Source organism: Panicum hallii, chromosome 2 (genome assembly GCF_002211085.1).
Source record: "Panicum hallii strain FIL2 chromosome 2, PHallii_v3.1, whole genome shotgun sequence".
Lineage (NCBI taxonomy): Eukaryota > Viridiplantae > Streptophyta > Magnoliopsida > Poales > Poaceae > Panicum > Panicum hallii.
Window position 1 is genome coordinate 2,791,293 of NC_038043.1, and position 116,460 is coordinate 2,907,752.

A 116,460-nucleotide genomic window follows, 5' to 3' on the forward strand; every position below is an offset into this window, starting at 1 on the left:
TGTGCTCCACATGCGCTTCCTTTCTTTTCTTCAGTGCTCCCTCGCTTTCCGATTCTTCCTTTGTTGACGAGCGAGTACGAGGCAAGAAGTACGCGCGGCTCTCGGTTCTGGAATCGCAGGGGCAGCGCGGCGTTCAGTTGCAGAGTCAGCAGTACGGGCGACGAGAGAGATGCCAATCCGTGTTGCTCATTTTTTTTTATGACCGGCCGGAAAACAGCAAGTCAACGTGCTACTTATGGCTGGTCGTCGCCTCGTCGGGTAACAGATAGAAATACAATAGGAAAAAATGGTGGTATTCTATTTTATAAGCTAACTAAAAATAATTACGATGACATGATATTCTAAATTATTTTTTCTTCTAAATAAATTATGCACAATCTCATTCTAATTTATTTTATTAAATTTCTTTTCGACCGATAATTTAAAATAAATATAATTTGCATGCCAGATCATCGGACACAAATGAGACGCAGGTTGACTCTTGTAGCTGGTCATCACGAGGGGGAGCAGGAGGAGAGCCCTGACGCGAGAGGCGAGGGGGAGCAGGAGGAGAGCTGGAGAGGATCCAGGAAGCTGCTCTCTGTATGTTCACTGGCGCGGTGCTGCCGACAACGCCGGCGACGGGAGCTGGGGGTGCGGGGGCAGCCCGGACAGAGGCGGCCCTCGCTTCCACGCGCAGCAACCCCACGAGCGGCCAGCGTCGGCCTTCAGATCTTCTGCGCCACTTCCAGCCTGCCTGCTGCCCGTCCTTGATGGCGCCATCGCATTGCTGTCTTGCTCTGTCCTGGGCGTTTTTTTTCCGAACGTAAACCTGGCAGAGATTGCCGGACTTGATCCCGTTTGGAAGCACCCAGATTCTAAGAATCCAAAATCAAGAATCTGGCCAGCTTCCAAACGGGCCGGATTCTACTTAGAATTTTAGAATCCGGATTCTTAAATTCTCAAAATTTCAGAGGCTAGAGCGGACTAGCTTCCAGCAGCTATTCCATGTCAAAATTACACTTTTGCCCGTAGTCCCTCGGAGAAAATATGGCAAATTGTCCTCGTCTTCCTCCAGCCCTGACCCGCATCTCCTTACCTCTCCCACGACAGGTGCAGCGCGTACGGCCGCGCTCCCCGCCCGCGGCCGTCCCGGAGGCAGGCGCGGCCAGCGGCCGGGGCGGCGGCATGCGCCGCTGGCCCGGCGCCGCTACTCCCCGCCATGTGACGAGGCGCCGCAGCCTGAGCTCGGGAGTACCGGGCGGCGCGTCAAGGCCGCCAAGCCGCCGATCCCCCGCGCGGCGGTGCACCACGTCGACGCGGACGTCCAGCGCCATGTCGGCGGTGCAGGTCAGCTCCCTGTCCTGGCACGTGCGGGGCTCCCCGCGGTGGCCGGCCATGAGGCGCGCGCAAGCGCGAGGCCGCAGCGGCGGACTACCGGACGCCGGGAGGGCCGGCGGTTGCTGGCTTCACCGCGTGTGGCCCTGCGGCGAGCACGCCGGGCGGCCGCACGACGGCAACCTGAAGGTGAAGGGAGAAAGATAAGGATGAGAAATGGGGAGAAATGGACAAGGAAGAAAAATAATAATTTCAAAGGTGGTATCAAATTGACAAGATGGCACAGACCTGATGCATGATATGCAAATTAGTTTACGCTGTTCACGAATAATGGAAAGTACCGTGATCTTCGGAATCAGTTGCGATAAACCACAAAAATTCCTTGGCAGAGTGCTTCTACGCCCAGGTTTGGTTTCTGGAGCGATCCGATTAGTGTCTAGGATAGTCATGCTTAAGTATCGCGCACCTAACTAAACAGTTTGGAGTGCTCGTGTCACTGTCTAAACTGAAATGCCCGCGAAATAATTGCTCGTCCGGGTAGCCTTCGCATCCAGGGGCGCGGTTCATTATCGTGGACGCGATCCACGTCCGCTTAAACAAATCGGATCCGTATCGGTATCGTCTATGATTAGTTCAAAGCCATGCAAGTTGGTCTGGAGCACCTTTCATCATATCTATTGTTCAAGTTGTCAAACCCCCCGCCCCCTCCCCCCCCCCCCCCCCCCCCCCCCACACACACACAAAAGAAAGAGTCCAATGGTTTTTGTGCTTTTCGTTTGAAATATGAATTAGTTTTACGTTGATGAGATCAAATGCGGGGAGAAGCGAAAACACATGAGGAAGTTTTGTTTTTAGTTTTATGATATATGGTGTTTGCCGAGAAAGATTCGGTTGGAATTTGGGAATAAAACGGAATAGGGTCCGACAAGTCTTACAATGATTATTGAAATATTTCACGCCTTGCCAAGATAATAATCCGATAAATATTTCGATAGTCGATAAACATATCTACTGTTTTTGTAAAGCAAATATCGAATGTGGATAAAAAAAACTGGCAAGTTTTTGCGCATAGCTAAAAAGTATGTTTCTTTGTTGAGCTGATGTCAAATGCGAAAAACAATTCTAGTTGAGTTTTGAGTAGTAGCTAAAGTATGCCTTTCTTTGCAAATTGGATAGAATGCGATGGAAAAGTGAAATAAAAAGCTCCCGCATTTTCAACGGCATAGATAAATTATGTGTTGCTTACATAGTCAATATCAAATAAAGGAACAAAAGGCTTCGGCAAGTCTTTAGGCAGTATTTAAAACATGTGTCGTGTGCAAATACGGATTTGTAGCGGTATCTAAAACATACCTAAACATGCTTTGTTTTGCGACCAACATGCTAAATCACGCGTCTTGAAATATGTCCAAAAGTTTATTCTTATCAATCTTAGCTACGGTATAATGATACATATGTGTATATATATATATATGTATAGGCCAAGGCCGAATATAGCCATCAAATCACTAACAGTTCCACATATACGAAAGTGATTGCAGGGGATCCTGGATGCGTCGAGTTGCCTGAGGGGCAGGCTCTTCGTCTTCACTCTTCGCTGCGGTTTTTCACCGGAGCCCAAAAAAGAAAGCCAGATCACACAAATCCAACAAAATCCACGTTGTTTTTTCTCGGCGTTTGTCTTCTTCCATCGGAGCAAAACGGTGATGCTATCACTCCAGCACTCCCAGTCGTAGACCGCCACAATTATGCATTTTCCACTTCTATAAGAGCACCACTAGCCTTTTATCCTTTGCCTCCACTTGATCCCTCTGTCCGCTCCCCTCCATCAAGAATTCCATTTCTTCCGTGAGATTTCCGCGATTTTTTCCTCGCTCGGTTTCTTGTGGGGGCCTGCGAGGCGGGGGCAACCGGGCAAGGCAAAGCAGCGCAGCAAAAGTTGCGATCTTTATCGGCTGGATTCCTCTCCCCCCTTTCTCTCTCTCCTCGCCCTCCGCTTCCTTTGTGCTTCGTTGTTGAGACCCACTTGCCTTTCTTCTCTCTCATCCCCCTTCCAACTCCTCCTGGTCCCTGGAGAAAAGGAGATCTTTTGGTGCAAGATTCGATCTGCTGTTGCCGCCTTGCTGCACAGAGATTTGCGCCTTTCTTGGCCGGTTTGGCTTGGTGGTTTCTTGGAGTGGCGCGGCTTTCTTGGCAGCTGCAGTTCTTGATCCAGGCTCGGATTGCTGCGGTGGATGGTTGCTCTGAGGCCGAGATTGCTGCTCGCCGGGTGATTCCTTGGTCGCTTCTGGTGGCGGTGGCCTCGTTTGATCCGTTTCTTTGGGAGATTTTGGTTGATGTTTTGGGTTTCCTCGGAGCTCAGTTCCCCAATTCGCCATTTTGATGAGGAGTTCCTCCTACTGTGAGAGCAACTGCGCTCCTCCTCTGTGCTACCTGCCCTGCCTCCCCAAATCCAAAGACGATGCAGGGGGTGATCTGGAATCCGAGTCTCCGAGCCCGGCAGCTGTCGCTGAGGACAAGCCGCCCGTGGTCCAGAAGATTGAGGAAGTCGCGTCGGCGACCGGCGGCGATGATGATGATGATGAGAAGGGCTGTAAGGAGGTGGCGGTGGCTTCCAAGAGCTGCTTGAAGAGAGCTGATTGTGTGTACAGCAGTAAAAATGTGGTAAAAGGCAATGTGAAGTGGAAGGATTTGTTGGGGAAGGATCTCACACAAGTCAAAGAATTCGAGCCAAGGTACGTGCTGTGTTCTTGCCATGTTACCTTTCTAGTACTATTACTAGCTAGTAGAAATTGTGGGTAAATTTGGTAATATTGTAGAGTCAAATTTTGAGAATCCTTGTGATGTGTGCTGTTCACCCTTTTAGGTAGACGTCAATTCTGCTAGTGGACATGTGGCATGCCCCTGATCTCTAGAGGAATGTTCTGGTTTTAGGTCTCCGCAACGCGCATTTGCTTTAAGTCATGGTCACTTGCAGTTGTGCTGACACTGGGAAAACACTATCTAATGGCCAGGTCAACTGTTTGTCTCACGCCTCAAGCCCCTTGGTTATGGCGGCCATCTTTTGTTGTTCCTAGTTGGTGGGTTAATTAGATAAGGTTGGGCCAAGCCATGCCTAGTAGTTCTACTATATTTGGCCTTGGTTGGAGTGGAGTGTGCATGTACGGCTGTGGATGCATTGAGCTTGCTTCCAGCTGGTCACCATCTGATCATTTATTAGAATGAGTTAGTTGTTGTGAAACCCAATTTCTTGTCTCTGGATGAAGCTACTATAGACCAAATAATCCATCCCCTTTCTGGTTGGATGGCTGCCCAAGAGTCCTGAATTTGCCTTTTATTCAGTGCAACCCAATGGTTTTCTTCAATGCATCAAGGAAACATATTGAAACAGTTTGAGGCTTTTTCACCATGCTTGCTACTTTGGTCAAGATAATCTGCTAGTTACATTGAGCTTGTCATGTGAAGGTTATATGCAAACTGATGTTTTTTTCCAGCTTCATATGTTCTTCTGAGACCAAAAGTACAGAAACCACAAATATACTTGTGCAGTCGGCATGATGTTTGAAATAGGGCTCAAGTCCATCCATCTGTGAAATTTTTGGGGTGTGCTCATCAAGTCATCAATATTATTTGGTGTGTTGAGCATGCTAGTTATTTTCAGAACTTGTTCATCAAATCGGATTTGCCACTTGCCAGCAGTTCATGTTTCATATAGTATTAAGCCGTAGCCCTATTTGTCTTATTTTTATTGTTTCCATGTTAACATTAAAATGGAGATTGCTCTGAAGTTTTTGTCAATAAATTTTCTACAAGCCAGGTGGCTGTTTCAATATGACCTTGTAATTATCCTTCTGACCTTGTACTAATCCTTTTCAGAAACAAATAAATACTTACATACAGACTAATGAGTGTTTCAGTCAAGTCAGCACATGCTTTTATAGAAATAAAATCACATTCAGGGCAATTGAACTTTCATTTTCAGAGGGTCTCTTTACTACAGGTTGCTTCCCAGTTGCTATCTAGGACCGTATCATGATTGGATAGGTTGAGTTTTGATTAGGTTCGTCGCAGTCCCATCACTCATTTTAACCTAGTAATGGAGCATTGACATGGTAATACAGTATTACTAGCATCATTGTCATTCCTGCTGGTGATGGGGATAAACATTCAGATATAATTTTTCATCCTTGGTGTTAGTTTCCATGTTTTCAGTTGTTTTCTCAGTTCAAGTTTTTCCACACTAGGGTCGGAGAAAATCTTTGATGCTTACACAACCCTTGACTGCTCAACCTCTTACCGTCAAAATTAAAAGATATATCAAGTATCTAGCTTTGATGCTTACACAATATTTTCTTCCATGCAGCGAATCCGGAGACTCGGACGACGACGACGACGCCGGCGCCTGCACCTGTGTCATCCAATGAGCCCAGTGGTCTCCACTGTAAATTCTGTGAAGAGAAAAAACAAAAACAGAAGAGAATTGTCTGAGTCAGCCATTAGTCATTGTGAGTAGAGGCTAGAGAGCAGCAGGTCCATTGTTGTGTGTGGGTATGTGGATGGCGATGGCGCCATGGCTTGTGTTGCGTTTCATCAGCAGCTTCAACAGTAACGTGTTGTTACAAATGCATAGATTTAGAAGATTTCTGCCATATGTGTCATTCTCCTGTCTGAACTTTGTTATGCTTGCTGAGGGAAGCTGAGCATCTGGTGGGCTAGTACATTTGTGGGTCAATGGCCTGGGCTGGCCCTGACCTGATCCAGTCATTGGGGCCTTGGGGATCAAATCGGTTTTTCTTTTCATTTTTATATGCTTTACTGTATTTATTCGCAGCAGCACTATGGTCTGTCGAATCACATTGATAAACAGTATGGTCACTGGTGGGCCCGTGCGATGCTCAGCTGATCAAGCACAGAGCGAGGAGGAGGAAGAGGGTCTGTGCGCATGGGCCCACTGAACAGGTCAGTTCAGCCCATCAAACCAACCAACCAACCCGAGCGAGAGGGGTGAGTGCGTGGGCCCACTATGGCAGAGAGACAAACACCGGGCAGATGTTGCCGCTCGCCCGCTCCGTTGCGCTTGGCCCAAATCTCCGCTTCCAACTTCTCCGGCCCGTGCTCTGCAGTCTCCGCCCGCCTGACCTCCTCCACCTCCTTCCTCCCCCGCCACCACCGGAGACCGCGCCACGGCCCGCGGGGCTCAGGTAGCGCGGGATGGCCTCCGGAGTCTCGGCCGGCCGCGACCCATACGACGAGGAGGCCGCCGGCCGCCGCCCCCTCGAGCTCGACGGCCGTGACGCCGCTGCCGCCGCCTCGTCCTCCGACCACCGGCCTGGTGAGCTCGACGTTCTCTCTCCCGTGAGGGCGTAGCCGTCTGGTTGCCGGGGGATCTGGTGCGGGGTCGCGGTTCCGGGGTCCGGGATTGGGGGAATTTCAGCGTGTCGTCGGATTTCGTGTGGCGGAACGGGAGATCGAGCTGAATTTTGGGGTAGGATATGGAGGCGGAGGGCATGCTCGGCTGGGTTAGCGTGTTCTGACCTCGAGCTGCTAGGGTTGTGCGTCTGTGATCGTCGGTTGGCGCAATGCAGCTGCAGTTTGGGCACGGCAGCTGCAGTTTGGTAAAATTGGAGCTGGGTCTGGGTGAGCGATGCATCGTTACATGACATGGCGTAATAATGTGAAACAAGGTGCATATAGAAGAGGTGAAGACCAGCTCGCGGCTGATGTGCTGCGCCACAGAATCTAGGTAGCTAAGAAGCTTGTTCTAGGATGCTTTCGTTAGCCATAAGGTCATAATGCATTGCTTATATGGTTGGCAGTATGTGTATGTGCTTTGTTTACCTCTGCATCAGGATCATCTTAAATGCTCAGTCATGTCGTGTTATCTTTTGTAGGGAGTGTCATTCCAAGATATCAAGTGGGCTCCATGAAGGGTGATACGAGTAGTAGGTATGCTGAGGGGTCACGTCTACTCAGTACCGATGACGTGCGCAAGAGCAAGCCCGGGTCGAGATACTATACAGCATTTGGGGTGGATCTGTCCCCCGACAATATGGCAGTTGCCATTGTATATTTCGTGCAAGGGGTGTTAGGTCTCGCACGACTTGCTGTGAGCTTTTACTTGAAAGATGATCTTCATCTTGATCCAGCTGAGGCATGTGTTGCTCATTCCTTTTCCCATCCTCCATATACCTTCTTTATGTTCTTCGTTTCTAGTAGACTTCAGAGTTCATCTCTTATTCCATGACGTAATATTTTTCTTTCTAATTACTCCAGTTGTATCTGGCTAAGATAGTTTCTTTTATATAGACTGCAGTTGTATCTGGCTTCTCATCATTGCCATGGTTGATCAAGCCCCTCTATGGCTTTATCAGGTCTGAAGAAACCTCCCACATCTATTTCTTTCTTATGTATGTGTGCACTTGATTTTGAATCCTCTGCCCTTGCCTTTCAGTGATTCCATTCCACTCTTTGGATATCGAAGAAGGTCATACCTTTTTCTGTCAGGGCTACTTGGAGCACTTTCATGGAGTTTGATGGCCACAGTAGTGAGCAGTAAATACAGTGCAGCATCCTCTATTCTTCTTGGGTCACTTTCTGTTGCCTTCTCAGATGTTGTAAGTGCAAACCAAATATTCTACTCTCAACTTCAACTTATCTTCGCCTGTCCTTTATACTAATTATCAGTAATATTAAGTCATGTATATTTCATTTATTTCGGTCTTTACGCATTCATTGAAGCGACAATATGCTCCAGTTGTTTCATGTTTCCTTTTCAATAGTCAAATTCCATGTTAGTGATTTCTTAACCTGGTATGCCACCAAATGTACTCTATGAATGTGAGAAATTGGTTTCTTTCTATGCTGGGCTCTGTATTCTATTATGTACAGTCCAAGTGGAACTGTGATTCTTATAAAAATAAAAGGTAGAACTGTGATCATTGTTACTTAATTTTCATAGAAAGAGGGCATAGTGCATATTTACACTGAGTTATCTCACAACTCAATTTAACTTAACAGATTAATAAAGGCATGAGAACAGCTTTAACAAGTTGTCTGGTATTAAAAAATTTTGGACACAAATGCACTCGTTTGCACACGGGGAACATTGAGAGCACCTATAAAGGAACGAATACCCCTCAAACAAGCTTTGTGTCACCTTTGTTGCACTGATTTAAGTAAATATTTTATGTAAAGAAAAAAAATCTTTGTTGTGCTTTCCAGCATGTTTCATTTAAATCCCTACAATACTGAATACACCAACTAGATAAAAGTTTAGGAATCGATTACTGCTGAATATTATAAAAGATGCTTTCTTCTCTTGATTCCAATTTTTCTATGCAGACCTTATCTTATTTATGATGCAGCTTGCAATGCATCCTTCTAGCTGTTGACACAATCCAATCATATATTCTATAAAGTTTAGGCATGGCGACATGGGGGCACCCAAGTAAATCTATGACAGCACAGCCAAGGAATAAATGGTCACTAACTCACTATCATCAAAAGTCAAACTATAAATAAGATACAAGCTCACATTTGATACTCTACCAAAATTTTCCTTGGATTGTTACAAGGTTGAAGCACATTGCCCTTTTGGAAGTAGCTTGGATTGTTTGTTTTATTTAATATTCTTGCAACAGTTGTACACATATTTCCACTTCTGGGCTTTTATTCTAGCTAACTTTCTAGTTTGCTTGCTAATAATGCACCTTTCTGGCAAGTGGCAACCTAACACTGGGCTTTTCCTTCAAGAAAATGTTGGATAATCCCAACATAATTACATTTCCGTTGAAGTTTTACACTGTAAGGCTAACCATTTGAACTTAATTTTACAGTTCTATTCAAACTAATCAATTCATTGTGGGTCTGTCTAGCCCTAAGAGCAACTCCAACCCAACTCCTACTTTTGACCTCCCATTCCATCCAAATGAGAGTCTCTCATCTTGTTTCTCTCTCCTATTTCACCTTGAACTCCAACAAACCTCTCATTCTTGCCTCCTTATATTCAACTCTACCATATTTTATTCATATCTAGTAACTACCGTGAGCATGATTTTAAGTGAAATAATACTTTTAGAGAAACACAACAAATTAAACTGCAGGGATCAGTAATTTGGAAAAATCCTTGCAAAATTGAAGCTGCGCAGGAGAATAGGCCATCTGTTTCTTTCTTTTCCCAGATCCCTCCTCTCTCTCCAATCCTATTTCCGTTTCTTCTTGCTGCAGTATAGCACAGGCAGCTAGAAGCAGCAAGTGGTTGGGAGCTCAGGCGGTGGCCGCCCAGCTTCCTTCCTCCCCGACTTCTTTCCCTCCCCACGGCCTCCCTTTCCCTCAGCCCGCGTGCACCCAAGCCAGTGGCCTCCCTCCCCGGACGCAGCAGCACGAGGACGCGCGAATCAGCGCGTGTGCCGGCGCGGCAAGCCGCAGGCCTGTCGGGTGCGACGCATGGGGTAGCGCAGCTCCGCTCGATCTACAGGGACGCGAATCGAAGGAGACGAGCAGGGAGGAGGCCGGTGGCGGGAGCGGCATCTGTTGCGGCGCGGGAAGGCCGGCAGTTGCTGTTTCGCTCAGATGAGAGGCCGGATCGGGGCTCCTAGATGTAGGAGGTCGGGCCTCGCGGATGAGAGCCCTCTCAAAGTTAGGAGCCAGATGAGAGTTTCGTTGGAGATGTTTTTTGCCTTTCTCTCTCCTAAATGCAGGGTAGGGGGTGGGATGAGGGGAGGGTTGGAGTTGCTCTAAAATTGGATGCATCTGGCCAAATGTGCCAGTGTGACTAAACTTTTATCTAAACTTTAGCTTTTCCGTATAAAAAATATCATCATATCATTTTCATTGCACGCTGGGACTGGGGAACAAGAAGCTTTGCAAACATATTGCTTCAAGGTTTGTCTCATAGCACACGTGGAAACACTGTAGGTAGTTGATTCAATGGTTGTGGAGAGAGCCCGCGGAGAATCACAGAGTACATCTGGATCTCTCCAGTCGCTCTGCTGGGGATCTTCTGCCTTTGGAGGAATTGTGAGTTCCTATTTCAGCGGTTCATTTGTGGATACTTATGGAGTAAGGTTTGTTCGATTGTACCGCTTAAGCTGACCCATACCCTATTATTTCTAGTTCAGTTTACTGATAAAAGTATTCCTGTAAACGCAGATTTGTCTTTGGTGTTACAGCATTTTTACCCCTGATGACATCTGCTGTTGCAGTTCTTGTAAATGAACATCGCATACCTCCCGGAGAACGTACTATCTTACTCTCTGGTTCCGGATTTGTTGAGAGCTCTAAGCAGCACGTCAGGCAGCTTTGGACTTCAGTCAAACAACCTAACATTTTCTTGCCGACCTTGTTTATATTCCTTTGGCAAGCAACACCGCAGTCAGATTCTGCTATGTTTTTCTTCATGTATGTATGAAAAAGCCTTTTACGGTATTCGGTTACTTTTTGACTGTTGCATTGGAGTTAGTTACTAGTAATCCAATAACTATAGCATTCATGGAGTGGAAGAAAGGTCTTAGTTCATGCAGATTGTTCGATACTTCCTCTAGCTTTTCTTTACATGGAGCGATTTCACTACTCTAGGTTGTAACACTGTACACAAAAGCAAGGAAATATTATCTAGCTTCACAAAATACAAAGACAAAGTATTGATTTTGGTTCCTATGGATCACTATTTTGTACATGCCAATAAAGTGTTCCTTTCATTATGTGTTGTCCTGCCTTCACTAGTTGTGTATAGCAGTTTGAAGATATCTACCAAAGTACCAATATGATCTAAAACCTTCTTTTTACTGAGTATGATCTCAAATCTCTAATGTTTATTCTATATTAAATAATTAAGCAAGTATCTCAGATCATTGGTGCTTGTGGTTTGCATTTTAATGACCTGTAAAGTGTAACCTATTACGTATGCCATGTTTCATTATGAGTTACTAGCCTAAGGTAAGCATGCAGGGGGCTTGATTTTTTTTTTTTCAGAATTATACCTTTTCCTTGTTTGGTTTCCTTTTATACCCTATGTAAACACTTTAACCACATATTTAAGGATGGACTGTTGTTACATCCCTGCTTTTCATTCTTCTTTGGATCCTCACTTCTGTGTACCTGTGGTCTTTTACCTGTTTGGGTTTTCCATGCTAAATCTCTCGTCTGATTGATCATATTCTTTATTCATTGTTCAATTTTGTAATGAATAGACGTGATTAACTGGTTTTACCCATGTGGTTTTTAAAATGATCAAATTTTTATGTCCTATAATTTATTTCAGCACAAATAAGCTTGGATTCACCCCAGAGTTTCTAGGGCGCGTGAAGCTTGTTACCTCTATCGCATCCCTGCTTGGTGTTGGGCTGTACAATTATTTTCTGAAGGAAATTCCTCTAAGAAAAATCTTTCTAGTGACAACCATCATAGGTTCAGTTCTTGGGATGACGCAGGTGCTCTTTTGTGCTATTTATTTGATTGCGGCTGGAATTGTTTTCCATCCTTTAAACATACTGCATTGTATATATTTAGGTGCTTCTCGTAACTGGGCTTAATCGGCAGTTTGGGATCAGTGACGAGTGGTTCTCTATTGGTGATTCATTAATCATCACTGTCCTTGGTCAGGTATGTAACATTACTGCAATGCTTAATAATAGTAAAGTGGGTGCATGGAAAATATATGTTCATCACATATAAGCATTCAGCCGATCATGTACCTTTCTTTCGTGACATAGTGACACTGCAACCTAGTATTTTTATATGTCCGTAACTGTGGCTGACTGACAAGTCCAGAATCAGCAGATCTGGCTTGTGAACATTGGTATTCTTAGGAATACGTTGGCCTGTTTTGAGGATAGCATTGTCAATATCTCATGTGTACAATCAGGGCATCATTTATGTGTTGATCATATCTAGCTTAGACTTGTGCTTTGAGAGTCCTGCCTTCAATTGCTTCCTTGAATGCAAGCTTATGTTGCCTAACTTTTTTGTAGGCTTCATTTATGCCGGTCTTGGTTTTAGCTGCAAAATTGTGCCCTCCAGGAATGGAAGCCACTTTATTTGCAACTTTGATGTCCATTTCTAATGCTGGGAGTGTTACTGGTAGTCTGGTTGGTGCTGGTCTAACTCGGGTTTTTGGAGTCACAAGGGACTCCTTTGGAAATCTACCTCTCTTGATTGTCATCTGCAATCTTAGTTCGCTGCTTCCCTTACCCCTTTTAGGTCTCCTGCCTGAGGAATCAGGTGGCGCAGATAATGGAGAAATGAAACACAACTGACTTACTGAGGGTTTTGTTTCCATGTGTTCCGGCTCTCAAGTATCGCATACCACTGTGTCCAGCTCCAACTCAGATGTGGCCCATTAAGTTGGAGTTAAAAAACCAGTAGGGAAATATGAAAGTCACGTTGGATATAATTTCAGTCGGTCGCCGTTTTCTTTGGTCAGGTTAATCTACTGTGACAGATTACCTGTGTGATGCTGATGGAAGTGATTTATGAATGTCTGAAAATGATCTCTGATACTACGACACCCAGGTACTTGACACTTTTTATAGTTTCTAAGTTTACCTTGTATACTAAGACAAGGTAGGTTTTCTTTTTCTCAACACTCTTTGTCAGTCAATGCAACCCCATGAAAAAAAGTCTAGGGGTTGAAGGTGGATTCCCTTACAAAGCTGAATGTATTGTGCCAACAAAAAGGGGATATTTATACTTTATTTGAATCCTGAAGTTTGGGCATGTAAAGAATAAATACTTGCACACAGTTGAACGTGTGATACAATATCAGGTTCAACTTACATCAGTAGGCCTAAACGAAGTGGAATCACAGGCAGAGGTGCATACAGAAAGCTACAGGCACAACAGAAATGCAACATCCTTCATCCTGAACTCGCTGGAATTTTCAGTGCCAATAGACAGTACAGGAATCAATGACATCGTTACAATAGATGGTATTGTATAATTATCGACCTTCCCTTTGCTGACTGTTTCGAGGTTAACCTGAAATATAATTTCAAATTATTGGCAAGATGAATAACAGTTCAGTAACAGGGTATCATTGTAATCAGTGCAATGCAAAAGACAACCTGGAGAGAGAAAAAAATCCCGGGTCCTATGTACTTGTACTTTCATTTTCTTCCTTTTGACTTGAGAGGGTGTGCTCAGTGTCTTATACAAATCCCATACTTGTCTAGATACAAATCAAGTAAGTTATATCATGAGTACAGTGATTTGTATAGGACCCGGGTCATTTTTGACAGGGTATTCCATTTGATTTGTATATCCAGTGAGTTAGTGTCAGTTAAGTTATATCATGAGTACATGTCATTGTTGTTATTTCACTTCAGAAAACTGCAACGGTTGTTGTCTAGATATTGTTGAATTTTGCTATGAATCAGCTCAAAATTCAAAATCAATAGAAATGCGAGTTCTATTTTATACTGTTTCTTACATGTTTAAGGAGAGCAGCATAAATGACCATATGCTCTGAATATTCTGCCTGGGTTGCTCTCGGAGTCTTCTGAGACGTCAGAATGTTAACAATGCCTCTTGGTTACAGTGAACATCATCTCCTAGAGCCATGCATTCGGGTTTCCGTCAACATCATCTCCACCTCATGTTCTTGCATCAGGGCATCACATCAGTTTATCTCGTGGGTTTTATATTCACAATTGGGTCCATGTAGGCTTATGCATCGTGTCAGCATTCCAGCGTACTTGCCCATAGTTTAAGTGCTCGTCTACTCAGCATGGTTGGATTATTCGCCACGTGAAGGATCCTGACTGACCTCTACTTCCATTGCAACTGTGGGGTCAACTCTGACCTGCATCATCGGTTTTTCTTCTCTTCTCCCTCTGACAAAAAAAGCACGATCCGATTTCTGGCATCAGATCCAGACTCTCTGGCCATCCCACCTGTTTATTTGTGTTTCCTTTTTTTGCGAAACAATTTTTTTCTAGGACATGACTGTTCACCAGCATCTTGAGATGCTTCATATGGTTGTAGAAGTGGAAACTCTCGTCATGAATAAAACTACTCCCACTGTTCCAAATTGTATATCGTTTTGACGAAACTAGATACATAAATTTTGCTATGCATTTACACATACACTATTTGTGTAGTAAAAAAGTTATATATCTAAATTTATCAAAACGAACTGTAATTTGGAATGGACGGGGTATATATGAATTTGAGCGCAAACTGCAGTGGTACCGGTGGTACTTGTTTGTATGGATGCCTGCCGCCACGCAAGCCCTAACGACGACAGTGACAAGTGGCGAGTCAAGCTGGTCCATTCAGTTGCTATGCATTTCTTAAAATTTCTGGATATGATTGGTATTATTCTGTTCCATAGCAAAGGATTTCAAGCCATGCGTTCACAAGTTTTGACAAGGGGTCATTCACTTGCGATTTGGGCTGAGTGTTCCGAACAATGGCATTCAGGCGAGTTGTTTTCCCCTCTCTTGGATAATTAATATGCCAAAAAAAAAGAAACAAAAAACAAAACATGGTGACTAGCACGGGTCATTGGTGGGCCTGCCTCTAGCATGCGGGCTCCACGCTGTGGTGGGCCCCGCCACTTGGGCGCGTGACGTGTATGGCCCTGCGTGGACGAGGACTGCGCGAACGGGGCGCACGTCACATCGTAACGTGTGCGCTTTCTTATCCTACGATCCTATCTCCTCTAGGCATCACAACACCTCCCATTGTTTCTTCTCTGTTCTTTATTCTCTCTCACTCTCTCCTCCATCCATCTCGCGCGATCTTTTTTCACTCGACGAGATTTGAGGTGAATGTCTCTTGGTTGGAAATAAATATTAGTGCTCTCAAGAAGAAATTCACGCTTCCAACTTTGGCGTTATCTGCGATGGTGCTAGAAAAAAGGACAAAAAACCCATCAAGTGAGCTTCGATCGTGGTTGGTCTAAATGGCCATTTTGCCGGTTTAAACACGATTAGTGGCCATTCATCTCGTTTCAAATGGCTGTTTGGTCCAGTTAAATGGTATTTTTGCCTAATAATTGGTAAAGGATGCGTGCCTAGTCATTCAGCGCCTAGATCAACAGTACACTTGATCAATGGATCCAGGCAAGGTAGATGAACCCTACTACCACCCCAACTCTCAAAAGCTTATGTATAATAAAAGTTCTAATCGTGAGGTAGAATGTTATGTATTTCGCTTATTTTGCAGTAGCTCGATAATTTAAAGACGAGGTATTTCAAATTCCCCAGCATGTAACAATTAACAAGATAAGCCAAATTTTAATTCCGATCCTAATGTTGTTCTAGCTCCCTAATCCTAATTCTTATCATGAATTAACTCTTCTCCTTTTTCGCAAAAAAAACTCCTTTTCCCTTAAAAAATTAAAGAGCCCAAATGAAACTCATAACACCACCCCTTGGACGCTTGGACACCACCTCTTCCGTTCCGTTCCGTTTCTCCCTCCCCCTCCAACCAGGCAACCCCCCAGCGCAGAAGCACGGAGCTTCTCCACACACACCGCACCGCCCCCGCCCGCGCGAATACCGAGGCGCCCCTCCGATCCGCCCTCCCCACCGCGTCCCCTAGGGCTAGGGTTCCGCGCCCTCGTCCTCCCCGCCTCCCGACGCGGCCCCGCCACGCCATGAGGGTCCACCCGGCCCCGCGGAAGCGCACCATCGCCGTGCAGCGCTGCGCGGCCGCGGGCGCGCTCGGCGGGAAGAAGCTGCGCCGCCTGCCGCACATCTTCGCCAAGGTGCTGGAGCTCCCGTTCGCGGCCGACGCGGACGTCTCCGTCGAGGAGGACGCGGCCGCGCTGCGGTTCGTCGCCGCCGCCGTCGACGGGTTCTCCCCCGCGGGCGCCCGCGCGCACGCCGTCGAGATCCACCCGGGGGTCACCAAGGTCGTCGTCCGGGACCTCGCCTCCGGCGGCGCCCACGACGACGACGGGGCCGCGGCCTTCGAGCTCGACCGGTGGCGCTTCCGCCTCCCGCCCTGCACGCGCCCCGCCATGGCCACCGCCACCTACGCCGAGGGCGAGCTCGTCGTCACCGTCCCCAAGGGCGCCGGCCCCGATGACGGCGACGGCGACGGCGACGGCGACGGGGCCACCGTCCTCGGAGGCGCGGAGAGCGTCCTTGTGCTTGTATAGTATATTTATGCCATGACTCGCCTGTTTCTACTACTACTAATATCAATATTTATATCATGCGAGATAATGATGATGATGATAATATGCTAATAACAGAGCAGTGAGAGTATGAACAATGGATGCGGATCACCGTTTGCTTTGAATCCTCTGATCTGCTCATGCTGCTCTTGGTGGTCCTGTGTCTGTTCTTGCAAACCACTTGTGACATATAACTGTACTTTTAAGTTGGTTAGGCGGGTTAAGTTCAGCATGAATTAGCATTCAGGCATTTGTTGCATTATGATTAGCTCAGTGAAATTGAATAATCAAATGATCTGGGTTAGAAATTGGGATATGCTAATCAGGTTGGTTCAGGAATTGGGAAGTTGCTTCAATAGACTCTTCATGGGAGATGAAGAATCACCTTTGTATCTAGTGATGTTTTGTAGTAAGCTAGCGAATCTGGACACTGCAAGACTAAGAGTTGACCCAATAATTCACTTGATGCTGGAGTGCTTTTGAGCAAATTTTCAATCTCATTGCATCTGAGATGGACAGATGATTTTAGTGTCTGGTGGTAGTTGTCAGGCAACTTGGCTATTTTAGTTATCTATGTGCTTCTGTTGTGCAGAACTGATGGAAATGATTGCGTTGTGATTTGGTGGTTAAGATGTCACGGTTTGATTAATTCAGGTTTTCTTTTTCTTATCAGCTTGTCTATAACTTAATCCAGGCGCCTGGGTCATAATCTTTGGGCGTATTTTAACCCCTCGGATTGGTGATGCCTGTCAATTACCAAACTGTTTAAAGGAGATATCTTGTTTTGCATGCATCATAACAGAAATTCCTCGTGCCCTCTAGAGCTTGTAATAATTGCATCCTCAAAGCAGTAAGCGTATCCGACCAACTATTGAGCATATATTGGCCTAGATCCTCCTTGTCAACTTTATCCTAGTTTTGTTCTGATGTATTCGCTCCCTTTTATCACATCTTTTGCTTTCAGAAGATGCTCGGCTTGCTTGTCAAACTAGCTTACTTCTGAGTCTTGCCCCCACCTGAAATCCTTTCATTTTTATCGATCGGATGATTCTTTAATCAATTTTCTTGTAAAATTGCTGGACTTTCTGTGTTCTCCAAATATACTTAACCACTTGGAGAAACACCTTTCTTGAGTTTCTTTTTGTGTTCTTTTTCTCCGTGGATTCTTTTTATGCATTTGTTCATGGAGGATGAACATAATCTTAGTGTGTTACATGTCCCCAACTTTGTGCGGGGTGGGTTGAAGCTTAATATTCTCTGAACCTGTTGACTTTATTTTCTCCAATAATTTTTCACCTATCTGCTCGTACTGTTACAGTTTTCTTTTGCCATGTATTGCCTTGTTGACCCAGTGCAGCATCTGAAGGATTTGCGAAGATGTTAAATACCGATGGTCACCTTTTTTCTGTGAAGACTTGGAATTTTCACTCTCATTTCTTCGACTTTTAGAGTGGCGGGGAAGGAACAAAAATTTCAGAGAAAGATGCTGTGTCTTTACCCCATCTTTTCGTGCAACTTTGGTGCGAAAAGAGGAGATATGCCCAGTTGCGTTGCGAGACTGCAAGAGGATATGTCATTTCCTGGGAGGCGTGTGATGGAGTTTTCCTTTCCCAGTTGCTGTAGACGCTGGAGAGAATCTCGAATTTACCTGGACTTTAACGCTTGATTTTTACAGGGATTGAATTTTTTGGCATTTGTGTTGTTACCCCTACAGTGCAATTGTGATTTTACCCTTATTTTTCTTAACTTTATAATTGTACCCTATTGTTCAAGTCAACGCGATTTTGCCACTAGTTTGACCGTTGACTAGTGGCAAAATCGCGTTGAATAGGGGTGAAATCATGTTGACTTGTGAATAACAAGGGTAAAATCACAAAGTTAAGGAAAACGAGGGTATAATCACAATTGCACTGCAAAGTGGGGGTAAGAACCCTAATTTCTCCTCTTCTTTTTTTTTCTTTCACCGGGGGCGGGGGATGTAAAGCCGAGAATGATGACTTCATGTTGAGCGTCGCTTTTGAGTTCTTATCGTTGTTATTCTGATGGTATGAGCAGAACACATGCTTCCGGTGATTCCAGGAAGCATGTGTGTTTTGGGGGTAATGAGGTACTAAAGCATCTTTGCCCGTCCTATTGCTACGAACTAAAGCCTGTCAATCAATTAAACCCAGACAAATTTTGTAGCCGTTGCTACGCTTTTATGTACCAAAAAAAATGTCAACCAGTTAAACAGAGGGAACTAGGTCATAGTGCTCATGTGCGCCACCACTGGACCATGCCACCATTAGATTAAGATGACCATCAACGGCAAAGCAGTCTCATCATCTGAATTGTGAAACACTGAAATGCTTCAGAGAAGGTGAAACAAGGTAGAAGAGCCAACGATGATCAAAATGACCACCAACAGCAAAGCAGCCTCGCAACGTTCTTGACAAATTTGACAAGCATAACTATGCTAAATAACAGAAGAGAATTGTAAAGATGTCGCCAGGTGGAACAAAAAGACCAGCAAAAGCAAAAATGGTATCATCAAAGGAAATGAAATGCTATCAGCAAAAGAAGAGCCATGCGAAGAACATGCGTGCATGACGCATCTGCTAGCCTGTCTGCTCTTGGCACTACACTGGTACCAAATTGGACAGGCAGAGCCATGTGAAGGCCACACCCCACTCATTATGATCTACAAGACCATCACCTTCAGTTCACTCACAAACCATTCCCCTCCAAACCAACTCCAGCTGACTACAACAGTTGCAGATAAGACGAACAAATAATAGACATGCTTACCAAAACTCAAGGGAAGTCCCCAGACCATAATGGTCACACAACAACAAACACAGCAAAGGGTAAACTAAAACTCCTTTGATTAGGTCCACGGTACAACCAGTACTTAATAAAGATTACATGCTGAATTTTTTTGGAGGGTTTTTTCTTAGTTCCGAATAGAATTACATAAGGCGACGAGGAGTCTCGCTGGTACCATACATAATTTACATCCAGGGTCCTTAGTAGTAAAAGGTAGTGTTCTAGGATTGAGACGAGGGCTAGTACAACACAACACATCTACTAGTAGTAGTAGTGGTAAGAACATATGAGCTGAGATACCAATCTACCGTTGTAGTCAGTCACTACAAAATAGGGCCATTGCGCGATTGGAGTCGTTGGCATCATTAGTTGTTGTCATGTCATTCATCAGCGACTTTTTTTTCCTGACTGAACCTACCGGTAGTAAGCCTGGTGGAAGGCAGGAGCCATTCCATTGTTATAAGCTGCCATACCATTGCCATACCCGCCATAGGGGGCAGGGTAGCTCATGGGTGGGGTGGAGTATGGCAATGCGATGCCGACATTGACGCTGGCTACCTCCTCAGCTGGGTAAACATATGCCTCCCTGATAGCCGGTGGGCTCCGGTTGCAGTAGAGGCCATGACCAGCAGGCCTGTCATAAGGGTAAGGGGAAGCGGTGGCATATGATGCATGGGAGGGGGAGATGGTGGCGTATGATGCGTGGGAGGGGGAGGTGGTGGCGTATGATGCGTGGGAGGGGGAGGCGGTGGCGTATGATGCGTGGGAAGGGGAAGCAGTGGCATATGAGGTGTGGGAAGGGGAAGTGGTGGCGTATGAGGTGTGGGAAGGAGAGCGGGCAAATGTGGTGGGAGCTGGGAAAGAAGACACAGATGCATTGTTAGTTAGACGACCTGCCTTGGCAGGAGGCATTGGGCCTCCATTGCTTGCACGTATACGCTTGGTTGCAGGGCCGCTGCTGCCGCCACTGGAAGCACTTGATGCTGCCTTTTTCTTCTCAGTCTTGGCTTTCTCCAGTTCTTCGAGCTGCTTCCGGAGATCCTCCAGTGGAAACTCAGCTTCCAGTTTGCGGTCCTCAACACACTTTATAACAGCTCTCAGCGCAGACTGCTCTTTCTTGTTCACATTGCTCTGCAAGATAAATAAATCAGACCCCATTGGGTTCCATGTAACAAAGAGACGCACAATAGAATCCAATTAACAGGCAGGTGCTAAAGAACTGAAATTAGAAGTGACATGCGGAGGATGGATAGCAGTATGCACATGCTAGAACTGTTAACAAGTTGCTTAACATTTTTTTCAGTTAAAAAATTGATATCAAACATACCCCTGATTGGCCACTGCTAGTGCTCGAATTATCTGAAGCAACAGATGGTGTCTTCTTGGAGTCTTCCAGGTAGGACTTCAGAAGAGGAACTGGCGAGAACTTGTCCTGAAGACCAGCCTCATATGCAAAATTCACAGCATCAAGCTGCTGCCTCTTAGCAATTAGTTCCTCAATGATATCTACAAAGAAGGTAATATTAATATGTAATAACTATTCTAACCAAGTCTGAACAACAGAACAAGCCAATGACCAACATGCCGTCATGCAAACACACCAAATTTAATCAAGAAAAAGAAAATAGTCCGTGCATAAGCATCATGTATTAAAAGAGTGAAGGTGCCCAGGAAGCAAAACCAAACTGTCATGAATCTGACAGCAAACTCCATTCTAGTAACAGAAATAATGGAATATAGCAGTGCAGAGGCATGGGATTATCAGTGATGTGGTGGCATGACAAGTTAATATATTGTAGTATGTGTTGGAAGTTGGAAGAGTAAAGAAGGCTGTGCAGCACTGGAACCTGAGAGTCCAGAAACTTGTTAACGACAGTGCAACACTGAATTGCCTTTTACTCTAAGGCAACAGTACTGCAGGCACGAGAATCTGACAGCAACTAAAGGCTAAAGCAATGGTCCCCAAGACAAGCGCCACTAAGAATGATGGCCATCAGGAACAGAAGACACAGTATCCTGAGCACTTGATAAACAACCTTTTCTAGCACATGGCTATGACAGAGACCACCCAGCACAGGAAAAGACATGTCTTACTCTAAAAAGACATACTCCAATCTAATCATAGTACAACTATCATAACCTTGCACAGTAGAGTAATTAGCAGTGCAGCAGCACTGGTTTAGGGAAAATAAAGAAGAAACTTTTTCTCCTCAATTTGCCTGGGTGATTTTTTTTTACCCTCCCTCGAAACCCTATTGAAATGCAGCTGCTCCTCTGATCTACAATTATACAGGTGCCAACCACTTAATCCTATTGATGACAATTTAATGGTAGATGCCTATATCTAGGCAAATTTCTACCACTGCACACATGATTCAACCATCCAAAACCTGTAAAAGGCTCACCATTTCCGCACTTGCTTGGCATAGATAGCACATGGAGCAAAGAACTTAGCAGACATAATTGTGTGCCAAACAGGAACAAAATAATGCAGGCAGCAGCAAGCAAGATGCAAGAAACAAGCGTATATACCAGCCATTTCTTCCTCGAGGCCGAGGGTGAGCGCAAGGCGCGGCATCTGCCGGCGCCAGGAGAAGCTGACCACAATCCTGCGGTACAGCGGGCGGTCCTCCCTCTCGGCGACTGCAAACGTGGCCACGTGCTGCAGGAAGGCGTGCGCATCGGGGGGCTTGGCGCCCTCCACCCCGCCCTTCCTCTCCGCGGCCTCCTTCCACTCCCGCGCCATGCCCCGCGCGCGCTCCCGCGCGGCCCGCGGCACGAGCGGGCGCGCGGAGCCGATCTCCGGGTCCGGGTCGGCGAGCGCCGGCACGGCCGCCTCTAGGATGAGCACGCACGCCCAGGCCAGGTCCGCCGGGCTCCGGACCTCGCGGCGGTCGACGGGGAACACGTCGGCGACGGCGTCCATGACGAACTTGGCCGGATCCACACAGAGCTTGAGGGCGAGCGGCATCTCGGCGCGCAGCGCGTCGGCCTCCTTGCGGCGGGCCACCACGAAGCCCAGGAACGCCGCGGAGTCCATCCGCGCGCACAGCGCCCGCAGGCCCTCGGCGAGCCCAGCCTCCTCCGCGTCGGCGGCAGCGGGAGCCGCGCCCTTGTCGGAGGCGGCGGAGAGGGAGCCGAGGTGGTCGAGCGCCCGCGAGACGGAGCCGTCGATGGAGGCCTCCCTCCGGTGGAGCGAGTCGAGCGCGCGGTGGGTGCGCGCGTCGAAGGCCCGGCGGCGGACGCGCAGCGCGTCGGAGCGCGCCGCCAGCCCGCGCTCGAGCGAGCCGAAGTGGTCCGCCAGCTGCTGGTAGAGGCGCGTGCAGGTGGCCAGCAGCTGCTGCTGGCGCTCCAGCTCCGCGAACCCCGCGCTCACCATGTCCCCCGTCACCGCCCCCTCCCCCGCCTCCGCCTCCGCCGCGGCCGCCGCAGCCGGCGAGGCCATGCCGGGCCCGCCCTCCGCCGCCGCCGACGACCTCGACCCGAAACCCTAGCCGCCCTCCCCCCTCTCGATCCGCGAAACCCTAGCCGGAAATTCCCCTCGTGATTTGCCCCCGAGGCGTGTCCGGTCGGAATGAAAGGGGAAAGCGAAGGTTGGGGGGGGGAGAGGGAGGGGAGTGCATAAAGAGGTGGGTGGGGTGGTGGGGTCGGGCGCCAGCCAACGGCGGCGCGACGCGTGGCGGTTGAGGCACTGTAAAGTGGATGCGGGAAGGAGCGGGTCGGGGGCTCGCGGCCACGCGGGGAGGGGAAGCCGCGTGCCACGTGCGGGTGGGGCGGGGGGCGCGTGGGGCCAGGGCGTCGGTGGGCGGGGGTCGGACGCGCGGCCGTGAGGGCGGGAGGTGGCGGGGGAAAAGCTGGCGGCGTGGGTGCGGTGGCGGGCAGCGTGGGATGGCGGGAACAGGAAGGGGTTGGGGGCGGGCACCGGGCAGGGCGCACCCCGGGAGTGTACCCCGCGGGCGCCCACCCGGCGGCGAGCCTGTCCGCCACCGCGGGTGGCTGGCTGCCTGCCCGGCGGCCGCCGCCACCGTGCACGAGGCGGTGGGCGGTGGGCGGTGGGGCGCCGGTGCCAGGCAATGAGTAGTGCCACCACCGGCGAGCAGTGTCCGAGGCCATGGCTTGCGTGTGGCGTGGTGGTGGGCTCCGGCCTATTGGCCGTCGGTGAGACATGGGTGCGTTCGCTCCGCCGCTCGTATTCACTCCGGTTGGTGCCGGTAATCCTTCGCATGCATGATTAGCGAGTACGTTTGGTTGCAAATTATAGACCTCTCTACATCGTCGGAGGATTACACGGGCGAGACAACTAGGTCGGTTCCGGTAGGGTTAAGGGTGGGTAAGTGCGTTGATATACATCAGCGGTCTCATGCAAGTTTATATTGAAATTTTTATTAGGTGGCGGAGAAAGAGGTGGGAAAGAAAATAAGATGGTTATTTCACGAGACAACCGTTTTATAGGCTAAAATTTAGAACTACGAGATCACTTTCTCACTATTGTACGAGTTATTGTTGACATGCAACTCACAATATTTTCTTTTCATATACATAAATTATTAAATTATGTATTTACTATAAAAATAACTTATAAAACAACCTATTGTATATATTATTTATTACCTCATCTTGGATAAGGTAGCTATGCATACATAGGTTCCTCTATTACCCTAGACCGATGCACCTGCCCAAAGCAAAAGCATGCGTGCGTGGAAGCTAGCCCGCAACCACCGGAGCTTTGTTTCCGGCCAGTCACAATAGTACGGGTTTTTTTTTTGCGAGTAACAATAGTACGCTTTTTGGCCGTGAATGAAATTAAAACAAAGGTAGACGTTGATGGAATGATGTGTGCGTTTGGTTCCTCGCCGACTAGTAATCTAGTATAAGAATGCTATCTAGAAAAAAGAGGACGATGATATGATGTTAACAGGGGGCTAGCCCAACGTCACATAAACGCTACGTGCCGGGTTCTCTATGTGCAGTGGTATCCATAGACGCGTTCGGGTTCTCTATACGATACATCTCTCTTAGGTTCAAAATGGGCCAAGGACTCGATTGTGAGGAAACATGTCTTCTTTGCTCTGTTATATTGAAACTCGTCTCCTCTCCTTACAAAACTCGACTCCTCCTTGCTTGATGCTAATTCGGGAATCTATTTCTACTTTATTAAGTATATAAGCATCGAGCTCCTCCTGCATGCCAGAATTTGATTTTCACCATTTTTACTTGATCCTTTTTGTCTTTCTAATCATTGTTCCGTATACCCTGTGTGTGTGTTCATCACTGCTTTTCTACTTCATGGCACGGCAGAATCGGTGTGGATCCGTTAGCTACACACTGTGTGTCGAAGCATGAACAGATGTTTGGTAGATATTTTATATACATCTATTTTTTTATACTATCAAATAGCACGTCATGTTCTTTTAAGGCGAATCATCCACTGGTCTGGGCCTCTATCAACATGGAGAGAAGCATGCGGTAACAGCGAAACAGAAGCTAGAGCCTGTTTCCACTTCTGTTTTGCTGTTTACCTCATCTGGCTAGATGTTGTAATGGTTGTAAGTGTCCTCTAGGTGACAAGCTCTGTTGGGAGAGTACACCGACTTAGATCGAGGAGACATGGCCCAGCTAAAAGAATGAGACATGGGCCTTGAGAGGGGGCCACGCAGCCCGATCGATAATGCTCCTTCTCGCCCCAGCCAGGCCCAACGGAGCTTCGCAAATCGCAACCATCAGTCCTTCGATCCGAGCTGCTCCAAGAATTTTTTTTCTTTACTATCCCAAGGGTCCTTTTCTCCGAGGCACTTATTTTTTCAAAAAAAATCATGAAGTACGGTTTGTAAACATGACATCATGCATAAACATTTCTTATGATACCTATTGTGTAGAGAATATTTTTTACTGTAAAATATTGATCTCATCCTAGCGTAAAGTCTTCGATGGCTTATTTTTATTTTTATTTTTGCAAGAAGCCTTACTTTAAATTTAGACACGGTGCCAAAACAAATGGTATTGTACGCCCTTTTAGGGTTTTACTAGGAAGAAATGGGCTATGAACCTCTAGGAATGGTGTAACACCAACCAAGGCTGACAGATGATGATGAGGCTGCGACAGCTAAACTACAAGATGTTGTTGCTTTAGCACCGACCAATAATAATCATTGCAGGCTGTGGCTGGAGGGAAAAAAGATTGACCATAAAAGCCATCAAAACGTAGCGGCTAGCAAAATCACCATTTTCATCTGTAAATCAAATCTGGCTGGGATCAAGGTCATGTACATGGTGTACCACCTGACCTCGTTTAACATATCTAACCCACTCCATTTACAATATCCCAATGAAGGAAATAACTTTTTTTTTCACGTTAATGGTGCACGGACATTGGGGCTAGCAGAAACATCAAGTGATGGTAGTGTGTATAAAATTTTCTTTACATTTGTAAAGGAGTAAGGCAAAATTCCAAAACAAAAGGAGTACACGCATTCTACGACGACCATGGCTAAGATTAATTTTTAGCATTTTACCTAATTTTTAGCATTCTACACACATTCTTCTTGCCGCTGCCTTTACATGCTAGAGCATGCTACACCAACTTTCCCTAAAATATTTATGCAAAATTTCATGATAAACCCCTATTCTCACTTTGGCCTCACAACTTTTATTTCTAGAAGAAAAATCTCGATTCATCGGGCTATGGTATGACCTCATCCTATTTGCACCGGTATTGACGATCTGATTGCTAATCTGTCCAAAGTGCATCCTTGTATTTTCAGAGCATTCCATTTTCATCTCTGTATTTTTGTTAAGAAGAAGAAAAAAAAAACCCTATTTTGCAAGGAAACGAAGGAAAAGAAAAAACCGAGCCCAAAACTGACACGCGAAACAACCTGCTCTCCAGGGTGTGAACTGCAAACATTGACAACGCACGGAAAATTATCAATCAGCCCCTCCCCGATGCGCCGTTTTAGCCCGTAGACCCCGGCCCCCTCCCGACGACGAGCACGAGAAGCAGGCGAGGCAATCCCGTCGGCTTCTCCCAGTCCCACCCCCCAAATCCCCCGCGATCCCCGAAACCCTAGCCCCCAGCGCCGCAAACCGACCTCTCCGCCGCCTCCGCCGCGCTCCCGCAATCCAGGTGAGCCCCGACTCGCCCCCAACCGCGCGGAATTCCCTCCGGAAACGGCCTCCCGGGCCGTCGGAGGCAGCGCCGTCGCGGAATTATTCCTTTTGGCGTTCTTATCTCTCGTTGCTTGGGTTGTGGGATTGGTTTGAGATTGCTTGGGCGCTCACAGGTTGAGTTCTTTTCGTGGTTCTGACGCAGGGCCGCCCGGCGATGGTTTTGGAGCGGGACGTTTGAGCTGTTTGGGATTCGTTCGGGAGGGTTTTTTTTTCATGGGTTCGGACGGGGATGGGCGCGGCTCGGCGGCCGAGTCGGCGAGGAAGCCGCGGAAGAGGCAGCTGGTGATGGAGTCCAGCGATTCCGAGGCCGACAAGTACTGCATCTCGACGCGGCAGAATGCTGGCGCCGCCGCGTCCGTGGGCAATGCTGGTGCCGGCGATCGAGGTGATGGTGATCAGTTGGTGGAGAAAGCCGTGACTGTTAGTTCTGAGAAGGTTTCAGAGGTTAAGTCCACTGATGGAGAGGGTTCAGAGAAGAACAAGGAAGCTGAGCTTGAGAAGAGCAGTCCACAGCCTGTTGCCAAGAAGATCAGAGTTGAGTCCGTCCATGGTAGTGGTGGTGGAAGCAGTGGAGGTGCAGCTAAGGGTGGAACTGGTGGGAAAATGCTGCCCCGGGGGCTCCCGACATGGCGTTTTGAGAAGCCGGAGGTAAGGGGAGGGCGAGTTCTTGATGACAAAGGTGAGGTGGATATAAAGGCAAGCAGTGCCTCAAAGGTGAAAGAGCAGGTAACGAGTTCGGATGACAAGAGGAGACTGGTGGAGCTGCAGAAACATGAAAAACAGACACCATTGAAGACCGACCAGGGCAAATCTGTTGATTCTGGCCAACAGGAGGTTATTAGATTGCAAGGGAAAAGGGGTGTTTTAAGGATATTGCCGAAGAATGGTAAGTTGGTCAGGGATAAGGGTGATGACAAGACTCTGTCAAAGAAAACTAAGGTGGATGGGGAGACTGGCGATGGCAAGAATCTGCCGACGAACATTAAGGCGGATGAGAGGACTGGTGATGGTAGGATTCCAAAAAAGAGAGGTGTTTTAAAGCTCCTGCCAAAGAACAATGACACAATGATGGAGACTAATGATGGCAAGCATCTGCCGAAGAATAATGGCACGATGATGGAAAGTAATGATGGCAAGCTTGTGCTGAAGAACAAGGTGGATGGGGAAACTGGGGATGCCAGGATACTGATGAAGAACTCCAGGGTGGATAAGGAGTCCAGTGATGGCAAGATTCTAACAAATAAAACTAAGTTGGATGGAGAGTTTAGTGGTCACAAGATGCCGATGCAGAACTCAACCATGGGCTTGGAAACTGTTGCCGAGAAGTTTCAGCCCAGGAGCAGTAACACAGATGGTGAAACCAACAAGAGCTATAAAGGATACAAGGAGAAAAGTGGTGCCCTTGCAGAGTTCCAGAAGCAGGATTCAAATGGTGAGAAGAGAGTTATGGGTAAGCTAGTGTCTCCCATCATGTTGAGGAAAAGTGATCCAAGCGTAGTGGGAGTTTCTTTGGGCCAGAGTATGAAACAACAAAATTCAAAGCAACAGCAAAAGAACTCCTCACTAAACCATCATCAGGCTTCTCTGAGTCAGAAAGATGAGAACACCAAATCAAGTGAACACAAGAATATGAAAAAGAGATTGCTAGAGCATAAAGGGTTGCTGGGAAATTTATCAAAGAAGGCAAAATCAGAAGCCAGTGACCTGCAAGGCACATCTGTCCCTGTGCTCAGCAAGCTTGAAATGAAGAAGCCAAGGGGAGGACCTGTCAATAAACTCAAGCAGGATGTCAGGAACCAGATAAAACGCTTGCTTTTAGATAATGGATGGAAAATTGAACTAAGACAGAGGAAAAATAAAGATTATGAAGACTCTGTCTATGTTTCTCCTGAAGGGACTGGCTATTGGTCAATCACTAAAGCTTATGCAGTTTACCAAGAGCAGTTTCAAAGTCCACACAACGAAAATCATATGGGCTGCTCATCTGAACTTAATAATATTATACCAATGGATGATCTAGCGATGCTAAAAAAGAATATAGTTAGGAGAAGGACGAATAAAGAAATTTATGGTGCTAAAAAGAAACCTGGGGGAAGCAAAAGCAGAGACTCAAAAGATATCCTTGCTAAAAGAAGTTCTAGAAACAAGCACCAGAACAGGGATGATGGGGTAAAAATCAATCATCGGAGATGTGGGCTTCTTGTCCGTGGGGGTACTCATAATATGGAAAATAACATGGATGGCTATATTCCATATGAATGGAAGCGGACAGTATATTCATGGATGATAGATCTGGAGGTTATTTCGGAAGACACAGAGGTCAAATACATGAACAATAAGAGAACAAGGGCAATGTTAGAAGGTAAAATTATCAGGAAGGGTATTTTCTGTGGATGCTGTTCCAAGATTCTCACAGCCGCGAAGTTTGAACTTCATGCTGGTTCGAAAGAGAAGCAGCCCTATGTGAACATCTTCCTAAAAGATGGTAAGGTTTCTTTGTTGCAATGCTTACATGATGCATGGGAGAAGCACACACAATATGAACAGAAAGGATTCTACAAGATAGATCTTGCTGAGGATCAACATGATGACACTTGTGCAATTTGTGGAGATGGTGGTAATTTGCTGTGCTGCGATCACTGCGCGTCAACTTTTCACTTGGATTGTTTGGGAATCAAGGTAACCATACAAATATATATCATTTGTTTTCTCCACCCCAACACATTAGATGAACAATTACCATGGTACTAGATGTTAATCATTCTAGAGTGGTTTCTTATTTGCTTGTAGCCTTCCCTTGATAGCTGTTCGCTAGGATGGTACCGTAATTTGTTTAATTTGCTTATATCTAGAATGACTATGTTGTTGCATGATTTTATGTTATATTTAATTTATGCCAATTGCATCTGCAGATGCCCCGTGGAGATTGGTATTGCCGTAGCTGTTTATGTAGGTTCTGCGGTTCTGCCCAAGAAAAGACATCATCTTCTCCTGAGCTACTTTCTTGCTCGCAATGTTCAAGGAAATGTAAGACTTTCTACTACATGCAACTCTCCCTCCCTCCCTCCCTCCCTCCCTCTCTGTTCACTTGTACATTGCCTTACCCAATGAGTTTGCAGATCACCAAGCTTGTTCACCTGGAACAGAGAGTGACTCCGTTTGTACCAAACCCAGTACCTCGATTGATTGCTTTTGCAGTCCAGGATGCAGAAAGGTACAAAGTTTTACTTAGTTCAATTTTTTGTTTCAACTTGCGAGGATCTTATTTAGAATTTTCATGCATTACTTGTGTGCCATTCTGCCTCCACATATGCCTATATGCATGTGATTCAATAGTTGGTGGTTTAACAGCATGCATCATATGACTAAGTTTTGAGATTGCACGATTTTGTGCAGTTTTATTTTTGGCATTTAATGTTTTGGTAATGCATATAGAGATGATAATACCTGTGATTACTAGTGTTAATCTATTTCAGTCTCATAGTAACTTACACTTAAAAGTTTGTTTACTTCTTATGATGGGAACATATCATGTATGAAACCTCAGTTTACCTGGATGCATGCCCGTTAATCTCTGAAAATTTTGGTCCTCTTGTATTTCTGGGAATATATGACAAAAGAAATCTCCCTTACATGATGGAATGCATACTTTACTACATGGATTCCCCTGCAAAGTCATCTACAACAATGATACAGTCGTTCCACATCCACATTCAGTGCTTTATTGATGCTTACTATTGCTGAATGGCTTAAGGCTCATAACTGATTCATCTTAAGTTTTGCTGTTATACTTGATATTTTAGATTTTATTGGGTAGAATATATTAATATTCATACTTAATTATATCTGGATGATGATGATCTTTCTGACCCGTATCACTGTATGGCTGGCCAGAATCATGCCCTTTAGGAGTTATATTAAAGCACAGATCAATAAATCTCCGGGAAATTTGCAGCTGATGCAAAAAATGTGGATGCATATTTATCATGCTATAAATTTTCCTTAGCATTCAACAAATCAGCACGTGAAATTTTCCATTTTACCTGATACGTCTTAGTTAATAATCGTCAATTTCTTGAGAAATGTATGTATTTGCTGGTTTTTAGTTGTATTTGTATATGCATATTACTTTAACACATGGATAATAAAGCTGTTCTGTTCGTTGAATAACACAGGTTTATAGACGACTAAAAAAGCTTCTTGGGGCAAAGAATGATATAGAGGCCGGATTTTCGTGGAGTCTGGTTCGCTGTTTTTCTATTGGTCAGGCCTTACCCACAAAAAATAAAGCACAAGCGGTCCATTGCAACTCCAAGACAGCCCTTGCTTTCGCAGTTATGGATGAGTGCTTTCAGCCACACATTGATGAGAGAAGTGGAATTAATATGATTCACAATGTTGTATATAACTGTGGGTAAGTATGTTTTTGCGTTCTTGATTCATTATGGTTGAAGCTCCATAAAAAAATAAAGATGAATGATTTTCCTAAGCTAGATGCAATTCTAATGGAAGCCCAAAAACTCTTAGAAGCTGGGAATCTTGTTTTCTTAACCTTCACTGTTCTTTACTTTTGCAAGAACATGTCTATATAAAAGTTAATTCAAATTTGGGTTCATGGATTCTAGGAAGTACCTATTTGGGGAGCAAGTAGTAACTTCCTAGATCTTTCAGTTTTATCTTAGTATTCCTTAGACCCCATGTTTCATCATCATAGCCATTCTAGACGTGCCACTTTTCTTGATTTTTTCCCAATGTAGTCACTTTTTGAAATTCTGTAATCTGCTATTGCAGGTCTGATATCAGTCGTTTAGACTTTAGTGGCTTCTATACATTTATACTGGAACGAGGTGATGAAGTAATATCCGCGGCATCTGTAAGGTACATTTGTATGTGCATATGCTGTTAATTTTGTTGTATATGTTAGGGATTAATTTCTCGGTTTGAAAGGAATTCAGGTGGTATTTTGAGTCTTGCATGTCTTCCATTTCTCCAGTAACCTGTATCCATTGTATAGGAAGTTAATCAACTATTGTTTTTGAAGTTTGCCATGATATTTGTTCCTCATTCCTGACCAATCGCTACCCATGACCCATAATAAATAATGTGAAACCTACAAACTTGCCCCTCATTGAATTCTTTTGTGAATTTATGAATCCTAACATAATTTCAGTTCTAAAATGCTTCGTTTATTCTTTTTCTCCATGAATCAGGATTCACGGAACTGACTTGGCAGAAATGCCATTCATAGGCACAAGAGGCATGTATAGGCACCAAGGGATGTGCCGTCGACTACTCAATGGAATTGAATCGGTAATTTGCTTTCTCTTCTCAGTTGTACATTTATGTGAGTACTAGTGCTCACAGTCGCCTGCTGTCATATGTTTCTCCTTGTGTGTTGTGTCATAGTTCCCATGTCTTGCTGCTTGTCCTTTCAAGATATTCCTGCCTTTCTCTATTCCAGTCCTTTTTGTGGGCTGCTGATGTTTATACGGATAGTCCTAGTATGTTTGCAGAATTGATCTTATTCACGTATTGGTGTTAGCATGTCTCTGAATCTTTCTTTATATGATTTGAAATTGTCAGATGCACCATCTCTACCCTAGCTTGTTTCCTAAATTGTCTGGCGTACTAATTAGCAGACAACTGTGTGAATTATGTGTTGCCTCATAATTGAGCATCCATGTGTGTTCTTTATAACAAAGAGCGTATTGCAACATCCAAAATGGGTTTAATCTGAAATGGCATCAAGTATATTTGTGAGGCTGAGGTATTGTATAAAATCCTACATTCTAGTTCCATGTTTTTCTGTTGTTATTCAGAAAAAGGGATTCAGCCACTGACTTCAAGCTAGCCTTGTTTGTCATTACCAAACTAAAACCCACATAATCAGGCTAAGGTTTTTTTTTTTTGCTTTTGTAGCACACACCTATTGGCATTCTTGTTTTCAGGCCTTCTGACATGTATGTTTTGGGTTAATTTTATTGTTTTGTAGGCCCTTTGCTCTCTCAATGTTCGAAAGTTAGTAATATCTGCTGTACCAGAAATGGAAAACACTTGGACAACTGTTTTTGGTTTCAAGCCTGTTGAACCCTCCAAGAAACAAAGAATCAAGTCGCTAAATCTCTTGATTATCAATGGGACCGGTCTACTAGAGAAGAGGTTACAGCCAACTGGAACAGTTGATGGACAGACCACTGCCAAGCCAGGTTGCAATACCAAACTGTTCTTGTAATGCTGTAGTTTCATTTCATTTCTTTTCATTTAATCTGGTAATGCTGTAGTTTTGTCTGAACAATGCTCATTTGTTTCGTGCAGCTAGTGCTGTTGGATCTGAAAAGGCAGATGCTAAAATGTTTGGCGAAGCAAGTGCATCTGTGACACCTGTTCATGTTTATCGTGAATTTGATGTCGCTAATGATCTGGAAATTAAGTGTCATGAGAGTCCTCGTCCTTTAAATGGAAACTTAGCAGGTTTGACATCTGACCAGCCTCCTGCAGCTGAAGAAAATGATATAAAAAGAACTCTAGAAAGGACATCCACAGTGTCTGTTGGTGATAATAAGTTGCATACACTTCCAGGAGTTAATTGTGGAGATAACATGCTGTTGAAGGCTGAATCAGACAACATTCAAGAAGAGAAATGCAGAGAAATAAATGGGCAATTGATTGCTGAAAACACTGTTGCAGAACAGAAGTGTGAAGATAAATCAAATTCCAGTCATTCAAATTCACACGCTACTCTGGTGTCCGTGGACCCATGTTCTTGTTTATCTAATGAGGTCGGGAAAAGTGAAAATTGTCCATCTAGTGAACTTTCCATTGGAGCTGCTCCCGTAATAGGCAAAACTGAATCTAATCTGACATCAAATTCTCCATCTGTCCTCCGCTCCAATCAGGAGCATGAAAAATCTTGTGTTGCTCCTGTTGACACTAACGGACCTATAGCTACTATGGATGAAAAGCCTGATAACCATGAGCTGAAAACTGCGGTTGCTGATGGTTATATTCAAAGCTCAATGGAAGCTAAAAGCTTGGAAGATATAACTAATATAGTAACTGGAACATCAATAGATTCCTATATAGATAAAGATAGTAGTGAAGATCACAGTGCTTCTGCAGTTGACAGTGGAGTATCAGTGAAGGGATCTGTTCAGGAAACAGAGATTATTGAGGACAAAGATGGTTCATCTTTACCAGATTTGAAACATCCTAGTTGTAAATATAGCTTGGCAAAATTGACTGAGTCAAAGTCACTTACAAGTGATATGGTTGAAATGGATGATGCGGCTATTAAAGTGGGAATGACAGTTGAGAGTTGCAATGAAGCAAGAATGTCAGCTCCCATGCTCGACATTTCAAATGCCGTTCGTAAAGTTGTGATTAAGCCTACTCAAACTTGTGGGGATGGTGAACTTTGTGGAGAGGATGTCATATGCAGTAATAACAGGGAAAGCGAGCTAGCTTCTAGAGAACCTGTCAATGCATGATTGAAAGGTATTATTCTAGATAATGGTATATATTTATCATTAAGCTTATCCTTATTTACGTAATTGTTTCCTTACATTGCCGCTTTCGAACTTTTTGTTTGGGTAATGAATTGAGTTCATATTTGTCTCCAGTAGCTGTAACTTTGCATGCTTCTGATGTGGCATTGACTTGTGGAAGGCACGTTCTGAATTCTGATGTAGTCGTAGAACTCTTGGCCATGAATCAGTTAAGTCAAGCTTTGTCTGATGTCAGGTATGAGTCATGAAAGATAAGAGCTGTCACCAGCAGCGGAGCCAAGGCACGAGCTGGCTGTGTTCCAGCCCTAGTTCTAGGTGTAAAAATACATGGAAAAAGTATAGAAATTGTAAGCCACAAAGGATTTTAGCTTATCGTAACTTGTCCAGCCCAGGTTCTAGTCTAATCCTGGCTCCTCTGGTTGTGACAGTATGATTCAGCATTGTTGTATAAATTGGAAAATTGAAGTTATCAAATATTTTGCGTCTCAATTCTATTTTAAGCAAAAGAAATCAAAAAGAAATTTAGGCATTATTTCGAGAAGCTGCATGCACTTGCACCTTCCTCATTTTTAGGCTTACTTGATTTATAACTTCTCACTTGGATACATAGGTGGTCAGGGCAGTACAGAAACATGCATCTTTTCTGGTAGCTTTTGACTAAGAGTTCTTCAAGCATTGTAGTAAATTGAGTTGCTGGTTTGAGAGGAACTGTTTTGGTGGTCATCAAATATACTGGGCAGTCATTGTTAACATTTATCAATAGCGATACTTCCTGGATGGTCTAGGGGAGATGTCCTTGGGCTGGTGTGGATGAATTTTATTAGTAATATAGTTTTCTGATTACAAATATGCTTTTTTATGCTCTACATCCAATGTATGCTTAGCAAGGCTTTTCCACCAACCACATCTTCATCTAGCATCTAGTATCTGACTTGTTGGATATCTAAGCTAAATATTATAATGCGTGGTTCATATGTCCATCAATGAATTTCGCCATCTTTTTGAAACCAGAGAAATAGGGTCGGAACGAAGTTTGTGGTAACTTCTGATTTCCTATTTGGTACAGTCAATTACACTAAGCTTGCTGGAACTGTCACTTCACATGAGTGACCTCCCTAGGCAGCAGAATAATTCCCACTTTCCCTAAGCTTTACAGCAAACTTGATGACTGAATTGCATCTCTTTATGACCAATGCTTATGTACTGCCATTTTCCAGGATCATAATACAGATATCTTTTTTGTGCAAGTAATATAATATGATGGGTCTTGTTAGAAAGTTCCTTTGTTTCTTTCTATTTGCCCTTATCATGGGCAATAACATCTGGAAGACCGTAAAGGATTGTAGTTTGACTGTCCTATGTTGGTGCTTAGACATGGTTTAGATAATGCTGTGATAGTCAGTCTGCAAATGTTAATGATCAGTGCTAAGCTGTATATGCCTTTAGATGTGAAACAAAATTAGGTAGATCACACTGGATGTTTAAATTTCCCTAAATTCACATCAAGCTACTCAATGATCTGGCATGATTTTAGTTCCAGGGGAGTTTCGTCATTTTCTCTTATTTCAATTCTGAGATTTTCCTTTTGCAGTCCTTACACTGCTATACAATCAGTTGTTTGTTCCTCATGATCTATTAACTTAAAAAGGAGCTGTTTTATTTTCAGTGTCCGGAGCTATGACCTATGTGGGACGGTCTGGTTTTCTGTGAGAAGCATGTTGCAGTTTGTTCTGAGAAGCATGTTGCAGTTTGTTCTCACTTCTCAACAGCCATAGCTGAAGCGATTGGAATAGTTGCTTTTGCAGCTGTGGCTTGTCGAAGTTTCTGTCTGGACTTTTGGTTCTTCTGAGGCTGTAGATCATGAAACCCTTTTGAGGAGTAGATGTTAGACTGCGCCGGAGAAGCTCTATATGACCTGCAAACTGGGTCAATTTTTTGTTGTACATACATGGGAGTTCTCTGTTGTCCTGGCCCGCCTGAACTCTCTGAAGGTGGTATATGGATGTTTAAGAATGTAGACATAGACATGCGCTCCTTCTCTGCCTCCTGTACAGAGTTCTTTTTTTAAAAAAAAACATCCTTTTTGTATGGTTCTCGTGTTGATCTGGGCAACCATGGTAACATTCAGTGTTGAGGTTGCAGGGGTGTTGCCATCGTTCGGCATCAAGCGTGTGACACTGCAGACAGGATCAGAAGATGGAATGCTGGTTTGAGCTCTAATGTGGTTATATTTCTCAAGCCAAACAAGAATCATAGTGCGACGATGATGGACAGCGTTATTTGGAACAAAACATCCCCTTTTGTGCACATTTCGTGATGGTGAAAGCATGTGCCCTATGTTGCACATTTGAATCTTTTGGTCTGGCTCTGCAATCTATCCATTTAAATTTAAATTGAAGGCTTTAATCCAAAGTCACGTTCAATTCAATCTTCAATGAAAAAGCAGACAACGCTGTCACATGGCCAGAACGAGAACCAAAAAGAAAAGCCTGGTGAACGCCTCAACCAATATTTTGGCCCGTTCCGGCCCAACCCGAAACAAAAGAGCCCGTTAAGCCCACTGGATCCACTCCCCTCGGTCCCACTCCGCATCCATCCTGGCCGTCGATCCGCCGCCCTAGGGTTACTTCCACCAGTTCACACTCCCAACTATAAAGCGCTCCCCGCTACGCCGCCGCCACCTCTGAGGAGAAACCCTACCCCGCGCAGCCGCAGCCCGTCGTCGCCGCCGCTTCCTCGAACTCCGGCGCTTGCCCGAGCCCCGCCAGCCGCTGCCGCCATGGTAAGCTTCGCCCACCTTCGCGGCCGCATTGAGCCGCCACGGGCCGGTGGTTTCGTCTGACGCGCGGGTGGGGTTGGTTTTTGCAGTCGCTGATCGCGGGGGAGGACTTCCAGCACATCCTGCGTCTGCTCAACACCAACGTGGATGGCAAGCAGAAGATCATGTTCGCGCTCACCTCCATCAAGGGTGTCGGCCGCCGCTTCTCCAACATCGTCTGCAAGAAGGCCGACATCGACATGAACAAGCGGTGAGTTTCTAAATGGCTTTTAGCGTTGGTTCATGTAGTGTAAGCCTTTTGGATCATGGCGGTAATCGGGTGCTGTGGGTGATTAGTAATTGATTTTTGGGTGGTTCGTCGGGAGTTGGGGGAAGATCGCCCCCATTTATTCATCGGTTCGAGAGGGCTAGGGGAGCAGCTGCAGCTTGATAGGTTCGAGCATCCGTTTTCTGGGCAAGAATTTGAGTTTAGTGGCTAGTCTTTTTTTGGATGCTAGGCCTTCGATAATGAGGTTGTCTAGATCCTGCTTGATGAGTAATAAACGATGAATGATTGGTGCTATGTGATGGATTTAATGTTCGCTGATTGTAAGATGGATTTACATTGGCTGATGATTCAGTGTTAAACGATAATTTCCCTGTTCGAGCTTGTCTTATTTTTTACCTGTAAATTGCTAGTTTAGCACACTGGCAACTGCTGTACTTGGAAGGGTAGGTCGTGGTGGAGTAGTAGTAAAAGCAGTTCGTTTATAACTTGACAAGTAAATTCCCTGCTAACTGTATCAGAACTGTCATACATGCATCAGCAATGCTTTCATTGTAAGTACTTAAAGTTTTTCATGCTTAGCTGTACAATCTCAACACACTGGAACTATTGTGTTGATCAGTAACTTGTCAAAAATGTTTGTTTGCATTCACTTATGTTCAATGAAGAAACATGACCAAGAAATTATTCAACATGTTTTGATATCGCTAATTTTGGTTTGGTTTGCTTTCTGGTCTAGTTGGGCGAAATGTTATTTTGCCTGTGGAATTTGAATATGAAGATTAATTGAAAAATTGTAATGATAGTAACAGTTTTCACCTTCTTCCTTGTTTCTATAGGTTACTGGCTCTGTTAATTTAAGAAATTGTGGCTAGATAATAGGGTCAATTTGGTTTCTCCTCAGGAGCAATCTTGACAACAGGGGAGAAATGTACATATTGTTCATAAGTTGTAGTCATCTGAAGCTCTGTGGATCCTTAATTAGCATTTCTGAATGCTACTTGAGAAAATGAAGTGACCACTGGATAACGTATTTAAAGAACTCCTGCCATTTAAAACATAACCAATGCAGAAGCTTTATCATTTTGCAATGTTTGCTCATGTTTTTTTAAGTTGGAGATTGGTTTATTGCAGACTCCCCCACTACTTTTTCCATGTGCCACATTGCATGAAGTTGAGCTCTGACAATTATGTTTTTGTGCAGGGCTGGTGAGCTGACCCCAGATGAGCTTGAGCGCCTCATGACTGTGGTTGCCAACCCTCGCCAGTTCAAGGTCCCTGACTGGTTCCTCAACAGGAAGAAGGACTATAAGGATGGTAGGTTCTCCCAGGTTGTTTCCAATGCCCTCGACATGAAGCTCAGGGATGACCTTGAGAGGCTGAAGAAGATCAGGTCAGTCTCTTGGAACATCTTGGTGTATGTTCTTGCATTGCATTCACACAGATTCATCGTCACGGCATTGTCGGAAATTCTATCTTCATTTTTGTTCTACATTACTTGCTGATGATGCGGTTAATAATTGTACCTAGTCAGTGCAATTGTGATGATTGCCTATAAATGCATTTGTGTACGAATCTTCCAGCTGCTCTTTGCACAGAATATGCCCATATGTAATTTATATACATACCTCAGTTCTGTTGCAGCTTTCATTATATGATGACTGTCTTGTAACAAAACCCTTGTGCTATCCAGGAACCACCGTGGTCTGCGTCACTACTGGGGTCTGCGTGTCCGTGGCCAGCACACCAAGACCACCGGAAGGCGTGGAAAGACTGTTGGTGTGTCGAAGAAGAGATAAGCCTCGATAAGCCCCATGTCAAGGCGCTTGTGTCCTGAGTACGCAAACCTTTGCTCGGTGTTTTGCTGGAGAGGAAATGTTTATCTCTAGGATAGATGGTGAGCTGTTTGGGTTCTTGAATACTTGTAGCGACTCCTTTGGTTCCTGTGTTGGAAACACGGATTGAATTTCGGTGTTCTGTGAAAAACGGTGAAGTTTTGCCTGTTTGGAAGATGCTATGTCCTTTCGGTCTGTTTGGAAATGATTGATGAGCAGCTGTTTCGACCCGTGCTCCAAATTGCTAGTTCAGTGGATGCTGAACCTGCCTAATAGTTTTAGTTTTGTGATTGAAAAACGCAAGAGCTCAGACCTAAAGCTTGTGTTTGTAAACCTTTCCCGATCTTAAGCCCTCAACATCAACGAACACTGTTGCAAGTTGCAACGCCTGTCGCCAAATCCCTGCATAGTTTGCTGGTACCACACGAGCTGCTCTGCTCCTCTCTCTTGGCTGACTCTGTTTTCGCCTTTCTGCTCGTCCTGAGCTTTGGTGCCGTTTGTTCCTGAGCTGCTTCTCGCTTGTTTCACGCGCTGGTGCCTCGTAGGGAGGAACCTAACATATAGATGTCGGTGTACCTGCCTGCCGGTGGTTGCCGTGGAGCTGCTTCTAGGCCCCGTGCATCGCCGCTCCTCGGGCGGCATCCACGACCACGCCTCTCTGACGAGGAAGGCACGTCGCCGTCTCAGGGCTGTAGGGTGCCGACGGCAGCATCTCCGAGGAAAGCTTGATGTCTGCGTTCATGGTTGCCTTGGACAAAGCTTGATGCCTTCCTACCCAGTACCTACATTTGGGTTGGGGCAGGCTACTTGCGTGCTGCTAGTGGTAGAAGCTAGCTTGGTTCGTTCTGCATCTGGGATTTGCTAATAATTCTGATTTCTGAAAACTGAAAGGGATCAGCACTGCAGAAAGGGAATTGTGCGTCAGTTGTTGTATTCCGATTTCGTCGTGCAGGTTGCAGGAGAGCAGCATTTCAATTTTTTGTTACTTGGCGGAAGCTACAAGGATATGCACCGTCGTTATAAATTGCTGAGTTACAGAAAAGCCATGGTTTACTGCTTGTTAACCATGCAGCTGTAGATCGTTCAGGTGTGTATTTCGGGGGCAAAAATTGACAAGATATTTTTCTCCTTGTGACCTTGTTGATCCGCATGAATTTAGTGTCTCAACTGAAGAGCTTCGAGGTAATCTGCAGGGAGCAAGTAACTTCGAATGTGGCGACACGCCACTGCCACATTCGATGGGTTAGTTGCTGGTTGTAGATCGCGTTGGAAAATTTATGATAATGAACTGTTTGCAAGTCAAGTGATCATTCTATGGGGCTCCACATCATGGAACTTTAGTCTGAATGCCTGAAACTGTGCGGGTCGCGTACAAGCTGATGGTCCGGGGCGTGTCTGCAGCTCATGGTGTTCTTCACCGGCATGTTCACGGCCGGCCTATTTCCTCGTCCGGGAAGCGGAGCAGCAGCAGCCGGCGCAGACGACGGAAGTGAAGGGTTAGCTGGCTAAGCTGTCCTGACGCTCCACGAATCATCAGCACGGTCACCACCAATCGACTCGTGTCACCAAAAAGTCAGCCAGCTGCGTGCGTCGACTGGAGTGGACAACTAACACTGTCACCTACAATAAGCAACAAGGGAGAGCAGGAGAGTGACGGCCAGGGCAGTCAAAAAAGACTGGTGGAAGATTGATGGGTTGCCATGCCAGGTCGGTCACCGGTGATTTGCAAAATAAAACAAGGTTGAAATCCAAACATCATGACTCTTGGTTTTCCTGCCCAAAAGACACAACTCTGATGACTGCACAAGCCTAGCGAAGAGTCTGAAGCCCATGTCCTGCAAAAATTGTTTTCGATAAGGGAAGCTTTATTAATCTTAGACAGTTAAAATAGTTAAGCCTTTGGATTTTAGATTTATATAAAAAAATGAAAGGATAAAAATGAATGGCATAGCGACATGACATTCAAGTGACATGGCATATGATCACTGAAAATGGTATCTAGCCTATTTAATATAATTGCAAAACAGAGTACCACAGGATCTAAGTAGAAAATGCTAAAGAACAACTGGGAATCAAGGGCAAGGACAGGGAACTTGCATCATCGGTTTCTTCCTTCTTCGCCTCAGCTGCAGGAGCAGCTCCACCAGAAGAAAGCATGGAAAGATCTGATGTCCAGAAGAAAGCGGCAAATCATCAACTATTAGTAGTACGTCGCCACAACTTGGAACTGATTGGACTCTGGGCGCCTCTTACTGTCAGCCTTCAGCTGGTCCAGTGCACATTTCAGTGCAGGGTTGTCCTTCTTACCCATGAGATGAACCACTTTTAGGTTGGTCAAGTGCTCAATGCCATGGATGCTCTTCTCCTTGTCGGCGAAATTCACGTTTAGTTTCTCGAGCTTTACCATGGATCCTTGCTCGAACCTGAAAACTTTGGGCAGTTCATCATCGGCGGTCACTTCTAGGTCTCTAAGCGCGGGAAAGTTGTGTCTGGTGCGTGCAACCAGTGCATGGCCATTGTAGCTCTTCCGCTCCACCCAGATAATCTTGAGGTTGGACAAGTTACACAGGACACCAAACAGCTGGTCATCAACGAGGGCTGTAAAAGACACGTTAATACAGTTAAGGTATGAAAGTGACCCGACCCAGCTGGGCAACCCATCGATAGCACCGTCGATCTTAAGGAATTCGAGTAGTCGTGGCGGTGATGGGATGCGATGCAGAAAGTTGAGTGCCTTGCCGTCACTTGTGTCCCCTATGATAAGCCACCGGAGGGAGCAACTCTTCTTGCTCAGTGACAGTGCAAGCTGCTGGAGAACCTCCCCGTCGGGACCCCCCGAGTCAGGGCCGACGTACAAAGACAACAGCTGCAGTCGCTCTAGTTCACCCATCTCTTGGGCAACTTTGGCGTTGTTTCCAAGCCGTGCTACACCCACCTCCTGTAGTGCCTTCATCTTGCTGAGCCCCCTGGGCAGGCTCCACATGATACCACTACTCCCGCTCCACATTGTCCTGTTGGAGAACTGCAGGCGCTCAAGTCTGCTCAGCGATGTGATAGTTTCTGGTAGCCCATCAAGGCATGTCTCACGTGCATCAAAAGTCTGAAGATGCTCTAGCTTTCCAATCTGAGGAGGCACCTTGCTGACATTTGTACCCCTTAAGCTTAGGAACTTGAGTAGGCGCAACTGGCAGGCGTAGCGCACATGCTTGTTTGTCACACCCTCGCAATCTTCCAGGTCAAGCACTCTCAGCAGGGTGAACTTGCCCAGATGGTTGAGGAGCATGCGCCCTTCCAACTTGCATTTGAACAAGGTGAGAGATCGAACATGCCGCGGGTTCACCTTCTCGACGCCATGCCTCGAGTCACGTCCTTGGCCAGTGCCATGAATTGAGAGATGACGAATTATGCTGTACGACATCTCTTCATATTGCCCTCCAAGCAGGCTAACAAAGTTAGACTCCAGTGACTTGGATACCATAACCTCCAGAAGTATGTCGTGTACCTTGTACGAGTGCTCCATCTTGTTGTAGTTGAAATGGCTTGCTTCAACCATGTTCCTGCTCAGCAGCTCTTCCAAGTACGATTCTGCAACCTCCAGCGTAGTCAGCCCACGCTGCTCCTGAACCAGTCCTTCAGCAATCCATCTGCGCAGGAGCCGCTCTTTACCAATTGCGTAATCCTCTGGGAAGATGCTAAGGTACAGCATGCAAAGCTTGAGCTCATGAGGCAGGTTGTTGTAACTGAGTGTGACAATCTGCCTCATCCCCTCAAGGGTAGGGTTGCTCTCCATCTGCGAACCAATTGATCTGCATATTGTTTCCCACTTCACTATGCTCTCCGACGAGGTGTAGCGCGCTAGAACGCTAGCAATGCTAATGATGGCCAATGGAAGCCCGCCGCATTTCTTCAGAATATTGTCCATTACTTCTTTCAGTTCATTGGGACAAGTGGCATCAATGGAGCCAAATGCTCTGCTGAGGAACAGCTTCTCGGAATCTTCCAAATTCAGGGGTTTCATATGATAGATGTCGTCTTCACCAACACTAGCAGCACTGCAAACTTTCGCAATAGTCTCAGACCGAGTGGTAACGATAACTCTGCTGCCACATTTATTCTCTGGCAGGATGGATTCGATTGCATACCATGCTCTTACGTTCCATACATCATCGATGACGATGAGATACCTGCATGTGTTTGAATAAAATGCATAGAAAAGTTCGTTCAGCTATGCATGCATAAGAGAAATATTCGGTGCGCGGCCCCATCAAGCGCACCTAGAAACTAGGAATGAATTCATACTTGACCCCTCAGCTCTTAAAATTGTCCAATTTGAAACAAACACCCCCCCCCCCCCCCCAACACACGCACACACACACACACAAACATCGTTCGATTTGGTTACACCAGCTTTCAATTTCGTTTTCGTTTTGGCCCCTCAGAAATATCAAAGTGGTTCAGGGCTGATGTGGCAGCTGATTTTTAATCTAAACGAGGAGGGGAAGATACTCAAACACTCTAAAAAAATTTAGAAAAAAAATCCTGTAGGTATCTGGGATATAAGGGATCCCATATACATATAAAAATAAGAGAAAATTCTCTATTTGACACCCTAAAATGAACGCTTCCTTGCTTGGTCCTCTTTTTTCCAAAGTTCCCTATTTGACACCAAAACTTACTTTCATCTCTAAAATGGCACTTCCGTCAGTTAGGCAGTAACAGTGTTAAGCCATCTGAAAAGACCATTTTACCCCTCCTGTATTAATCTAACCAAATTGTTATTGGTACACGTTACTGAATATTTTAAAAAAGAAAAGTATCTGTCCATGTTGCCGTGGACTACTAATTACTAGCCATGTAAAGGTCAAGTTCCATAATGCGATCTTAGGATGAGATGATGCATGCATTTCGACTGAATCCAGCAACTTCAGCAGGGTCAGTGTGGTTCTACCACAAAATCTACTTCAGCAACGAGTTTGATCTGACTGCAACATCACTAGCGTTTTAAGGGAAAACACAGCTATATTGACACGTCAATTGAACTAGAGCTGTTTTGGCATTTCGTAAAGGTAGCTTTCTAGGTTCTGAATCATCTCATTGCTGAAGACCGAGCTTGTAGTCCATCCCCCGCGCGTAGATGAGGTCGTTCTGGATCATGTGCCACGCGCACCGCCACGCCGCGCGCGAGAACACCGGCACCATCATCTCCACCCACCCCGTGCACGGCGGCCCCGTGCTGTTGCCGTAGCACCGGCCATGCCCGCTCGTCTTGTAGAACCACCGGTTGACGTCGACGATGCGCGCACGGGCCGTGAGCCGGTGGTGGATCTGCGAGCGGCGGTCGAGCGCCGGCTGCGAGATCTCGAGCCCTTCCCTCCGCGCGCTACTACATGAAGAAGCAGGGCTGAACAATTGAGGGCGCTACTACATCCGCATGGCCAGCCGAGGTCCTCCCGCGGCCCGCAGCAGCACGGCGGGCTGGCGCCGCGCCTCCGGCGCTCAGGAGCATGGTCGGCTCCGCGCCCCCGGCCTCAGGAGCATGGACGGGGGGAGGCCCTCCCTCCCCCGCATCTGCAGCTCCATCCGGCATACACGCCAACAGTCTTATTAAATCTCCAAAAGACTAGATTTTGGTAAAAAATTACCCTCCAACAGTTTTTTTAAATACATAAATATAGACCTTCTCTATTCTAAATTTCTCGCTAGCTAAAGATGGAGAACGAGAATTACTCTCTAAACTACGCATAAGATAGAGAAAAGTTGTTGAAGAGTACAAAGATATAGAAAACGATTTTTACTCAAATAACTTTCTAAATAATGATTTAGAGAGTAAATTTTAAAAAAGCTCTTGGAGATGCTCTAAATATGAAACTTTGGAGAAAAAAAAAGAGGGTCAAAGAAGAAAACATTCATTTTAGTGGTGTCAAATATGGAATTTTCTCTAAAAAATAACAATACAATAACAATACAAGTTTCAACCAAAAGGTTTTATAAGATTTCAAATAAATCCATATAGATTCTATCATCAATGATAATAAATTTCTTCACCCACATCCAGATATTTGTGATGTAGCTAAGGTGTGCATGTGCCAGGATTCTTTTTTCATTTTATTTCTAGATTTGTTGAATCCTTTATTTAAAGATTTGTGAACGTTTTTCTTCATGATATATACATATACTTTTATGGGATTCCCTACCATCCCAAAGCACCCACTAGTCACGGGTGGTGCATCTTCAGTAACGAGTTTCATTGTTGCCCTTACATGTAGCCTGTTATATGTAGCAGATGTAAGACGCATAACTTTTGACGAGTCATTCGTAACCTATCCCGAACCCTTTGTCGATACATATAATGGTCTGTTTAGTGTTGAATGGCTATTATTTCAATGATGATTAGAGTGCATGAATTGACAGTTTGGATAATTCAGATATAGATTTAAGACCACGTTTAAAATTACAGAGGTGGGTAATTTTTTATAAATGGTAATTAGAGTATAGTGAATGGACAGCCGAACGAATATGTTCCTGATTGCTCGTAAGAATTTTAAAGATCTAGGAGTATTTTTCTCCAAAAACGCCTTCAGTAACTAACTGATGTACGAACAAATTTTTGTTCCTGCTCCTATCTACTGAAAAAAAAATCATATACTTTGGACAATTGAAACTTGGCAGTTGTGCGTACCTGCTTTCCTTGAGACTCTCCTCGAGTTTTGCGGCGAGCTCATTGTCATCCAGGCGATCGATGTCATCAAGGGCCCCCTCATCGTCATTTCTGGTCTTGGCCACCTGCTGAAGTATGCGCTTGAGCAGCGGCTTGAGGTCCCTGATGGGCTCGAACGCCTGGGACACCGACACCATCGCCTGGCGCTGGAACTCCGCCTTCAGCTGCCGGCACACCTCCATGGCCAGCGTAGTCTTGCCGAGACCCCCAAACCCCACGACGGAGAACACGGCTTTGAGGTCGCCCTTCTCGCCAGCCCGGGCCTTCATCACCCGCGCGGCCAGGGTGGCAGCCTGGTACGCGAAGCCGAAGCCGACGAACAGGTGGCGGTCAGCGTCGTTGGCTGGCGCCGGTGCGGACGCCGGCGCCGCCACGGGGGCAGCTGGTAGCAGGGTGGGGGAGCGGCGCAACGCGTCGCGGCTGACGCCATACCGCGCGTGGCGCTCGCTGATGGCGACGGCGCGGGCGCGGAGGGCGCCGATTTCACGGGCGAGGCGACGGCGCGGCAAGAGCGTCCCGAGCAGGCGTTCCAGCCTGGCGCGCACGCCGTCGCCCGGCCTGGCCCTGATGCGGAGCTTGTAGTGGTCGATGCAGTCCTCCGCGTCGTAGGCGAGCTCCCGCAACTGCTTCATCCACTCCCGGACGAAGTGGTCGACGGCGCCGTCCTCGGCCTCGGACTGCATGCGGATGAGGGCGTTCATGGTGGCCAAATCGTCCCGCAGCTCAAGGACCTCGCCGCCGACGCCGCTGAGCTGCCGGTACTCCTCCGCCAACAGCTGCCCAACATTGCTGAAGATGGTCTGGGCCGCTCCCTCCATGATCTCCCTCCGCTGGTCGCTCGCCGGAGGAGCGCGCGCAAGTATATTTATTGGCGGTCGGTGCCAGACCAGAGCTCAAGCAAGTGCTAGTATAAAGCAAGGTAGGTGTGAACTGCATGATGGGGCTTTGATTCACGTAAATTAAGATTCTTATTCAAAACAAGTGTGGACTGACGGCATCAAGGCACACGCAGAGCACGAGGTCGTATCTCGTGTGCTGGTGGCATCGCGTGCATGCGGTGCAGGCACATCAACCCAAACCTGATCCATCAATGCGCCCAGCAAGTCTGGCGTATTCGAGAAGAAAAAAAGCTAACCATTCATCAACAGATGCAGCTTCCCAAATTGGGTAAAAATGCAATCCGATGGCCGTTATCCATTTTATTAAGTTTTTTAGTTATCCCTTTGGGATATCGTTTTGTTTTAGCGGATCTTAGTATTGGTGTTTTTTTTATGGATTGCCATTTCAAGTACTCCTATTGGTCTTCTCATGGCGGGATATAGTTCAAATAATAAATATTCTTTTTCAGGCGGTCTACGAGCGGCTGCTCGAAATACTCCAAGACTCCACCTTTGTCATATATTCCATATATCACATTCGATAGATATCATATTCATGGAATACGATTCACTTTCAAGATGCCACATTCGATAGATATCATATTCATGGAATACGATTCACTTTCAAGATGCCACATTCGATAGATATCATATTCATGGAATACGATTCACTTTCAAGATGCCTTGATGGTGAAATGGTAGACACGCGAGACTCAAAATCTCGTGCTAAAGAGCGTGGAGGTTCGAGTCCTCTTCAAGGCATAATAAGTGTAAGGGTGCGTTCGTTTCTTCCCCTCTAAAGTTTAGACCCGTCACATCAAAGAGAATCTTGCTATTTAGAAGTATTAAATACAATCTGTTTATAAAACTTTTTGCACAGATAGGTGCTAATTCGTGAGACAAATTTAATGAGCCTAATTAATCCATAATTTGCTACAGTGATGCTACAGTAATCATCCGCTAATCATGGACTAATATACCTCATTAGATTCGTCTCGCGAATTAGCCCTGGGGTTCTGCAATTAGTTTTGTAATTAGACTTTATTTAATACTTATAAATGATAAGATTCTCTTTGATGTGACACCTCTAAACTTTAGACCCTAGGAAACGAACACACTAAGACTGCCTGAAACCAGACTGAATGGCCGTTTGAATAGTTTTACGCATATGATGTCTGGATTGGTTAAAAAATAACATATATAATAGGGATAAGTTCAGTTTACACCCTCATACTATCACAGAAGTCCGATTTTTAACCTTCAACTACAAAATCAGATAACGGAAGCCACCTAACTATCAAAACCGTCGATTTTTGACCTTCAACTATAAAATCAGATAACAAAAACCATCCAACTGCGAAAACCTGATAAAATTGGTCCTTTAGATAGTTTCAAAGGTATTTTTTTCATTTTGTGATTTTTTAAAAAAAATCAAGTTTAGATTAAAAAATTCATAAGTAATTTATTTTAAATAAAAAAAATACGAAATGGGTGACAATATTTTTCTAAAAATGTAACCTATCTATTGCCGCACTACTTGTCAATTATTCAGACCCAAATATTTCATATTCCTAGTATTTGTTTACTTATATTTATACCTATTATTTTTAAGTAAATAAGATTCAAATAGAGCAACAATAGATATGTTACATTTTTAGAAAAGTTTTTGTACTTGTTTAATATTTTTATGAATTAAAATGATTTAGTTTTGATTTTCTTTAATCCAACTAGAATTTTTTAATTTTTTAAAAGAAATACAAGATCATCTTTGAAACCACCCAAAGGATAAAACTTGTGCGGTCTCGACAGTTGGATGGTCCATGTTGTCCAGTTTTGTAGTTGAAGGTTGAAAGTTGAATTTTTATGATAGTTCGAGATTTTAAAATGGACTTTTCCCTATATAATAATATCATTTGAATAACAAAGCAAGTGTGGAAGACAATAGTTAAACTTTTCATTTCAGTTTCTTTAATTTGCAGACCCTTCGACACGAAATTAAATAGTGTGTGGAATATATATAGGGCGCGTTTGGAAGGGCTCCTCGCCGGGGGCTCCGCGTGTGGAGCCGGAGCTGGAGCCGCGGAGCTACTATCTGTGGCTTCACCAGTGCAGCCTAAAAACGGCTCCGACTCCTCCTACAGATGCTCAGAAGCAGCTGCGGTGGCGACGTGCGGAGCCGGAGCCGGAGCCGGAGCCCTCCTAAACGCGCCCATAGTGTGGAAGACAATAGCGTGGAAGTGAGAGAACGACGATCGAAGTCCGATCCACAGCATATATAAGCGCGATGCATAGATAATCTGCCTAGCTTGATGCATCACGGATTTAAAATGCCCAGCCCCGTGCAGCGTCAGTAGCAGCATTTGCCTGCCACACATCCACCAGGCATAAAAAGCACTGTAGATCTAGATCTAGTGCAGGCATCCGCTTGACCCGCTCACTTTTGTGCCGAGGATGCCTCATCTCTTGGGTACCAGTGAATGGTGCGCGCGTTCATGTTTCATCCGCATGGTTGTGGTTCGTCACGTTTAGCAGCATAGGAATTCATTAGGGCATACCTATATAGGAAAGGCATGATTGTTAAACGAAGAAGAAAGTGAGGTAATTGGTGTGCAGATGCTTTTTTGGATGAGCTGAATAATCCATTTTAGCTTTAGTAATTAGCGTGGTAAATGCTGGTCACTAAAGGTAGAAAGAACCGCTACACACTTAGGGAGGTCCCTACTAGGTCTGTTGTGGTATTGGCGAATGACTAAAATAGAAAAGCCTTTTCCAAATAACGGCAGCTAGCTAGTGTGGCACAAAGAGTGAGGATGATAAACTGCAGTGGTTTTGTTGTGAAAAGTTCTTACATTGGCACTGCAATTATATTAAGGCTAAGTGAGGAACCAAATAAACGGGCTGCTACTTCAATAGCAGGAACTTGAATTTTACCACCATAACTGTCCAACAGCTACTTCTCCGGTTCCATTTGCTTCTGATTACCTTTATTTGCACCTGACCTTTAGGAGTAAAAAAAATGCAAAATCAGTAGCATAGTTTTGATTTCTAAGCATACTTGGTGTGTTTGTATGTCTTAGTCGGTAATTTGGAAAATGGAAAGGAACTCTTGTCCTATAAAATACATATTAGTGAGCTATCATTTCTTTTTATATTCCTGCAGCAGAAGTCCACGATATTTTTTCCCAGCTTATGCTGTTCTAAAGTTTTCATGTGCTTTTCTTGTAATTGTAGTGCATGGCAATCTCTAAACTTGGTTAAAAAAAATCAAACTGAACCAACGAACATATATTTACACCTACAGAGCTACAGTATATCTATGGGGCGTGATGAAATGTTTATAGTGTGAGCTAATTCTGCAAAGAATCCTACAATATATGCGTAGAGAAAAAGAAGCCTATTTCCGACTACAATGTTAAAAAGAAGTCGGGCGCCTCCTTCCGACCTACAGCCTGCAGGCCACCGTGCAGGTAGCTGGAGTGCTGGACGCCTGTGCTGCCCGCTCAGCCGCCCCGCCCCGCGCCGTCGCCGGAGTTCGGCTGCCTGCCACAGGGTGCTGCGCGGTGCCGCCATCATTGTTGCCTGTGCGCGAGGACCGGCGCTCCGCAGCCGCCAGCCCGCCACCTGCGTGCGCAGGCCTGCGCGCCGCCGCCTGCGCTAGCTGCTGTCTTGCGGGGAGTGGAGCAGGGCGGTGGTGAGCGTCAAGCGTCCGCTGGCCGCCGGCCGCTTTAAATAAGGTTGTGTGCCATGGCAAATTTCGTAGCTGGGCAATCCGCAGAAGCAGTTCAGGTTAAATAAGGTTGAGCCCTTGAGCTTAACCTTTAGCACCGTGCAGTGTCAGCCTAACCGGGCCTTAACCCGCATCGCAACCTGTGATGCATCTAATACAACCGAAGACCGAAGAGAGATGCGCTGCGAGCACGCAACCTGGAGGCGACAATCATCACAGATTGTCAAACATATGTATCACAAATCATAGCAAAAGAACAAGTTGGTCCTTCAGGCAGCCTACAATTCACAGTAGTAAGGATCATTATCGTAACACATAGAGGACCAAAAAAAAAAATAGAGAGCAAAGAAACTTTTTTCGGGGGCAACCAATTCATCGGATATATATATGATAGGGAAAACTCTGGTTCACCAGTAAACCCCAACCAACATAGCGACCTACAGCTGAATTACTACATATCAAGACAGCAACAGTCTTTCCAGTGATTTGCAAAATAAAACAAGGTTTGAAATCCAAACATCATGACTACTGGTTTTCCAGCCCAAAAGACACAACTCTGATCCTAGTCGAAGAGGCTGAAGCCCATGTCCTGCAAATACAACATTCAAAATAGTTGAGCCTATGGATTTAGTACAACATGAGAAAACCGAAGGTGGCATAAGAGAATTGAAAGAAGTATGTAGCACATTAATATAATTCAAAATCAGAGTAGCACTGGATCTTCATTGCAACAGGGAATAGAAAATGCTGCGAAATAAATGGGAATCTGGGACAAGGCAAGGACAGTGATCTTACATCATCGCTTTCTTCCTTCTCCTCCACCTTCTCTTCCTTCTTCGCCTCAGCTGCAGGAGCAGTGCCACCAGCAGCTGGGGCAGCTGCCGCAACAGTGGCACCACCGCCGCCGCATGGGACGGAAGTAAACTTCTCCCTGCCTGCAGCAATGAGCTCAGTAATGTCCTTGCCACTCAGCTGGGACAACAAGAGCTCCATCTTTTCATTGTCAACTTCACAGCCAACTGAAGTAGAAATGTTAGGGTTAGATGCTTCCGCTACATATGAATTATATGCAACAAGCACGTCTAAAACACTAAACCAGGTAGTACAGGATCACAACGCTAGTTATTAGGACCGGACCGGACCGACGATCGGACCGTTAAAATACCGAACCACAGCGCTACCGGTCCGGTTTGCTTAAAAGACCACCCATGCGATTGAACCGCTAAAAAGAGGTTGAACCGGCCGGTTTTTTACGGAGCCGGTAAACCGGCCGGTTCCATACGCACCGGAATGGTATTTTAGCATATCCAAAAATACCCTCTGTGTGCTCAGGAGAAGCTCATCTGTTGAGGGGTATTATTGGAAAAGTGTCTCAATGTTGAGGGTGGGAATTTTGCCCCGGCGACGGGCGGATGGGGCTTCCCGCTTCTGGCGGCGCATCGAGCTGGGCGCGGCGGCCGGCGGCGCATCCATCTGCGGGGCCGGGGCGGGCAGCTGCTGTTGCGGCCTGCGGGAGCCGGGATGGCGGCAGCATGGCGCATCGGGGCATCGAGCGCGCAGGCCGGCGGCGCATCGAGCCGCGGCGGCTGCTGCGCGCGGCCCGGCTCGGGAGAGCGGCTGCTGTCCTACTGCGGGGTGCGGCCGAGCGGCTGCTACGGGCGGGAGGCCGGGAGCTGGGACTGAGAACCGGGAGGACGGCGGCTGCTGCCGTGCTACGACGCCGCGACGGCTACTGGTGAGCTACTGATTTGCTGAGTTGCTCTGCTCCACGAGAAGGCGAGAAGCGAGAAGCCGAGAACATGGCTACTGGTGAGCTACTGACTTACTGAGCTTGAGCTTGAGCTACTGAGTTTTTGTATATTAGCCTGCTGTTATATGATGATTGATCATTGCCTCATTGGGAATGTTCAGATTAGCCTGCTGTTATACTAAGTTTTTGTATATTAGCCTATTGAGCTTGAGCTACTGATTTGCTGATCTGCTGTTTACTGCTAGAGTAGTAGAGTATATTAGAATGTCCAGATCCCCTGTTGTTTAGTACTAGAGTATATTAGGAATTGATTAGTGCTATGTAGCTGTGATCTATATTTCTGTCATTCTGTGATGTGTGATGTACTGATGTATGAATATTGTGTGAAGATGAACCTTATGTATCACGCACTTTGTATTTTGAATTTAAGACGGTGTCATTCTATATTTACATGGCGTATGAACCTTATGGTTGTACAATTAAATTATGTTGTTCCATCTGTCAATTATTAAAGTTATCCGGTTCAAAGTATTTGTGGCCGGTTCGATTTAACCTGTCCAAAACAATCGAACCAACGGCTCAACCGGTTTTAAACGGTTGGACCAATGAACCACTGAACCGACAGCCTTGCCGGTTCGATCTTCGGTCCGGTCCTTATAACTATGATCACAACCAATTCAAAATCATACACTGTGCTTAGAATTGTTAGCTGGAAGATATTAAAAATCCACTGGACACAATTCCTACATTGGAGTAGGCAAGGATACAGTATTGGCAAAACGGACAACTTTGTTATAAAGCCAAGCAGATTTTTTTTTACGAACACATTGGTCAGAACTTTTTATAAATTCAAGGAGGCATTTTTTTCCATAAATCAAGCATAACTAGCAAAAAGACCTACTGGATCAGTTTCACCCCTTGAAATGCAGTTTCACCCCTTGAAATGGCAGTCAGTTAAGTCAGATTACCTGACTCCAAAATGGCCGACAAATCCTCCGTGGAGGGACTGGGGTTGCCAGCGAGGACAGCAAGCAGATACGCAGCAACAAACTTCATCCTGCTCAAACCATAAACAATCCTGACAGTTAGGTCCCAATTTTTAGTCATTTAGTTTGACCAAGTGTAGTGAAGCGATAACAGAAGCAGAATCAGATTAACACAAAACGAAAGACTAAGGTCAGTCCTTGATACAAAAACTAGTATGCCTGCTGCAAGACACCAGTCAGCGTCCCCTTACGCTGAAGATGTGGAGCAAATATCAACCAAGATTTCCTCAACTAGAGACCTAAGTGAGTAAGAACATGTTTAGAATGGTCCAAGCGATTTCATCAACCCACAACATCTGACCACAGCGCAAAGAAATAGCATGACTAGTGATTTTCACCGAACAACATCTAATTAATATACGGCGTAGCGGCATCAGGAAAGATACGCACTATGCACCTTGCCCAGCAAGGGAGCAACGACAACTACGAGCCAAGAAGTAGCAACGAGACCGTTCTACCGTTCAGAAGGAATGAGGCAGGAACGGCTAGTTTGGTTTGGGGTTATTGGTGAAGGGAATAGGAGTTCAAAGGTAGGAGACTAATTCTCTTGTTTGTTTCGTGGGAGGAAAAGTTCACTGGGATTGGGAAATGGAGTTTAGAGACTCAACTCTTACCAATCTCTTCCTACGGGGAGGGGTGGAAATTGGAAGGGAATTCTGCTTTAAGATGAAAATAAATTATCTTAACCGTTCGTCATGACTTATGATATAATTTTCCACGTCAAAACCCACATTCCAAACAGAGGATACGAATTTCCTCTCCAACTTCCTCCTCTAATTCCCTCCACGAATCAAGCAAGGGATTGGGACTAAAAATAAACTCCCAAGTGAATTCCCTCCATCAACTCCCGCCGTTAATTTTCAAGCCTCTTCCTATTTAGTTGCCAAACGCACTCGAAGAGATCTAGCAAGAGTACCCGGATCTGGGAGGGAGAGAGCTCGAGGAGGAGACGAGCGGCGGAGGGCTCGAGCGGTCTCTCTAGGGTTTCTGCGTGGCGGTGGGGGGATCGGCGGTGCTGCCGCTTTATACAGCACATGCCCTAGATGAGCCGCGATCGATTTGATTACAAGAGGGCGACATGCCATGGATCTGGCGTGGCAACCGGCGGTTCGCGATGGGCTCCTTCTAAATCATGGGCCCCTCTAACGCTTGGTGGGCCGACGACGCACTCCATCCACGGATGTTCGGATCCGGTGACTTATTTTTAATCTGTATCACAACGGATGTTTGGATGCTAATTAGAGAGACTAAATATGACCTAAGTATAAAACTAATTGTATAAATGGAGACTAATTCACGAGATAAATCTATTAAGTCTAATTAATCCATCATTAGCGCATATTTTATGTAGCATAATATTATCAAATCATGGACTAATTAGCCCTAATAGATTCGTCTCACGAATTAGCATCCATTTATGCATTAATTTATATTTAATATATTTAATAGTCATAATTAGTGTCGTGATGGCAACTTAGGGTGTGTTCGTTTCCTCCCCTCTAAAATTTAGCGCCGTCACATCAAAAAGAATCTTGCTATTTAAAAGTATTAAATAAAATCTGTTTGTAAAACTTTTTGCACAGATAGGTGCTAATGCGCGAGACAAATTTAATGAGCCTAATTAATTCATAATTTGCTACAGTGATACTACAGTAATTATCCACTAATCATGGACTAATATATCTAATTAGATTCATCTCGCGAATTAGCCCTGAGTTCTGCAATTAGTTTTGTAATTAGATTTTATTTAATACTTCTAAATAATAAAATTATCTTTAGGTCCTGCAAAACGAACGCACCCTTATTTAATCTTCGACGCCGCGTGATGGAACTTGAGAATTGAAGGAGATCCGTACGGTCCCTGGCGAGCCGCTCCTGTGTCCTTGTGTCCTGACGAGCAGAGGCCCAGAGGCCATTGTCAGCGTGGCGAGCGAGGTGTGGAACCCAGACCAACGGAAGCACGAAATGGCGATGGGGGCCGTACAGATCGCGGTGGAGCCGGTCGCCGGCGGCGCGGAGGTCGCCGGCGCTCCGCTTCGCGGCGGCGGCGGCATGAATCGCGCCATCAGGGACAGAACTTGACTTTCCCTTTCTAATTCAGTATTTGCAAAAGGCCCCCTGAACTCGGTCGTTTCCCCTCCCGGCCACCGGCGGCACGCGCCCCGTCGTCGTCCATGGAGATGGAGGTGCTCAACTCGTGCCTTGCTCCCGCCGCAGCCGCTCTTCCTCCGCGGCCTGCCTGGCCATCCTCACCATATTGGTAGCTTCGCGTAAGGTCGCTCTAAGCCTCGCTTCATATTCAGCTCGGGCTGCAGCTTCAGCGTCGTCGTCTCTCTTTCGCTTCGCCGCCACCGCCGCGTCGCCTCCCGATGCCGGCTGCAGCAAGAGCATAGATCGATTGAAAGGGAGCCCGGAAAATCAAAAGATAAAAAGAAAAAACACGGTAAGACGAAGACGAAGATCAGGAGCACCAGGGCATGCGCTATCTGGGCGACTGTAGCCGCGCCGTCAGACCTCAACGGCGACAGCCTGCCCTCGGCGCAGCCTAGCACCCGCCGCCGCCGCCTCCTGCTCCGGGCGCCGCTGCCCCAGGCGGCCTCGCGCGGGCCCCGGTGAGCTGCTCCCGCGTCTCCAGCAGATGGGCGCGGGTCCTGGCGAGCTCCTCCTCCTTGGGGAGCAGGTCCGCGCGGGCCTTGGCGAGCTGCTCCTCCCTCTCGGCCCTGGCAACCACGGCAGGCAGGGCCTCGTCAGAGCGAGCAGGGAGGCCGGCGTGAGCGCGCGAGGCGCGCGTGGTGACGGGGGACCTTGCAGCTTGAGGTGGAGCAGGCGTTGGCGGCGCGGAGCTCGCCGGAGCTCCGCTTCGCGGCTGCGGACGTGCGTCGATTGCGCCACCGGAAACAAGCGACGTGAAGAAATGGAAGGACGGACGAGCAAAGGGGAAAGGGAGAGGGAGATGGGGGCCCTGCCTGTTGAATAATTCTTGTGCACAGGACATTCTGTCAGTTAGCAGCACATGGCTTGTGCACAGGTCATTCTGTTAGTTAGTTAGCAGCACATGCTGGTTGTTAGGCCATGTAGATTGTAGAGCTCTGACTCGCGCTGAGTTCGCGAAGGAGCGCGTCGTGCGCCACGTTCCAGGCGTTTGGGATGGCACTCGTCGATGAAGAGTGTGGCGTGCATGTCGGGGTCATGGACTCCAGCTGGTTGTTATGTTTCCTTTTATATATAAGCAATGATCAGAGGAGAAAAAGCTGCTAAGATTTGCGGCACAAACAAGACCGTGTTCATCGTTCTAGTTCGCTTGAGTTGTGTGCGTTCTTGAGCTCGCCGGCGCCGCAGGCAACGACGTCTCTCTGGCGATCTTTGTCAAGTGGCATCAGAGACGGTTGCGGGCTGGGGATCGATCGCGGCGAGGTTTCGTCATTGGAATCGTCAACGCGCGATCGAGTGGGCGATGACGGGCACTCCGCCGTCGTCGCCGAAAAGAGGCGAGAAGAAGACCGGAAAGTTCGAGAGTCCTGGAGCGAGCGGAGCCAAGGGCGGTGATGTCGTGATCCAGCGGTTCGTTCGAGAGGTGCGCGGCGGGACTAGCTACCCTATCCTCACCAAGACGAACTACACCGACTGGGCGCTGCTGATAAAGGTGAAGCTCAGGGCACGCCACCTCTGGCGGGCGATCGAGGTCGGCGACGCTGATCCGGACGACGACATCGAGGCGCTCGACGCGCTCTGCAAGGACACGGCGAAGCGGCGAAGGAGGCATGGGACACCATCAAGACGTTGCGCGTCGGCGACGATCGTGTAAGGAAGAACACCGCGCAGCAACTGCTGCGTGAGTTCGAGCTCGCCACGTTCAAGGACGGCGAGTCGGTGGAGGACTATGCGCTTCGTCTGACCAGCATGCAGGCTTCCCTCGCAACTCTTGGTGAGGTGTTGTTGGAGAGCAAGATCGTGGAGAAGATGCTGCGGAGTGTACCGCCGCGGTTCAAGCAGATCGTGGTCGCGATCCGCACGCTCCTCGACACATCCACGCTCTCCGTGGCGGACCTGACCGGGCGACTCAAGGCGGTAGAGGAGTCGTTCGAGGGACCGCCATCTTTGCTGCTCCACGACGGCAAGCTGTACCTCACGGAGGAGAAGTGGAACGCGCGTCGGAAGCAGCGGGAGGCCGAGAACCACTCCAGCGGAGGCGCAGGCGGGAGCTCTGCGCGCCAGGGAGGCAGGTGTGGACGCGGAAGAGGCCGAGGCGGCGATTCCGGATCGTCTTCGTCTACTGGACCGGGCAACTCTATGGGCAAGGTGGGCAAGGATCAATGTCGCCGGTGTGGCAAAACCGGCCATTGGGCCCGGGATTGTCCACTAAAGCCCAAAAGGGAGGCGGCCCACGTCGTCCAGGATGAGGAGGAGGCCTCGTTGCTTCTGGTAAGGTCAATGCCATTTCTTCCCCTCTCTGCTGCAGCCCCGTCTCCGTCGCCGCCGGCGGACGGCAGCTCAACACCGGCGCCGGCCAATGCCTTGGGCGGGAGGCCCGAGGATGAACCCGAAGCGGCGACTCCCCTGGTTGCGACATCGACATCACCAGGAGGAGCTCGCCCAGATCCACTTCGGGCAGCGGCCGCGCCATCAGCCCCGTCCCCGTCGTCGCCGGCGGTCGGCGGCTCAACATCGGCACCGACTGAACCCTTGGACGGGAGGCCCGAGGAGGAACCCGAAGCGGCGACCACGGTGACTCTCCTGGTTGCGACATCGGCATCACCAGGAGGAGCTCGCCCAGATCCACTTCGGGCGGCGGTTGTGTCATCCGGGGCGGTGACGGCGAGGTTGGCCGCGGGATCCGGTTCCCAGGTGCGGCTCATCGAGCACAAGGTGTTCGTGCACCTTAGTGAGGAGGAGAAGAACCGCGACACCATGTCATGGGTGCTCGACACCGGGGCGATGAATCACATGTCAGGTGCTCGAATGGCGTTCGTGAAGTTGGACACGGTGGTGCGCGGATCCGTGAGCTTTGGAGACGGCTCGGTAGTGAACATCGAAGGCTGCGGGACAGTGCTGTTCAACTGCAAGAACGGGGAGCACCGCTCGTTCGCCGGCATCTACTACATTCCCCGCCTCACATCGAACATCATCAGCATCAGGCAACTGGACGAGGCGGGGTACAACATCAACATCGACGACGGCGTCCTGAGCATCCGCGAACAGAGCCGGAGGCTACTGGCGCGGGTGCCACGCAGGCCGGACCGGCTGTACGTGCTCGACCTCGACGTTGCACGGCCGGTATGCCTCGCGGCCCGCGGCAAGGAGGAGGCTTGGCGCTGGCACGCACGGATGGGCCACGTCAACATGAACGCGCTACGGAAGCTGGCGCGGGAGGAGATGGGGCGCGGCCTGCCACCGATCGAGCAGGTGGACCAGCTGTGCGACGCTTGTCTCGCCGGCAAGCAGCGGCGGAACTCGTTCCCGGAGGTGGCGCGGTACCGGGCCGAGCGCACACTGGAGATCGTGCACGGCGACCTATGTGGGCCCATCTCGCCGGCAACACCGAGTGACGGCAGGTTCTTCCTGCTGCTGGTGGACGATAAGCCGGTTCATGTGGCTATCGGTGATGTCGACGAAGGATCAGGCAGCCGCGGCGATCAAGGCGTTCCAGGAATGTGCAGAGGCGGAGTCTGGGCTGAAGCTGGGGGTGCTCCAGACTGATCGGGGTGGCGAATTCACCTCGGTTGAGTTCGCGGAGTACTGTGCGGCTGAAGGGGTGCGACGACAGCTCACTGCCCCCTACAGCCCACAGCAAAATGGAGTCATCGAGCGGCGAAACGGCACGGTGGTGGCGATGGCCCGGAGCATGCTCAAGGCAAAGGGGTTGCCGGGCTGGTTTTGGGGTGAAGCGGTGAACACCGTGCTCTACATCCTCAACCGGTGCCCGACCAAGACTGTGACGGGCATGACGCCGTTCGAAGCTTGGTACGGGAAGAAGCCGGCGGTCCATCACCTGAAGACGTTCGGCTGCATCGCCTATGTGCGGAACACGACACCACACCTCAAGAAGCTGGAGGATCATGGGCGCAAGATGATCTTCGTCGGCTACGAGCGGGGAACCAAGGCGTATAGGGCCTATGATCCTGTCACGCGTCGCGTCCACATCACCAGGGATGTGATCTTCGATGAGGAGGCGCGGTGGGACTGGTCCCATGGCGAGGAAGATGGCACGGCAGCCGAGAACGTCGACGACACCTTCACCGTCGAGTTCACCACCAGGTACGCACCTGGTGAACAGGAGGAGATGCCGGGCGAGGAAGCAGCGATGCCGGGCACGCCCCCTGTTGCGACACCGGCCTGGCAGGATGGACCGAAAGCGTCGCCGCCAAGAACGTCCCCTGCTGCGACGTCGACACCTTCGACCTCGACACCGCCTGTCCACTTCGTGACGCCTCCACCTCTCTGTGACGCCCTAGAAATTCACCCAAATAAATCACGCGCTAGAGTGTTTCGTTCAAAAGACATTCGTCGTCAAACTCTAACCCTAACCCGGACCGACAGCGGACCTGACCGCTGTCCCATCTCGCACCGCTCGGCAGCCGACGACACGCGCGACCGCTTTTTTCGCAATCAACGCCGGCGCGATTCCTTCCTCGTCGCGCAGTGCGCTCCCCCGCGCGTGGCCGACCGGCCGTGGTCGCCGCCGCGACCGGCGCTGACACTCTCTCTCCCCTTTCTCTTTTCCTTCTTTTCTCTCTCCCTCCTATTTCTTTTCTTTCTCCCTTTTTCCTCTCTTTCTTTTCTTCCTTTCCTCTTTTCCCCCCTCTCTTCTCCTCCCTTCTCTTCTTCCCCCCTCTGCTCCCGAGCGCCGCCCAGCTCCTGAGCACCGGCCGCCCCCCCTCTCTCCCTCACACACCGTCGCCCTGTGCCCGGCCGCCCGCGCCCGCACGCGCGCCCAGCGCGTGCATCGCGTGACCGCACCGCCCGCCGCGCCGCCCGTCGCGCACTCGCCCCCGAGGCTGCACGGCACGCCGCGCCGCCCGCCGCCAACGCCCCGCCCCGCCGCGCGCGCCGTCGCTTCCTCGCTCCTGTGCCGGCACAGTCCCGCGTACGGCACCTCGGCACCCTCGCCGCACGCCGCGTCGCGACGAAAGCCTACGGCCGAGCGCCATTAGTGGCGCTCCGTGCCGCTCGCCGGCCTCCACCTACCTCCGGCCTCTCCACCGCCTTCCCCCGCCTATAAATAGGCCCCCGCCTCGCCCCTCTTCCCCACGACCTTCACCGCCACCGCCCGCCCCTCTTCCCTAGCCCCAGCGCCGCCGCCGCACGCCGCTCGGTCGCCGCCCGCTGCCCGCCGTTGCCCGGCCCCCTCGCTCCGCCTCGGCCCAAGGTGAGGCCGGGGAAGGGATCCCCGTGCCCCCCTCCTCCTCATTCCCCTGCCCCGAGCCGCCTCTGGGCCCCGGCCGGCCGTATTGGCCGCCGCCGCCGGCGCCCTGCCCCTCCCCTGTTTCCCGTGAGGAGAGGAAGAAGAAAGGGCTTTTTGCCCAAAAGCCCCCCCTGTCTCTATTTCCCATAAATACCCCCCCCCCTATTCACTTCCTTTGCAAAATGAGCCTCATTCTTTCCGCTATTTCAAACCAAACCCCCATTACATAAACCTAAACAAAACCGACACCCTTTAGCGTGCCTTAAGTATTTCTAGGATTCGCAAATAGACCCTTACTCATTCCGGTTAATTACGAACAAGCCCCTGGACCCCTGTTTAACCCCTGAACCCCTCTTTACCTCGTCATTTTATGTGCGAAACGATCCCCGATCGGCCCGAAACTTTACCACGCCCTTTCTAGTATAGTTCTAGCCCTGCCATTAAGAAACCACCCAAAAATATTACCCCTAACTCCGTAACTAAATTATTTCCGATTCAAGCCCAACGATAAAAGCTTTTGGTTCTTTCGTTTGATTGCATGTCTGTTTGTTTGCGTCGTAGGACACGGAGTGAACGAAGAAGTTCCCGACTGCGACCAAGCAACCGAGGACCAGTTCTGCGACCCCGAACCCGAGGGACAGTGCTTCGATCAGGACCTTTCGCAAGGACTTGACGATGGCAAGTTCAATCCTGCCCTTTGATGCATATTTTTGTCCTAGTTTTTATAAACACAACCCAGTGGCCTGTTTTATAAAATTGCATGGTTTTGCTTGCTGGAAACATGGTAGGATAGCCACCCTTGTTTGTGTTAACCATACCTTGACCACCTATTTTTATAAAGAAAGTGTGTGTGTGTGTGGGAAGGGATAAAATGTAGTTTTGAAAGACGAGTCAGACGGGATGGATGGCATTTCTGTGTGAATTGCCGTTGGAGTGCTCGTACCTGTGTGGTTGAGCGTGGAAGGGAGATATCCATCTTGTCACCCCTAAGGACCGAGTTGATGTGTCGTCTCACCTAGCTTCCTGTCGTGCAAACCACTTGACCGTTGTATGGGCAACGGCTTGGCCTAACCCTACTAGTTAGTCTGATAGCCATCAGGAGAGCTGGGAGCAACGGGTGATCAAGGAGATGGGATAAGCTCTGTGTGACTTATGCCCCGGTTAAACCTTGGTGTTAGGTCGAATGACCCCTTGATAGATCCCGTGGTGGCTAGCCAGTTCTAGCTAAGGTGGGTAAGGGCTTTGATGGGATCTGCACCGGCACTAAGGTGTTCGTGCTGTGGTACCCCACCTGTGGGTAAAGTTGCACACCTCTGCAGAGTTAAAATCTATTCGAATAGCCGTGCCCACGGTATTGGGCAAGTTACGGTGTGGTCACATAACTAGTGTTTCTCTCTGGAACGGTTGGGCTGGTGTGAGTTGTTTGGAAAGTATCCGGTAGTTGTCTCGTGTGAGCTACGGCGGACGGGGAGTCCCGTAGCGGTTTAAAACTTGGATCCTGTGTGGATCAACAGCACATACTCCTTGACACTTGAAAACTTGTTTTGAAAATGTTTTAAACGAACTTTCGCACAAAACCGAGTTTTTCCTCAAATGAACCATAACCTTACCCTTGGAATATCCCGTGCATTTAACTCTGTTATAACCCCCTCCGCGGGTGTGATTGGACTTGCTGAGTACGTTCGTACTCACCCCATTCTTACTTTTACAGTGGAAGATCCCGACTACATCCCCGAAGACGTCGAGTAGGGTTCCGTCCTGCACCCAGTCTTGCCTGTGGGTGAGGTCACCGTTGGAGCTCCGCATGGCGCAAGACTCTGATGATCCTCTTTTCGTAGTTAGTGTAGTAGTATGGATTTTAGTTGTAATCCTCGCGATAGTGGCGCTTCACTGCCCATTACCGCGAAGAGTTGTACGGTGATGTACGATCTGATGTAATAAAAATGTTATCAGCCTCCTGGGCTGATAAAGTAACACTTTTAAGTCTTCCCTGATGGGGGGGACGCTTCAGGTGGTATCAGAGCCGTAGGCTGGCCGTAGGACGTGGCCCTAGGAGCGAGACCCCTTTTCAGGCCCTGGAACTTGTCCCGATTTATAGATTTTCTGCACAAACACTCACCACTGGTCTTTGCCTTGTTCCAGATGGCTGGCAATGGATGGGTTAACGGAATCTGCCACGCAGAGCCCGGCCTTCCCAAGTTACTATTGCTCAGCCTGGAACGCGTTGGGATTATGGAACCACCGGAGTATGCCTACCGTGAGTACATCACCGGAGGCACCCTTCGGTGCGACATGATGGTTTTTGTGGAGAGAAGCACCCACTACCCTGATGTGGACCCTTGGTTCATCTCCACCGCTGGCTTCCGCTCCCCCGACACCTATCGAAAGGCCGCCCGTAAAGCCCTGCGCCGGCTGCGTGTGCTCTACAGGCGCCACCTTCAGCGGACTCCTATGGGATTTTTCCCACCCGCTGAGGGAAGAGGACGCACTTGGATTGACCGGATGAGGGGACTTGGACGAGAAGAAGAAGACCTAGAAGATACGGTCTCCCACCTGTCCATCTACCTCACTGGCTTGAATGCACTCTACCGCGAACAGGCGGCACAACTGAAGCAGCTAATCCATGGGATTGAAAAGATAACCCAGGAGCTGGAGGAACAACGGACAAGAGCCGCAAGCGCCGAGTATTCCTTAGCCGCCCTCCAAGCCCAGATGCAAGAATACGAGAACCGCAACGGAATAGGTGGATGGATAGAGGAAGAAGAAGAAGAACCCATGGAAACCCATTGGGATAAGGGTACTCAGACCGAAAATGAGATGGATCGGTTCCTTCCAATAAAGAAGCGCTCTATCAGGACTGAGGAAGAATCCCCATAATAGGATTAGCACTCCAAGCTAGAACCCGACCCTAATAACCCCGTACCCATGAAATCTGTATCCCCATGTTGCAATAATAAATGTTATCCACCTCCTTTTGTATCTGTGTTAGACTGTTTACCCTGTTCATGTTTCAGATGGCTGAGGAAGGATGGACCCAGGGGGATTGCCAAGCAGCACCTGGCTTTCCCGGCCTCTTAATCAACACCCTGGAGGACCTTGGCGTTACAGGACGCCCAAGGTACTACAGCCGAGAGTACGAGCACCATGGTACCCTCCGCTGCAGGGTGATCCTGGTCATCGCCAGGAGCAACCGCTACCCCGACATCCAGCCTTGGCGAGCGACCGCCACGGGGTTTAGACACCAAGATACCTACCCCTTGGCCATCAGAAAAGCACTCCGTTATTTGTGCCGGATTTTTGAAGAACACCTCGCCCCACGCCAGCGAAGTTCTTTCCGCCGGCCATCAGAACCCCAGTCTGGGAAGCACGCATGAAAAACCTGGAGCGACGTCGCCACGAAGAAGGCCCCCTGTACCAAGTGGCTACTTACCTAGCCGCCCTGGAGCAACTCTTTGATGAGCAAGCCAACCTTCTAAGGGAGCAGACCCATCGAGCCGAGCAAGCAGAGCTCGCGGTGAGGATACAGCAGATCCGAGCCGCCCACGCCGAGGCGAGAGCCGCAGCCGCGGTCAGTAGCGAAGCAGTCGCCCAAGAGAGCCTCAGGCAGGCCCGAGACCGGCGTATGCAAGATTGGACCCAAAGTGGCACACCAGTCCCGGCAATAGGGGAAGACCATGTTTTACTCGGGACACCTGTCATAGGGTGGGGATCACTCTTTGGGAGCACACGAGCCCCACCGGAGAACCCTGGAAGTTCTGCTGCCGCCGACGAAGGGGATGCTGCAACGCAACCCCTGACCGATGGGAACCCAGAAGATGGCGAGCGAGGACCCCTCAGCCCTTCCGGCCCGAAAGAAGGCACACCACGCAAGTAGAGTGACCGACGCCATCCCAGTGATGCCCTTCCCAGCCCTTCTGTTTAAGACGTGCCCTTTGGCAAGACCCTGGCCGAGTAACACGAGACCTAGTCGTACTCCTAAGAGTTACCCCCCTGCATAATAAAATAGTTGATGCTTGTTGTTTGTGATTGTGTGCTGGTTGATGTGTGTTGCTTGTCTATATGGGTACCGGCAGAAGATAGATTTTGCCTTATATACGAGTAAACAACTTAAACATCACATAATCGTAACCCCAATTTATCCAATCAACAAGTGACCCCCGGGAACGTCGCGAGGGACTCTCGTGGTCGGAACCCCGTAGCCGCTAGTGCCGGAGCACAGCCTGTTGAACAAGATCTTCCCCAAGAAGAACAAGAAGTAAGCCAGAACCGAGGAGGAAGTTAAGAAGGAGAGCAACTACCACCACCCCCACCCCTCGGAAACTGGGCGCAGATAATCCATAACCAGACCCTCATTCTGTAAACACTAGCAAATGCCCTCATTAATCGGCAGCCACGAGGGCAGAATATGAACGACAAGCTGATGGCCTTCCTAAGCACCAAGCCCCCCACCTTTGCCGGATCCTGCAACCCGTTGGATGCTGACGACTGGTTGCGAGTGATTCAGAGGAAGCTCGAACCATTCGAATGCCAGGACCGGGACAAAGTCCTTCTAGCAGCCCACCAGCTCACCGGAACAGCATTATCCTGGTGGGAAAACTATTGTGCCGCAGCCGAAGATGCCTCTACCATCACCTGGGGAGAATTCGTAAGGGAATTCCGCCACTACCACATCCCTTCGGCCACCATGAAGCGCAAGTCAGATGAATTCCGCGCACTACAACAGGGAAGCATGACGGTGGAGGAGTACACCCACCGGTTCATAGAATTGGCCCGATATGCGCCGGAAGAAGTGAGCGACGACGATAAGAAGCAAGACATGTTCAAGAAGGGATTAAGCCCAGAACTCCGGACTTTGCTTACTCCACAGATCTATCCAGACTTCAACACCCTGATGAACAAAGCTATCCTCACAGAAAGGGCCAAAGCTGAAGAGAGAAAGAATAATAAACGCAAATTCCTGGAAAGTAAGGCCCGCCAACAGGACCGCTTCCAAAAGCCGAGGAACTCCAACTACACTGCACCAAGATCCCAGGCACCAATGCAGTATAGGACTCAGTCCCAAGTGATAGGATCACGAGCATCCGAAGCACAGCCTAAGAGTCAGAATACCATGAGGGCCCCGCAGAGCAACACCAGCCTGGCCGCTTCCAACAACAACAACGTTAGGGCCTGTTTCAACTGCCGGGAGACAGGGCACTTCATCGCTAATTGCCCCTATGCCAAGAATAAGCCGGCAACGTCGGCCTTCTCCAACACAGTGAATGGGCCCAGACCAGCCCTGACCGGAGCCAACCGAGTGCCCATCCGCAACAACGACGGCAGCCAGCAGGTGAAGCAACAATCATTTGGACGAGCCCGCGTCAACCACATAGACGCGCAGGAGGCTCAAGAAGCTCAGGGCATAGTGCTCGGTGAGTACCTAGTCAACTCAGCTCTGGCAACAGTACTATTCGATTCTGGAGCATCGCACTCGTTTATATCCTCGAGCTATGTGGAGAAACACAAAATACCTACAGTACTACTAAAAACACCCCTATTAACCCGGACGCCCGGAGGCGACATCAATTGTCAATTAGGTTGCCTATGAGTAAGGATCAATTTAAGTAGGGTAGACTTTCTAGCAGACTTGGTAGTACTTAAGTCTGGGGGAATAGACGTGATCCTTGGAATGGACTGGTTAAGCCGACACAATGGTCTCATAGGCTGTACCGACAAAGTGGTACACCTAACGAACCCCGAAGGAGTACAAGTGATCTGCCGTACCCGGGATAGTAAGTTTGACCCAATGGTGTTTAGCCTGGAAGCCAAGCCCTTAGAAGGAGTCCCGGTAGTAAACGAGTACCCGGATGTATTCCCCGAAGAGCTACCCGGTATGCCGCCGGACAGGGATATAGAGTTCGTCATAGACCTTATCCCCGGAACCTCTCCGATAGCCAAGAGACCCTATAGGATGGCAGCCTCTGAGTTAACAGAATTAAAGAAGCAACTAGAAGAACTGCAACGAATTGGCTTCATTAGACCAAGCTCGTCGCCATGGGGAGCCCCAGTGCTGTTTGTCAAGAAGAAAGATGGGAGTATGAGGCTGTGTGTAGACTACCGAGCGCTGAACGAGGTTACCATTAAGAATAAGTACCCCCTCCCCAGGATTGATGACCTGTTCGATCAACTAAAAGGAGCCAAGTACTTTTCCAAGATCGATTTAAGGTCAGAATATTTTCAGCTCAAGATTAAGGAAAATGATATCCCCAAGACAGCTTTTGTCACCCGTTACGGGCAGTTTGAGTTCACCGTAATGTCCTTCGGACTAACCAACGCCCCTGCCTATTTTATGAACCTCATGAATAAGGTATTCATGGACGAGCTAGATAAGTTTGTCGTAGTCTTTATCGACGACATACTTGTCTACTCCAAGAGTATTCAGGAACATGAGCAACACCTGCGGGTAGTATTGGAAAAGCTGAGGATGCACAAGCTATATGCCAAATTTAGCAAGTGTGAGTTCTGGCTGGAGAGAGTAGCATTCCTTGGTCACATCCTGACCGCGGAAGGCGTAGCTGTGGACCCAGAGAAGGTCGAAGCAGTTTCCAACTGGCAGCGACCAACTAACGTCAGTGAAATCAGGAGCTTCCTTGGGTTAGCCGGGTACTATCGGAGATTTATCGAGGGATTTTCCAAGATAGCCCGACCCATGACGGAACTTCTTAAGAAGGAGAAGAAGTTCGCCTGGACGGAAAATTGTGAAAGAAGTTTTCAAGAATTGAAGCAAAGGTTGACAACCGCCCCAGTGCTGACCTTACCGGACATTCATCGGGACTTTATCATTTATTGTGACGCATCCCGACAAGGATTAGGGTGTGTACTGATGCAAGACGGGAGAGTCGTCGCATATGCTTCCTGCCAACTCAGGACTCATGAGCAGAATTATCCGACCCATGATTTGGAATTAGCAGCCGTAGTGCATGCCCTTAAGATTTGGAGACATTACCTGATTGGAAATAAGTGTGAGGTTTACACCGACCACAAGAGCCTGAAGTATATCTTCACCCAGCCAGATTTAAACCTAAGGCAAAGGAGATGGTTGGAGTTGATCAAAGACTATAATTTGGAAATTCAGTATCACCCCGGAAAGGCAAACGTGGTAGCCGACGCCTTAAGCCGGAAAACCTATGGACCCAAGGATGACCATCTATGCGAGGAAATGGCACGATTAAATGTGCATGTCGTCCCTAGAGGCTCCAGTCAGGGGCTGAACGTCCGATCAACACTAGAGGATAGGATCAGAGAGGCTCAAGGATCGGATCAAGAGTTAGTAAAGATTTGCAAACAAACTGGAGAAAACAAAGCACCGGGTTTCAGAGTGGACGATAAGGGAACGTTATGGTACGAGAATAGGATTTGTGTACCCCGGAATGGAGATTTCCGGCAAATGATCATGGACGAAGCCCATAACTCGGCCTACTCTATCCACCCAGGATCCACCAAAATGTATATGGACATAAGGCAAAAATATTGGTGGAATGGAATGAAGGCGGATATTGCAAGATTCGTGGCTCATTGTGATACTTGCCAAAGGATCAAAGCCGAACACCAGAAACCGGCAGGATTATTGCAACCCTTGCCCATCCCGTTGTGGAAGTGGGACGAGATAGGAATGGACTTTGTAGTGGGTCTACCCCGAACACAGAAGGGACACGATTCCATATGGGTAATAGTGGATCGACTCACTAAATCGGCTCATTTTATACCCGTACGAACCACTTATGGTGGAGAAAAGCTGGCAAAGCTTTATGTAGAAAACATAGTAAAGTTACATGGAGTGCCTAGCCGAATTGTCTCAGATAGAGGAACCCAATTCACCTCTAGGTTTTGGAGGAGCTTGCATCAAGCCATGGGCACCAAGTTAGATTTCAGCTCCGCATATCACCCACAGACGGATGGTCAAACCGAAAGGGTGAATCAGATTGTGGAAGATATGTTGAGAGCATGTGTCCTGACCTACGGAAATGACTGGGAGCAGAGTCTGCCTTATGCAGAATTCTCGTACAACAATAGTTACCAAGCCAGCTTAGGCATGTCGCCATTCGAAGCCCTCTATGGAAGAAAGTGCAAAACCCCTTTGATGTGGTCGGAAGTCGGAGAACGTGCACTAGTAGGACCTGCACTTATAAAAGAAGCAGAAGAAAAAGTAGTAGAGATCCGCGAAAAGTTGAAGGCGGCTCAATCTCGACAAAAGAACTACGCAGATAAGAGAAGGCGAGAAATAAGTTTCAACCCAGGCGATTTTGTTTATCTCAAGGTCTCACCCATACGAGGAACGCGAAGGTTTCAAGTACAAGGAAAATTGGCCCCTCGATACATTGGACCGTATCGAGTTCTGAAGAGAGTCGGAGCAGTAGCATACCGACTGGAGTTACCAGAAGGAATGTCGGATATACATCCAGTGTTTCACGTCTCACAATTAAGGAGATGCTTGAGAATACCTGAAGGTGAACACGTGCCAGTAGAAACAATAGACCTGCAACCGGATCTGCGATACCAGGAAGTACCGGTCAAAATTCTAGACACTGTCACTAGAAGGACAAGAAACTCCGAAGTACGGATATGCAGGGTTCAATGGAGCAGACATGGAGTAGAGGAAGCGACATGGGGACGCGAAGAGGCGCTAAAGAAGGAGTTTCCCCATCTATTTAGGAGCCAGCCGAATCTCGAGGACGAGATTCATTTAAGTGGGGTAGGTTTCTGACGCCCTAGAAATTCACCCAAATAAATCATGCGCTAGAGTGCTTCGTTCAAAAGACATTCGTCGTCAAACTCTAACCCTAACCCGGACCGACAGCGGACCTGACCGCTGTCCCATCTCGCACCGCTCGGCGGCCGACGACACGCGCGACCGCCTTTTTCGCAATCAACGCCGGCGCGATTCCTTCCTCCTCGCGCAGTGCGCTCCCCCGCGCGTGGCCGACCGGCCGCGGTCGCCGCCGCGACCGGCGCCGACACTCTCTCTCCCCTTTCTCTTTTCCTTCTTTTCTCTCTCCCTCCTATTTCTTTTCTTTCTCCGTTTTTCCTCTCTTTCTTTTCTTCCTTTCCTCTTTTCCCCCTCTCTTCTCCTCCCTTCTCTTCTTCCCCCCTCTGCTCCCGAGCGCCGCCCAGCTCCTAAGCACCGGCCGCCCCCCTCTCTCCCTCACACACCGTCGCCCTGTGCCCGGCCGCCCCCGCCCGCACGTGCGCCCAGCGCGTGCATCGCGTGACCGCACCGCCCGCCGCGCCGCCCGTCGCGCACTCGCCCCCGAGGCTGCACGGCACGCCGCGCCGCCCGCCGCCAACGCCCCGCCCGCCGCGCGCGCCGTCGCTTCCTCGCTCCTGTGCCGGCACAGTCCCGCGTACGGCACCTCGGCACCCTCGCCGCACGCCGCGTCGCGATGAAAGCCTACGGCCGAGCGCCATTAGTGGCGCTCCGCGCCGCTCGCCGGCCTCCACCTACCTCCGGCCTCTCCACCGCCTTCCCCCGCCTATAAATAGGCCCCCGCCTCGCCCCTCTTCCCCCACGACATTCACCGCCACCGCCCGCCCCTCTTCCCTGGCCCCAGCGCTGCCGCCGCACGCCGCTCGGTCGCCGCCCGCTGCCCGCCGTCGCCCGGCCCCCTCGCTCCGCCTCGGCCCAAGGTGAGGCCGGGGAAGGGATCCCCGTGCCCCCCTCCTCTTCATTCCCCTGCCCCGAGCCGCCTCTGGGCCCCGGCCGGCCGTATTGGCCGCCGCCGCCGGCGCCCTGCCCCTCCCCTGTTTCCCGTGAGGAGAGGAAGAAGAAAGGGCTTTTTGCCCAAAAGCCCCCTTGTCTCTATTTCCCATAAATACCCCCCCTATTCACTTCCTTTGCAAAATGAGCCTCATTCTTTCCGCTATTTCAAACCAAACCCCCATTACATAAACCTAAACAAAACCGACACCCTTTAGCGTGCCTTAAGTATTTCTAGGATTCGCAAATAGACCCTTACTCATTCCGGTTAATTACGAACAAGCCCCTGGACCCCTGTTTAACCCCTGAACCCCTCTTTACCTCGTCATTTTATGTGCGAAACGATCCCCGATCGGCCCGAAACTTTACCACGCCCTTTCTAGTATAGTTCTAGCCCTGCCATTAAGAAACCACCCAAAAATATTACCCCTAACTCCGTAACTAAATTATTTCCGATTCAAGCCCAACGATAAAAGCTTTTGGTTCTTTCGTTTGATTGCATGTCTGTTTGTTTGCGTCGTAGGACACGGAGTGAACGAAGAAGTTCCCGACTGCGACTAAGCAACCGAGGACCAGTTCTGCGATCCCGAACCCGAGGGATAGTGCTTCGATCAGGACCTTTCGCAAGGACTTGACGATGGCAAGTTCAATCCTGCCCTTTGATGCATATTTTTGTCCTAGTTTTTATAAACACAACCCAGTGGCCTGTTTTATAAAATTGCATGGTTTTGCTTGCTGGAAACATGGTAGGATAGCCACCCTTGTTTGTGTTAACCATACCTTGACCACCTGATTTTATAAAGAAAGTGTGTGTGTGTGTGGGAAGGGATAAAATGTAGTTTTGAAAGACGAGTCAGACGGGATGGATGGCATTTCTGTGTGAATTGCCGTTGGAGTGCTCGTACCTGTGTGGTTGAGCGTGGAAGGGAGATATCCATCTTGTCACCCCTAAGGACCGAGTTGATGTGTCGTCTCACCTAGCTTCCTGTCGTGCAAACCACTTGACCGTTGTATGGGCAACGGCTTGGCCTAACCCTACTAGTTAGTTTGATAGCCATCAGGAGAGCTGGGAGCAACGGGTGATCAAGGAGATGGGATAAGCTCTGTGTGACTTATGCCCCGGTTAAACCTTGGTGTTAGGTCGAATGACCCCTTGATAGATCCCGTGGTGGCTAGCCAGTTCTAGCTAAGGTGGGTAAGGGCTTTGATGGGATCTGCACCGGCACTAAGGTGTTCGTGCTGTGGTACCCCACCTGTGGGTAAGTTGCACACCTCTGCAGAGTTAAAATCTATTCGAATAGCCGTGCCCACGGTATTGGGCAAGTTACTGTGTGGTCACATAACTAGTGTTTCTCTCTGGAACGGTTGGGCTGGTGTGAGTTGTTTGGAAAGTATCCGGTAGTTGTCTCGTGTGAGCTACGACGGACGGGGAGTCCCGTAGCGGTTTAAAACTTGGATCCTGTGTGGATCAACAGCACGTACTCCTTGACACTTGAAAACTTGTTTTGAAAATATTTTAAACGAACTTTCGCACAAAACCGAGTTTTTCCTCAAATGAACCATAACCTTACCCTTGGAATATCCCGTGCATTTAACTCTGTTATAACCCCCTCCGCGGGTGTGATTGGACTTGTTGAGTACGTTCGTACTCACCCCATTCTTACTTTTACAGTGGAAGATCCCGACTACATCCCCGAAGACGTCGAGTAGGGTTCCGTCCTGCACCCAGTCTTGCCTGTGGGTGAGGTCACCGTTGGAGCTCCGCATGGCGCAAGACTCTGATGATCCCCTTTTCGTAGTTAGTGTAGTAGTATGGATTTTAGTTGTAATCCTCGCGATAGTGGCGCTTCACTGCCCATTACCGCGAAGAGTTGTACGGTGATGTACCATCTGATGTAATAAAAGTGTTATCAGCCTCCTGGGCTGATAAAGTAACACTTTTAAGTCTTCCCTGATGGGGGGGACGCTTCACTCTCCAAGGCGATGAACTAGACGCCGACCATGACGACGATGTGCCGCTGCGGTTTCGTGAAATGGATGATGTCGTGAGGCCGGGATCACCGCTGGGCTATGCCGTTCGTGATCTTGGCGATGGCAGGTTACTGGCGGTGAGCGCGGAGGAACCTGCATCCTTGGCACAGGCATAGAAGGAGGTATGCTGGCGCCGAGTGATGGAGGAGGAGTTGTGGTCGATCGAGGAGAACCGCACGTGGACACTCACTGAGCTCCCACAAGGCCGGCGAGCCATTGGGCTCAAATGGGTGTTCAAGGTGAAGAGGGACGAGCACGGCGCGGTGGTGAGGCATAAGGCGCGGCTCGTCGTGAAGGGGGTACGCATAGCGCCACGGCATCGACTACGATGAAGTCTTTGCACCGGTGGCGCGGATGGAGGCAGTGCGGCTGCTCCTGTCCCTAGCTGCACATGAGGGCTGGGAGGTTCACCATATGGACGTCAAGACGGCGTTCTTGAACGGTGATCTGCAAGAAGTGGTGTTCGTGGAACAGGCGCCGGGTTTTGTCCAAGCAGGGCAAGAACACAAGGTACACCGACTACACAAAGCTTTATATGGTTTGCATCAAGCACCTCGCGCCTGGAATCAAAAGCTAGATGATAAGCTGGGTGTTCTTGGGTTCAAGAAATGTCCATCTGAGCATGCAATTTACTGTCAGGGTGTTGGTACTGAGAGGCTGGTAGTGGGGGTCTATGTGGATGATTTGATTATCACAAGGGCCAGCTGCAATAGTATCAAGAAGTTCAAGACACTAATGACAGAAATATTCAAGATGAGTGATCTAGGATTACTCACCTACTATCTGGGCATTGAAGTAAAGCAAGGTGTAGAAGGAATCACTCTGTCTCAAGGAAGCTATGCAGGTAAAATTCTGGAGAAGGCTGGCATGGTGGAGTGCAATGCTTGTGATGTTCCTATGCAAGCAAAGCTGAAATTGAGCAGGGACAGTGATTGCCCTCGAGTTGATGCTACAGAGTATAGAAGCTTGGTGGGAAGTTTGAGATATTTGGTGAATACTCGACCTGATTTGGCCTTCTCAGTTGGGTATGTGAGGAGATTCATGGAGGAGCCACATGAGGATCATCTAGCAGCAATTAAACATATTCTGAGATACATTGCAGGTACTAGAGACTGGGGACTCAAATTTGCAAGGAAGAAGGGAGATCAACCTGCACTTATTGGGTTCAGTGACAGTGATCTTGCTGGAGATATTGACAGCAGAAAGAGCACCACTGGTATCCTCTTTTTCCTTGGTAAAAGCCCTATCAGTTGGCAGTCAGCGAAACAAAAGGTTGTGGCATTGTCTAGTTGTGAAGCTGGGTACATAGCTGCTGCAACAGCTGCCTGTCAGGGTGTATGGTTAGCACGACTTTTATCTAAAATTTTGGATTCAGTGGTGATCAAGCCGGTGCTTAGGGTGGACAACAAGTCCACGATTTCTTTTATCAAGAATCCTGTGCATCATGGCCGGAGCAAACACATTGATACAAGATTTCACCTGATCCGGGAATATGCACAAAATGGGCAGATTGAGGTGAGCTTCATCAGAACTGAAGAGCAGTTGGGAGATGTTCTAACAAAGCCCCTTTGCAAGATCAAGTTCCTGAAGCTCTGTACCAAGATCGGCCTTCAAGAGTGTAAGTAGTAATCGTGCACGAGACTTAGGAGGAGATTTGTTGAATAATTCTTATGCACAGGTCATTCTGTTATTTAGTTAGCGGCACATGGCTGGTTGTTAGGCCATGCAGATTGTAGAGCTCTGACTCGCGCTGAGTTCGCGAAGGAGCGCGTCGTGCGCCACGTTCCAGATGTTTGGGATGGCACTCGTCGATGAAGAGTGTGGTGTGCATGTCGGGGTCATGGACTCCAGTTGTTTGTTATGTTTCCTAAGCAATGATCAGAGGAGAAAAAGCTACTGAGATTTGCGGCACAAACAAAACCGTGTTCATCGTTCCAGTTCGCGTGAGTTGTGTGCGTTCTTGAGCTCGCCGGCGTCGGAGGCAGCGACGTCTCTCTGGCGATCTCTGTCACTGCCTTTGTAGAGCTCGTCGACGCTGGCCTCGAGCGCGCAGCCGGTCTCGTCGTCGAGAGCCTGCCGGCTCTGCACGCGGGGATGGAGGGAGGTGACGGACGGGGAGACGAAGAGAGAGTGGGAAACTACCAGCAGTGTATATACTCTTACCTTTGTAACAGAGAGGGAGAGCTCGAGCTCGAGGTTGTCCATGTACGACGGCGAGGTCGACGGGGAGCTTCTCGTTTCTCGATCGGGATGGGCGGTGCCGGTGGAGCACTGGAGTGGACAACACCGTCATGGGGGAGTGTCACCTACAAGGAAGGGCAGGCTGCAGTAGGAGGAGGGAGAGCGTGAGCGAGACGCCAAGGTCAAAAGGCTGGTGGGAGATTGCTGGATTTACCAGGGAGCAGCAGAGCAGGTCGGTCAGCCATGGCCCTGGCCGTCTCTGTCTGAACCGAAAGGACATGAAGCTGGTGATCGTTGGAAAGGACAAGGCCCGGCAGCTGCACTGCAGGGCGACTGTGCCGCACGAAGATCAAGGTTGCCTTGTTGAACGTCTTGCTGCCTTGCTGGCCGGTTCCCTTGGGCGACAAGCTTGCCCCGGAAAACGATCAAGGATTTGCATTTTTTTGAAAGAGGATGCTGTTGCGGAAAAGCTTTCCGTCCAGCCTGATTCTGCCGGTAAATCAAACACCTGCTCCTCTCAAGGATTTGCATTTTTTTGAAAGAGGATGCTGTTGCGGAAAAGCTTTCCGTCCAGCCTGATTCTGCCGGTAAATCAAACACCTGCTCCTCTCTCGCCTCATGAAATTGGTAAAAGAAATTAAATAAAGCTCGGTGGAGCCAACAATGCAAATTGGATTAAGCTGCCATCTTAATGGCATGTTTGGATCTGACTAACTTTAATCCCGTCACATTGCATGTTTGTACACTAATTAGGAGTACTAAATATAGTTTTAATTATAAAACTAATTATATAAATGAAGACTAATTCGCGAGATGAATCTGTTAAGACTAATTAATTTATCATTAGCACATGTTTACTGTAGTACAACATTGCCAAATCATGCACTAATTACGCTTAATGGATTCATCTTACGAATTAGTCTCCATTTATGTAATTGGTTTTATAATTAGCCTATATTTAATACTTCTAATTAGTGTCCAGATATCCGATGTGATAGGGATTAAAGTTTAGTTCGGATATCACACTAGCTAGATTTTTTTTAAAAAAAACGCTACATGTTAAACGCATGCAACATACCTACCGATCCACCTAGAACTGAACCAATCAGAGGGAGGTACTAGCTAGATTTTGAAACGGAAACGGATTTTTTTTTTCTGAAACGGAAGGTACTAGCTAGATAGCTACTCCCCTGCCTGCACATCTCGATCAGTTACCAAATCCTGGTGCTAGCTGTTGCTGATCAATTAGCGGCAGCCGGAGCATCAATGGTTGCTGCCATTACGGCAATAGCACTTACCGAAATTGTTCCAGTTTGCATAATTTTACTAGCCGCCCAATGACACAAGGAGAAAAAATAATGGCGTGAACTGAACGCACATGCATGTTCCAGACGGCAGGATCACACGAACAAGAACCTAAGAACCTGAGCGGGTGCTTGGTCCTAAATGGTTAAACTTTGATCCTATCACATCACATAAAATTTTATTATTTAAAAATATTAAATAAAATTTATTTATAAAAATATTCGTGAGACGAATCTAACAAGATATATTAATCCATAGTTAGCGGACGGTTGTTGTAGCAAATTATTCATTAATTAGGTTTATTAAATTCGTCTGGCGAATTAGGACCCATCTGTGAAAAAGTTTTATACTACCTCCATCCTCAAATATAATAATTTTTTGACTTCGTCAAAGTCTAATATTTTTATCTTTGACCAATGATATCTCCAAAAATAATTAAAAAGTTACATATTACGATAGCTGGTTTCATTATAAATAAACTAATATCATTTTTATGTTGTCAATCTTTATATTTTTTACTATCTACGGTCAAGTTTAAAAGATTTCATTTGGAGAAAACCTAAAAATAGCTATATTCTAAAATGGAGGTAGTTGTAAATAATAAATTTTTTATGATGTGATAAAGCTAAAGTTTAACTTCCGCCTCGGAAACTAAACTAAAGGGCGCCTGAGAAGCCATTCAGAATCCTACTCCGAAAAACTGACGAGCCATTCAGAATTTCAGAGCAACAAGAAACTGAGAATCATCTCATAGAAGCAGGCTGCTGCTGGCCCTTGAGAAGCTGACGAGGAGCTCTCGCAAGCAGCTCCTGTGTCCTGACGAGCTCCTCGCTCGCTCGCTCTCGGCCCTGGCACCACTACTGCAAGCGTCAACCGTGACGCGCGACGCGGAAGCGGAACCCGGATCGACGGAGGCACGAAACGGCGATGAGGGCCTTACAGCTCGCGGTGGAGCCGGTCGGCGGCGGCGCGGAGGTCGTCTGCCGGCGCTCTGCTTCGCGGCGGCGGCAACCATTATCAGGAACTGAACTTACCGTGTGTTTGGTTGGCGGAATGAGGGTGAACGGAACGGAGCGGTGCCATTTTTGCACGTATTTGGTTGGAGGACGGTGGAGCGGAGCGGAGCGGAGCGGAGCGGAACCGCTCCCGCGCAGGAATATTCGGTGTAGATTCGGAACGAGCTCGCTCCGTGAAAACGAGCGGACGCGAGCGCTCGCCTCCCACGCGCGCTCGGGTCCCGCTGCCCGTCACCGCCCGCTCGTCTCCCCTCCGCACGCAGGTGAGCGACCGGCTCCCATGCCGCCCCTGGAGCCCCCCCGCCCCCGGCGCCGCCGCCGCCGGAGGCCCCCGCGCGCCGCCCCTGGCGGATCTGCCGCCGGCCTAGAGGCCCCCGCGCGCCGCCCCTGGAGCCCCCCCCCACCCACCCCGCGCGCGCCTTGGTGGATCTACCGCCGGCCGGCCTGGAGGCCCCCCCCCCCGGTCGCGCGCCCGGGCGGATCTGCCGCCGGCCTGGAGCCCCCCGCGCGCCGCCGATGGAGCCCCCCCCCCCCCCCCCCCCCGTCGCGCGCCCGGGCGGATCTGCCGCCGGCATGGAGGCCCCCGCGCGCCGCCGCTGGAGCCCCCGCTCCCGCGCCCCCCCCTCCCCGGGGCGGCAGAGCCCCTGGAGCCGCCACCACCCCCCCCCCCCCCCCCCCCCCCGCGCGGCGGAGGCCCCCCGGGCGCCCGCATCCTGTCTTGGCCATAGATGTTTCCTCCTGATAGCTTGCTGTATTTTGTGTATGGTGGTAACCTCACCCCTAATAAAAGGAGGAGGTAACCTCACTCACCTGACTCTCCAACCAAACACAGAATGGAACGGTTCTACTCTAGCGCACTCTCCAACTAAACAGAAAATAGAACGGCTCCGTTCTCCTTACCAAATGTAGAATGGAACGGCTCCATCCTCAGAAACTGGAATGGAACCGTTCCATTCAACTTGGCTCCCTAATCAAACGAACCATTAGATTTCACATTCGCGAAAACCCCACCGGTTTGGATCGCGATTAATAGTCGCGATCCAATTTAGGGATCTTTGTGTAAAATAATGGATGAAATGCTTTAAAAAATTCCGTAATTTGGATCGCGATTATCGATCGCGATCCAATTTAGGGGTGTTTCTGAAAAAGTTCCGAATTCAATATTTGCACATGCCCCCCCTGAACTCGGACGGTTTCCTCCCGTCCGTCCGCCGGCGGCACGCGCCCCCGTCGTCGTCCAAGGAGGCGCCCCTACGCCGCCGCCCGAACACGTCGCCGCCGTCACGCCGGCCGCCGTCGTCCCAGAAGGAGCTCCTACGCCGCCGCCGCCGGTCCCGAACGCCACCATCATCATGCGCCTCACCGTGGAAGGCCGGTTGCGTCTCGACGCCGGCCGGGCCGTCCCCAAGCACTCGACGACGCTAGCTGCACGCGACAACAATGGATTGATGAGGAGCTTCCGGACTGGGATCGGAACGAGCGGAGCGGCGCGGCGCGGAGGTGGGAGGAGTACTGGCCGCCTACTGGAGAAGCTAGCGGAGAGCAGGAGGGAGAGAGGACTAGGGCAGGCCACTGCCCGGCACCAGAGAGAGAGCTAGCGCGCGGCAGGGCATGGCCAGGGTTCATTGGACTGGCGGACGGATGGTTTGATTGGTTTGGCGAAGGAGCAGGTCAGCAGGAGCTGTGCCCAGTACGGGCTCTGCTGCAATGGCGCATGGGCACGGAAGTCAAAAGGCTACCACTAGTCCAGAAGCTATCGGTGGATATAGCTGTAGTTTTTCTTTTGAAAAATACACTAGAGTATTTTCATTTCAACAGAAGAGTGAATTTTTTTTGAGATTAACAAAAGAGTAACTGACCATTTCCGTGACATAAACACACACTTAAATACCTTAAGAATAATTTTCAAGCGACTTAAAAGGCTTCTCAGCCGGTGTCAAAAGGCTACCACCAGCACGGAGCTCAACGTTGTCATGTAAAGTTGGCCGCCGGCCGCCCGGCCCAGTCTTCGCCCCTTCACACGGTGGGTGGACGAGCTTGTTGGTTCCCTTCGGCGACAGGCTCTTCCCCTGGAAGCTTTTAAGCTTCTGAACACGTTGGCCATGAGGCATTTAACCTGTTTAAACACCTTTCAGACATTACAAGATGGCTAATCCTAATCGTGTCCACTAAATCGTGCGTTTATCTCGTTCATATAGCTGTTTAGTTTGAGTATTTCGCCAATTCACATTTGCCCAAAGTTCTTCCGAAATCCACATATGCCCAAAGTTCTTCCGAAATCAGACGAGGCCATCCGCCAATATTTGTGCGGCACGGGCGCACGGCGCGGCGGCACACTGAACGAAAAGACGCGCGCCATTCATGGAGCGCGTGAGCAGCCGGCAAGGCGGCCTCCGGCGCGCCGCCTCCCCCTGCGCCTCTGACTCCTCCATCTCATCGCCACGCCGCGAAACCCGCGCCGGCGCCGGGGAGGAGGAAGCTGTCGAGACCATGCACGACCGCCGCCTCAGCACCGCGGAGGAGGGTATTGAGAAGGCGCACGCCGGAGCCGGCGCGGGCGTCCTCCGTCCTGCGCTCGGCCCCCCACCGTGCTCTATTCCTGAGGGACACCGCGGAGATCGAGGAGGCGCCGGGGGCTGCAGCAGCTGCGCAACTTGGTCATGAGCTTGCCGCCCCCTGCGCCTCCGACTCCGCCGCCTCATCAACCCGCCGCGAAACCCTCGCCGCCGGGAAGGAGGAAGGCGCTGAGACCATGGACGACGGAGGCGGCGTCCGCCTCAGCGCCGCGGAGAAAGGTAAGCAGAAGGCGGACGCGGACCTCCCGGGCGTCCTCCGTCGTCCCGCGCCCGCCACGGAGATCGAGGAGGCGCCTCCCTCCCCGCCTCCTTTGCCGCCCAGCCTCCACGCCGCGAGCCAGCCGCACAGGAATCAGGCGACGCTTGAATGCCTACATGCCGAGATGCAGCAGCTGAGCGGCGGCTCGGCGAGCTGTCGTCGTTCAAGCTGCGCCTGCAAGGCGAACCGCGGCCTGGGCACGAGGCTAGGCGCGCCGGCGCGGTCGTCCCCCGCCATCCTCTCGGCCCGAGCGCCGCCTCGGAGATCGAGGAGGCGCCTCCCTCCCCGCCTCCTCCATCCCGCCTCCTCGCCCTGAACGCGGCGCGCAGCCTCGGCGCGGCGGCGGCGGCAGGGCCCGCGGGTCTGGGAGGCATGGTCGACGAGCTGCGGAGGAAAGAGGCGACGCTGGCGCTGCTGGCAAGCCAGCTGCAGCATCTGCGACGGGAGGTCGGCGAGGGCGCGTCCAGGTGCCCGGGAAGCGAGCCGCGGCAGGAGCACGCCGGCGCGGCGGAGGTACAGAAACTAGAGCGCGAGATGGGAACGATGCACGAGAGCTTGTACAGCTCGAGGGACAGGATGTTGGCTCTTCATCTCCAGGAAGAGGAAGTGCAGGCGTTTAGGGAATCTCTCAGGGCCTGGGAGGAATTCAGGAAGCCGGTGCCTGTGCCTCAGCGCAAGAACACCAAGGTCAGCCAAAACTTTCTTCCATGCATCCATTTAAAATTTGCATCTTCAACGATGATAAAAGACATGTAGTGACACTGGGAGCCCAACACTTTGTTACCGATTTTTAGCTACTCTGTTTGCAGTATCAGCTCAAGGAATTTTACACCGATTTGGTACTTGGCATCAAGAAGCTAGTTACCATCACTCCATCAGACTACTTGTCTTTCCAATAGAACATCATCGGCGTGACCTAGTATTTTGCCAAGGCCTACTTCATTATAAGTTGCATTGCATTCCTGATTACCCTTATATTGACTACTCGGCTTCCCATTAGATCGTAGTTGTGGCGAAAGCCTCCAAGTGAATTGTGGGTTGCTGGGTTTTGCCCCAACCTATGAGTATTCTTGAATTCTTGTGAACTTCCAGGCTGTACTATATGATCTTCCCCTTCATGTAGGTGGAAGTTGCACTCACAAGGTCAAAGAACTCAAGTATATAGGTCGGCATGAATCCATCCTGGGTCGGATGCCTAATCCAAAGTGTCTTCGCAGTTGCACTTTGTGAATGTAGTTATGCATCATTGCAGTTACAATGATCAAATGCATTGAGCTTAATTTGAATTACCGTGAGAACCCACTAACCTAGCACCGGAAGTTTGAGAAATTAGCATCACGAGTCATCATGATTGTTGAAGTTTATTCAAGGTATTAATTGCAGTTATGTCGAAACAGAAGATGAGATTTTCTGGCATCGACTACATCATGGCATACATTTGTGGCTTGGACATCTACGGAGAAGCTGTCTGAATTCTTGCAGATTTCTGGTATTTGCAACTGGAAACTACTTGTCCCAGTGATTGCCTTGGCCAACGGGTTGGTGCTCCTCGTTCAGTTTCGGGCTCTTCACCCAGTCCACCACCTTACTTGCATCGTCGGTGCAATTGCTGCTTGCTGGATGCTTGGCAGCATCGCCTTTTGCTGCCGACTGCTTGGGACGTCGTCTAGGAGCACAAAGGGTTTCAGGCTTCATTTTGCGCGGCCCATTTGTGTATGCTTCTTGCTCCTTGTTCTGTGCATCTTCTACCTCATCTTGCGGCTCATTGGTGGTACTCTTGCTGGTGCGTCTCAGTCACTGCTAGCACCAGCTCCGGCATTCTCAGATATCTTTCATATTCTTTTAACAACTCTTCATGTTTGTTTCCAAATAAACTCTCTTTACGGAGCTGAGCTAAAGTGCCTTTTCCTTTCTGCAATGTAGGTTTGATCGGTAGAGATGCCGGTGCTAGCTCCTAAACTTCAGGTTAAGTATCATTCTACCATCCATGCACTTGCTTGTCACTTGTTATGTTTCCAGTATAAATAGTGAATGAGTTGGGTAGGTTTTTTAGATATTTTCAGCTTAATTTTCTTGTCTTCCTTGTTTTGTAGGCTTGGCCCAAAGGCAGTGGAACGTGTTTTGCAGCACAAGGTGGTGGATATTGTGATGTCTAAGCTCGAATCAGTTTAGTATTTCTTTGATTCCTGGACTATTAGGCCCTGGCTAATATTGCCCCCATGGTGACATGCTACTACGTACCTTAGCTTTTATATATATGGCGTTTAGGACAATCTAATGGTCACTTTGTCCTAAACGTCATACATTTAAAAATGGAGGGAGTGTCATGTTAAGTAGAGCCTTCCACTCCCCTGATGAGTGAACTCTTGTGCCGCTTTTGTTTCTGAAGCCCTAGCTACTTAGCTAGCACTCTCTCATGTCACTAGATGCATGGTGTTCCATGTTTTTACAACACCCTGTGTGTTGCCTGCTACAAGTTTTGCAAAGTTCCCCCAAGGGCAAAGCACAAAGCTGAAAATGTAGGGTCGCCCTGAAATGGTGCGTGCAAACTTGACGAGATCGTCATTAGCTATGATCGCTGACAAGTGAGCCTTCTGGAGTTCTGATGGATATGTCTAGTTCTTTTTGCTTTTTTTCTTTTTGTGAGGCAAATATGCCGACCTCTACAGCACGCTTGGAAAAACTCGAGAACGTATCCGTGGGCCGCTGCTGGTTGCTCTGGTTTCGTGGGCCGACCATTTTTGCGGGCCGGTGCTCAATCCGCGGGGGCTTAAACAGGCCGCTGCGGATCCGTTACCTGGCCGGGTGAGGAGGCGTGCGGTGACACAACCCGCCGGCCCGGCGAGGAGGAAGAGTTGGCCAGCCACCAAAATCCAAGTATACCGGTGCCAACAACACGCGATCGCATCACCAAGTCTGCAAATCCTACGGCTATTCTGCCCCTTCACCAGTGACATGATTTCAATTAAAAAACAGGTGATATGATATTATTTTGTTAAATGTGCCGGAAGCTTTGTTTGTTAGATCCGTTTATGAGAATAAAAAAATTATCCTCACATTACGTGTCACTTATACTTGCTCAGTTGGTAATAACTATATATATATATATATATATATATATATATATATATATATATATATATATATATATATATATATCTTCCATTTATCAATGTGATGTTAACTACTCCCTCCGTTTCAGATTGTAGTTCGTTTTGGAAATTAAAATATATAAATTTTACTTGTATGCAGACACATCTATATCTAAATGCATAGCAAAATCTATATATATTTAGATATATCAAAATGACTTACAATTTGGAACGTAGAGAGCAGTTGCAAGTACAGAGAGGTAGGCGGATGGTTTGGCCACCACTCCATCCAAACACTTAACTTCCTCCTCCAGCCTTCTCTATAAAAAGGCCAAGTGCTTTTGCCATGGAATCCCAACACACACTCACAGAACCTCCATTCATCGATCTTAGGGCAAGCAGGGAGCTTGAAGCTTGGCCGGATCACTCACCACTGTAAGTCTGTAACAGCACTGTTCGTGCTCCGATGGCTCGGGGTTCGTCCGCGCTCGGCGGCCTGCGGGGGTTCGCCGTGGCGGCGGTGGCGGTGGCCGCCGCGCTGCTCGTCGTCGTCGCGGCGCCCCGGTGCGCCGCGCAGGCGACGTCGGGCTGCACGGCGTCGATCCTCAGCCTGGCGCCGTGCCTCTCCTTCACGGCGGGGAACACGTCGGCGCCGGGCGCGTCGTGCTGCTCGGCGCTGGCGGGCGTCGTGCGCGGCGCGCCGCGGTGCCTCTGCGCGGTGCTCGGCGGCGGCGCGGCGTCGTCGTTCGGGGTCACCGTCAACGCCAGGGCGCTCGAGCTGCCCGGCAAGTGCAGGGTCCAGACCCCGCCCGTCAGCCAGTGCAACGGTAAGACCGTCGTTAGAACCTCCGATCCCTCCCGCGTGTAACGCACACTGCTGCGCCGCACGCTAGCTAAGCTTCTAGCTGACAACTGAATCACGACGGGGCAGCTGTGGGTGCTCCTGCGTCGTCTCCTCAGGCGGCGGCGACCCCTGGTGCCGGCTCCACTCCGGTGGCCACCGTCGAGGCTCCCACCGCGCCGCCGCCATTTCAGAGCACCGCAGGTGATAATCTATCCCTGATGACTATCTGCTACTACGTACATTAATTTTTCTGGTTTCTGTCAAATGCTGCATGCCACGTTTCACGATGAAAAGCACCGGCAGGTCAGTACAATCTGCGCACATTTGCTCACGAGCATGTCTGTCTGCGCGTTCTCCACGCAGGAGCTGGATCGAAGGCAACTCCAGCGACTGGTGCCGTCTCTTAGGACGCCGGCGTCACTAGATCCGCGGTGGTCTCGGAGTCTTTCGTCTTCGCAATCGCGTCCCTGATGGCTTTCTGAGTTTAGACGTACTTTCTCCATCCTAAATTATTAGTTATTTTGACTATTTTAACTTTTCTAGATACATCGATTTTGCTATGTATCTGGACATGATATCGGAGGGAGTAGAATGTACTCCGTATCTGTATCTTTTAATTTGTTCATGTTTGCCTCACTAGCTGTATATAGTATAGTGAATTTCTTATCAATGGGGGATTGTATGTTTTGCATCTGTGCAAACAGTATGATGGTAGACGAATTCAAAGTATGCATCAATTGCTTGCTCGTCTTTATAGTTTCTTCGTGTATGAAGACACCGTCACACACAATTGCCACGACATTCAAGAAGAGACGACACAATCATCAGACTTGATCAAGAGGCTAAACAGGATTGACCAAGCTTGTCCTTGGAACAATCCAAATAACAGCTCAAGAATCAGATGCGTATCTTTTCAAGATCCGTGCTACAAATTCAATGAGAAATTGACCACCCAGCAGACCCAGGAACGGATGGCTGGAGCTGACAAGCTGGGCTTGAAGCAACCGAGCTCTTCCAGTCATGCATGAGCATAGAAGCATTTCCATAAATAGGATGCTGCAAGCAAAGGCTACGTCGATTCACTGCCGTGGCCAAACACCTGTGTGGTCACTGGTCAGGGAGAGCATGGTAGCTACCTGGTATACTACGGTTCCAACAATCCCGGCAGGCATCACCACACCATTGGCCACCTCCCTCCTCCACCGTCCTCACAGACCACACTCTGCCAAAAATCGAAGCTCTCGCTTCGTGCAGCCTGATGATGGCTGCACGAACGATGGGGACCGTCCTGGCGATGGCAAGTCTGGTGGTGGCGCTGGCTTTCTCCCAGGTGGCGGCGCAGGGCAACGGCTGCTCGAGCGTGATGATGACCCTCTCCCCGTGCATGGACTTCATCTCGAGCAAGGCCCCGGAACCGGGGATATCCTGCTGCTCTGTGCTCGCTGGAGTCGTCCAGACCGATCCCCGGTGCCTCTGCATGGTTCTGGATGGCACCGCGACGTCCTTTGGCATCTCCATCAACCAGACGAGGGCGCTGGAGCTCCCTGGAGTCTGCAAGGTCCAAGCACCACCGATCAGCCAATGCACAGGCATGTCAATGTTGTAATCCAATGCGAATCATGATCAATTTCTACTACCCCTTAGACCCATCAGACATGAATGCATGGTTGTTCGATTTCAGGCATCCCAACAGCACCGGCACCAGCACCTTCCAGCAACTCAGAAGCAACAGAGGAGGAAGAAGCTGAGGCAGCTGCGGATGCACCTTCAGGTGAAGACATCACTAAACTTTAATGTTTTCAATTCAGATGCTTCTAACAAAACAAGGGTTGCTCGTTGTTCAATTCTAATAAAAAACAGAAGACAAAATTGTAGATCTTACTAGTTAAAGGAAATATGATTTGTTGCAACTGCAAAAATATGAGTTCTTATGCGGCTTTTGGATTTCAGATGGCCATGCAAAGAATCCTTGCACTATGTACCAAATGTACCTAGATGATCAAACTTAGCAGCACTTCAAAGAATACCTGCAGTAGTTTGAATGCTTACAGCATTTTGGTGCAGAGAGATGTTTTTAGTAGTTTTCTTTTTCAAATTGCTCAGTACTCTAATAGACATGGAAGTCTGGTGGAGTGGTTGTGGTAACCTGAGAAGAGTATTTTATTCGATGCAGGAAACGGAACCTCAAGCTCCACAAACTCAAAGAATGCAGCAAGTTTAGCGGCAACAATGCTTATTCCCGTTTGTGCATTGCTCCATGTCTTCTAAGTGTTGCTACAACTTCTAGTCATCATGCAGGAATTAGATCTGTACTTAATCATGATTCTTTATTGCCGTGCATTTTGCACGATATGCCTTTCTGGTATTTTGCATCAAACATGCTTTTTTCGTCCAGTGAAATCAATCCTCACCAATTTCAGTGGAATTGGTGATCGATAGCACATGATGATTATCAAGGATAAGGAAATCGCCCACCAAGTTCCTGTGAAATAAACTATTCACAAAAGGTTTCCCACTACTTTAAGCTAATCATTTATAATGTGACATCTTGATGTCACACAGCAGTTTGCTGTGAACCAAGCTAATTCTCACCAATTTCAGAGAGGCTTACATATATATACAAAATCACAGTCCTACTTTGCTTTCAAAGAATATTGTGTTGCAACATGTTGACATGTTCGCGTCGAAAAGTAAAGTGAGACTTGATTTGAAACCATAAATGATGCCAAACATGAATTAAAACGTAAAAGATAACAATAGCGTGTCATCAACAATGTTCTAAAACAGCATGCGTTCTACAACCCAATGTAGCCAAGGATTTACACCTCTCGAACCCGTGGTATAAAGTCCATGAAAAACACCAAATTGCAGGCAATCATATAATGAAATGTGGAACTAGCTAACATTAACTAAGAAAAGCAGTAAATAATAGTGCCCATGGTAATTGGAAACAATGAATAGTATGCAGAATAAGAAAATGAAGCATAGCATGGTAAATTTGGCATTACCAGCTGATTATGTGGATCGTAGAGAGATCATCTCAGCATTTTACTACCCTGAACAAAAATAGTAATGCTAAACCGGTTTACTATTTCTCAGTGGATAAAATAAATATACACATGATTCAAGAAGAAAGACTGAATTTCTGTTCGGGAAATTAACAGCGTATGCTTTAACCCATAAGGCCATAACTAAACCATAAACACAAAAGAAGACCAAAATATAGCACTGCAGTTGTGTGAATCTCAAAATTCGCTAAAACTGTTCCGAGTTTAAGATCAGCATACAGAATTTATTGTGGGCTTTACACTTCCACCAAAAATGCACATGTTCTAAAGAACGTGATTCTAAACACTCAGGTGCAAATCAACTTATCAACCCCTCATCTATGCACACATGCTGTTTTCTTTTGGAAATACAAAAGGCACTTCCTCAATTAGGTCCAGACCATGTCAAACCTCCACCAAATAAAAACAGTTGGATAAGGATATCAGTGGTTGATTCGGAGAGGTTCAGAGTTAGATTGCCTAATGGCTAGTTGATAAGGATATAGATGGTTACCTTTGGTTCCATAGAAATCACCACGAGTTGAGTGACGTTCTCTTTCTGTTGTGCTTAGGCCTGCAGACAAGTATGGAATGCATTCGGAGTCCCCATTTATACAGAAAAAGCAGTCAACCTCCAATGTGCCTACTATGACTGTATGACTCAGAATCAGAAAAGTCCACGCAAAACTGTGAATACATAGTAGAATGGACTCACCTCGTTCCATTTCATCTGACAGGACTAAACAGTCAGCTGCAGAAATAACACTACTAATTTCCTGTACCTACAAAAACAGCAAAAACACAGCATATAATACGAAATCCTACTGAATCGGCACATCACCAATTCCCTGAGGCAACACATCAAAATTTTGGGCTTCGGACAAGATACAGGAGCGACAGCTTTATAATAAGTTGTTTAGAACTTACAATGCAGGATTTGATCATGCCCTGATGCATAATAAGAACAACAGAGTAGAGGACCTGGCCAAACTTTCTTCATTTTCATCCGCTGCCTTTAAGTCCCTAGCTGCCATTTCTTGTTTTTCTCTGTGTATACACCAGAAGTTTTCGCACATGTTGTCAACCATGGTTCGAATGATTTTTAAACTTTGTTTCCAAGATATTGGCAATGAATTTATAGATACAGTCTGTTGGAATATTTACAATGCAGGGCAATGCAAAATTAGTTGTGCATATTTGGATTCTGCTTGAAAACTCGCAACTTCTTACTGGATTTTAGCATATTTTGTTCAAGAAATATTCTGATGAAATATTCTTTCCATGCAAAAGGTTTATAAAGAGCAAAAGAGGATAAAAATAGTTTCACAAGTTATCCTGGAAATTTTATTTATGATTTACCAAACAAATTTATAGAAAGAAACTTCACAGAAAGGGTCCCGTGCTGGCGTAATTTTATGCAGTAAATTTAAATGAAAAACTATTAAACATTGCTTGAAGCGTTACATGTACACAGCTGCTTACATTAACGAGGATTCAATAGTTCGATGGATGTTACAGAATATAAGCTCATGCAATCCTGTAACAGATTCCACTGTACCTTAGAAAAATGATATGAATTGGACAAATTCCACAAGCCAGTTAGTTAATCAAGTTAACCAAGCAACTAAACAAAAGTTTGATTTCACATCCACATCTCTCATATAACCAAATCAAGATCATGCAATTTTTCAAAACCAACTTTAACATATTTTGTCAGGTTATGTAATTTATGCTATATATATATATATATATATATATATATATATGATAAAACCATAAAATTTTAGACCATATTATCGCATCCTTTATTAGGGTGTGGAATTCACACAACCAACTTCAGGCCTTCTCTAACAACAAAAGTCTCATCATAGAAACAGTGACCTTGTAATGAACCTAAATAAGATGCTGAATCATTCAGAAAATAAGATACCAATTGCCAAATCATTCATGAATTTTGTTACATTATGCAACATCATGCCACTCAACATGAGGACTGGCATTATCATGATGAACATAAACCCAATCATGAGGACTAGTTCTTATACTTATCCAACTAGCTAAACCCTAAAGTAATCGATCATGCCATTTCTGGGGAATCTTTACTGAATTGCACCCAGCAAATCTTACTACAATAATGGAAATTAAGAGAAGAACAGAAAAAGAATCAAAGATGCACCATCACAACCCCAGCAATAGCACAAACAAACTTAGTTCAGTTCAGCAGAAGCTTGGGAGCTTCATAACTTTGGAGATGTGCTGTAATGTTTTCTCTCATTGCTTTGCCATTAGGTTCCATCTGCTCACAGTTTTCTTCACTATAGCCAATATCATGATGGTTTGGAAGTTCAACAGTCGGAAGCAGTTCATCTTTGCAGTCTATAAGTATATTGTGAAGCAGGCAGCAAACAAGAATTATACTTGGCAACTTGTTCTTATCAGGCCTCCACATGACTTTGTGTAAGATCCTCCAAGATCCCTTCAGCCGTGTCAGTGCGTTCGTTCCAAGCAGCCTAGCAGCTTTTTGGCGAGCATTAAAGTTGAGCATTGGGGCAGACAGATTTTTCCCTTCATATGGTGTCATAAGCCATGGGAACAGAGGATAACATGAGTCACCAGCAATGTACTCCCTGATCTCTGCATTCTCTGCTGAAACTTTAACAGGGCCATTCAAACGGTTCCCAGCTTCACAGAGCTTGAAAAACGCAGAGCATTTCATCAGGCGTGAGAATGTCATGCTACCAGGCCAACCAGTAACAATATCAATAAACCTCATCTCATCATCAACAATCCCTTGCAGGAACATACTGTAGTTCTTGGCTGGATCGCACCAGTCTTCAGATGACTCAACAGCAGGAAGCGTCATGATTATGTGGGTGGCATCAACAGCACCACAACAATTTGGCAGGCCATAAACAGCCTCCAGCGTAGCTTTGATCTCCTCAATTCTCTCTTGGCCTGGCCAAGCCAGATGATAACGAGCCCTCTCTTCCATCGACTCAATAAACCTCCATGTCACTTGTGAAACAGTAGACTGCCCCACACCAAAAGCAGCTCCAACCGACACCTGTGAATCACCAGATGCCAGCCTCCTCATGGCGATTGCCACTTGCTTCTCCACACTGAGCAACCTCCCCTCAATGTTGATCAGACCGGAGGGCGGCCTCGAGATCAAATCCTCCCTTACAATGGAGCAGATGTAGTCGAAAGTCTTCCTCGAAGTCCTGAAGAAGTGCCTGAATGCTTTCCCCTCATCTGAAGGGATAACTTGACCTGTCCCGCAGAACAAATCGAAACTTAATCACACACACAGCCAGGCCAAGATTTTTTCACATCGTAACAGCAGCACATTACAAAGCTCACAATTTCGCACAAAATCAAGCTAAAAAGATTCAGTTTTTCGTCGATACTAAGGCTGCCTACCCCCAAATCTTGGCACATTCACACGGTTGGCCTCCAGTCATGGAAATCGAAATCCGCTAAGGATTGACTAAAATCCACCCACCGAATCAACTATCCCCCAAACGGATGGCCCTGAAGCGATTGCGACCCACACCCGGACATCCGGGGAAAGCGGCATGCCCGGATGAGCAGGAGGGCGCGGTGGCCGCCGTAAAGCCCGTGCGGAGCGGCCGCCAGCGCGGATTTGGGGGAATGCAGCAACCATGGACGAGAATTCGCGGAAACGGCGCCGGTACGGGACAGGGAAAGGGGAGAATCGGGCGGCGTAGGTATACCTGACTCGGCGTGCTTGTGGAGGAAGGTGTACCACCACTCGGTGTCGAGGCCGCGGAGCTCCGGCGGGAGCGGCGGCGGCGCGTTCCGGATCCTGGCGACCTTCAGCTTGCTGGAGTCCTTGGACTTCCGCTTCCCCTTCTTGGACTTCTTCAGCGGCGGCATCTCCCTCCCTCCCTCCCTCCTCCTTTCTCCTCTCCTACTGCAGTCCGCGCTCGTCTCCTTCCGGCCTCGTTTTATCGTGCCCCCTGCTCCGGGATTACCTGGCAAGGTGAATCAGGGATTTTTTTTCCTAAAGAAAATCTTACAAATCACAAACTGACTGGCAAGTGGGACCGTGGATCATGTAGACCCACTTGCCAGTGACTACTTGCATAAAATTCTCCATGTGCGTGTTATTTTTATTTTTAGAATTTTTCATATATGTAGTAACAATTATAGTAAATGTTATTTTGCGTATATAGCACGCAACTTAGAGGTGTTTGTTACCTGCATCAAAGTTTAATTCTTATCACAATTAATCTTCGGATGATAATTAGAAGAACTAAACATGAGATAATTATAAAACTAATTACACAGATGGACGCTAATTCACGAGACGAATCTATTAAATTTAATTAATCTATCATATCCATAAGTAGCACTTGTTTACTGTAGCATCATATTGTCAAATCATGGACTAATTATGCTTAATAGATTCATCTCGCAAATTTATATCCATCTGTGCAATTAATCTTATAATTAATCTATATTTAATATTCTAATTAGTAATCAAATATTGGACGTGGCAGCACTATCCTACAGGACGCGTCGCTGAGTGAGGTCCAGCCGTCATGGCATCATCGTTGGCAGTCCTTACTAGTCCATTGTATGTGGTGAATTCGAACAACTGTTACGGCATCATGACTGTAATGGTACTTGGCGTATACCTAGCACATTTTGGTCCTAGAACACATTCTTGACTTGGTTATTATGGCGTCACACCTGTAATGTCACCTAACTACTGTGGCGTCATCGCTGTAACGGTACTTGGTACACACATTTGACTAGATCCAGTCCATGGATGCATCGGCGACTGTGCCCAGTTGTCATGGTGTCACAAACGTAATGATGCTTGGTACGCATACAAATTTTGGTTCAAAGGGAGGTGATGCATGGCAACCATGTTTCCAGTTGCCGTGATTCGTCGGTTCAAATCTACGGTGATATTTTGCTACACATCTGGCCTAATTTCTGGCCTAATTTGGTCTTTGCGTTGGGACATGTTGGTGACCATGCCCTGTTTGTCATGACCTCATTGCAGCAATGATACACGGTGTACATCCAACCGAATTTGGTCTACGGAACGCGTTGGTGATGTAGCTCAGTTTTTTTTTAAAAAAAACACGGTACAAGCGCAGACGCTCGCAAACACGGCGATCTAGTTCAGCTGTCATAGCATCACCATCGTAACGGTAACGGTACTACGGGAGCGTGACACCATCGGTGTAATGATCTTGGCCGTACCTCCAACTCAGACTGAATGCACCATTGGCTTCCAGCTTTCATAGCATCATCATGTCTCTAAACCTCGAGATGGGCGAAGGGCTCGGTATGGTAAGGTTTGAAACGCGGCATACCTTGATTTTGCCGTGAGCACCCTCTGCACCTCTACTTCCTCACTTCATCTGTTACCCTGCACTATTGGCCACTATCCATTCAGCAAGCAAGCCTAATTTGTGAGAGAGGAAGAGGAAGAAGAAGATCGAGCCATTATCTAGACCATGGGCTTTATTGTTCCGATATGGGCCAAGAACGAGGACTATTGTTCACACATGAATATAGCTTTTTTTTTAAAAAAAATCTCAACTGTACTAGTTCGACATTTTAGAGTGAAAAAGGTTGCAATGTTATAGTAAAAAGTTTTTAATTAGGTTTTACATAATGTTTAATCAAGTATTCTAAAATGTTGAAAAGCACAACTTTATACATCTTATTGTATAATTAATCAATCGCTAGGCTTAAACGAACAAAGAAAAACCAAAAGAAGGAAGCTAACAAAAAGGGATTTCTATATAATAACCGGCAAGTATTATATGTTATTTTCAATCGAATATGAAAGGAGTAGATTGCTTTATGGTTGGTGTCTTTCTTTTGACTTATTCTGTCTCTGCTGCTGCTAACGTGGGCTTCTTTCTCTGATGCTTTATTTGTTTTCATATGCTGCTGGGCCCATTCCAGATTGCGGCCCATTTCTCACTGCAGCATCTGACTGCATCTTCTATAACTGCATTCAAGGAGCACCAAGCAGAGACTGCTCAGCATTTCTCATGATCACCAGTTATGATTACCGAAAAAAAAAACTACAAATAGAAATGGATAATATTGGTCTCCACGTCCTTTGGGATCAAAATTTCTCACGATGAGAATAATAATTTGTCACTCAACAATCAGCATATAAGCTCTGCTAAAATTCAGGGCTTCAGTTTCACCGATGCATTAGGCGAATCGTCGACTCTTTTGCCCAGGAGCACCTCTTCGTAGTGGTATTGGCTGCTGCAGAATTCTCTCTCACCTCTGGAAGATGAATCAGTAAAAGGATTGTTATAATCCAAGGAATAACATCATGTCAAACTGTGTGTCATAAGTAGCATTTTTCAGGTTATTCTGTTGTACAGCAGTAATAGGACACATTTACTCAATGTAAAAAAGGCATAATTCAGGGCCAGTTCAGATGTGTAATGTGCGATTACAAATCACTATCTCCCAGAACACGCCTTGTACACCTGGTACTAATAATATAACTATGTCTCTATGTTGGGAGAAAGTCCAAAGGAATATGAATTATTAACCCGAATTGTATCCAGGAGCTGAATGATTAGCAGACAACCGTGGTGGCAATATCTATGGTCCATCTCCTCACCAGGGATCCCGAATTCACGGAGACGAAAAACATCACTGTTCAGAGACAAATTCAGGGCCGGCAACGAATGACCGACAAAGATAGGGGACCCCAGATCCACAATCTGTATATCAATGTAATGTCATGGTTCATGGACCACAAAAAAAGGGTCAGTATTGAATCCATTTTCTGCAGCCTGAGACTGCCTGGGATCGATTGGTGTCACTCACAGTCACAGGCTCACAAGCTACCTGCTGCAAATACTTTACAAGCTACTTGCTCCAAGGTGAAGCCTAAAATATTTGCAGAAATCATGTTGCTTTCAGGCCAGATGAAAATGAAATGTTGCTGGAGTGGCTGGCAATAGACCATGAACAATGCGATTGGGCCAAAGGCGTCGCTTTAGACTAAGTAGTTTGACAATAAAATATGACCATGATCTTATCTTGTATCCTACTTCAAAAGCATTTCCATTATCTCTGAATAATAGTTACCATGGAACTAGTCTGAGGCACCTAAACCACTAGTCAGAGAATGCCACTAACAATGATTTAGTGCTGACTGAAACATACTAAATTCATCCAGCTTGAAATCTGAACGACAAAATAACTGAAATCATGCAAATTAAGGTACTGAAATTTAGCAATTCCAGGTAAATTAAGCATCTAAAGAAGTATGAAATTTGATGTGCAGAGTGCAGATCATCAGGAATGAGAGATCTTTTTTACCTATGCAGCAAGAGAGCATCCTTCCTGCATCCAGAGCAAGAGCTCAGGATGCTGCAGGCATCGCCACCAACGCCATCTCCGGCGCCGGCGCTGCTCTCGACGACGCGGTCCTCGAATATGTGGGTCATCCTGGGGTTGGGCCCCCGGGCGATGACGCAGGTGTAGTCCTCCTCGGCCAGCTCCTCCACCTCGCTCCTCCGCGCCAGCCTCGCCGCCGACGACGACAGCGGCGAGCGCTGCACCGGCGAGAGCAGCGCGAGCTGGGCATCCCTGTTCTTGACGCCGAACTCGATCGGTGAGCCCGGGAGGTCGCCGCCGCCGGGCCCTTTACCGGGGGGCGGCGGCGGCAGCTGAACTCTGAGCCGCATCCCGAGGAGTACCCTCCCGCTGTTGCGGTATCCCCCGTCATCGGCCTCGCCGGCGACGAGCACACCGGCGAGGCCGGCGGCCGGGCTGCCGATGCCGCTGCAGGGTGAGGAACCGGACCTGCCGATGCCGCCGTTCCTCGCGCCAGAGCAAGTCAGGTTCTTGGACTGCTCAGGCATGGAGGTGGGGCTCATGGGAGCGTCCGCGGAGAAGAGGCCTGGGAGTGACCTTGTGGAGAGCAGCAGAGAGGCCGGCCTGCCGCCCTCCGCGACCTTGGTGGCGGGAGGTAAGGACGATTGGGGGTCACCGCACCCCATTGCCGCTGCAGCTCCTCCTGATGTCGTCTTCTTCAGCATGGCAGTCAAGAACCCAATCCTCTAGTCCAATCTCAGCCTAACCCAACCCAATCTGTGCAGAGTAGCAAGATGGTTGATTGAATCGATCCTAGAGGAGTGAGGTGGACAAGAACAGGAGAGCAAGAGCTAGGCAGCTTGCTGTTGTTCAGTTGAGTGATCTGAGATGGTTTGGAATAGCGATCGATGAACAGGGAGAGGGAAGAAAAGGGCCAAACAAGTGATCAGAAACAAACAGTGAAACACCCAGGTGTCAGCTAAACCAATCAAAATCAAGTGCGGGGATCAAAGAACCATCCTTGGAACAGAAACCTGGAAACGCAATCCAGTGGAATGGTGTGAGAAGATTGATCCCCCGAATGATCCAGCGAGCATGCAACAGCTCTGCTCTTTCTTAACCAGATTGCTTCAGCGAATGAACGAGAGAACAACGTTGTGGTCTTGTGGAGTTCAGTCAAGGGTGTGTCACAATCTGGTGTGGATAGTGATGACGATGACGATGGTGTGCAGGCAAGGACGACCTATGGAAGCGCACGGGCTACCAGAAGGAGATTATGCCGCTCCCCGAGGGACGCCAGTCGCCAGGATCCGAGGGCCTTATTTAAAGTCGCTCTTCTCAAAACTAGGCCATCCACACATTCTTTATTTGCATCCATGCCCAGCAACAATAATTACACATTTTTCATGAGTGTAGTGGCCACTTCCTCCTAGGTCTGGTGAAACTGGGGCCTAGAGGATCGTGGTACTTTAGAGTTTGCACATTATCAGAGGCATATCATCGTCTTCTATTCCGAATTTTACCTTATCTTCAATGATATCCTAATATCAATATTCATCATCTACGTCAAGACAATCATCCACTAGGCTATTGCGAGCGCCTCAGTGCTCTTCTCGTTCTTCCCATTCCGTCAACCTCTAAGCTTCTCGACCATCATGACTCCTCTTATAATTATATAATTAGAGGTATGTCTCCTCACAGCTCCATGTTTTATTGTGTGAATACCTCAAAGAAAAACTATTGTACACGCTATCTGGTCTGTTGTTGTAAGTTTATCATGACATCGCGCACTACTCAATCAAAAATAAAGGAACATTTGTGTGTGTAATTTGGAGCCAGGTTGAACTAAAATTTTTACAATCCAGGTTGCCCAAACACAAAGTTTGGGTAAAGAAGACGTGGAAATATCATATTTTCCGCAGGTTCTGTTGCAAAAGTGGCCTCTTATCACTTCACTTCTCAACGATTGCATGGAACGAAAGCTCCGCTCAAATTACGAAGATGTGGATGGACGGAGTGCAAGTAGAGGCAGAACAGAACCTGTGCAAATCCACGCACTCCTTTTCCATCTTTGCTTTACCATACACCCTACCTGTGGGCCATGCCTTTGGTGGGACCAGCATGTCATTAATACTGTGGGTTCTGCGTCTATCGAGCGGTGGGGTTCTGCAAGCAAGAGGTCACGTCGAGGTACGTTGCCAATTGTGGTGAACTACCGGTTCCCATTTTCCTTCATTTTATTATTTCGTTCAGTTTTTCATTCCATCCAAATTAACGGTCGTTTTCTCCTAAATTATTAGTTATTTTGATTAGAATTTTGGACGGAGAGAGTATATGAGCTGAGATATAGAAAAATTAAAGTGCCTATACCGAGAAGTTTTAGATGTTCTCGTAGGACAAAGAGTTGTAAAGAACTTCAATAAAAATAAGGAGCATGTTACCATCTATAATCCGACAAAATGAAGCTTAAGTTACAAGCTATATATACAATGAGAGAAAAAAAAGAATTATAGTGGTGAGTAGTGCTTGTCCAAATCCTTGAAATTATCTTTCTTTTTTTTCTTGTTTAAGTTGTTGTTTGAACCCAAATTTTCTTAACTTTTATGGTATCATGCTCGATACACTACGTTTTTGTTAGAATTTTCGACGACTCTTAGCATCATGGGGTTTTATGCTGCCAGCCGCATCTGTCTGAGAGCTGCAAAAGCAAGCCAAGAAAGCAGCTCCTGGTTCATCGTCCATGGCGGCCACGAAAAGAGGCCACGGCCGGTCCTGGTTCCACCCGGCCGCGACGCCGTCGACCGGTCTCCCCCGGCAAAAGCGGCGGCCGTGACATGGACCGGTGATCCGACGGCCGCATCGGTCGGCTGGACGCAACTTTTGATGGATCGAGAAGAGGGGCGATTTGACGCGTCGTCGGCGCCGGCCATCCATCTCTCCCTCCCGTGAGCGAGCGACCTCGCTCATTGTTGCTCCCTGTAGCTAGCGCTCTGGAATATTTAGGGCTCCATTATTGGATCGCCGCATAAATGTCCGGTTTCGCTTTGCAGCGACCCATGCGCCATGACAGGACCTTTAATTTCCCAAGGCTATATATAATATATTTCGATGAGAAATTATTGTTAAATAAACAATATCTCTACTCATTATCCAATAATGGAATGAGTGAACATTTGTTCCTTTCACAAATTTTGTAAATTTAGTGAGGTTTAAGAAGGAAGACGTCTGCTGTTTATTTTTATTTTTATTTTACTTGGTTTGAGAAAGTTAGTGTGAGCCAATGGGGATAATAAGAAGTTGCACAATTGAGCATCTGTATCTGTTCTGTATTTCGCAGAGAGAGAGAGAGAGAGAGAGAGAGAGATCTTTTCCCCTCTTTTCTGCAGGTTATATGTTTGTGTTGATGTCACGAGGCTTTTGCAGCAATCTGAACTCTGAAGGACATGGTAGACCCAAGGAAGGACAGGAACCATGCCGGGGATCCATGCCTTGATACACCACATGACGTGGATGGAGTAAGGCCATGAGTCCAGTGAGGTGACAACAGCGCAGCAAACAATACACGTCGTGTATGGGTGATGGATTAGGGCCTACACTTCTCCACTGTGAAGGCCCACATGATGGATTGATCCATGTATGTTGGTCATCCATGTGGGTGAACAAGTTTAATGATGATGGAGCTAATGGACAATGTGATCAATATCATAGGCCTTGAAACAGAGGATTTCGACAGGTATTTTAGAGGAGTTAAACATACACTGCTTCCTGCAAAATTTACTAGCTAGGTTTCAGATTTATTACTCCTTGCATTGATCATAATTTTATTTTTGTATTTGTTAACCTATCTCTAGCCACGGTACCTTTGAACCAGTCTAATGGTGACATGCACATCATGCAGGCGAGCAAATTGCTCAGTCTAGGTTGGGGTATCACTGAAGAACAACTAAAATAAAATCTATTTGGATTGCGACAGTGCAAATAAGCCCATAATAATATTTTCATTAGCTTTCAACCATGACAGCGAGGGTCGTCAATTAAGTCGTCCATTGTTCTTATCTTGTACTATCCGATTTGATGTAGCTTTGCAATTTCCGGCAACGTGTTATGCGCATTATTTGTTCCTTTGCCACTTGTCAGCTTTGATGTCGATGTGAAGGAAAACTCGGCAACATATCTATATGTAGTAAACTATACCACGGAGTAATACCCAAATTTATCGCTATAAAGAAAAAACGTTAAAAAATGAATTTAATGCATAAGATGGTTACACTACTGCCCGAGTGATGTATCAAGTGTCGTTCTCTCAAATTGGGTCGTACCTCATCTAGGAATCGACAATACTTGTTTCGCTCACATTTATATGTAGTTTCAGTGGTATGATTTGGCAAAGCTGTTCTTACAAGATACTAATATTACTTCTAAAATATATATATTTAAAAATATCGAAATTAAAGTTTTGAAAGTTTAATACAGCCAAAGCAAGGGATGTTCTCTAACCTAAGGGAGTATAATGAAGTAGTAACACTTTTCAAGATTAATCAGCCGGCATACTCTTGTTATTATTGTCTTGAGGACATTTAGAGTACTAATGGCCCATCTAAAATATAAAGAACTAATAGAGCAATGATTCATGAGCAATGATCCATTTGGCCGGCGCACACAGAATGCAAGGGACCTTTTCAAAAGCCATGCACATACAACCAAAACAACCCATCCTTCTAGAAAAGGAGAAACTGAGAAAGATGACACCATCTTCACACTAGGTACTTGGCATGTACTCGTTGCTCCAATTTGGGAGCCTAGTCACAATCCCTTCTGTTTGATTAATGATAGCCCCTGCCTCCTCTAACAACCTCACTGAAAGGAAACATGATCAATAAGTAGACCATGAACTCATATGAGACTGACATGAAAAAACTGGTTATATCACTCGGTATGATTACAAATTACTCATAAATTCCATTAATTCTTTGTAAAACATTATCAGTAATATTCACATCGATTTACTCATGTGTACTATGTGTAGAATAAAGTAATGATGCATATCAATATTGGGTAAATTCTCTGGATCAATAATTTGGGTAGAGGGTTTGTGTGGCGCTTTATAAGATCATTCCAGTGATGTCGAGGAGTTGTTGTATGCCACTAAGCCGGGAATATGCTATGGTTGATGCTATGAGTAGAAGAACTTTATTTTAATGGACCAATTAAGAACGTCAAGACTAAGAGATGGATGGAAGCATGGGTTATGCATATGCATAGTGATACAAATTATTGTCCAAAATTATGCTATACATCTTCAATCTTATCGCGTCATTTCTGGCTTGTCCGTGTATGCTGAGGTGCATTAGGTCAGGATTATGTTAGAAAGATAAGGGGCAGATTAATTGTCGAGGCAACACGTACCAAAAGGAGGTTGCTTCTAGTCTAGGCGTCAACTGCAAGAGCAGAGCAACCAATTACATTCATGGACAGCCATACTCATGGACTCTTTTTCACACCAAATTCTTTCCTAGCAGAAGCTTAACCGTTCTTTTATTTAATCCATACTGTAAATCAATTAGAGTTTCTGTGTTAGGCAGATTATCTAAATTTAAATCACTTAAATGGTTGATTGACAAAAAAAATCAAGGTCTGATCAGCCATCCACAGTCCAAATTAACACATGCTGTGCCTTCTTCCTCCTAGCCATGTGGGCCTCTCACCATTGCCCTTCCTAACCCTCCCTCCCTCCCACCCACCCACCAAATTACAGGGCCCAAGGCCCAAAGCCCAATGAAGCCCAGTTGCGTGATCCGCGTAGCGCCGGCGACTGTCACTCCCGCCCCGCCGCGCGCGCTGCCAGTTACTAATTAAAGCGGCGCGTTCGAGGAAGCGGATCAGACCTCGCCACGATCCGGGCGGTTACACGGAGGAAGGCGCGCGCTAGCCGGCTCGCCGCCGGCGGCCACAGTGACGCCGGGGACCGGACCGCCCACCGCGCGCGCGCGCGATGACGCTGATCTGCGGGCCATGGGGCTGCGGCGGCGGCGGCGGCGGCAGCTCTGCCCTCGCGGACGCGACGAGCGGCCGGCACGGCGCCACGGCCCGCGCGCTCCTCCCGTCGCTGGGCGCGCGCAGCGGCGGGCGGCGGCCGCGGCTCCGGCGGTTCATCGTGTCCCCCTACGACCCGCGGTACCGGCTGTGGGAGCACTCCCTCATCGTGCTGGTGCTCTACTCCGCGTGGGTTGCGCCCTTCGAGTTCGGCTTCGTCCCGGAGCCCGCCGGCGCGCTCGCCGCCGCCGACGACGCCGTGAACGCCGCGTTTGCCGTCGACATCGTGCTCACCTTCTTCGTCGCGTACACGGACCGCCGCACCTTCCTGCTCCAGGACGACCCCCGCCGGATCGCCTGGCGGTACGCCACCACCTGGCTCGCCCTCGACGTCGCCTCCACCATGCCCACCGAGCTCACCCGCCGGATCCTCCCGCCGCAGGCCAGGTCCTACAACTTCTTCGGCATGCTCCGACTCTGGCGCCTCCACCGCGTCGGCACGCTCTTCGCCGAGTACGTACGTGTCGACGGCGGCACCCAAGACTGAGCTGAGCTGAGCTGACCATCAAATTTCAATCGTTCCTCGACGACGAAGATCCTACTCGATCCTGAACATCATTGATTTTGCTTGATCTCTAGGCTGGAGAAGGACAGGAAGTTCAGCTACTTCTGGGTTCGATGCACGAAGCTCATCTGCGTACGTGATCATTTAACTCCGGCATTCTTCCTTCGTCTCCAATTGGCTCGATCGTGTTCAGAATTATTCAGAGTTCATCTGAACGTAACCGGCCGGACACGGCTGCCGGCGTGCAGGTGACGCTGTTCGCCGTCCACTGCGCGGGGTGCTTCTACTACCTCTTGGCGGACCGGTACCCGGACCCGTTGCACACGTGGCTGAGCGCCTCCATCCCGGACTTCCACGGCGCGAGCATCTGGCGGCTCTACGCGGCGTCCATGTACTGGTCCATCACCACGCTCACCACCGTCGGCTACGGCGACATGCACGCCGTCAACACCGGCGAGATGGTGTTCACCACCCTCTACATGCTCTTCAACCTCGGCCTCACCGCCTACCTCATCGGCAACATGACCAACCTCGTCGTCCACGGCACCAGCCGCACCAGGACGTACCGGGACACCATCAAGGCCGCCACCGGCTTCGCCGTGCGCCACCAGCTGCCGGCGAGGCTGCAGCAGCAGATGGTGTCGCACCTCAGCCTCAAGTTCAGGACCGACTCCGAGGGGCTCCAGCAGCAGGAGACGCTCGACGCGCTGCCCAAGGCCATCCGCTCCAGCATCTCGCACCACCTCTTCTTCGCCCTCGTCCAGAGAGTCTACCTCTTCCAGGGCGTCTCCAATGACCTCATTTTCCAGCTGGTAAACTACTCCTAGTACCTATCAAAAGCATTGCCAACTCCATCCATTTGTATCGTCATTCCATGAAATCTGCTGCAAGCACAAGAATTTTCACTGTTCTGTGTGTGAACTGTGAAGTGAAGGTCTCTGAGATGAACTCCGAGTACTTCGCGCCGAGGGAGGACTTCATCCTGCAGAACGAGGCGCCGTCGGATTTCTACATTCTAGTCACTGGTAGTGTGGTAAAAAAAAAGCACACTCTTTTCATCACGATTATAGCTCGAGGTTATTTAATAAATAGTTTATCCAGTAATAACTAGCTAATGATCAGTGAGAAAACAAGAAAATGACAGTGACATGTGCAAGTGATGCATTGGCAGGAGCTGATAGAGCTGCAGAGCGGTGCAGAGCAGGCAAGTCCTCTCTCCATGTTCAGTTGGTTCCATAGCACATTCATTCAGAGGTTGGGTGGGTTCATTCGTCGAGCCGAACGCTTGCGTAATGCGTCGGATGATCTTGATGTGTGTGATCTGCAGCTGGTTGGCACGGCCAGGGCGGGCGATGTCGTCGGCGAGATCGGGGTCCTGTGCTACAGGCCCCAGCTGTTCACGGCAAGAACAAGGTCCCTGAGCCAGCTCCTGCGCATGGAACGGACCGCATTCCTCAGGATTGTCCAGGCCAATGTTGGGGATGGCGTCATAATCATCAACAACCTGATCCAGGTCAGTTCTGTTCACCTTCACCACACATCGAAAACATTGAAAAAAACAGAGAGAGAGAGAGAGAGAGAGAGAGAGAGAGAGAGAGAGACTGAATGCCCATTTCCAGATTGTGCTGTTCGATTTCAAGCTCTGAATTTGTACTGCTTCTTGCTCTGACGAGCTTGTGGATCCCAATGACATCGTGTTGCCCTACTAGCAGTACCTCAAGGAGAAGAAGGAGAGCGGCGCGGTCGCCGGCGTCGCCGAGGAGATCGAGTACATGATGGCCCGGGGTCAGCTGGAGCTCCCTGTCACGCTCTGCTACGCTGCAACCAAAGGAGATGACTTCCTGTTGCATCAGCTCCTCAAGCGTGGCGTTGATCCGAATGAGTCAGATAACTACTGGCATACAGCACTGGTAAATCTTAAGATCCAAGATTGAATTTTACCGTCTGAATCGCAAGTTTACAATGCTTACTGCTCGTGATTTAACAGCACGTAGCAGCTTCCAGTGGACACGAGCAGTGCGTCAGGCTTCTGCTAGAGCATGGCGCCGACCCTAACGCAAGGGACGCGCAGGGGAGAGTGCCCCTGTGGGAGGCCCTGTCCCGGAGGCACCACGCCGCCGCGCGGCTGCTGGCGGACGCCGGTGCGGACCTGTCCTCGGGCGACGCGGCGCTCTACGCCCGCGCGGCCGTCGAAGCCGACGACGCCGCGCTGCTCGAGGACGCCGCGCGCCACGGCGTGGACGTGACGGCGGCGTGCTGGGACGACGGCGCCACCGCGCTCCACCGCGCCGTGCTCCAGGGGAACGCCGGGATGGTCAGGGCCCTGCTCGAGCGCGGCGCCGACCCGGACAGGGAGGACGGCGCCGGCCGGACCCCGAGGGCAATGGCCGACGAGCTCGGCCACGGCGACGTGCAGGAGCTGCTCAGCGGGTGGCGGCAGGAGGTGGCCGAGGGTCCGGAGCAGCAGGGCCCGGCGACGGATCACGGCGGAAGGCTTGAGGCTCAGAAGGTCGCGAGGTTCCAGAGCGCGCCCCCGGCGAGGGTCCCGCAGTGCGACAACGCCGGCTCGTCGCCGTCGCCGCTGCTGTCGAGGCAGAGCCCTCCCAGGCGGATGGTCAGCCTGCGGAACTCCCTCTTCGGCGTCCTCTCATCGTCGCACGTGAACCGGCACGGCGGCGGCGGCGGCGGCGGCAGTCTCAGCCGCCACGAGAGGCACACGCACAGCAGCTCGCGTGTCAGGGTGACCATCTACTGCCCCGAGCAGGGTAGCAGCGCAAGGAAGCTGGTGTTCATGCCGGAGACGGTGACGCAGCTCCTGGAGCAAGGCGGGAGCACGTTCGGGTTCGCTCCGACGAGGGCGGTGACGACTGACGGCGCCGAGGTGGACGACCCGAGGCTCGTCAGGGACGGCGATTGTCTCCTCCTAGTCACCGACCAATGGGTGCCTGACATTGGCATCATGGGACATGGGTAGGGATCAAAATAATAGTATAGTGAGAACATGTTAGAGCTACATCCTAGATAGTGTTGAAGGCGAGTTATACCTCTATGATTTTGGGAAAAAAGAGAGCTGAAAATGATTCTTTGAGAACTCAATTAGCTATTGTTTTGTTCAACTTAATGACCACATAGGTGTAGTGTCTCCCCTCGCAAAAAAAAAGTGTCAAACACATAAGGGATACCCCGAAGATCTTGGATATCAATCATTTATTTATCTTAATACAATATTGTTAAAAGAAGGCACCACATTCGTCACCAGGATTTAAAAATTACCATATTAATCAGAAAAAAGAAGAATATACACCATCGGATTTTATTAAAATCTAACAGTCTAGAGTCTAAACCGTCCCTACTAGATACAATTAATAAATATATATTATATATAAAAATTCAAAATTCAAAAGGAACAAGTCCATATCCAATACAACAACCGGCAAGAGACTAGCGATTATGTAAACTAGCCTATCAATCTGTGCTCCCGCACGAGCTAATTAAAATTAATATAAAAATAAAGCTTATAGCTAATAACCATAATTATCTATCTCACGTCCTCTTTCATCTATTAAATATTCTAACACATACTCTAAAATATATATTTATCATTATCTAGTTGCAATAGATTTTATTTTGCATACACCTCCATATGTGTTTAATATATATTTAATTGAACCATTTGTTTATGAATTGGTATTTTTATCTCTTCCATCATACATGAATATATGGCGACACATATCGTGGGTAGTATTTTTATATAAACAATAATATATTAATAATAATAGAAATAATAGTTTAGAATTTTTTATTGGTGCATTTTAATATTTTTTATAATTATTATATAATTTAGATTCAGATTTAGTGGTTGCTTTAACTTTTAATAATGATATAATTGGATAATTTATATGCAAATTTAAGAGATTGTTTGAATTATTTTTATAATGGCATAGGTGAGTAATTTACATGAAGATTAGGGGGTTAATTTAGAATTTTTTTTATAATAGCAGATGTGGGTAATTTGGATAAAATGATTACTTTAGTCTATTTTTATAATGGTAGAGTGAGTAATTTATTAAGAAAGATAACATATCCAATTACTATTATGATTATAGTTATCAGATTGATGACCGGATGTCTCTTATTTTTGTGAGAATTTCTAGAATTTCTCTATTTTTGAGTGTCCACTTAGGATTCTAGATGGCTTCACGTGGAGGCTTCAAAAGAAGCCTCCAATTAGTAATAGTAAGATATTATTTTCTAATAATAGTAATCAGATTACTTTCTATGTTATGAGAAAAGATAAGATATTATTTTCTAATAATAGTAATCGGATTACTTTCTACGTTGATGAGAAAAGAAGAGGCTTGCAATTATGTAAATATTATTTTCTAATCAGATTACTTTCTATCTCGAGAAGAGATAGGTTTAATTAGATACGATTGGCCATTATTATTGTTACCCTTATCACCCGCTATTATCTTGGTATGCATGCTTCAATAGTGCCATTAGAATTGCAAGCAAAGACATGAGAAGATAAGAATTTTTATCCTTATCACCCGCTATTTCCTTAATAATGTTTCACGGCATATCTTTTGCCATCTTTTTTTTTTGGAAAAAAGAGTCTACAACTTTTTGCAGAGGCAAAACTACTGCAAGGAAAGTGAGAAACCACAGTAGCTAGGGGAGGCAGCACTATTGCAAGGAAAGTGATGGTTTGAATCTTGTATGGGTACAAGTCCAATATAATGGGATAGGTAGGTGGCCAACAACAATATTCATCCATGCAAATATTTATTTTTGAGCTATAGATTGACCCCCAAGAATTCCTTATTGCATAACAACATATCAAGTGGCAGAGGTAGGTGCATATCCCATGCTGCATAGATGGTGAAAGTCGGTGCGTGTCCATAACAGGTGTATCCTCGGCACCATTTTATTCCTTAAACGTGGGGGAAACGACGATTTGGTGACGAACCCTTCCTACCTGAGCTGAACCGTCACCACCATGCAGCACTTTGACAAAGAAGTATAATTTAGTTACGGTAGTTATGCTACCGTGACCAACTTCTGATCAACCAACACAACACCTCACAAGTCACGACTCACAAGCAACCAACATTCCCCTCACGCATCATGCATCCAATCCCCTTCCGCCTTCTCCTCCAGCTATATAAACACGAGCACACATCTTCAACGACGCATCGCATCGATCACTGCAAGTACAAGCAGCAGCCACGTACTCATCACTCTCAGCAAAGACCTGTACGAGCAAGGCTGAGGAATCGAGATGGCGGGCCTGAAAGTGCTGAGGCTGCTCGCCGTGGCCGTGGCAGCGATGGCGCTGGCCTCGCCGGTGGTGCCGGTGGTGTCCGGGCAGCAGGTCGCCGGGCCGCTGTCGTGCACGACGTCGCTGGTCTCCAGCTTCGCGCCGTGCCTCAACTTCATCATCAACAGCACGGCCTCCCCGACGGCCGACTGCTGCCGCTCCCTGGGGGCGCTGATGAAGGCGAGCAGCGGCTGCGCCTGCCTCATCCTCACCGGCAGCGTGCCGCTCGGCGTGCCCGTCAACCGGACCATGGCCGTCACGCTGCCCAGGGCCTGCAACAACGCCTCCGTGCCGCTGCAGTGCCAAGGTATAGTATAGTCCATCCATCCATCAACCGAGCTCCAGCTAGTGCTCATGGCAGTGATTAGTGAAGACCGATACTGCTGCTAAAAATATTTTAGGGACGGGTGCGGTATTCGCTCCTATTTCTTGCAGCTAAAAATGCAATTTTTACAGTTGGATAACGCGCCCGCTTCTAAAAATGATAAAAATAATTTCTATGGGCGAGTCATGCCGGCGTGACCCACCTCTAGAAATTAATTTGTACTGGTGGGTCACGGCATGACCGGTCAGAAAAAAAAATATTGCAGCCAACCAGCCACCACCATAAGCCCTTGTACTGTTGAGTTATAATTTTTTTGATAAAATATACACGCTTGCATCACCCATGGTTCGAACCGCATATCTCAAGCCTCGCACATACCCTGCTCTCCTCCACACTACACAATCACTTATAACTCTACGAGGTATGTTATATTTTTATATCAACTTTGAAATTGATTCGTAGGGGCGGGTAACACCATTATCCGCCCCTAAAATATTTTTCAATTTTATTCCAAAAATTCATTTAAATCTTACATATAGCAACAAATAAAAAAAGTGAAACTTCTGCACTATGGTTATTGTGAACTATAGATAAAGAAAATTATTTTAAGTATATTTTAGTATATATAAAGATTAAGATTGTTGAAATTTTAAAATATGACTCGAGTTGTATGAGATACTGTGCCATAGCCATACGTAGGTTCATAATAATTTTTTGAATAATTAAATGACCTTAAATAAAAAATTTATCAACAATAAAGTTTTAAATCTAGTCATTATCTACAATTTTGATATAAAGTTTGAGTTTATCCGAGATCATATGAAAAAGTTATAATTTCTTTCGCGTGGAACCATTTTTGGGGGCGGGTCATGCCATCATCCGCACCTAAAAATGTATTTTTATGGACGGGTGACGCATCACCCGCCCCTAGAAATGCCACCATTTCTAGAGATGGGTGATGGCGTCACCCGTCCCTATAAATACTATTTTTTGGGGCAGGTTATGCCTTGACCCGTACCTGAAAATAATGCCCATTTGCAGAGGCGGATGATGGCGTAACCCGCTCTTAAAAATACTTTTTTAGGGGCGGATTGGATGCTACCGTACTCCGCTCTATTTGCAGGAGCGGGTTATTTTTTGACCCGTCTCTAGGAAAAAATGGAATATTGCTGCAAATCAATTTTTTTTATTGTGCGAAGATGCTAATCCGGTGATATTTGCAGACGCGACGACGTCGGCTCAGACCCCGGCTCCGGGTCCGGTGGCGGACGCGCCTGCTCCCTCCTCCTTGGCCCCGCTGCGTAAGAAACTGAAGAACCTTGCGAGAACTTGTGTTGCTGATGAGACATTTCGTTTTTTTTTTTGGGAATTTTACTGATGAACGTCGTGGTTTCTTCCGAACTCTGCAGCGCCCGTGACGACCCCGGTGTCGACGCCGGAGGCTGAAGCGCCGGCGCCGACGACGGCGACGCCTGTGTTGGAGCCCACGGCCACGCCGCCGGTCAGCCAGGGGCAGACGAGGCCGACGGTTGTGCCCAGCGCTGCCTGGAGGAGGGCGAGCGGCCACGTGTGGCCTGCCGTTGTGCTGCTGCTCGCAGGAGCTGGAGTCGCCATGGTGTGAGATGTGATCCCCTTGCGGTGGTTAACTCAATATGCGTTGGAATTTTATTTGGTGGAGTGTTTTGGTGAATTTTTAGCAACAGTTTGGTACGCGGGATTGTATTAATATTTGTTTATTTAGCGATTTGGAGTTATGAACTCAGAACCTGCATGTATTTAGTTTATTCTTTCAGGTTGATTGAGAATTGATGGCATGATTTATGTACTCTTACGGTGCCACACATTTTTTTCGTGCTGTAAAAATTGATTTTTTTAAGAAAAAGGAGATGGCTTATTATATGATTATCTAGCAATCACACAACAAATGTGGTTGTTGGGTCTTAAGAAATTGTTGATAGCAAGCTTTAGATAATGTTGAAGTATTTTTAAAGTTGTTGCCGTATGTTGATAGGTATTAAAAAGTGTTGAACTACTCCCTCCGTTCTAAATTATTAGTTATTTTAACTTTTCTAGATACATAGTTTTTGCTATGCATCTGCATATATATTTATATCTAGATGAATAGTAAAGCCTGTGAATTAAAAAAGCCAAAACAACTAATAATTTAGGATGGAGGAAGTAGAAAACTAGGCATAACTCGGATGGTTAGCCGAGATAGTTGTACCTACTACCTACCATGTGGATCATACCCTAAGGTTTGACAACTTCTATGTTTCATTGATGACTCCAAAATAGCATTACCAGCTTTATAACTTTTATCTAAACTATAAAAAACTCAAAAGGGTTTTTTAGGTGCATCATACTTTTGATTCCTATGAACTTAGTGAACGTTCCATGGAATGGTTGATCGTTAAGAATGGGGCCTATTTAGGAACCATACACTTTTGGTAGGCAACTAATTACATTTCAATTTGATTTGGAAGTGCATGAGCAAATGCACGTAAGTATTGCTATGGTCTCTGTTAGTTTATCTTAGATGATTTCAAGGGTAGCGAGAACTAGGACACTGCTGGCCACCATGATCCGTAAAGGCACGAATGGATTGGGAATGTGCATCTCTCTCCTCCGGGGGTGCGACTGACCATCGCAGTATCATGGTGCTCAGATCTCGAGAGCCGATTCCGAGTGGAGGATACTAGATGTTGCCCATCGAGTTACATGAGTGCATGCTGGGTCAAGTACTGCATCCTTTGTATCTGAGGATTGAATGTTAGTTGTTGAGCTAGGAGTGCTGCTTCTTCGATGGCGCCGATCGGCGTACGGTACTCGTGATCCGTGACTGCTGCAAAAGCTTTGTTTAGATCCCTTGGAGCGCGGACGCGATTCTGCGCGTTGCGCCTGCGTTGAGTGCGCTTGGCGTTTTTTGCTCGCCGAATCCTTCGGTGCTCCTTGTCTTCATCTTGGGGAGCGTCAGCTGTGGGCTCATCGGCTGAGACGTCCGCGAGTTGTTCGTTGTCGTACTGGGTGCCCAGTTCGTCTTCCTCCGCGTTGTGAAGGTAGGCCATGCAGACTTAACGATCCGGCGTCTGGTTAGCCCTAAGGCTGCACTCGAGTAGCTCTGTACTACTCTCTCCTTCTTCCGCAATGGGAGAAAAGGGTCTACCCTCCTAGAAAGGTAGTTCCTGCATGAAGGCCACAAGGCGGGACTTGTAATCAAGTAGTTCGGAGGGCTCAAAGCCCTTTCAGTACATGAAATGTCCTTGCGGCGTTTGAAATGTCCTTGCGGCGTTGAAGTGATGGTTAAACCCAGAAGACTACCAAAAAAAGATTTGGTGTGGCTGTCGGGTTGCAAGTGGTTTTTAAGGGTGGGGGCCGCCCGACAAGCGGTGACTCTCTCATCTCCGAGTCCTTTTCGGATCCGACTTGAAGGTGTAGTACTGCGCGGGTGAAAGGATCGATGGACCAAGAGGGGGGGGTGAATTGGGCCTTTTTCAATTTCTAAAACAAGATAAAACAACCTTAACCTATGCAAAAACTAGAAAGGCTCCAATTCACCAACCGGATAACTAAACAACCTACACAAGCTAGTTAAGATGAAAAGAGATAAAGCCTAGCAAGGTAGAGCTAACTAGTGATCCCTAAATCAAGCACATGAATAAATTGCGTGAAAGATAATGCTTGAATAAGTAAAATGGACAAGGGACAACCGGATTTTTCCCGTGGTATCGATGTGTTGGCACACACCCCTAATCCACGTTGTGACACTCACAAAGAGTATTGTCACCTCCCAAGTCACCAAGACGAGGGTGCTCACTAAGAGTCTCCGTTCACCATCCCGGTGTGGTGGAGATCAAGCCACGTACAAGTCTCTTCTCCGGGCTTCCACAATCCTTGGCAAGTTCCGCGAGAATCACCACGATCACCAAGATCGCCTAGGTGATGCCAATCACCAAGAGTAACAAGCTAAGGCCTTCACTTGAGCAAGAACCAATCACAAAGAATGGATGCACACAAGCTTCTCTCTACTCAAGTCCTTAATCTTGCTTCTTGAATGATTGAATGAACAAGTGCATGAAATGTTGAAGCTCAAAGTGGCTCTTGACTAAAGTATGTGTGTTTGGGTGTTGCCTGGTGTCAAGAGTGGTAGAATGACCCATTGGAGGGGTATATATGGGCAGCTCACACGAATAGAGCCGTTGGAGAAAAAGCTGCCAGAAAACTGCGTAGCGCCGGTTAATCCGACGTTCCTCCAATAGTCATCGTCGGTTTAACCGGTGAATGTAAACTGCCACTTCTGAAAACTAGCCGTTACAGCTTGGGCAGATTAACCGTCGTTGCATCGGTTTAACCGGTGAGTGCAATCATCCATTTATCAACAGAAATACCAAGTCACTGGACAACTCCACCGACGTCCAATTTCAAATAGCGTCGGTTTAACCGGTGAGTGTAGTTGTCCACTGATCAACTGAAAACCGAGTCTCTGGACAACTGCACCGACGTCAAAATTTAAATAACGTCGGTTTAACCGGTGTATTGACTTGTCCAGTTCTGCTGACCTCGTTTAACCGACGTATATAAAACTTGAAGCGTCGGTTAAACCGGTGAATATGATTTTTCTGATTTTGCCTATTCTGACTTGAGTCTTGAATGAAATCCAAATATTCTTGAGATATAAGTTGAGAACCACTTATTTGAGCTTCTAGAAACCTGAGTGACCATTGTGTGCATCCATTTTCAAATGACCATGTCCATACTCAAGTTACTAAGCCTAAAACCCCCCTTAATAGTGCGATCACTACAAAACTATAAAACCTATACTAACCTAAGTGTCCTTCTCAACCTTATGACACTTAGGACTAGAAAGATCCTTAGTTGACACATTATAGAGTTGAATGCCGAGATCGCCTTTTTGAATAATGAAAATTAGGGGCCTCTTTTGTCATATAACCAAATGAGCAATAATGATCTATAAAGCTGCACAAACTCATTAGTCACACTAATGGTTGTCATTAATCACCGAAACATACTTTAAGGGCCTAGATGCTTACAATCTCCCCCTTTTTGGTGATTGATGACAACACAGTCATAAATAACGAGAGAGCAAGAAAGATATGGCAAGAATAAACACAGGCAAACTCGAAAGAAAGGAACCAAAGTGCTCAGAGGCTCAAACAAAATCCATAGATATGTCTCAAAAGCTCAGCATGCTCAAATGACAAATGTACATATCCATGAACTAAAACCAAATATAAGACAGTATATAATACAATAAGAAACAACAAAGTCCTGATCGAGCTCTCTCTAGTGCTACCCTCCCCCTGACTCCCTCTCCCCCTTTGGCATCAAAGCACAAAAAGGCTAGCTACTGATCCGGGTGCCGCGGGACGGCGAGGAAGCGATCCGGGTCATCGTCGTCGTCGTCGTCGTCAGACGGTGGATCCTCAGTGACTGCCGGTAGCTGCTGATCTGAAGGGCCTGCTGGTGCTGAGCTGACCGGAGGTGTAGCTGTCGTCGAGGCTGTCGTCGAGGCCCTGGTGCTAGCACTGCCTGGGAGAGGGTCCGTGGAAGTAGTAGCCGGCTCAGCAGAAGATGTGTCAACATCTGAAGTAGTGAGTGCTGATGCTGCCGGCTGTGACGACTGCTGAAGTAAGGACACCTCTCCGCCTCCCCCTGAAGGTAATGGCTGTGGTACTGCGGGGAGGCCAACTGACTGCACCGCTGTGGGTGACTCCTGGAAAAGTGAGGTCGCAGGCAGAGGAGAGAAGAGAGGACGACTCGCAGACCCAAGTAATGCTGACAGTGAGAACATAATCTCTGGGGTCGCGGAGGAAGCTGGAGCAGTGGAGGCCGGAGCAGGTGTAACTGCAAGTGGTGGAGCTCCGGCGCCCTGAAGACCTGACTGTGCTGGCTGCTGAGGAGCGAGTCCGGTGTGAGAATATAACTGTGAAATCATCCCGAACATCGCCATCATGCCCTGCTGCATCTGCTGAAACTGAGCGTCCGTCCTCTGAGAGACTCTGTCAATAAGGCCGACGAAACGCTCCTCTGTAGCAGCTCGCTCTCGGGCGGCCTCCCTCTGGATCTGTGCAAGCTGGGCCTCATGGGCTCTCCTGGCCTCCTCCTGAGCACGGCGATCCTCTCTCTGCTGTGTGACTAGCTGCTGTAGAAGTGCGGTGAGCTCAGACGGCTGAGACACCTGAGACTCTGAAACTGTAGTAGCAGCAGCTGTCACTGGAGCTGGCTCTCCGGACCCCCTGCCTCGTGATCGTGACTCGCTGGAGCAGGTGCAGGGAAGTACTCCTCGTCCTCGGAGGAGTCTGACTCAAGATCGGACCAGTGAATCTCATCCTCTCCTCCTGGAAGCTGTGCCTCGGCGGCAAGTAACGCCTCATCCTCCTGGGCCACTCGGGCCTGTACCTCGGGTGCCAACTGTGCCATAGCAGCACGATCCGCCTGTCTGCCTCTCCTCCTGTCTGAGGGTGCTGTCGGACGGTAGACTGGAAACCATGGGACCTCATCCTGTCGGTAAACTGCACTGACGGGAGACTCAGCTGGCACAATCATAGAACAAATGAAGCTGATCCAGTGAGCATATGGAAACTGACGCACGACACCCATCCCGTCAGTGATGACATCCTCAATCTCAGCCAAAATGAAGTCAACAATGTCGAACGGCTCATGAGTAAGGATGTGAAGAAGCAGTAGCTGCTGCAGACCTGTGAACCCCTCTGGGTAGCCACTCCTCGGGAGCAAAGTCCTCCGGAGTGCCATGTGAACTGCGTAGGCCTCTGGGGTCAGCAAGCTGGGGACTCTGGCGTAGGAGGCTGGAAAGGGCTGGCGGAAGCACTGTGAGATCGCCTCGTGAGAAGGTGCAATCCCGCCAATCATGGCCCTGCGAGGTGGATCTGCATCACCGTAGACCATCTCGTGTAGAGAGACGTCAACAAGGTCAACTCCAAGTATCCCAGCAAGTGTCGCTCTGGACAATCCAAATACCTGCCCCCCAAACATGAAGTGAACTGCTCTGCGCTCTGGGGCAATCCAAGCTGTGGCGTAGAAAACTCTGACCCAGTCCTCAATATATCTGTTCCTCTCAATCGAGAGCAACCTGGGCAGACCTCTGAAGTGCTCGAAGTGCTCCCTGACATCTGCTCCCCCTGCAGCTGTCCTCAGTGAGACCCAGTCGAGAACCCTGTGAGGGAAAATCCTGTGGCCCCGCCTCTGGTAGGTCTCGTAGAAACTGGCCTGAAGAAGTGTCCAGAATCTGCGATCGACCCGGCTGTCTCGTGTCACGGGAAACCACTCCTCCTCCTGTACACTCCACCTGAGCCTCTTGACCTTCGCCGCATTGGCCTTGGTCAAGTTCTGGAGCAGTACACCTGGCTCCAGACGCACGACAGTGTCCATGCGGAACACTGCGCGTTCGGCCGCTAGGGCCTCGGCTCGTCGAGCTGCTGCTGCTGCTGCGGTGGACCTGCGAGGCTCCTGCGGCTGGTGGCCTCCTCGCGTCCTAGGTCCGGTGCGACGCTCGGTCGCAGGTGAGGGCTGCTCTGCGGGGGACGTCTGCCGGGTGCGGCCAGAACGTCGAAGAGCTGGTGACTGAGTGTCCTGCCCCTGAGACTGCTCGGACTGCCTGCTCTGATCTGAAGCTGTCTCTGACTCTGCCGCTGAATGTGACTGACCGCTCAGACTCTGCTGCTGCTGCTGTCACGGCTCTGGTGGTCCTGGCACCTCGGACTCTGCCCATCCCTCTGCCCCTGCCTTTGCCTCTGCCCCTGGCTGCCGGATCTCTGATCGCGAACGGACGAGCACGGCCAGACGCCTGCTCCTCGGCGGCCTTAGCCACCATCTCGGCCCTCTCGGCCTCTCTCGCTGCGCGAGTCCGCTTGCGCGCGGGCTCCTCAACCACGATCTCCTTTCCCTTTCTCTTGTCACGACCCATCTCGACAAACAACGGAATCAAGAAAGCGAAGCGGTGAGTAAGGGCGTGAATGCGCGAGAGCGATGCAATGTGCGTGTGCAGCGGCTCGGTGGAGGTGCAGTGATGGCACGGTGGAGCGTGGGCGGCACTGTGGTGGTGGCGACGGCGCGTGGGCGGCGCTCGGGCGCAGTCGTGAGGGCGGTAGTGCGGCAGTGCTGGTGTGCACGGGCGCGGCTGGGCGTGCGGTGGAAAGCGGCGGCGGCGCGAGGGCGGCGGTGTGACGGCGGCGCGAGGGGATGCACGGGCGGCGTGCGAAGGGCGCGAGGCAGACGGCGGCGGCGCGACGGACGGCGGAGCGGGCGGCGCGGGCGGCGGCGGCGGCGCGTGTGGGCGGCGCAAGAGGCGGACGGCGGCGGCGGTGACAGCGGAGGCGAAGAGTCGAGCAAACACGAATGCGAGAGAGTGGGTCGGAGCCGGCAAGAGAGAAATATGACATGTGGACCCCGAATTTTTCTTATCGTCGGTTGATCCGACGCTTAGGTTTTGAACACCGGTTGATTGCGTCGGTGTAGTTTACCAGAAATTCTGCCAAATCTGCATCAGTACGCCGGTTGAACCGATGATCTGAAAAATGAACTCGTCGGTTGAACGCTGCAAATAACAGTTGATTTTCAGGTCAAAATTGTGTTCTGTTCATCGGTTGATCCGATGCTGCAAACTTTTTATACGCCGGTTGAACGCCTGAAATGACTGAGCTGAGCTGACACTTAGTAACGCCGGTTAAACCGATGGGTGTAGATCCATTGAACGTCGGTTTAACCGGTGAACCCAAAAACCCTCTCTCAGCTCACTTTTCTATGCTAAGTCCAATGAACTTATAAGATTCAACTAAACTCAAGTTAATGGACTTGCATAGGCGACTTTACCCCTCAAAATAGGATAGCTTAATAACTTAAATAGTTTTTCTTTTCAAAATCAAGGATAAGTCGCAAGAGAGACAAAGCGCCAATTAAAATGTATGAGCCATGTCATAGGAATATTGAAGGAGGAAAGCTTCAAACTCACAATGACATTGCTCACTAGGCAATAACGCACCTAACACTTTACTCTCTTCACTTCTCATGAATTAAGATCTTGTATGTAAAACAAGTCTCATCTTCATCAAGTGATCTCCTTTGTGACTTTTACGCATGCAATGATAATGCAAATACAAACACATGCGAAAGAAAGGTAAACATGAGATGCACAACTATATGACAAGAAATGCATAGCGAGAATTTAAGATCTACTTGTCAAGTTTGATCCCACGGAAAGCTTCATCATGATGAGCCTTTCTACAAGCCTAGAGGAAAACAGTGGACCACCACCTCTAGCTAAACCTTGCTCATTACTATCTTACCATGGTTAGACAAGTGTCCTATATGTATGCATTTTTCTATATGACATGGCAACTTACATGACGTTTGCCGCATCTAACACATTTAGCTCATTTCTTAGCCTAACAAAGGTACTCTCGTCTAAAGGTTTTGTGAAAATATCCGCCAATTGCTCCTCGGATCTCACACCTTGAAGGGAAATGTCCCCCTTGGCTTCGTGATCACGCAAGAAGTGATGGCGAATATCAATGTGCTTTGTGCGAGAGTGTTGAACTGGATTCTTGGCAATTTTTACGGCACTTTCATTGTCACAAAGGAGTGGTATTCTTCCTAGTTTCACACCAAAGTCCAAAAGGGTTTGCTTCATATATAGAATTTGGGCACAACATGCACCGGCAGCTATATATTCCGCTTCCGCGGTGGACAAAGCCACGGAATTTTGCTTCTTACTCGACCAAGAAACTAGAGAACGCCCAAGCAAGTGGCAACCCCCGGAGGTACTCTTGCGATCCACACGGCTTCCGGCAAAATCCGAATCCGAGTATCCCAAGAGATCTAAACTAGCGCCTTTGGGGTACCACAAGCCTATGCTAGGAGTGTGCTTGAGATACCGAAGGATCCTATTCACAGCAGAAAGATGTGATTCCTTAGGGTTAGCTTGAAAACGGGCACACAAGCACACGCTAAACATTATATCGGGCCTAGATGCGGTAAGGTAAAGCAAAGACCCTATCATTGAACGATAGAGGGATTGATCAACAGGTTTACCGTCCACATCCAAGTCGAGATGCCCATTTGTAGCCATAGGAGTCTTAATTGGCTTGCATCATCCATCTTGAACTTCTTCAAGATATCTCTAGTATATTTTTCTTGATAGATGAATGTCCCTTCCTTCATTTGTTTGACTTGAAAACCAAGGAAGAAAGTCAATTCACCAATCATGGACATCTCGAATTCCCTAGACATCATGGTAGCAAACTCATGGCTTAGTAAATCATTAGTTGAGCCAAAGATAATATCGTCAACATAAATTTGACAAATGAAAAGATCCCCGTTGACGTCTTTTGTGAACAAAGTGGTGTCCACCCTCCCGATCTTGAAACCTTGCATGATTAGGAAGTCACGAAGTCTCTCATACCAAGCCCTTGGAGCTTGTTTGAGTCCATAGAGTGCCTTGTGC

At 48.0% G+C, this 116,460-nt stretch overlaps 14 protein-coding genes and 1 non-coding gene across 19 annotated transcripts; 10 read left to right on the forward strand and 5 right to left on the reverse strand.

Moving 5' to 3' along the window:
• The first annotated feature begins 2,962 nt into the window (after window positions 1-2,962).
• Window positions 2,963-5,975, forward strand: LOC112879412. Its single transcript, XM_025943656.1, has 2 exons — window positions 2,963-4,052; window positions 5,681-5,975. Exons 1-2 carry the CDS (start codon window positions 3,700-3,702, stop codon window positions 5,739-5,741), a joined length of 414 nt encoding a protein of 137 aa, XP_025799441.1. The 5' UTR covers window positions 2,963-3,699; the 3' UTR covers window positions 5,742-5,975.
• Window positions 5,976-6,285: 310 nt separating this feature from the next.
• LOC112879405 (folate-biopterin transporter 1, chloroplastic-like) lies at window positions 6,286-13,738 on the forward strand. 3 transcript variants are annotated; one of them, XM_025943647.1, is made up of 9 exons: window positions 6,286-6,649; window positions 7,209-7,468; window positions 7,624-7,688; window positions 7,769-7,931; window positions 10,234-10,382; window positions 10,468-10,716; window positions 11,579-11,747; window positions 11,827-11,919; window positions 12,288-13,738. In XM_025943647.1, the coding sequence occupies exons 1-9, from the start codon at window positions 6,529-6,531 to the stop codon at window positions 12,570-12,572; spliced, it is 1,554 nt and encodes a 517-aa protein (XP_025799432.1). In that variant the 5' UTR covers window positions 6,286-6,528; the 3' UTR covers window positions 12,573-13,738. The 3 variants fall into 3 exon arrangements, with proteins under 3 accessions (XP_025799432.1, XP_025799433.1, XP_025799434.1); XM_025943648.1 differs by lacking the exon at window positions 6,286-6,649 and adding an exon at window positions 6,740-6,954; XM_025943649.1 differs by lacking the exon at window positions 6,286-6,649 and adding an exon at window positions 7,041-7,060.
• A 1,964-nt stretch (window positions 13,739-15,702) lies between these two features.
• Window positions 15,703-17,237, forward strand: LOC112879410. Its single transcript, XM_025943653.1, has one exon. It carries the CDS (start codon window positions 15,917-15,919, stop codon window positions 16,421-16,423), a length of 507 nt encoding a protein of 168 aa, XP_025799438.1. The 5' UTR covers window positions 15,703-15,916; the 3' UTR covers window positions 16,424-17,237.
• A 2,048-nt stretch (window positions 17,238-19,285) lies between these two features.
• Window positions 19,286-22,839, reverse strand: LOC112879404 (FRIGIDA-like protein 4a). Its single transcript, XM_025943646.1, has 3 exons — window positions 21,779-22,839; window positions 20,574-20,752; window positions 19,286-20,377 (listed from the first exon to the last, which is right to left on the reverse strand). Exons 1-3 carry the CDS (start codon window positions 22,689-22,691, stop codon window positions 19,661-19,663), a joined length of 1,809 nt encoding a protein of 602 aa, XP_025799431.1. The 5' UTR covers window positions 22,692-22,839; the 3' UTR covers window positions 19,286-19,660.
• Window positions 22,840-26,208: 3,369 nt separating this feature from the next.
• On the forward strand, window positions 26,209-36,006 carry LOC112879401. Its single transcript, XM_025943640.1, has 10 exons — window positions 26,209-26,369; window positions 26,556-29,092; window positions 29,326-29,440; window positions 29,533-29,627; window positions 30,589-30,827; window positions 31,205-31,291; window positions 31,624-31,723; window positions 32,406-32,619; window positions 32,729-33,907; window positions 35,585-36,006. The coding sequence occupies exons 2-9, from the start codon at window positions 26,627-26,629 to the stop codon at window positions 33,898-33,900; spliced, it is 4,488 nt and encodes a 1,495-aa protein (XP_025799425.1). The 5' UTR covers window positions 26,209-26,369; window positions 26,556-26,626; the 3' UTR covers window positions 33,901-33,907; window positions 35,585-36,006.
• A 560-nt stretch (window positions 36,007-36,566) lies between these two features.
• LOC112879411 (40S ribosomal protein S18-like) lies at window positions 36,567-39,027 on the forward strand. Its single transcript, XM_025943655.1, has 4 exons — window positions 36,567-36,700; window positions 36,787-36,947; window positions 38,167-38,355; window positions 38,656-39,027. The coding sequence occupies exons 1-4, from the start codon at window positions 36,698-36,700 to the stop codon at window positions 38,759-38,761; spliced, it is 459 nt and encodes a 152-aa protein (XP_025799440.1). The 5' UTR covers window positions 36,567-36,697; the 3' UTR covers window positions 38,762-39,027.
• Window positions 39,028-40,086: 1,059 nt separating this feature from the next.
• Window positions 40,087-46,560, reverse strand: LOC112880085 (putative disease resistance RPP13-like protein 3). Its single transcript, XM_025944564.1, has 4 exons — window positions 46,524-46,560; window positions 45,477-46,407; window positions 40,895-42,981; window positions 40,087-40,632 (listed from the first exon to the last, which is right to left on the reverse strand). Exons 1-3 carry the CDS (start codon window positions 46,558-46,560, stop codon window positions 40,998-41,000), a joined length of 2,952 nt encoding a protein of 983 aa, XP_025800349.1. The 3' UTR covers window positions 40,087-40,632; window positions 40,895-40,997.
• A 514-nt stretch (window positions 46,561-47,074) lies between these two features.
• On the forward strand, window positions 47,075-47,155 carry TRNAL-CAA. Its single transcript has one exon. It is a non-coding gene; the product is annotated as a tRNA-Leu (tRNA).
• A 3,329-nt stretch (window positions 47,156-50,484) lies between these two features.
• On the reverse strand, window positions 50,485-56,162 carry LOC112883459 (60S acidic ribosomal protein P2A-like). Of its 3 annotated transcripts, none has more exons than XM_025948761.1 (5): window positions 54,901-56,162; window positions 54,716-54,806; window positions 52,839-52,927; window positions 50,916-51,139; window positions 50,485-50,709 (listed from the first exon to the last, which is right to left on the reverse strand). In XM_025948761.1, the coding sequence occupies exons 3-5, from the start codon at window positions 52,924-52,926 to the stop codon at window positions 50,683-50,685; spliced, it is 339 nt and encodes a 112-aa protein (XP_025804546.1). In that variant the 5' UTR covers window position 52,927; window positions 54,716-54,806; window positions 54,901-56,162; the 3' UTR covers window positions 50,485-50,682. The 3 variants fall into 3 exon arrangements, with proteins under 3 accessions (XP_025804546.1, XP_025804547.1, XP_025804545.1); XM_025948762.1 differs by adding an exon at window positions 53,833-54,125 and having other exon boundaries at window positions 54,716-56,162; XM_025948760.1 differs by having other exon boundaries at window positions 54,716-56,162.
• Window positions 56,163-82,977: 26,815 nt separating this feature from the next.
• On the forward strand, window positions 82,978-83,762 carry LOC112880102 (non-specific lipid transfer protein GPI-anchored 2-like). Its single transcript, XM_025944587.1, has 3 exons — window positions 82,978-83,338; window positions 83,443-83,556; window positions 83,719-83,762. Exons 1-3 carry the CDS (start codon window positions 82,978-82,980, stop codon window positions 83,760-83,762), a joined length of 519 nt encoding a protein of 172 aa, XP_025800372.1.
• Window positions 83,763-84,631: 869 nt separating this feature from the next.
• Window positions 84,632-87,420, forward strand: LOC112880103 (non-specific lipid-transfer protein-like protein At2g13820). The gene is made up of 3 exons (XM_025944588.1): window positions 84,632-84,944; window positions 85,037-85,126; window positions 85,529-87,420. Exons 1-3 carry the CDS (start codon window positions 84,632-84,634, stop codon window positions 85,621-85,623), a joined length of 498 nt encoding a protein of 165 aa, XP_025800373.1. The 3' UTR covers window positions 85,624-87,420.
• An 880-nt stretch (window positions 87,421-88,300) lies between these two features.
• Window positions 88,301-90,328, reverse strand: LOC112882435 (protein ANTAGONIST OF LIKE HETEROCHROMATIN PROTEIN 1). The gene is made up of 2 exons (XM_025947504.1): window positions 90,137-90,328; window positions 88,301-89,672 (listed from the first exon to the last, which is right to left on the reverse strand). Exons 1-2 carry the CDS (start codon window positions 90,297-90,299, stop codon window positions 88,615-88,617), a joined length of 1,221 nt encoding a protein of 406 aa, XP_025803289.1. The 5' UTR covers window positions 90,300-90,328; the 3' UTR covers window positions 88,301-88,614.
• A 2,132-nt stretch (window positions 90,329-92,460) lies between these two features.
• On the reverse strand, window positions 92,461-95,049 carry LOC112883483 (protein MARD1-like). Its single transcript, XM_025948788.1, has 2 exons — window positions 93,744-95,049; window positions 92,461-92,690 (listed from the first exon to the last, which is right to left on the reverse strand). The coding sequence occupies exons 1-2, from the start codon at window positions 94,463-94,465 to the stop codon at window positions 92,588-92,590; spliced, it is 825 nt and encodes a 274-aa protein (XP_025804573.1). The 5' UTR covers window positions 94,466-95,049; the 3' UTR covers window positions 92,461-92,587.
• A 4,683-nt stretch (window positions 95,050-99,732) lies between these two features.
• Window positions 99,733-103,312, forward strand: LOC112880104 (potassium channel AKT3-like). The gene is made up of 8 exons (XM_025944589.1): window positions 99,733-100,286; window positions 100,413-100,470; window positions 100,587-101,150; window positions 101,273-101,371; window positions 101,510-101,542; window positions 101,666-101,851; window positions 102,051-102,248; window positions 102,326-103,312. Exons 1-8 carry the CDS (start codon window positions 99,733-99,735, stop codon window positions 103,310-103,312), a joined length of 2,679 nt encoding a protein of 892 aa, XP_025800374.1.
• Window positions 103,313-105,545: 2,233 nt separating this feature from the next.
• Window positions 105,546-107,808, forward strand: LOC112882721 (arabinogalactan protein 1-like). Its single transcript, XM_025947846.1, has 3 exons — window positions 105,546-105,965; window positions 107,207-107,284; window positions 107,393-107,808. Exons 1-3 carry the CDS (start codon window positions 105,620-105,622, stop codon window positions 107,602-107,604), a joined length of 636 nt encoding a protein of 211 aa, XP_025803631.1. The 5' UTR covers window positions 105,546-105,619; the 3' UTR covers window positions 107,605-107,808.
• Window positions 107,809-116,460: the final 8,652 nt, after the last annotated feature.

What these genes read in the sequence shown, in the direction of transcription:
- LOC112879412 (XM_025943656.1), top strand. Translation starts at nt 3,700, where the DNA reads ATGAGGAGTTCCTCCTACTGTGAGAGCAACTGCGCTCCTCCTCTGTGC. An exon ending in GTCAAAGAATTCGAGCCAAG is followed by an intron (nt 4,053 to 5,680) that starts GTACGTGCTGTG and finishes TCTTCCATGCAG; the next exon opens with CGAATCCGGAGACTCGGACG.
- LOC112879405 (XM_025943647.1), top strand. Translation starts at nt 6,529, where the DNA reads ATGGCCTCCGGAGTCTCGGCCGGCCGCGACCCATACGACGAGGAGGCC. An exon ending in GTCCTCCGACCACCGGCCTG is followed by an intron (nt 6,650 to 7,208) that starts GTGAGCTCGACG and finishes TATCTTTTGTAG; the next exon opens with GGAGTGTCATTCCAAGATAT. An exon ending in GTGGATACTTATGGAGTAAG is followed by an intron (nt 10,383 to 10,467) that starts GTTTGTTCGATT and finishes CTGTAAACGCAG; the next exon opens with ATTTGTCTTTGGTGTTACAG.
- LOC112879410 (XM_025943653.1), top strand. Translation starts at nt 15,917, where the DNA reads ATGAGGGTCCACCCGGCCCCGCGGAAGCGCACCATCGCCGTGCAGCGC.
- LOC112879404 (XM_025943646.1), bottom strand. Translation starts at nt 22,691, where the DNA reads ATGGCCTCGCCGGCTGCGGCGGCCGCGGCGGAGGCGGAGGCGGGGGAG. An exon ending in CCTCGAGGAAGAAATGGCTG is followed by an intron (nt 20,753 to 21,778) that starts GTATATACGCTT and finishes CCTTCTTTGTAG; the next exon opens with ATATCATTGAGGAACTAATT. An exon ending in CTAGCAGTGGCCAATCAGGG is followed by an intron (nt 20,378 to 20,573) that starts GTATGTTTGATA and finishes TTTATCTTGCAG; the next exon opens with AGCAATGTGAACAAGAAAGA.
- LOC112879401 (XM_025943640.1), top strand. Translation starts at nt 26,627, where the DNA reads ATGGGTTCGGACGGGGATGGGCGCGGCTCGGCGGCCGAGTCGGCGAGG. An exon ending in TGGATTGTTTGGGAATCAAG is followed by an intron (nt 29,093 to 29,325) that starts GTAACCATACAA and finishes TTGCATCTGCAG; the next exon opens with ATGCCCCGTGGAGATTGGTA. An exon ending in AATGTTGTATATAACTGTGG is followed by an intron (nt 30,828 to 31,204) that starts GTAAGTATGTTT and finishes CTGCTATTGCAG; the next exon opens with GTCTGATATCAGTCGTTTAG.
- LOC112879411 (XM_025943655.1), top strand. An exon ending in GACATCGACATGAACAAGCG is followed by an intron (nt 36,948 to 38,166) that starts GTGAGTTTCTAA and finishes GTTTTTGTGCAG; the next exon opens with GGCTGGTGAGCTGACCCCAG. An exon ending in GAGAGGCTGAAGAAGATCAG is followed by an intron (nt 38,356 to 38,655) that starts GTCAGTCTCTTG and finishes TGTGCTATCCAG; the next exon opens with GAACCACCGTGGTCTGCGTC.
- LOC112880085 (XM_025944564.1), bottom strand. Translation starts at nt 46,560, where the DNA reads ATGCCACCAGCACACGAGATACGACCTCGTGCTCTGC. An exon ending in GATACGACCTCGTGCTCTGC is followed by an intron (nt 46,408 to 46,523) that starts GTGTGCCTTGAT and finishes CACTTGCTTGAG; the next exon opens with CTCTGGTCTGGCACCGACCG. An exon ending in GAGAGTCTCAAGGAAAGCAG is followed by an intron (nt 42,982 to 45,476) that starts GTACGCACAACT and finishes AAACACATGCAG; the next exon opens with GTATCTCATCGTCATCGATG.
- LOC112883459 (XM_025948761.1), bottom strand. Translation starts at nt 52,926, where the DNA reads ATGAAGTTTGTTGCTGCGTATCTGCTTGCTGTCCTCGCTGGCAACCCC. An exon ending in GTCGGCCATTTTGGAGTCAG is followed by an intron (nt 51,140 to 52,838) that starts GTAATCTGACTT and finishes TTTCTACTTCAG; the next exon opens with TTGGCTGTGAAGTTGACAAT. An exon ending in AGAAGGAAGAAAGCGATGAT is followed by an intron (nt 50,710 to 50,915) that starts GTAAGATCACTG and finishes TTGTATTTGCAG; the next exon opens with GACATGGGCTTCAGCCTCTT.
- LOC112880102 (XM_025944587.1), top strand. Translation starts at nt 82,978, where the DNA reads ATGGCTCGGGGTTCGTCCGCGCTCGGCGGCCTGCGGGGGTTCGCCGTG. An exon ending in GCCCGTCAGCCAGTGCAACG is followed by an intron (nt 83,339 to 83,442) that starts GTAAGACCGTCG and finishes ACGACGGGGCAG; the next exon opens with CTGTGGGTGCTCCTGCGTCG. An exon ending in GCCATTTCAGAGCACCGCAG is followed by an intron (nt 83,557 to 83,718) that starts GTGATAATCTAT and finishes TTCTCCACGCAG; the next exon opens with GAGCTGGATCGAAGGCAACT.
- LOC112880103 (XM_025944588.1), top strand. Translation starts at nt 84,632, where the DNA reads ATGGGGACCGTCCTGGCGATGGCAAGTCTGGTGGTGGCGCTGGCTTTC. An exon ending in ACCGATCAGCCAATGCACAG is followed by an intron (nt 84,945 to 85,036) that starts GCATGTCAATGT and finishes GTTCGATTTCAG; the next exon opens with GCATCCCAACAGCACCGGCA. An exon ending in AGCTGCGGATGCACCTTCAG is followed by an intron (nt 85,127 to 85,528) that starts GTGAAGACATCA and finishes TATTCGATGCAG; the next exon opens with GAAACGGAACCTCAAGCTCC.
- LOC112882435 (XM_025947504.1), bottom strand. Translation starts at nt 90,299, where the DNA reads ATGCCGCCGCTGAAGAAGTCCAAGAAGGGGAAGCGGAAGTCCAAGGAC. An exon ending in CCACAAGCACGCCGAGTCAG is followed by an intron (nt 89,673 to 90,136) that starts GTATACCTACGC and finishes TCTGCGGGACAG; the next exon opens with GTCAAGTTATCCCTTCAGAT.
- LOC112883483 (XM_025948788.1), bottom strand. Translation starts at nt 94,465, where the DNA reads ATGCTGAAGAAGACGACATCAGGAGGAGCTGCAGCGGCAATGGGGTGC. An exon ending in GATGCTCTCTTGCTGCATAG is followed by an intron (nt 92,691 to 93,743) that starts GTAAAAAAGATC and finishes TTCATCTTCCAG; the next exon opens with AGGTGAGAGAGAATTCTGCA.
- LOC112880104 (XM_025944589.1), top strand. Translation starts at nt 99,733, where the DNA reads ATGACGCTGATCTGCGGGCCATGGGGCTGCGGCGGCGGCGGCGGCGGC. An exon ending in GTCGGCACGCTCTTCGCCGA is followed by an intron (nt 100,287 to 100,412) that starts GTACGTACGTGT and finishes CTTGATCTCTAG; the next exon opens with GCTGGAGAAGGACAGGAAGT. An exon ending in ACTACTGGCATACAGCACTG is followed by an intron (nt 102,249 to 102,325) that starts GTAAATCTTAAG and finishes GTGATTTAACAG; the next exon opens with CACGTAGCAGCTTCCAGTGG.
- LOC112882721 (XM_025947846.1), top strand. Translation starts at nt 105,620, where the DNA reads ATGGCGGGCCTGAAAGTGCTGAGGCTGCTCGCCGTGGCCGTGGCAGCG. An exon ending in CGTGCCGCTGCAGTGCCAAG is followed by an intron (nt 105,966 to 107,206) that starts GTATAGTATAGT and finishes TGATATTTGCAG; the next exon opens with ACGCGACGACGTCGGCTCAG. An exon ending in CTCCTCCTTGGCCCCGCTGC is followed by an intron (nt 107,285 to 107,392) that starts GTAAGAAACTGA and finishes CGAACTCTGCAG; the next exon opens with CGCCCGTGACGACCCCGGTG.